General features: G+C 40.5%; 1 protein-coding gene across 1 annotated transcript; it reads right to left on the reverse strand.

The window, feature by feature from the left end:
- Positions 1-1,460: 1,460 nt before the first annotated feature.
- Positions 1,461-66,791, reverse strand: ptchd4 (patched domain containing 4). The gene is made up of 3 exons (XM_078275281.1): positions 66,366-66,791; positions 39,698-40,193; positions 1,461-3,136 (listed from the first exon to the last, which is right to left on the reverse strand). Exons 1-3 carry the CDS (start codon positions 66,789-66,791, stop codon positions 1,461-1,463), a joined length of 2,598 nt encoding a protein of 865 aa, XP_078131407.1.
- Between the last annotated feature and the right edge of the window lie 77,388 nt (positions 66,792-144,179).

The following is a 144,179-nucleotide window of genomic DNA, read 5'->3' on the forward strand; positions in this document are numbered from 1 at the left end:
AACAAATGGAGTGAACGACATACAACAGGTTATCTTGTAGGGCTGGATTTATAGTCATTTGTTTTATTACAAATGGCAATAATTTTGAATGCTGTTTTCTTACTTCTGGAACAAAACGCGGAGGTTCTTAGTTTCACTTCGGCTCTTAAAACTATTCAGACACAGTGTACTTAATAAAAGGTGCCTCACTGCTTCATTTAAAGCCTGCTTCACAATCTGCTCAACAAACCTCAACAACATTAAATAGCAATCATTTAAATGACCTTGAATTATTCATGATTAATGGTTGATTTATATGAAAGTTCAAACTTACTGAACCATTTGTTGTTGTTATAGAACTCTGTCAAAAAAACAAAAAATATGTACACTATTTGGCACCACTGCTAGCTTGAATCACATTCAGACCTTCCAATTACCAGTGCCATTCCAGTAAGCTTTTGTAAGTGGATCACAGAGACATTCATACTCTCACAGAAACTGTCCATTGTTATCAACCTGCTAGAAAATTAAATATTTCAAGCCTTTGAAACACTCTTCACTTTGGGTTTTACTGGTCTGGTGCAAAAGCAGTTACTTAAGTCATACTCAGGCTTACTGCATTTTCGAATACTGCTGCACAACAGTCACTTATCACTTCCTCTTCATAGCTGCAGCCCACTGCAGTTCCTTTTGCCATTGCGTACAACCTTATATGATCTCTGGAATAAAGCAGAAATATGAGTCTCCTGCTAATATAAACCTCAACAGTTCTATTCTTACAATGCAATGTGCAAGATAATTCTTCATAATGGACACAGTGTATGCCATCTGCCAAGTTCAGCTGTTCAGCTATTTTTATTGTCACAGAAAAGCTTGCGTTGTGCTTTCCACAGTTTCTCTCTTTCCACAGAATTTGGTATTGGTAAGTTGCTGCTATCTAGGTGTGAGTAAGATGTGTGCACAGTTGTCTCCTGCACAGTTTAATTTGTACACTTTTGTATGATCACACTAACTACTTTCACCAACTTGAATGTCCTTGGCTTAACAGACTGCTTTGATCCTCACACACCTCTTTTGAGATGTGGGCTTAGGGAGATGAACATAAAATTGCTAATATTTAAATGGACTAACATAGTGTTTGTTTAGAATTTACTTACAGATTTGGCAAGCATAAGTTCTGGGAACTAACTTGTTTTCATAAACCAAATAGTTGGGAAAGAGTTTTAGAACCGTGAGCTTATTGCAGTTTGTGCAAATGAGATACACTGCCCAGACTGAAGGACTGAATGACTGACCAGTGGGCCTGCGCTCTACTCTGGCCGGCCTAGCTGCTATTGGTTGGGAATGACCAGTTCCCACTCCTCAGGGGACATTTCAGACTCCCCTGCACCTCAAGAGGCAACTCACCATTGGAGAATACCTCTAATCCACCAATAACTGACGGATAACCACTGATACTCATTGCTAAAATTACAAACTACTCAGACATTTGTCACATGATCAGGATTCTCCCTGATTTCGATGCACTCTATCTCCTCCCTTTCTCTTTCCCTCTCCCGCTCCCTCTCCCTCTCCCGCTCTTTGCGCTTGGCCCGTTTCTTTTTCTTGTGTCTCTTTTTGGATGGCGGGAAGAAGGTCAGGAAGACAGGCAGGATGACAAAGCAGTGCAGCACGGTGCAGCCCGCGGTGAGGAGGGAGCACTTGAACAGTGTATAGGTCAGATTGGAAGGCACAAACACCAGGGGCATGATCCCAATGACAAAGCAGGATGCGTTCTGCAGGATGGCTGCCCCGTGCTCCTCCAGTGCCAACTTGATGCACTGCGTCCTAGTGTGCTCGGTGGCTAGCACAAAAGTGTACAGGTGTGGTGCACAGTGATCCATGGCAAAGTTGAGGGTATAAATAAGGCACAGGATTGAGATGCTGTCCATGCCAACGTTCCAGAGGGTCATCAAACCCAAGACGCCCAGCTCCACGGACGTTACCGTGAGGATGAGCCAGAAGTTCCCCAAGGGGTTGATGACCAGGAAGAAAGTGAGTATGAGGATTGTGAGTACGCTGAAGCCTGAGGTCAGGATGGGTGAGATGACGGAGGAGCTGTAGCGGTCCATGAACACAAATGTAGGATTGAAGGCAATGAACTTGATGCTGTTGATCAGCATCAACGGACGAAGCTTTTCCAGAAGCTCCACCACCTCTTCCCGCTTCTTCTCTGTCGTCCGTGCCACCAAGTACATCCGTGAGGCAATAATGTCGTACTCATCGGTCTCACGGTTCTTGGAGAATATGATGTCCTCAGTGAAGTGCTGGTATTCCGGGCTGCGCAAGAAGGAGCCCTTCAGGATGGTGATGAAGTCGCTCTTGGTTGAAGCACTCACATTCACCACCCGCAGGTAGTGGAAAAAGTTGTCCATCCAAGAGATCTTGTTGAAGCCATGACTTAGAGTCTTCAGGTGCTCCTGCACCGTGGAGTTCCAGTACTCGATGGGCTCGTAAATGTAAAACCCAATCACGGGACTGTAGTTACTGAAGTATTTCTGCTGGGTCAGTGCATACGAAACACTGGGAGAGTTACTAGCCAGCAGGTTCACGATGTTTGATCCATCACTGATTTGTAAACATCCCATGAATGAGAAAGAGGCGTAGATTAGATATAGAATGACCACAAAGGGTTTGACATAGGTGTTGGTAATCCATTCTGTGTAGTGCTCACGCAGGAAGTGCTGGATGAAGTGATTCTGGTAGGGGACGCTGTCGTGGTGTGTGGACAAGTCATGGCCGTCACTCATCATGGTTTTAAACCATGTGGGCTGGCGGTCCAGGTACTCCACTGAGGGGATTTTACAACAGAAAACACTGTGGTAGCGGTTCTGCTCTAGCTGTCCGGCAAAGACCAGGCACGAGCCGTAGAAAGAGAAAACGTAGAAGTAGTTGACCAGGATGGCAACGCACATGCTCTGACAGAAAATTTTCACTGACTCTATGTTGGTGAAAGGGCTAGCTCCCATGCCAAAGGTGATGATGTAGAGTGAGCTGGTCATGGTGTAGCACACCATCACATCAGCAAAAGCGTCCGCCACGCGCTCCTTGAAGGGGAGATTTTCCCTTGTTCTCCTCCAGCCTGCCAGCAGCTCGAACACCCCTTTGGTTCCATGGCCTAGTAGAAAAGAGAGAGAATTCAGTAAGAATTATGTTTGCACTGATGTATGATGTATTTGCACTGTTTTCATCAAAAAATGACATGGGCTGGAAAATGGTTCTTTTTGCATGATATAATCATTCTAGGAAGTGAAATGGTCCATGGCGCAGAAGGATTTCAGAAGCAACATTTTTTCTACCACTGTGTAATATCAATTTTAGAATACTCTAGATTCCTAAAACTAAATGTATGTAGATGCAGATTGAACTGAATTACATACAAACATAATTTTATCAAGCAGCATCAACAGAGGATACACAAAATATTATTGTGCAAACAAGCACTAAAGTAAAGGAAATCACACTGCTTTAAAACGAATATAATTTGGGGGCTCCGCTAGCTGGGTTGGTCTGGCTGGTGGTGGTTGGTTCAGGCACATACCCACAATGTCCCCAGTTCGATTTCAGCTGGGGACCTTTGTTGCATGTCATACCCCTCTCTCTCTGCAAGTGTTCTGTTTGCCTCACTACTATCATCTATTCAATAGAGGCAAAAATCCCCCCCCCCAAAAAAATCTCCTTTTACTGTATATGTCGACAGTTCCTTAAATTATCCTCTGTAAGAAGCACTACTTGATACATAAGCCAAAGCAAGCTTCAAAAGCTGACCATGAAAAGCAGGAAACCACATTCTTTTCAGCATTATGACATAAAATTAAAAATAAACAAATACAAATTTGGTTTGATTCCTCTAATAGAGACATGGGCTTTTACTTTTCTCTTCATATCTGAGTCCTCTCTACCATGCATCCGTAAGCAGCTTCCAAATCTGTCTGCAGCAGACCCATTCATGAGTCAAATCTGTAGGATTTTCACCAGTTGAAAATATAGACATGAACACACAACGTTCAAAGGCTTATGCTCAATAGTGCAAAATCTCCCACACAGAAACACCCGCCCACCCACGCACACTATTCATTTGTTTGTAAAATGCCGGAGCTGCATTTCTGATGAGGGGAAAACTGCTGCGAGGGAATGTGCTATAAATTTCTGAACACTAGAATCAGTTTAATGGTCCTCTACCATGTAAATATTTCAGTACAAGTGGACACTGGATTTAGTCCATGCATACGTTTCTTGGCCAAAAACAGCTTTAACATATTAATTTCAAATCTAGCGGGTGGACAAGGCAGTGAGAGGGATTGCTACCCTTGACAGCAATGTAAATGTCCCCTTGTCTGATACATAGACAAGAAATAAATTAACTATAAAGGACTACGGATTTGTAATGAGTTGGCTAGATGGCTTTTCCTGCTTTTAGTTTTATTAAGCTGCGCTGCGAGTCAATTAGTTAGCATCAGTTGGTTTAGAGGGTGTGGAGAGAAAGGAAATTTATGCCCAGGGTTTTTCCAACATTACATCTGTCATGGGGTTGGAACCGAATGCAGATAGTAGAGGAGGCAGCATAATGAATTCAGTGGATTACTAGAAACAAGTAGGGCTAAGCATCTAAGAATGTTTTCTAAACTAAAATGTGTTAGGCTTTGAGGAATAACTCAGAGCATATGTAAGTATAATGTAAGTGGTAGAGAGAGAGAGAAAAAAAGACAAAGAACGTGTGTGTGACGGTTAGTATGAAGTTAGCAGTTAGCTGTGAACGCAGCAGTGCAGAGTGTGTGTGTGTGTGTGTGTGTGTGTGTGTGTGTGTGTGTGTGTGTGTGTGTGAGTGAGAGAGAGACAGTGGTGAATATTGAGCAGGTATAGCTGACGTACTGTAAGTAAAAGGGGTTAGCCTCGACGTTATCGTCAAGCTATTGCAGTCCAGGCTCACTAACGCAGGCTGACCTTAAGGTGGACCAGCTACTCTCATTTTAGTGACAAGCTGCTCAACTGAACTGAGTGTGAGCTGTTCTGACAACCAGGTAAAACACTTTTTGTATTGCTTATAGTTGTTAGAACAGACATGTGCCCACCGTTTGTTGGAAGCAACCAACCTACATTTCGTTACATACAGTATGTGCCGCTACACTGTGTCAATGACAATACAATATAATTGAATTTGTACCAATTGCTCCTTCCTCATTATATATACAGTAACAATTTAACTTATTTTTGCAAGTGAAAGTAAGATAGTGGTTGAATCTTTTCATGTCTTTATTTTTTGCACCAAATTATAGAGTAGTATCGATAAAATGATGAAGGAAAGGCTTTCGGACAATTTGAACACCGAATAGTATTGGTATTAATAAGCAGTATCGGTATTGATAAAATCCCAACGATACCCATTCCTACTGACGAGGTAATGACATGCGGTGAGCAGGTTGGCGGGGAAGGCCAGGCAGAGCTGATTAGTGAAGTGGGAACAGGTGTGTGGATGGGTGTGGCAGTCAGGTGATGTGGAAAGGAGGGATATGCTGCGTTCATGCAACCTGGGAACAACAGGGACCGCCCCCGTGATTACGTTGTTTTTCCGACTGCCAGCGTTCACATGGTCGGGATGCTTGTTCTTCTTCTTCTGTTATATTGGCGTTTGGCATAACAACTTGTTGCATGACTGCCTCCAACTGTTGGCCGTAGCCTAGAGCATCAGGTGTGTGAAAACATGGAGGCCACAATAATAAAAGATTTGCTGCTGTTTTCTTATGCGAGCATACAAACAGCACAACTGTCCATGGACAGGTGTTTGTTTGTGTTATCTGCAGGACAACGGACGGGAAAGGACACGGATAAGGTGTTGTTTTTTTATATATGGGCCTAAATGAATAAGTGAAACATGTTATGTCTGTGTATGACTCTTGGCAGAGGCATTTGTCCACAATAAACAGTTTATTGTCATTGAAATATGTTCAGTGAACCAAAGTCGCCTACATCAAACGTCAGTCGTCAACAACGCATCACCAACTGGGAAACTCGGTTAGCAAAATCTAGCCCGAGTTTCCCACCTCTAGTTCCCACAAGAAATGACATGAATGATGACGTTTTCACTCGGAAGAATGTTTTTCCGATGTCTATGAAGAATGTCACAGCTGTGGTTTAGGGAATAGGGCATGTTTGCATGTGTTTCCCATTTACCAAATAGGATGTTAAGTAGCGTGTCATTTTCTAGACATGACTGGAAAAGCTCTGGGATTTATTGCAGTGATTGATTGCTGGCAGGAGGAAGTGGATAATACCAATGAGCCCATGTGGTAAAGTGTCCCTGGTTAGTATCATCACTAACGTTACTGAAGACTATTACTATTGACTCTGAAAAAGCAATGCAATAATCAGTACTTGTATGAATAACAGGTACTGCATACTTTTAGATACAGTAAAACATTTAAAAAGGCAACCAACCAATAGTCTAAAACTAAAATATATTGACTTTGCAATGATTACCAAGTAGAGAATGGCAGGAAATCCTTACCGTTAAGAAACTTGAACATACACATTTAATTGATTTTATAAAAAAGCTTGTGGATTCATTTTCTGCAAAATTTTGGAAACTGAAGTTTTCCTTTTTCAATGGCTTAAATATCACATCTACAATAAAGATACACGGATGGTATATATCTCTAATATATATGTTGGACGTCTTAGACTAGTTAAATCAACACACACACACACACACACACACACACACACACACACACACACAGACTGTAATTCAATGTTAGTAAAACAAATCCTTTTGTTTTCACTGTTACGTTAAATCACCTTTCCAGTGTCTTAGGCCTTTTAACTTCAAATGAGGTGCACTTTTTTTGTATTTTCTACCTTCAAGACAACCACAGGCTTCCATTTGTTTCACTACAGTATGGATTTCAACTTGCAGAAATGTCTTTCTCCATCGTAGTGAGTATCATGTTTTTAATATAGGGGTGTATGGATATAAGGGTATGTTATTTTAAGAGTAAGGATACCTTTAATAATTATTTCCATTATCAATGAATCTACATTTGTGTGTCAGCAAACATGCACACACACACACACACACACACACACACACACACACACACACACACACACACACACACACACACACACAAAACCCTCTCACACACAAATTACCTCATATATTACTCGTGACTGACTCGTGGGCATCTTCACTCCATTAACAAACAACAATGATGTAGCTAGTTATATTTTACAGACAGCTATTGCTCACAGATCATTTCAGTATAGCATGAAACTTCCAAAAATGCAAAATGTGCTTGATACAGGCAGTCCTTCCTGCTAGCCATTATGTCTACATCAACATCTAAAAGCATGTTATACTAATGTAAAATATGATTTGTAGTATATAGGATAAAAACACTGGTCAGATCTTTCAAATAGACTGGATTTAAGAAGCACTGAGACCATAGTGGTACTGTGTTTTGATCAAGTCTGCTTTCTAGTAAGAGCAGCACTCCTTTTATCCTGAGATTTCCTGGGAGATTTCACATCTGTCTTGGCTCTCTGTGAAACTACCTTTTGTCTTTGATAGCTCCATGCTCAAAAGTTCGAAGAGTCCCAATTAGAAGGGATGATACTGAGAGAGAACTGAAAGAGTGCAAGGAAAGAATAAAAACAGCAACACGCTCACTGGGCTGACAGGTATTCACACCCATGTAAGACCCACTAAGGTGGGCAACAGAGGAGAGACAGAAGAGCTGCATCGTCTATAGTGAGGTAATCTCGGTCTAATGTTAGACTACATTGCAAAAATATCACCATGCATTCATAACCTCGTGATTCAGTGAGAGTGAGCCCAAAACATCGGAAAGTATGTTTTTGTTTTGTTTTCTTTATTAACATTTTGTCAAAAAGAAAAATCAATAGCAAACATCGTTCTCCTCGATTGTGAACCGCTCCTGGCGTGTGCCCATGGATGTATTAAGCTAGCAAATCCGCCATTATAATAGCAATCCGCCACGGAACAAGCGTGCCTGCTTTTAAAGGGAATGTGAGATAACGCTCTGATTGGTTTATTGCACGTTACGCCCAAACCACACCTATGAGTAATGTAGCTACTTCAGACCAACCCATTTTAGATTTGCGTCAGGCGCAAGAGTCATTTATTTTTTATTATTATTTATAATAGCAACAGCGCCCGAGATCCGCACACAAAGCTACTTGCGTTTGGCGTTTGATACTTGCTTTTCAGATCGTTAAAATAGGGCCCGATGACTTTATTCTATGAAAGGAGTATCAATAGCCATTTTTGGGAAATCAATTGTTTATGAAACATGACAACTAGTTCAGTCAGGAGTAGTCTATATCCACGACGTTCCACTTCCGGGATTGCGCCGTTGGCACCGGAAAATCCGCCGGATTTCACTCATTTAGGCCGGATATCCGTTGCCTTGGGCTTCCTTTGTGTTGGCATTTTAAATTCCGGTTGATTTATGAGGACTATGGTTAACCTTTTTTCAGATATTTGCAGAGTAAATACAGACAGCTAGCTAGACTACCTGTCCAATCTATTAGATTCAATTTTATTTATAGTATCAAATCATAAGAGTTATCTCGAGACACTTTACAGATAGAGTAGGACTAGACCACACTCTATAATTTACAAAGCCCCAATAATTCTAGTAATTCCCCCAAGAGCAAGCATTTAGTGTGACAGTGGTGAGGAAAAACTCCCTTTTAGGAAGAAACCTCGGACAGACCCAGGCTCTTGGTAGGCGGTGTCTGACGGTGCCGGTTGGGGATGTGATGAACAGTGGCAATAATAGTCATAATAAAGATAATAGAACAGTGACTACAAATGGTAGTCGTAGTAGTTCATGTCATAGCAGGGCACTGCAGGGCGTTACAGGATGTAGCATGGCACAGCAGAGCATAGCTGGACGTAGCAGGACGCAGCAGGGTTCAGCAGGACACTGCAGGGCACCGCAGAGCGTAGCAGGGTGTAGCAGGGAGTGCAGCAGGACCAAGGCGACAGCTGCAACCAAGATCTTGGTGCCATCCTAATCCAAGGAAATATGCGGGGCGAAAAAAAAACATAAGGACTGAGTTTTCTGTTGCACGACTAAAACAACATTTAAACGTACACCAAAACAAGTTCCTTCTGAGCCTATCATGGAGCGGCACCGCGGCTTTTCTCCGGTGCTTAGCACCGCCCAAGACGATTGTGATTAGTTTAAAGAAATGCCAACAAACCAGAGCACATTTTCCTCCCATCCCCGAATGCTATGTGGAGTAGCCAGGCTCTCCTCCAGCGCGTTTTGGAGGAGGGACTAAGTCAGGAGAGACTATAGTGAATATAGTTTAATTAACATGGTGCATAATAGGTTGATGTGTTGAGTCTTTGGCGATTTGACTCCATCGCAATGTTAAATTATAAAAGGTATAGAGGCCATGGATACAGTAATATCCCCCGATGGAGTCTAGACACTGGTGGTGGTGATGAAGGGATAAAGGAAGATGTGGATGGATGTGATGTGGAGTGGGGCTTCTGATGATGGAGGAAGCCTGGGTGCTGGGAATGATGATAACTGGAGATGAACGGGGTGGAGGAGGGTCACATTGTTGTTTTGCCTGAAATGACATCTTACAGCAGCAAAGAGTAGAACCAGTTTAAAGTTTTAATGTAACAACGCGATAGCTCACAGAGATAAAACAGAGAGTAAATGGCCACATTTTGCGGATGACAATGCAGCTGATTATGTTGGGAGAGAAAGAGAAATGTGAAGCGTAGAAGTCGTCCTGAATGACCTTACGCTAAGCTTCATGAGATCAAATGTTGCCTTCTCGTGAATTGTTTATCCTTCGGCTGACAGCTCAATCCTTTTCTTGATAATGGAGACAGTTGGATTGCAGGGGCTGGTTGCACTAGCTGTTTGTATGTTCAATCCTAGCCTAGTTATAATGTAATATCACAAGTGAGTGCCCAAAATGGGCTAGTGGTGAAAACTTTCCTTCAGTGGTATAAATAAAAGAAAAACAAAAAGGCCTGGTCAGTGTGGACGTTGGAGGGGCTTTAATCAATGAAAACGTGAAAGAAGCAGCAGGGAGTGGAGCACATGGCTGGAAGCATGACTGCTGCTCAATGTTAATCAGATTGGGAGGAAACTGACAGTTCTCTCAATGTCTGAATGCTGATAGATGCAAAACTAAAAAATGTTACTTGGGCAATACGAATGGATAACGAAAGAAGACCGCGGGTGAGGTAACACGGCAACAGAGACAAAGATAGAGATTGTAATCCTGATTATTGCAGTGATAAAATTTAACAAGTGTCACCGTCATGTCCTCTAAACAATATGGTACACACACACACACACACACACACACACACAGCATGACCACCCTCTGAGAACTTTATAGCCACGACTATGAGTCTGCAGGGAAGCCTACACTCTCATTTGCTGTTGCTCTGGCCATTTTCACCCACACACAGATGCTCTGGAACAAACACCCACATACAGACAGCAAATGAACTAGTTTGCTCCTTTTCACCTCCCTTTTTCTATATATGAGACTGCAGGTGGTGTAACACACTTTCTGGCAGCTGCAGTGTAGGCATACAGCACTTGGTCCTCAATATCTGTTAACAGCTGAGTGCACTGACTGGGGATTGTGTTTAGATAATAACATCCTGATATCAGCAACCTGCAAAAACATTCCAAATGAGCTTTTCAAGCTGCATGGTTCAGCTGTATCCTGAGTGTAGCTGCTGTTGAGGACAATGAGATCATGTCCTTTGTGGGTTTTTTTTGTCTGGAAATGTTGGGGTTTTGGTATCTGTGGGGACAGGGACGTTGGAATGTGTGGGGGGGCATTTTTAATGGCGCCAATCGTCAAGTTGCTGCCAACGGTGTTTCCCGAAGTAGCCCGTCTAATAAGGATGTTCCCTGTGTTTGCTATCAATGTAATTCTTAATGTGTTTTGTCATCAATTATTTTGCTAATATTTGTCAAACAATAAAGACGACTCTCCACTCTCTACTCGGCAGGACACAGCCTCTCAGCTATACGCGCACACAGACACACACATACACACACATACACACATGTATATGTATGAATGTAGCCTAGAGCAGGGGTCACCAACACAGTGCCCGCGGGCACCAGGTAGCCCCCAAGGACCACATGAGTAGCCCTCAGGCCTGTTCTAAAAATGAAAATTGAATGTTGATATTATCTGTTTCCCACCTTGTTAAGTCATTGTTGATAATTATTGATAATGAGAAATCATTAACGTGATCAGTGTCTTCACATAGATGACTATCATTAATCATTAATAATCATATATAACTGAGCAAATGTGTTATTTCAGTAGAGTGTATCAAACTGGTAGCCCTTCGTATGACTCAGTACCCATTAAGTAGCTCTCAGTTTCAAAAAGGTTGGTGACCCCTGGCCTAGAGCATGTGGGGGTGGGACCGATACAGACAGAAAGGCTCATTTCTATCATCATGCCTGATTGTTTTGAAGCGGAGGCCAGTGGTCGTAAAATGTACACGCTTTAATCAAAACAATTTTATTAAAATCAAAAATTAATATGATAAAGTAGCCGGCTGGATTTATATAAGCAGTTGGCTGTTTGGCCGATAACAAACGGCTATGCTCATATCAATCATGAAACCTTAACAAAATCCATTAATAAAAAGTGTATGTGCACATGAGGTGACAGGCTTATCATTTGTGACAATTACATCAGTAGGCTATTAAAATCATATATTCTTTATGTTACAAAGAAATATGAAAGACAGAAATGAAAGTCAGACAAAATTAGCACCAATTCTTTATAACAAATAAATAATAAAACGTTTGATGCAGTAAAGGGAAGTTGTTGATATAGCGTCTACAGTTTACATTTTAGAACTAAAACCTAACATTCACGCTCTTAATTTGAATAAAGGCCTGCTTATATAATTTTAATTCTCCTTCAGCTCAGTTCTTCAAGTGGACAATTGTTGTTTCAATCAACCCTCTCAAAAGCTATGTTGGCATAAGTGATGTTGCTCTAGATTTGATTGTTTCTTGTCCAACAGGTCATCTGTTTTGGTTGGAGATGCGCCTCCTCAACTATTCCTCTCTCTTGTGGGGTCCTTCAGGGGTCAATCCCAGGTCCTCTGTTATTCTTTATCTACATGCTGCTTCTCTGCGAACACAATGTAGACTGTCATTGTAATGTAGATACTACACAACTGACTGTTCCCTAAACCCTCCCTTAAACAGTAACTGTCCAATCATAGCTTGGCAACCGTCAACTAGTACTGGGCGGTATAAAGTTTCATTCGGTATATTTTTAAATTCCTGTACAATATGTAAATGCAGAGCATCTTCTGATTTGTAAACAACCACTTTACCAACTGAGCCACAGGGAATATCTCATATACTGCAACACCAGTGCATAGTTGGAAGCTGTGAGTGAATCACTCATGGTTATAACTATATAACACAACAATTTAGTTCTTTTGCTCTTTAAAAGGGTAAAACACCATGGCCTACAATAATTTGTAACATAATTTGTATTTGTACATTTAAAAATGTACATTACCAATGGCATGCAGGGTAACGTTATAGCTGCTAGCTTGCCAGGTAGCATAACAGTCTGTTAACATCCGGGAGAGCCTCTGTTGCTACTGCACATTCAAGAACAGAAAAAATAAATGGAGGATGAAGAAAGAGAGACCAGAGATGCACCAAAATAACTTTTTCCCAAGAAAGTAGCTGTCTGCTGTTCAGAAGTTTTTTGTTTTAAAAACATCTGACATAATTTAACCATTTTTGTTGCCGGTCATGCTTATTCTCTAGCAACTAAGGTCTAGCAACTTAATCTAACCTCAAAGAAGCGGTGGAGCATCATTACGAACACAGTTACAATCCACGCATGCAAGGACATGGTCCTGCAACAGACAGTCGAGAAATAACTGTGTTATTGTGTGAAGTTACAAGTTAAATGAATGAAATCCCCAGAATTGACACATTCATTGCAACACCAGTCTTGTAACACCAGACTAGACATTATCTGTTCTTTATTGGATTTGGGAAAGTTTACCAGAAATAAGTGTACCAAACTCATCAGTTGGTGCCCTCTCTGATGTGGAAACATATTGCCTGGAAATACTGACAATAAGGCATAAATGTATCCTATGTATTTCTATAGTAGGCATGCATGGCGGTATAAAGTGTGTATAAAATGTTATAAAGAAAATAACAATAAATATTTCTGTATACTAAAATATAATACTAGTTATCCTGCAATACAAGAACACTGTTCATAGTTCATTCCCATGTCTTCTACATGGATTAGATAGATAGATAGATAGATTTGTATTGATCCCAAAAATGGGAAATTACAGTTATTAAGAAGCTGACGTTTTGCCTTGGACATGCAGCTTAAGCCTCAGTCTTTTTTGCATTATTACATAATCATGTCATGTATACCATCAAATTGATATGTAAGACCCTTTTGCATGGTTTTCATTTTCATTTTGCAGTATTTTGGAGCCAGAAGTGATCATATTTGAACAACGGGGCGGAGCTGGGGAGGATGACGCATCTAAGCCAGTGTTGTTTAAGGTTACAAAGGCGCTGCGCTAAGCTAAACGCTAAAGAGGGACGAGTCACCGATTTTCATTTTTAGGCGACCAAAATATTCCAATTAACTGATGAAGTGAAAACACAGCGTGAGAGGGTCAAAGTTTGAGACGAAAACATGGACAACACCCAAAAACAAGTCCATGGCACAGTACACAGTGCCTGTAGGGTTGGGTATCGTTTGGGTTTTTTCTGATACCTAAAGTGATATTTTTAAAACGGTGCCTGAACCGATACTTTAAAAAAACAAGTAAAACAAAAAATAACAATAAAAAAAGACGACATTAAAGGCTTAGGCTACCAATTTCAAGTAAACATCTGTGTTGTTTTTCTGACAACGGCAGCTGCAGACTGTTACGTCCAGGTGTTGGAATCCTCTACAGTGAACATTACATCATTTAACGTTAGCTGTCAGCATTTTAACCGTGTTTAATCCAGCTACGAGCTAACGGTAGGCTAACGTTACCTGCTGTCAAGTGTAGTGTTAACTAGCGTCACGTGCAGCGATGCTTCTGTTGCCTGTAACGTCCATTTCGGAGCATCAGAGAGAAGCGCAGGCATTTCAGTGGAACTGAAATGAGGCACCGAAATCTATATCTTACTAAATCTTACTATTCGGTCCAATAGATATCAGTCGCTTAGGCACCGGTGCCATATTAGCATCGATTTTCGGTACCCAACCCTAGTGCCATCGATAAGCATTGCTAAGCCTCTATCATTATTGACAAGTTGACGTGTAGCCATGCCCCTAAACCATCCCCTGCTTTTTCGTCTGTTTTAAAATAAATAGGACCATAATTTACAAAATGAACATCATACTGTATTGAAGAAAACTTAGAACTAGTGATTGAGACCATAAAATCGTTTAATGAGGTAATAAATCAAGTGAGAAGTAGGGTCATTTTCCCATCGACTTCTATACAAACTGACTTCTTTTTGGAAACAGTGGAGTTGCCCTCTGCTGGAAATTAGATAGAATGCAAGTTTAAGGCACTTCTGCATTGGCTTCACATTTTAGACCTGGAAGGTGCTGCTTGGTCTATGATCAAGGGCACATTAAAAAATGACTATAAGTTTTGAGTGGTAAATCTTGTTATCATTGTAAACTGCATATTTGCAGTGCTCGACTGAAAAGCTTGACAGACTTACTCAATAAGTAACAGGTGGCGGGTTTAATGTGGGTCAATTGTAATTCCCAATGAAGCCTGGTGTTATGGATTTGTCCTCCATTATCTTTTACATCGCTGATGTTAAGTGCTGGATGTCCAGCTGAATAAAATCAAAATCCTTATACTGTAGTTCCCCTGGTCCTAGTACCTGCATTGCTAGTCTAATGTCTAGTCTGAGTGCTCTATCTAAATGAGAAGCATGTAATCCGTGTTATTTTTTTACTCTGAGCCATAATGTGATGCACATGTCACTAAAGTACTGTAGTCTTGTTTTAATCGAGGCATATTGCCAAAATCGGGTCATGATCCTCTCATTTGCAGACCCGGAGAAGGTCATGCATGCTTTTATCTCCTCCAGGCCGGACCATTGTTAGGCACTGTATGAGAATCTCAGCAGGTACTCATGACTCAGTATTTTTAAAATCGTGGCTATAACCCCGATAGTATGGGCATTTAATTGTAGTAATTCTCTGACCATTATTACTGATTTAGCTGGTGATAGCCTTTGCTAATTTTTACCTGGAACATTGGTGAACTTTTGCACCAAGACAGCAGCTGCAAAGCACAACTTCACACCCCCTGCAACCTTTTAATGAATCAGCTATTCCCCTTCCCTCTAATCGGGACAGCCTGTGCTGTCTGCCAGTCACTACAGCAGTGTATCAGGAAGCAGAGATTGATAAAGAGAGAAAGAAAGATGGGAAGCTGTAGCTCAGAATGACTGAATGATGAAGAGGCAAGAGGCATTGTATCTCAAGCCTCTCCCAGATGCAGGTACATCCCTGAATGGATTGTAAGAGGGCAGTTTGTCACCGGCTCTCTGGCAGACTATTTTTCTGCCGAGAAGAGAGGCGGGGGGAGAAAAAAAAGCATTACAGTCCCACAGCCTGACCATGTTGCTCCTATAATGAAGGCCCGGCCTGTCTTCACCCTCCTCTCCTCTCCTGGCCCACACCAAAAAGCCACCAAATCATGGAACTACATTACTGCTCTAAAATCTCTGTGGCAGGCAGACCCGCTTCATGTGGCAACAGAGCGTGTCAGTTGCTCCTGCCCACCGTGACTCATCCAATCAGAATGCCGGCTTGTCACACAGGTGAAGATGACAGAAGAGCCAATATCACAAGAAGGAGGTCCCGCCGCAGAAGAGTGATCCAAACTCAATAGAAACAGATGAGGGGAGTGAAAGTGAGAATGAACACAGGGGAGGGCAAAAAAGAATCTTCCCATCCAAATCAATATTTTGGTGATAACACTCCTTATAAACTCCAGTCTTTTTTGTAATCAAGGAGGACATTTCTCTAATTTAACTCTTAATTAATGTTAAATGCAGTGCTACCTACATTTAATGGCCTGGCTAAATGCAATTCATACTCTATTTTAGCTGGAGGTGAGTTTGACCCTGTTGCAGTAGGTTACATACAGAAGGAATAACTGATGAAAGTCATTAGTCACCAGAATCACATACAGCTTTGAGGCAAAGCATCAGACTGTAATTAACGAAAACTAACATGTTCAGGGACTCCTTCCTCTTTGGCTTCAAATCACACTTAAAGGCCCCGAAAAACTATTTTCTCATTTAGCTTCTTCCTATGAGCTAAACGCAGTTATAGTCATTTCACACAAGAGATATCTCTCTTCACTTCACTTCCTTCACAGCTCTACATAAGTCTACATATAATACTCAATACCTTTACAGGCGGGAATGGAGGGAGAGACTACAGTGATGTGAAGGGGTAATCGAAAATCGATCAAACTACTTGCGCACATCCAAAGAGAAAATAAACAGATTCAGCGTAGCTTACCGACTGGTAACATGCAGCAATAGACACAGGGTTACGTTAGCTTATGGTAGCCTGCAGCTGCTATTTTCCAGACACTATGGCCACTGCCAGAGACGGAGAAAACGGAGAAACAGAACTGGAAAATCCTCCTGCTTCCCTGAAGTCACCGGTGTGGCAACATTTTGGCTTTTTTAAGTTATGGAAACAAACAATGAAAGTAAAGCATGTGGGCTCCAATGGGACTTCATGGTGCGTTCATGTGCACCTCATTAAACTAATGGTGCATTCAATTGCACTTCGTAATTTTGACAAACTCAAATTGTTGTTGTAGTGTTGTTTGTAAGTACCCTTCTGCCATCTAGTGGCTCCCAACGTGGCATTGCCATCACAAATCACTGATTTGAAAGTCAAATCGAATTGTGGATTCGGAGAATCATGACACCCCTAGTGACACGGCATTACTAAGAATCCCACTGCTTTTTTTAAGCAAGTCAACAGTATTTGTATAATTACTCTCACTGGCAGAGGGGGGAGACACAAGTTTAGATGCACTTGATATTAGCTGGCTTTATCTTAGACCATAATGAAATTACCATGAAACATGTCAATAATCCAATATCTGCATCATGATCAATATGTGGGTTTAAATGAATGGTTATTAAGTCACTTTACTGCAGATAGAATTATGCAAACCATAGAAAATCAATTTTGCACACAAAAAAATATATATTTTGACACTGCTGTGCTTTTAATATTTGCAAGCTTATTTGTGTCGCAAAGATTATCCTCATGGATCTATATGATATGGCACACTCATGCACATACACTTTCACGCCCCAATTCAGCAGCAAACTATCCTGGATTTTGAGTAGGAGTCTGGCTGGGTTTGGCCCCAGGTGTGAAACAGTAAATTTGGTCATTTGCATTTTAAAGTTCTCGCCTTCTGGAAGAAAAGTTTGTTGCTACAGCTTTTCTGTAGCAAAACATGTACATCTGTGTGTCTCTCTCCAGCAGCAGGTGTTGTTTTGGTGTTTCACTCGATGTAACCACGGCTAGTCACCAATAATATGGGAAAGCGTTTATTTAAGTAGCTGAAGTAGCTTCGAGACTAGTCTTACGTACAATTTTTTTTATCTTTAGGTGAATGAGCACCTAAAGAGCACCTAAAGATGTTATTTGAAAGTGTGCAAATAACTGCCTGTTTGTATCCAACTGCTGATGTCACTTCCATAGGTGGACATTTTCAAACTCCCAGAGAATAAAAGCTGTCATAAAAGTTTCAGGTTTCCAGCTTGATGGTTTGTCTATGCAGAATCAGATTTATGTGTTTTCCCTTGAGTCTAGCAGAAAGGTCTGTTACGTCAGATCCTGAGAGTTGATTAATTCACTGGAGATGCTGATCTTTAATAATACATTGCAGTAAGTGTCTGCGTTATAGCTTTTTCTAGGAGTTTTCCTGAGCCATTTAGGCTTTTGACTGAATCTGGAAAAAATAAAATAAGGAGAGGAAAAGGGCTTTGGGATGCTTAAATGAAAGAATAATGTATTGGATGCCTTTGTTCTTTAAAGTGTCACTCTTTCAGATGACAACAGAGAGTGCAGGGAGCACTTATAGTTGATCTGCGATCCATTTACCTCAGGAGATGGAAGCCGGAGCTGGGAAAGACGTCACCCACCCGAGATGACCACGTTCCAGTACAACAAGTCGGAATTAACCATTTGTTCACAGTGGGGTTAGCTCTAGCCAGGTTAACTATTGTTAGAAATACCAGTTGATAACAACGCATTAGGCATGTATTTTCTGTATACAAACACTTTCGCAACGTCCCTAGATAGACGTTGTACAGTACTGTGTGTACAATGGTTTAATGAGACACAAGACAGAAGTGCTAATAAACAGTATATTATTACAGCTTTCACTACTGTTGATGCACGGAGCAGTAGGGCTGGGTACCAAATTCAATAATTTTTAGGCACCAACCGAATTGCCTCTATAGTATTGCGTATCGAAAAATGCCTTGTGAAAAAGCTTCGTGCCGTGATGTGCAATGTTTTAATTTCTTTCTTTGGTTGATGAAGTTCTCTGACTTTCCAAGTTGGAAATACAATTTTATTGAGTGTTCCAATTGAAATTTCTGACTGGGAACTTGTAAATTACAACTTCCCTGTTGGGAAAAGCACAATTACACCCAGCCATCCAACCAATCGAATGCCTTTGTGTGTTTCAACTTTTTATCCCGAATGATTCGTATTTCACATAACTGTCAAGTAAAACCAACATCTATCAATGAGTCTGAAATAACATGACAAAAACATTGCTGTGGCTCTCTCTTACCTTTAACGTGAAATGAGTTCACATGCAATTAGTGACGTGCAGTGCACAAAAATACCACAACAGACCAAAATATACAGTCACAGGAAGTATGATGCACAGTGAACACAGGTAGACCTTTTTGCTGATCTTTTTGATCTTCTGTTGATCCAATAAATATGCAAGAGCTCACCACCCTTTGATGCTATATTTAGCGCTGTTAAAAGCAGTCCTTCCTGCTGAATCTATAAAAAATGCATTTGCCCCCAACACACCTGCTCATTTACTGTTATCTGTAAAAGTGGCTCTCATCCCAGTCAATATTCACACACTCACACAAATGGCAAATCAGTTTGCCAGATTGGGACATGTTCTGCCAAATTGGGCTATTTTTTATTTGATTGGGTGGGTGAAAATGGATTGGGTGGCTTGTGATAATTTTACCATTTGGGCAGTTTGCCAAATGAAGCTACATTCTAATGAATTGGTGCCTCCTCTCTTCCAACTAGTGTGATTGACAGTGTACTGGTAAGGTCAACATTCAATGCTTCATAACTGATGGCCAGCAATACCAAATGACATTTCAGTTCATTACAACTAGGTAAAAACTTGTATTCCTTTGAAAATTATTATTCGGTCATAGCTCTCTCCTCAATGCCTCGTGCTGTTACATGTAAGTAAAGACTTAAGTGAAGACTTACCAGGGGTGCAACTACCCAATGTCAGAGGGGTATGTGGCAACAATTTTGGCGCCCCCCCCCCCAAAAAAAAAAAAAGGGGTTTAAATAATAAAGGTTTGTTTTAAAGTATATCAGTCCCTGTAGGCCTAGCATAATTACAAATAATTATATGGTATCTATATACATATATAAACTATATCTATATATAAACTTTATTTTCATTACAATAAATAAATCATCATTGATGGCATTCGAGCATATGCGTTGCGGATGTTTAAATTTGTGTTCTGATTTGTTTGCTACGTCCCCGCTGTCAGACATAGGCTAATTGTTATATTTCCCACATGTGCCGGGTTTTGATACAGAAATGCATTTTTCATTCGCAATGGCAAGATTAGCCTAATAGCATATAACAAAACAAGTTAAATTATTTCGATTTGGCATTAGAAGTAATCAGACGTCATCTGTAAGCAACACTAACGTTAAAGTGCAAAATGAAACGAATGTGAGGAGGACTCGGAGCTTGAACTGGACATTTAGTGTGGTCTAATAGAACTCCTACCTGATGTCATCACTGTACTCATCTCTACGTGATGCCATCACCGACCTCATGTCTGTCTCATTCACTCCGTGTTCTTCTCCACTAAGACATCTTGTCAATCAAACATTATGTAATATATTTTCTATATTAGTTTTTCCATATTAATAATATTAAGAAATGAATCTGTTGGTATCAAGTGGCTCCCCCTACACTTCCACTTAATGTTAGACCTACCTGTTGCCTTCCCCTGTCTTTCCTGATCCACCATCCTCACACTTGAATGAAATGAACTCACTGTTAAATATAGCAGCCTAAATTCAATTCTTATCTGCCTAGTGATGGCATCTGATAAGACAACTATTATGCAGTAAGGTTGTGCTGCTGTTGAAATTACATTTACATTTTGGATTCTAAAAAGTACAAATATGGAGAGCCACTTAGCATAGGGCATAGCATAGAGAGATGTGACCCTGTAATTACAGCTTCCATGTCACCCAACAGATGTAACTATAGCCTGTATGTCTGACAGCACAGCTAATAGCTAATGGTAAAACAACATCTATTAATGATTCCATGGAAAACCAGAGTTATTGCACAAGTTATGTTTTCCAGCTTCTTGTCATTTATTGTGCATGCTACCTTATATTTACCAGTTGTTATTTTACATTAATAAAATTAAGATATGTCATGCATGGGATTGGTACCATAGGGTTTAACCAAAATCTAAATGTAGCTCTCAGCAGCATTGGTTTGCATTAAGCTAGCAGTAAACCCCACTTTAGCTGTTAGTGTTAGCAAACCCTAGCTAGTCTGACAACAGTCTGTTAACATGAATATTTGCAAGCCTCCAAGTTTGGTAGCAAATATATGCATGATTTCATGGTAAACCCCCATTTGGCTGCTACATTCCCAGTGTTAGCAAACGCTAGCTAGTCTGTTAACATGAATATTTGCAAGCCTCCAAGCACAGCCGTCACACTTTAAATGCTACCTGTTGCCTTTCACCATCCACTTATTTAAACTGCTGTCGCATCCCTTGACATATCATCTCCTTTTCCCTCTTTCTTTTTCTATTTTTAGCCCCCAACAACTCACTACTCGTACGCTCGTACCTGCTTGCTCTGCGCTCACGGCGCCCACCGTGGAATCTCATGAGACAGGGCGCCTACTCTAGCCTGTTAGTCCTCTATAATGTTATATAACTTTGAGGAAATGCAGAAATGATTTAGAAACACACAACAGCAGCTACCCAAAAAATAATTTGAAAATACCCAAAAAATATTTTTTTTTCATCGCTTTGGCGATTTTGTAACTTGTACCAGTGCATCGAACAAAGAGGAGAAAACATAATGTGCATATATTTATGTTCTCTGTTGGTCACGCAAGCAACAAAGTTATTAGAGCAGCATTAGAAGAGACTACAACATTACAATAGTTCTCATAAATCAATGACATACAGGTAGAAACAAGACAGAAAGTAGGAGTTTTGCAACATAATATTACAGGTGGATAGTTTGCGGCTGGTCGCTATGTTTCACTTTTATTGAGAAACTGCCTAGAAAATATGTAAACGGAGGACACAAGCACAAAACACTTTCAATACCTTTTTTTACTTTCTCATTGATCAGAAAAATCCCTGCACTCACATGTTGACGCACATACGTTACCATGCTTACTTTGCATAAACATGGAGCAGATCGCTTTTTTGACAGGTCCCATAATAATCAGCAGATGGATTTAATAGTAGTTTAGCTTTTAAAATTCCTACTCTCATAAAAGACTTTCAAATACACAAGATTTTCATCCAGGAAATGCGTGTTTGTGTCCCGGGAGTGTTTTAATCTTAACTAGTCGTTTCGGTGCCTAAACTTCATTCTCTTTGCTGCAGGAAACTCAATTAATGTTTACCGCCTTAAAGTCACCTTTTGTCGGCTAAACTCAACTAGCAACGGCCTCTGAAACGACAGACAGTTCACCATGCTCCGAAGCTGGCTCCCAGTAACCTTTTGTCGACTAAATTCGTCATGTGACCGTGGTCGAATGCGTTGACCACAGTGGTGTAACAGGACAGTAGAGTACTTTGAGGTAAACATAATTACATTTTCTCTTTCCAGGAAACATAAAGTGACCTCCTCGGTTTACTTATAAGCCAGACCACAATGGGAATGTGCAGAGATGGTGCAGGCACAAACTGTATTAATCTTGTTGTCTGCTTTGATTAAACTGTGACACTTTTCTTACTGCCACTGCAATTAGGTTTACCTGCAAGAACTCTATTTATACTATAAATACAGCCACATGCCTCAATTAAAGGTGCTGTGAGGCAGAATACTGAACACTGGTTTTATAATTCTGAACCGAGAAGGGAAGAAATAAGTGGAAAAGATAAATAAAATCAGTACAAGAACATGTGAATGGGACCAGAAATAAACCTAGTTCCCAGAATAATTTTTTTTTTCCTATTGCCCATGGCAACATAAAATTGTGGTGGAAACATTGGGAAGAGTATATCACAGAGACTCCAAATGGCTTGCTCTTCCAGAAAGAAGCATATTTTTCCATCTGGGACCATATAGTCATAGAGCTATATTAATTGATGTATAGACCTGGTTTATGATTCTTCCCTGCAGTCCTTAATAACGACCCTAAAGCTGTCATACTTCCATCATCCCAGAGCCACTCACGGCAATAACATCCATAGATCGATCATCAGTCATCCAGCCCTATGAATAGAAACAGGCAGGAATTCCCAGGGGGCTTTTCACCGTCAGCGGAGATGGCCACCGCACGTGACTGGCTGCGAATGTTGAGTGTCACTATTTATCTTGCCCTCATCTTGAGGATAAAAAAACATCAGTCCGTAAAAACATCAAGGTCCAGAAAGAGAACACTCCAAACAGCTTATAAATCATGCAGCAACACTGGCAGAAACATCACAGGCTCAGATCGATGTGGCAGAACACAGAGAGCGGGCATGATGGACAGAACTTGAAACATGAAAACATCTTTAATGACCCTTCGATCGCCCAAACTGCTATATATATAGTTTGATGGACAGAACTTGAAACATGAAAACATCTTTAATAACCCTTCAATCGCCCAAACTGCTATGTATATAGTTTGAAGAGCAGATCACCACAACTTAACAGCTATTCTGTACTTTTATTTTGGCAACCTATAGAACCTAGTACAGACCTTTTTCACAGCAGACATTTGACTTGTCAAAACAGGAAAAGCAATTGCTCCATTTTAGTTAAAGGGTAACTTCCGTATTTTTAAACCTGGACCATATTTTCCCATGATTTTGTGTCTAAGTGACTGATGGGTACAACCATTTTTGAAATTGGTCCAGTATTAAGCAAGATCACTGCAGTCGGCAGTGGCGAAACAAGCTACAATGTAAATTGTTGGGCAATTGCACACCTTCAATTTACGTCCACAAAAAGTGCTTATTTTGCCACTGTTATGCTCAGATTATTATTCTAAGTGTCTGTATTACATCTTATCTTATCAATGTGGAAAGGATCCCTACAGAGGTCGACCTTTTTCTTAAAGAGTAAGATCATTTTTCGCATGAAACACCACTGTAATCGTTAACGTAATTTAATCATAAAACACTTAAAACATCTAAACAATATGCTGGCGATTTTGGAGCGGTTTCTGGTTAAACAAAAGGATCTTACTCTTTAACAAAAAAAGGTATAGCTCAGTAGGGATCCATTCCATAATGTTGTCAGACACAATAACCTGAGCTTGTCAGTGGCAAAAACAAACCTTTTAGTGGACAGAAATTGACGATGCACATTGCAGCCTGGTTCGTGGTCGGTTACTGTGTTCTTGCTCAATACTGGACCAATTTCAAAGATTCTTGTTCACATTAGTCACTAAGGGTGTTTTCAGACCTGCCTTGTTTAGTTTGGTTGAAGCAATCCATGGAGCGTTTAACCCTTGGTGCGGTTTGTTTAGGCAGCCGGTCCGGTTACAAACGAACTCTGGTACGCTTTGGTACATTTCGTTTGTGGTGAGAACGTGATCCGACCTTGATCCGACCCAACTACCAGGTGTAGCCTACGTCACAAGTCTGAGCTAAATAGCTCCTGTAGTCAGGTGTGCTTTGTAATCTCCGATGCGGCAAACTGTAGCAACTTGCAATGTTTCTCTCACAGAAGTAGACTGTGGTCAAGCTTGCCTATACTATCGTCACCGTGTTCAAACCAGCCGCCACTTAAGTTGGAGATAGACGCCGGCAGAGCAAAGTCTTGTGAGCAGACATAGAGCATTATATATGGAGATGCGAGAAGTATGCACTAGTCGGGAAACGCTCCAAGTTTACAAAGTCATCAACTGACTTGGACCAGAGCAAACAAACTATAGATGTGAAAACGCCCTTAGACGCCAATGTATAGGAATATAGGGTCCATGTTGAAAAATACTGAAATTACCCTTTAAGTGTCCCAGTAAGGGAATATCAGTGAGTACGCATGCACAATACCAGAGCTCTGGAACTTGCTCACCTACTGTAAATGGAATGCAGCCATCATTAATGTTATTACAATGTTTTACAATTGCAAACTCACATGAATCTATACCTTGTTCACATCTAAGGTTCAACAGGTTATTTTGCATTTGGCCACATTCTCCTCCACATCACATCATATGTCATTTCTTGTAACACACCTGGGAAAGAATTGTTTGTATGATTGATCCATTCCTGGCAGTCTTCTGTAGATATGTCCAGACATCCAGCATTCATTACGTCAACAGGGACATCTGATCATGTGGCTGGTGGTCATAAACTTTCCAGCAATTGATTAGTATTGATTGTTATACTATTCAAATTATATTTGACTTCCGGAATTCGTTTCAACAGTCATTATGTAATCTTGAGGCAATATGATCTCCATACTAAGTTCACTGGCTTCCTTGGTAATATTTACCACACACTACCACTGAATTTGAGCCAAATTGTCTGACATTAAAGAGTAAAACATGGAAAGATAAAGGAATAATATGACATTTTGGGAATAACGCTTATTCTCTTCCTTCAGTGAGGTAGAGAAGATTGATACCACTCTCATGCATGTGTGGAAAATTTGAAGCTCTCACTAGCAGCTGGTTAGCTTTACTTAGCACACAAACTGGAAACAAGGGGGACATATTTAACCTGGCTGGTAACAAAATCATCCTACCTTCTCTGAAACGCACTAATTAACACCTTATATTCCTGACTACGTCTTGGCTCCTATAACTTTCAAAACTTGAAAGATTAAGCATTTTCCACTTAGTTTCTTTCGTAGTGATATCTCTTCCCAGTGCACCTCCATACTATATATGAAAGTAAGAAAGTTTGTGTCTGATTATGGTAGAACACATTTGTTGTTTGACTGCACGCAAACTAAAATAAAAACACCTGTACAAAGTTTAGGTAAGGTAGCCATTTGAAACAATTTACAATTTACTGTGAGGCAAATGTGGCTGAGGTGAAAAAGATTGGATTACGGCTCGGCACTTCAGAGTACTACCATGTCTCTGTGTGATTTACAGTGGTTGCATGTTGTGGCAAGTAACTAAAATACAGTTTGGGAAGATCAATATACTGAGCATATTTAGGCCTGTCCAGAGAGAGAAGAAAGTGACAAGCTCAGCTGAGGAGCAGTAATTGGCCAGTTTGCAGAAGACATAGCAGATAGACACAGGGGACACAAGCAGGAGGAGAAGCTGCTCCATATTAAACCAAGGTCCACCCGCACGTCCACCTGCCCTTTGTAGAGTTTCTTCTTCCTCTACTTCAGGGGTCTTCAACGTTTTTTAAGCCAAGGACCCCTTAACTGAAAGAGAGATGGAGCAGGGACCCCCTACTACATATATTTTAAAAACTGAAGATGCATATTAAACTGGGTCTACAATTACGTGTAGGGGCGGCCTAAAGCCTTTTTACATACCTTTTTTTGCATAGAATACTAAGCTTTTGAAATAGCCTTATAATTGTTGGCATGCTTTCAAACCATGTTTTCATTTTAAAACATACATGTGGCACATTAAGGATGTATTGTATCTTTGGATGGCTACCTTAGTGACCATCTTTTCTATAGGATAGTAAGCCTATCCACAGTGGGGATTTATATTTGCTAATAATATGTTGGATTACGACTTTTTAATTTGGATTAATTTTTAACTAATGGATTAGTTTTACTACGATGTTAAAGGAGGCTTTGATGAAGCAGATAAAGGGAAACCATGACACAGCTTTACATTTAGCAAGCCACTTTCAGCTTCAGAAGGGAGAAATGTCTCTCTTGTATACCAAATTTCCACACGGCGTATTATTTGGTTATTTCTGTGCAGTTCTATGTTTGTGAGCGTTGTAACATTGGATATGGAACCTGGAGTATGGAAAACTGTTAAGTAAAGAGGTTGGCGTCGAATGTTTGGTCAGATTTTTATAGTCTTTCGTTTCAAATCATAATTTCGTTAATTTGAAACTGCATTTCAATTAGCCATGGTTGGTATTTTGTTACTGATACTCGGGTATCATATTGACAAAGTATGGAAACATTTGAAACAATACTCAGCCTTCGTGTCTTGCCTATTGTTGTGCCAAGAAACTTTGCCACGTTTGAGTTTGTGCGCAGTTAGTGTTTTTTTCCAAGTTGCCTGTCTGCATTTGGCTTGATTCAGTGTCAGTATCATTCCCTCAATCTTGACCATTCATCCAGACCTAGGCTGCGGTCGAAAAGTCAAAAAATGACCTCCTAAGTCCTTTTCCTAACCACTTTTCCTTAACCCCGGTGGTACACGTCATGAGGTCAAGGAAAGACTAACGCAATGCGAGGGGAATTCGACTGCCCTTACACTCGGCTGCGTATTCATGCGACGGCTGATGTTACTGACGTGGGTCTGCCGGTGAAACAAGCGCATCTGGTTACTTCTCCCCGTGCGTTCTAAACGTGATGTTTCACGCAGGCTTAATAAACGTGGCCAACCCGGTGGAAAACATTACTTCATCCCATTTTATTCCCCTTCTTATTCTACAATAATTATGTGGTTTCACTTGCATGTCATTACGTTATTACAAAACACTGGGCTGTAGGTTTCTTGTATGAAAGGCTAATTAAGTTTTCATTATTTTCATTATTGTCTGCTCACGCTCACCCTCCTGCCCACTCATTTTTATCCACATGCATCCCGATTAGGATGATTGTATGAAAGTGATTGTTACATGTCTAACGCGCAGAACGTGTCTACTGTAGGCTTCATATTCCTTATTATAAGGGTTAGATGGTTGCGGGTGGGGGGGGAAATAAATTATTAATGAGGACAGCAGTCCACAGCGTCACTCCATTGATTATTTCATAAGCTAAAAGTTGAGTTATGTCTTCTCTATGGAGGATATATTTATTCATAATGACTGAGGCATTATCTCCTTTTCGTAAAGGATGGTCCAGTGTATCCTATGCTAAAGGAGGTAACAAAGGAAGCAATGAAGCACCTTTCCTTATCACTTAGACAATTCGAACAGCTCTTATCATGGCACCCACTTAACTACTTCCGAGTCATTTCACTCCGTAAGGAACCTTCCTAAGCAAAATTGACTATTTGACCGCAAAGCTGGTCCCTAATAAAAGCTTCCCAGTAGCATGGTGCTGCCAATACCATGTCTCGCAGTGATTAAAAGTACCCGTAGCACTCTGAATTTTGGTCAGTTTAATTTCTCTCCACTCTGATTGGAGAATTTTGTGCCAACACATTTCCACCAGTTGGGCAGTCATACGTTTTGTATGTGTTGAATGGGTTTGTGACGACTGATCACATGACAGATGTGCATAGGTGTCATCAACCAATCAAATCTACCCTAGGTCAGTTTAGGGATGGCTCGATGAGACAGAATGCATCTTAGCTCAAATTTCATGCAAACAGTAATACAGATTGTAAAAGTTGTCATAGCGACCAACAGAACCTTCAAATAAAAAAAATGTCCATAGCGAGCCTTTAATTGTAACTAACTCTTCAAAATCAGGAAGGATATTGTATCTGTAAAACTGCATTAATTGTTTTTTTTCATGTTAGCCAACAATTGCTGTATAAAATATAAATATAGTCTTCCATAAGTTTCTTAAGAACCAAAATGAAGCCCAAACAAGCCATCTCCTGGTGGTTCCGGCCATCGCCATCTCGGCAGTGCCTGATACCGCCTAAATCCCGGCTAATCCAACGGAGTGTGGATGGAACTGAGGTGGGCCGAATAAGGCCTACAGTTTATGCTCGCCACCTGTGACAGCACTCACCTGTCACTCAAAGCGACCATGCCCTTAATAAGATTAACTTTAAGTATTATATAATTAAAATGGGTGGGTTAAATGAAAATGTACAACCCGTAGAAGTTGTCATGAATGTATAAATTAGTTATAGAAACCAAAATTGTTTTTGTAAAAGGCTGTAAACATGTTTATTTCTGCTGTAAAGTTGGGTATTTTGACATGGGAGTCTATAGGGCAGCTAACGTCAACTGGCGGCCCGCGGGCCAAATCCGGCCCGCCAAAGCGTTTAGTCTGGCCCGCAGAATAATCATGAATTCAGAAAATGTGAAGAGGAAAAAATGCGTTCTGTTATTTAGCATTTCAGGCATTTACAGCTGGTAACATTACACAGGTAGAGCACAAACCCAGCCCCTGTATTTGTATCTCTATTCACATCCCGGGATTCAGTACAGCGATGCCTACGCTCCACACACACAGCTGAGCCGAGATGTGTGTGCGTTAAAACACGCAGTACCTGACTGGGAACGATACAAAGAGGATTACCAATGGCTGCTGAGGCAGATCAACTCACGCTAGTCTCGTTACTGTAAGTAGGCTACAATAAAACCTTTGGGAGTAAAAAAGTCAATACTTGTCAATGCACTCACCTGTATAGACAGGCATAAACATGTAGAAAGTGATATTTCAATCTGCTCTGTCTGCTCAGTCCACTCTTGTCCACCGCGCTGTTTTACGCGAACACAGCTCTACTCTGCAAATAGCGACATTTTTTACAAACAAGCTAAAACAAAAGCTGTCTGTTTGTAGTCTAACTGTTTATCTTAGTTTGCTGGGAATCTTGAAATTTGGACAAATTCTTATAAATTTAACTGCTGGCTGAACGAGCCATCCTCTCCGCTGGAGCGGTAAACCTATGGATGTATTATAAGACCAAAACAGATGCATGTGGCTACTTAACATGCATGTGAATGACACGATCGTTATGTTTGCGTTCTTCATTGTTGATGATGATGCTGGTTGTATTATTTTGCAACAGCATCGTTTCATTGCAAATGGGGCATACATGATGAATGCATAGCCTGCTTATCAGTCCATTCATCATTCACCATTACCTGACAACAGCCATTTCTATCTGCAAGCATTTTCCACCAATCAGGACGCTGCATACTACAACTATGTTTCCCTAATCACAGACTTTAACCATCACTCCTCAGTGAACTGCCTCCTAGTCTGAGATCTTTTTCTAGTTAAAGAGCTAGTTATCATTATGGAGTTTCCATGTTTTTTTAGGAGTTTGCTCACACTAATACATGTTAAATATAGCATTAATTCAGTAAGAAAGTGAAAATTTCAAACAAGAATAGGCGTATTAGGTATAAATTCATTTTATTTTCTTTATTTGTAAGTCCGGCCCCCGGAGTGTCTGCTTAGAAACATTCTGGCCTTTGGAAAAATGTAGTTGATGACCCCTACTTTAGGGATTAACTCACTTTTGGACCCAGCCTCTAGTGGCCATTGGAGAAACTGGAGTTTTTGGCACACTTATGTTTTTTGCGCAACCGCCACTAGAGGACGCGCTGACAGTGTGTCCGGCATTTTGGACTGAATGCTCCCCTGTGTCACAATCAAAATAATACAGCCATGTTCAAAATGCATCGTCAATTTTCATCCACTAAAAGTGCTGTTTTTGCCACTGACAGACTCAGACTGTTATTAGGTGTCTGACAACATTATAGAAAGGATCCCTACAGAGATAGACCTTTTTGTTAAAGAGTAAAATCTTTGCTTAACAAGAAACAGCTCTGAGGTCGCTGTCAGAGAAAGAGAGACAGTCGGTGTGCTGTGCTGTTTCTGCAGGTGGGATTACGTGCATTGATTGCATCTGATCACCGCGAACACAAATGCTATTATTTAAATACTGTTAAGTTAGCTAACTTTGCATTAGCTTGGAAGGATGAAATATGACCCGCAGCTTCTACTAGTCATACATCATATTCCAATTTAAGCAACAACCTTCTTTTTTTTAACTTTGAGAAGACAATAAGTTATTTGTTAAAAAATATTTAGCTAACATTGGCTCAGAAATATTTAAATGTCAAAATACACTGGGGGGGGCTTTAAAGAGGTCCAGCAACAGGTCTCTGATGTCCTCTAATTAGGATTTGTTGGTTGTTCCTCGTTCTAGACCCAAGACAAAAGGAGACTGCTTTTGAGGTTTGTACGGAAAGTCAAATATAATTTGAATAGTAAAAAAATGTATACTATTTGAATGCTGAAATTACTATTTAAATGTGATTTTTTAATAAATATATTAGCTAGCGTTAGCTAATCTCCTTCTTTTCACCTTGGCCTACCCGCGTGTGATAACGAAAATGCTATTTTAATGTCACATGTGATGAACAATAAGTTAGCGGGAGTGAGAAACATAAGGCATTGTGAGGTCTTAAGGTCACGGAGCTAACGTTACATACCGAGTAACGTTAGCACAGGGGGGAGTGACAGGCTGCAGCTGGAAAGCCGAAGAAGGGTAGGAAATAGTTTTAACATGAGTTTAAAATCCACATCCACCGAGCCAAAATGCTTATGTTATCATTAGTTAGCTCGTTCTTGTTTTCTAACTGTGTTGCTTGTTGTTCGTGTTTCTCGCTGTGTGATCATGGTGGAAAATTAATGTAAACAAAGTGGTGTGCAAGAAATGCAATGCGCCATGACGTAGGTCCCCCTCAAGGCCAGGCTAATGTTTGAAGTCCCTCTAGTGGACAGTGTAACAACATGTAACAACAACCACATGCACAGTGGCACTGACAATGCATGAGCCTGAGTGGTGTAGTAATTTGTCCTCTGTTGTTGATCTGTAATTTAAGTGATTTTTTATTGTGATATTTTACTCTGATTTGTTTTATTTATTTAACTTAACTTATAGGGACAATCAACATGTCAGGGACTAAGGATGGAAATTAGCCTTTGGCTATAATCCTGTATATTTACATTCTTCAAAATGTTCATTAATATACACTGTCCCTTTTTGAAATAAGTAAACTAAAAATATTAATAACAGGCTGCATTTGAGCATTAATTATTCAAATATCCGAATATTTTTAAAAAAAATAACAAATTTGAATGGTATTACAGAGGAAGATTGACAGCTCTAATTTGTTAAGACTTGTTTTTGTTCAGTTTTTTAGTGTCTTTAGTTGTGAAGCACTTTCTGACGTCTGCTCTTGAAAGCTGCTAAATAAATAAACATGCTATTTAATATTAGTCAGTGATTCAGGTCACATTTAAGTGTCACATTTAGTGGAGGTATTTAAAAAGACACTGTGGCATTTATTGTTTTCTACAAACATAAGCCTTTACCACCACAATTATGACAAAAGGTTCTATGATAACATAATAATTCTACACATAGTGGCTTTAAATAGCACTCTATGATCCCAAGTATCATTGTAGTCTCCACGGAGGAGATGAAGGGAGCCAGAACAAGCTAAAAAGCCAGGGGACTATATTCAGATAAGATAAGTAGGTCTACAGGCTGGTAATTAGGCTGGTATATAAGCAGCATGATGAATCATATAACTGCAAAATTACTGTGTGTACCTCTGCTTTAGCAAAGATGGTTGTTAGCATTGTAGCCAGGCCCGCTGTCAGAAATTATGGACGGGGACAAAATCTTCATCCAACCCATTCCAGCACCATAGTTTTCGCATGGGTCATCTGTCCATTGATGGCAGGCCTGATTGTGACCAACAGATATATATATATATATATATATATATATATATATATATATATATATATATATATATATATATATATATATATATAACAGATACTAGCACAAAGGATAACAGTGAAGTTAAAATATTCCTCCCCCAAAAATTTTGATTAAAAGCCTTTTAACGCCAACTAACTGACAATGAATATAAACTGGAAAAAGTTAATTAAAGAGCAACTTTTAAAGCTAAAGTGTGTAGTTTCTATCACCCCAATGAGGAATCTAAGTAATGACAAAGGATCCCTACAGTGGTCAACCTTTTTGTTAAAGAGCAAGATCCTTTTTTAACATTAACAGCCCCAAAATCGCCAAACCAACCAGACTCCATTTACATAAACAATTTAACAAGTCATTTAATCATCGTGAAATACTAGGGGTGCAACGGATCACAAAACTCGCGGTTCAGATCGGATCATGGTTTTGAGTCACAGATCGGATCAATTTTCAAATCAGCACAAAAAAGGGGGGAATTTAAATGATTCATAAATAATGTAATAACCATAACTTATAACAATAATAACTTATGTCACCTGTAAATTGCAGTTAAACAACAAAAACAGATGAGAAAAGGGTACAATAACTTTGAATGCACCACGTGGTTTACCAGTTTTAAAATAAACGCAGCATTTAGTCTCATCTGTGTTGTTATTCCGTCAGCATCGGAGACCATAGTGCTAGGTTGTGTCTAAGCTGCAGACCAGCTACTAGCTAACTGTCAATTTCTGGTCTTGTGACATCCATAGTTGCCACTGTTGTTGTGTTTTTTTATAATTTTCAAATGTTTATATCAGTACCGACTACTAGATTTTTGCGATCGTGACATCCCTACATCTGATATGACACATTTTTGTGAGGCAGTTTTAATGTCCTCATAAGCACTCATAGGCACAAGGCACTCAAGGGCTGGGCTAATGAAACACGTTTAGGGCTGACTAACTATAAAACACACTCTGAACAGACTTGAGGTCATTCACTAGCCTAGCAACATTAAGGCTACAACAACAACACATAAGAGACACTTTTTCCATTTAAAAAAAATGATGTCGTGAATGAATACAGCCATCAGACTCATTAATGTACATTACATGTCATTTAGCTGATGCTTTTATCCAAAGCAACATCCAATTGCTACATATGTCAGAGGTAACACACCTCTGGAGTAACTAGGAGTTAAGTGTCTTGCTCAGGGACACATTGGTTGATGTACCACAGTGGGAATTGAACCCAGATCACCCACACCAAAGCCATGTGTCATATCCACTGCGCCATCACCCCATCAAACTAGCAAATACATTGAAGGATAAACTACATTGAAGGAATTTGATAAAATGTATTAAATACCATTGCCTGATGCCTAGGGTTTTCATTTCCATCAAGTACTACTGTTATTGTTGTGCACGTGACAATAAAAGAACCTTGAACCCCAAATGTAAGCTATTTTTTGACGTAAGTTATCATTATATGTATGATTCCAGTGAATAATTTCCAGTGAGAAACATGCTGTCTTCACTTAAAGACCATATTTACATGTACAGACGAGTAGAGGAGAGATTTGTCACCTGGTGCAGCGACAATCACCTGAAGGTACACTGCAAGTCAGTCAGATTAGGGGGTGCTGTGAGAAAATCAGTCCATATAATGACGTCATACTAAATGCGTGACATTAATGTATATTTCTCATTTTATCTCATCTCACTTTCTATATTTTTCATTTTTTGTATTTGTCACACAACCAGTGTGTAAAGGCCTTAAGTGGACATTTGTGCCAAATTTGAAGAAAATCCATCAAGGCGATCCTGAGATATTGCGTTCACAAGAATGGGACATACGAACTGGTCTGCTAAAGAATTTTATTGTTCTTTTCCATATGCATGTGCATGCACACAATCCATAGCAGTAAGTAGTAGATAGTAAGGACAAAATACCGACTAGGGAAAAAGTCCATCAGGTACGATAATTGATTGATTGATGTATCTATTACTCATACCCATCCCTACGGTAGACTCACTACAGCCTACTACAACAGAGTGCGCAGTAAGGATACAAAACTGAAAACACACCGGCCGCGCAAAGCCGCGTAGCGCAAAGCACAGCTTTTTTCACAGCGATCATTTCGGCGGCACCTCTATTTCTTGCACGAGGCGCGAGCGAATGTGTCATGCCAGGCAGGTAATCACATACAGGAAGACCACAGTGCAGCCGGATACTTTACAAAAATAAAACACGTTTCAAAATAAAACACCTAGGTTCATGGTGATTTGGGCTGTCTTAACTTCTCACAGCGAGACACGCGATCAGGCACACGGAGAGAGACGACGGACGGACAGAGAGAGTGACACACACACACACACACATCCACATCCACATCCACAGCCACATTTAGGCTACAATTACCACAGTTGTCCCCACTCATCCTGTCCATTTCTATTGAAAAGAGAGAGAGAGCAGAGGAGGATCGCTTTGCGACCAGCACGGAGAAATACGCGCCCGGTTTGAATGGTCAGATGCGCGATCAGGCATGTATCTACGATTGCGGGCTATATGCGACACTTACGCGCCCGGTGTGTTTTCACTGCAAGTCCCTCATATGACGTGATGTAAAAAAATGGAGAAAAAAAACAAAAATAGTAATAAAAACCTTTGTTCATGGCATTGTCCTTTTTTATCAGAATTTCTGCTAATAAAATACCACAATAAACAAAACCATAATTTTAAACTCATAAGATAACTATTCAAGGCCTACTTTTTATCAACCCTAATGATAACGTCTCAGCAGGGGGCACCACACTGCCATTACAGCTTGGGTATCAGTATCCTTTTCAGTTCTTAGTGTCTGCCCTGATGTGGCGTTGATATAGTGATAGGGGTGTGTCTCAGGCAGGACCTCCCAGGAGGAGGGTGGACATCTGCTGCCTTTGAGGTCCTGTCACATGGAATTACAGACTTAATCAAGTCCTCTCCATCTCCTATGCCCTTCTCAACCTTCTCCCTTTCTATGTGACTTTCTCTCTCTCTTCCCCTCTACTCTACCTCTCCCCTTTGTATCTGTCTCTGTCTGTTCCCTCTTCCTCTACACCCTCCTTTTGGTCACTCCTATACATCACATGCATTTTTCTCCTCGCTCTTTTCTCCTTGACTCCTTTTTAGCCTCTCTCACCACCCCCCCCCATCCCACCTTCCTCCCCAGCCTCTAGGTCACAGGGAGCTGATCCAGCCTCCTGTTCCTGAGTCTTACTTAAACTTCAGTTATGTCAGCCGGCCTGCAGCGGAGCTGTACCAAAGCCCCAGGGATCCAATGACCTTAGGAACGCACAGGGAGGAAATACAAGATATACTGTAGTTTAAGTGGACAAAGTATATCTTAAGAAGCAAAGAGAGGACGAAAAAATGGATAAAGCAGAGAAACAGAGTGAGTGCGACATATTACTGTTAGAGTCTACAGAACATTTGTCTGTTATGCAAAATATTCATTTTAAATTGTGAAAAGGACATAATTTTCACGGCAACGTACCTACTGTAGGTTGGTTTGTTGACTAGACCAAATAATTACAAACACTGGCTTACTGATGTAGAGAGGCTGCTTTATTAAGCAATGCATGCTAAAGGAGCATTCAGATACAATATTTTTTAGTCTGCAAATATGTTCATTTTTTGCAGATCATGTTTATTTTCTATCAACAGCCCGTGTATGGAGTGTACAGAAATAGCTATAGCTGTAAAGTAAAGGGTGTGAGACCAACTGATACGTTTTTAGAAAACCAGAATCCGAACCACAGATTCAAACCCATATTTCCCCTTAAAATTCTGAAAAAAAACTATCTGTGTCGGTGTTTGCGATTGCCCCTCTACTGCTGGTTGGCTATGTTCCCCTAAAGAAATATCTGCTTTAATCCATACTGAAGGAGAAAGAAATGTTGGGCCCACCATGTACAATGCTGCCTGAAACCCTAATATTACATCTGCAGTCTTCAAAACACACAATTGTGTCAATAAATATGCTAGTGGCACCTTTAACCTCTCTACATTTAAAAAGACAATGTGTGGGCTCCCCGGGTAGTTCACCTGGTAGAGCACACACCCATATAAAGAGGCTTAATCCTCAACGCAGTGGATGCGGGTTCAACTCCAACCTGTGCCACTTTGCTGCATGGCATTTCCCCTCTCTCTCCCCTTTCAAATCTAAGCTTGGAAATAAAGGCCTAAAATAATCTTCACATTTTTTTTACAAATGTGTGAGGCTTTTGAGATTGTTACAGTTGCAACATTTGGAAATATGTCATACAAACAGTTTGCCAGATTGGATGTCTACACTAGAAAATGGGGAAAGTACATACGCTTTCTGGAGGGCTCCTAGGAAGTGTGTTGTTGAGAAGCGTAAAATAAATAATAATCACTCAACGAAATCCCGACTGTTTGCTGTCCTGGCTCCTAAATGGTGGAATGAGCTCCCTATTGACATCAGGATGGCCGAAAACCTGTGCGTCTTCCGCCGAAGGCTAACAACACATCTCTTCCGACTGCACGTCGGATAAATATATATATATATATATATATATTTCTTGATGCTGCACTTTGATATGGCTCTTTGTAGCATTACCTATTTAAAGCTAATGTACTTGCACTTACTACTTGTTGTCTGGAGTTTGCACCTTCAAGGTTGAACTCACTTAATTGTAAGTCGCTTTGGATAAAAGCGTCAGCTAAATGACATGTAACGTAACATGTAATGTAATAAATGATGTGCTTATGGTTTTATCATATACAAATATGTTTATTTGCTTTTACAGTTTATTGTCCATTTGGTTTTTATTTTATTATATTGTCTTGAATGTCATGGTATTATGTCATCTTTTATTACATTTTTGTCTAAGATGATGAGTTGTGGGGGGGGGGTCATGCGGGGAGGGGATATGTTCATGTTGTAAAGTGTATGTTTTGTATGTTGTTTTAAAAACAAAACACAAATAGAAATTGTTAATCATAAAGAAAGACAATGTGTGCACTGACAGAAAAGTTACTGAAAGGAAAATCAAAAATAAATAAATAATTGATTTATTTTAGTCACACATTAAAAAAATAAACCAATACCTTATGGCTGAACCGAATCCTATTAAATGTATCTGTATCTACTGTACATACACAGTCTGAGAGGGCTAGCCAGCAAAGCATGACTTGAGTGTGCAGTAGTGTGTATTTGTGCGCCCTTACAAAAAAATTCACCTGTTTGCATCCACTCATGTTTTTGTATTGACTCGGTTATGGGACGATTATGGGATCCCTTGATATTCTGCAGCCTGTTGCGCCGGCCGTGTTTAAGTTCTCTCATAAGTTAGGGCGCAAAGTCCACACTAAACGATACGTTTAAACTAGTTACTCTGATACTAAAGTTTTTTGATGTTTGTTGTTACATTATAATAAACACAAAATGATCACTTACACTCGCAAACTGTTAGAAATTAGTAATTGTTCATAAGAAAGTTATCTAACCCAAGTCTGCTGCCAGCAGGTCAGTAATCCTCTATATCAGGAGTCTTCAACGCTTTTTAAATCAAGGACCCCTTAACTGAAAGAGAGACGGAACAGGGACCCCCTACTAAATATATTGTAGAAAATGAAGCTGCCCTACATGTTTTGTAGGGCAGCTACAGAATACTAAGCTATTAAAATAATAATTGTTGGCATGATTTTATAAATCATCTTTTAATGTTAAACATAAATGTTGCACAGTGAATCCTTAGGATGAACTGTATCTGTGATGGGCTTGGTGACTACCTTATGAGCCAGTTATCATCGGTGGGGATTTATAGTTGCTAATAATATGTTTGATTGATGTTAAGACATTTTAATTTTTGAAAAAAGTTTCAAAAGTTAACAATAATTTGAAGGCCCCCCTGCAGTAACTCTGAGGACCCCCTAAGGGTCCCGGACCCCCTGTTAAAGATCCATCCATCTTCGTCCGCTTATCCGGGGGTCGGGTCGCAGGGGCAGCAGCTCCAGCAGGGGACCCCAAACTTCCTATTCCCGAGCCTCATTAACCAGCTCCGACTGGGGGATCCTGAGGCGTTCCCAGGCCAGGTTGGAGATATAATCCCTCCACCTACCATACAACTGCAATGTCAGTATGATTCCAGCTAGAGACCACTGGATGTCGCCCCCCCCCCCAACAGTAACGTTACACATCGCGGATAAAATTGTTCGTAAAAGTCATTATATTGTTTTGGGGATAATGATATGGCTGGATAGCTAGCTTGTCTTGTTGTTCAACATACTGTCAGGTGGTTATATTTACTGATTGCCAACTGTACACAATGTGATTGACTTCGGATCTTGCTAGCACAGCGTTAGCTTTCTGGCTTGTAGCTGAGCGGACTATAAATATCTCCCGTTGCTAAGGGAGGCAAGTCGTATCTAAGGTCCTTCCTATTTCCTGGAGGAGTGAAAAACGTTTGCATTGCATAAGAACCTTATAGGATGGGAATGATTGTTCCAGGTATTAGTAAAACCGTCAGGCGTAACCAGGGAAACAGAGTTATTGTTTGTAAAAACTTTAGATTTCGATTGTAAAACTAATTAAAATATAAACTAATGTTTTAAAAATATGTTATTTGGCAAGTGACCATGGTATAAGCGGGTTAATGCCCTTCGAGGTGTCCATTGTCGGATGGTTCACGCCTCATCGTTGTCCATTAATACCTAACAATGGACACCTCGTCGGGCATTAACCCTTACTTAATCACCACTAAAAACATGATAATATAGTTTTGGGGTTTTATTTAATGATTAATGGAACCAGATGTACAAAGCTTTTTTTTAATATCCAAATTCATTACTTTTATTGACAGGAAAGTGGCCTTTTTGTGAAAAAAGATCTAGCCTGTGATTCCTTCAGAAGCCCCTACCTCATCCCCATGCCATACTGTAACCTTCAGCCTCATAAGTCATGCTTGCCACTGAAATCCCTAATGCCTTGTCCCTGAACACAAAGGCCGTGCTACAGTGCATCACATTACTACATGTTGATGACTACAGAACTTTTATCAGTTCCAGTTTATCCAAAAAGCACTTTCCTTGCTTACTCAACAACCAGTTCCAGCATTTTTCCATTTCCCGGGAGTCTGATGTGTGTGTTGCTCCTCTTGTGGTTGATATACACTGTAATAGAGTGTATTATCAAATCCACTACACTGGGGATAACATCACTTGAAGCTCAGTGAAATAATGAAAAACGTTGCACAACATTTGAATTTGTCCTGTGCAAAAATCACAGAAAGTTACCTGACGAAAGAATGGGCTACACAAATGCAGCTGCAAGGTCCACACTAACACACACACGGAACTACAATGAACTGCCGGCATCCCCTCCGAGAAAAAAGCCCATCACAATGATATGAGTGTCAAACCCTGATAAGCCCCTTAACCAACCACTATACACACACACACACACACACACACACACACACACACACACACACACACACACACACACACACACACACACACACACACACAGGCAGTCTCAGTCATACGACCCTTGCTTCAACTCACCCATGGCAAAGAATGGGATCCCCAGCAGTGTAGAGTTGAACTTCCCGTCCGATATAAAGAAGATCCCTGCGGCCGTCACATTGGCGATGCAGATGGTGAGCACGCCCAGCAGGCCCAGGAACGGCTTCCCCCTCAGGCAGTCACGCATGGAGCTGGAGATGGTGGCGGCCAGGAGCACCAGCACCAGGCTTACCAGCACCTCCCCCTTGGCCAGCACGCCCGTCTGGTGGAAATCCCGCCACAGGCTGAAGGAAGTGAGCGACTGGATGTGGAGCTGGTCCGGCGCATGGGGCGCCTCGGCCGTGGACAGCCGGCTGACCAGGGTGCAGAACTCATTCTCCCAGCGTTCGGCGATGGCATCCTGCACCACCGGTCCATGGTTGCGGAGGTAGTAGGTGATCTGGACAGCGCGGGCAAACTTGACCTGCTGGTCGCGGCTGTTGGCCGAGAAGGACACACCGCCCAGCTGGTGGCCTATGAAGGACACACGGCCATCCTGTTGGGGATTTACAAATATCTGACATTAGCTCTGGTGAGAGTTTTCATAAAAATACATACTTTGACCTGTGTAAAATGCTCTACCCAATTTGACTTAAAACCAGTTATGTTGGCCTTGACAGCAGACCAGGGACGTGCACAGACATTTTGGGCGGCAGGGGCTCAAGGAAAAAAAAAGGCCTAATAGTGAAATTTAAACATAACATTAAATATATTAACACAACTCCTTACACCTTACCAATTTATCTTATTTCCCTTACGCAATTGTTTAATAGATTTAATAAATACTCAACAAAATAATCAGTTCCCACAGAGATTTTTTAGTATTCACCAGGTTAATCACAAACAGCAAAGGAAACTCTGCCACAATGTGCATATTTACTATGCTACTAGTTTCAAGAATATATCGTACTGCACATTGCTGCAGCTCCTCTTTTCACCCTGTGTGTTGAGCTCTCTGTTTTAGCTACAGAGTGAGGCATCACACTATCATCACACTATTCCATCTTTGTTGGGAGTCGCACATGCTCAGTTGCTAGGTAGGACTACTACCCTAATCAGAAGCAGAGTATGAGGTGAGCATTATAACGTGTGTTACAAAGTGACGCACATTCGTCACGGAAGTAAAGGCTGGACTACAATAGAGCAGTGTGTAGCCGTTTGTGAACAGTGTTTTCTGTTGGAGATGGTAAGTCCCTTTGGGGTGGACTTTGGGCTTTTTCACTTTGTAAACCTATAACCTGGACAAAAAAGATATATAACACAATAAAGGAAAGGGGAAAAAGCCAAAAAGCATAATATGAGCACTTTAACTATTTGTTTTATCTTATAGTTTAGTTTAGTTTACAGCTAATTAGCTGTAAACTCGAGGCACTGGCTGCTTAGTCTTTTGTTCGTCACCACTCACCTCCACACAAGCCAAGAAAAACTTTCTGAGGTAGGAGCTGGAAGGGACTGCTGTCTGTCTGTCTGCCTGCCTGCCTGCCTCTGTGTGTGTGTGTGTGTGTGTGTGTGTGTGTGTGTGTGTGTGTGTGTGTGTGTGTGTGTGTGTGTGTGTGTGTGTGTGTGTGTGTGCGCCGCGAGGTGAAGCATTGAGGAGAGAAAGAGAGAGAGAGACAGAGAGAGAGAGAGAGGGAGAGAAATCTAAAAACTATTTTTAGTCTAAAATCTAAATCTAAATATCAGTTCGGAAGATTAGACTTTGTCATCGACAAAGTCTAATCTCCCGAACTGATATTTAGATTTTTTACTTCAATAAATATATTTGTTTGACAGGGAAGCTGTGTGCAAACAGGCTATATTTATTAATAAAAAAAAACATGCATCTAGAAAAAAGGGCACTTTCTCTCGAGGAAGAAAAATGGCAGGTGCTCAATCCCCTTTTGATGTCTATATGTGCATGTGCCTGCAGCAGACCGCAAACACCAGTGATTGGGGAGCAGCCAGCTGTACAATATACTGGAAAGTTCCAGCCCACACAGAGCAGTGCAGCACAAGTTCTCTGCCCTATTTGCTTCAGCGTTGATTTACTGTTTAACTTGAACTCACCATACAGCTGTGGACAGAGCTGCTTATGAAGGTTGATGTGCTGCTCCATTGTAATGACTCATATAGCGCATGCAAGACATCACAGTGACAAGAGTTTGGAGATAATGTGATTGTGCAATAGGAATTGTGCAGAGCAGTGTGAGGTAATAACAGTGGGTCTGTCAGGAATAAAGACAGAACTGTATTGCTGGCACAACCTTTCTTATATTTAAGCTGAAAATGTTGCCAATGTAGCTCTGAATATGTACACTATGCCACAAGTTACAATATTTCATTTTTTGAAGTAGCCTGTTAGCAGCAGTAAATTTGTCATATTGTTCACCTACTTTAAAATATATTCCAAAAAATACATCAAATCCATGTCTTTGTATTCTCAAATGGTTCCATTTCCCTAAAATCAGTGTCCAAGTTAACATTTTTTCCTAATAGATCCAAGTTGTACTCGCCCCAATTGGCAACATATATACATTGTAATGATTCAACCAAACAACTAAGAACTGATTGATGGGCGCCCGGATAGCTCAGTTGGTAGAGCGGGCGCCCATATATAGAGGTCCTTGCTGCATGTCATCCCCCCTCTTTCCCCTTTCTTTTCTTCAGCTGTCCTGTCAATAAAGGCCCAAAAATGCCCAAAAAATAATCTAAAAAGAACAAGATTTTCTTGTTAGAACATTTGGGTAATGTTGTGTAAACTTTACTTGAAGATATCTACATGACACTGTCATGAAAGTGTCATAAACATTATAAACAAGTCATAAACGTTTATGACATAACACTTCTTTTTGTAAGTGTCATTAGGTTTTTGTCATGACAAGTTAGGGTTAGGGTTAGAGTTAGGGTTAGGGTTCATGTGTCATGACAGTGTCATGTCACTCTTATGTAGATACCTTCAAGTAAAGTGTTACCGAACATTTTAAAGATTTTAATATTAAAATAGGGTGTTCCTAGTGTCATGGAAAACACAGTACCCCTGGGTGGAGGAAGACAAGGATGGTGGTATGTATTGCTCAGTTTGCACTCAAACAACCTTTGAACGTACACGTTCCACCAAAACAAGTTCCTTCCCGAGGTTATTTTGCAGCGGCACCGTGGCTCCACTCGCCGCTTAGCGCTGCCCAAGACGATTGTGATTGGTTTAAATAAATGCCAATAAACCAGAGCATGTTGTTCTCCCATCCCGGATTGCTTTGTGGACTAGCAAGACCCTCCATCGCAGCGCTGTGGGGGAAGGTCTGGCAATGCGAGACTAGGGGCCCGCTGGCTAGAATTTGTTCACTATGAGGAAAGTGGTATCTGTAACAGCTCCAAACTATACACACGGCATTTTACAGTGGACTGCTTCAGCAACTACATGGAGTATACGATGGGCTTTGTCTCTCTCTCTCTCTCTCTCTCTCTCTCTCTGATGAACACATCCTGCGGGTGTACACCATCGGGGCCTTAATTTTGACAGCCCTATCGTGTATTGGATTAATCCGATGAGATGAGATGCCCTCTAGACTTTAGTTGTTTGCTATCTTTCCTCGCTTCCGTTTTTCTTGTTGTGCATTGATTCAATAAGCTGACCGACCTGGTGTGTCAGAGCTACCTATGTGCCTGATGTGACACAAGAGGACCATGAAAGGTAGGCTTCAGTACTGTGTGTGGGGTGTGTGTGGGTGGGTGCAGGGATGATAAACCAAATGTAGGCACTGTCTACACAATATAATCATAGTCATAACGTAGTGCGCCCCCCCCCCCCACACACACACACACACACACACACACACACACACACACACACACACACACACACACACACACACTTCCAGAAATAGCACTACAACACTGTGTAGTTCTGGGGCGCCTATCTTCAAAACTGGATAATGTAGTGCTGTTATAGAAATTACCACTGGTAATTTTTCTAACAATGTGTTCAAACTAGAAGGAGCAGACCCCTCCAGTTAGCTATCCATCAGCTCTGCTAAATGTATGCTGAATTTTCTATTTTAGAAATTTTAGTTATGCTTTTACAGAGTAAAAGGTGAAGATGGCTATCAACCAGAACTATGGCTACAATCCCTATGTGGACAAGCAGGACCCAGCAGTGTTTATCTACCACTGTACAACACCAGAAAGTATAGTGTATGAGAAAGATCTAATGCAGCTCTTAAGGACGCGCCCAACCTGCACCTGCACGTGCCAAACTGAAACATTTGTTTTTGTGACCCTTGTATCCTCCATATAGGTAATCACAATCTTACTACAGACAAAATAGTATTAACACACAGTATTAGCATACATATTATTTTACCTGGAAACCGGCTGTTGTTTATATACATCATATTGCTGAATCATCACACACAGGTAGGCCTACAGCAGGTTTTCACTGCCACCACAAAAAACAGTGGAAAAGCCAGCTTTACATCAGGAACATTACAGCAGGCAATCTTCAGCTGTCAGTTCAGCGGTGCTTCTTGCATTCAGACTCACAACGTTAAAAAAATAAATAAAAAATGTGTACATTTATTTTTTATTTACATTTGGTAAACTCTGAATGGATTATGGTTAGGTAACATGCTATATGTTTTGATGGTGTGGCTAAGTGTGGTATGTGTTGTGTTGTTTTTAAGGTACTGCCATCGCTGCGTATAGAGTGCATGTGTTCCTGGAACTACTTCAATCACCAGAGAGTTTTCTTCCAGCCAGCCATCCTCTGGCAACGGAGGGCTGAGCAGCAGCAGGTCATTGAGAGGGCAAAGCAGCTGGGAAAGCCCATCACCTTGGGTAGTGACATGAGAGCTGATTCGCCAGGTTCGTACTTGTTATTTCTAAGTCAATTAACAATTGAAAAAGATCTAGAAAAAAAAATAGTAGTGTAAACCTCGGGCAACACTACTGTGCGACATTCATTCTTAAAGGGTAACTTCCTTTTTTAACTGGACCCTATTCATCTATGCTTTTCTGTCTTAAGTGACTGATGGGAACAACAATCTTTGAAATTAGTCCAGTATTAGGCAGGACGCGACACAAGCTACAATGTAAGTTGTTGGGCAATTGCACAACTTCAATTTACGTCCACAAAAAGTGCTTTGACATGCTCAGATTATTGTTCCAAGTCTAACAACATTATGGAAAGGATCCCTACAGAGGTCAACCTTTTTGTTAAAGAGTAAGATTATTTTTGTTTAACATGAAACAGCCCCAAAATCGCTATCCCCACCAGACTCCATTTAAATAAACAGTATTGTTATCATCGTAAAACACACTTCATTCAATGTTGCCAGAAACAAGATGAAACTATCAAAAGCCATCTTGGTTTGTCTTTCCACTGTTGTTAGGTTAAAAAATAAAACGTATTTCACCCATTTACATATGAAAATATGCTGGCTCTATACACAATAAAAGAATTTTTATTTAAATGGAGTCTGGTGGGTTGGCGATAGTGATTTTGGAGCTGTTTTTGGTTAAACAAAAATAATCTCATTCTTTAACAAAAAGGTCTTTACCTGTAAGGGTTGTTTTTCATAATGTTGTAATGTAATGTTATAACAATCTGCTGCAGAACCTGAGCCAGCCTGTCAGTGGCTAAAACACTACTTTCAGTGGATGAAATGGATGATGCACATTTGCTCTATAGGGTTACATTGCAGCCCGGTTCACAGCTGCCTGTTACAGCATTTTCGCTCAATACTGGACCAATTTCAAATATTTTTATTCACATTTGTCACGTAGACACTAATGCATTGGAAATAGGGTCCAGGTTGAAAAAAAAACTAATTACTCATTAAAGTAAAGATTTGGTAGTTGGCGATATCACAAATTTTGCTACGATGCAAATCAATTCTGTAACATATGATCAATATCACAACAATATATATTGTGATTCAACAGACGAAATTGTGTTACAGCATCTCTGCCAAACCATAAATGCATGCAACTAAAATATGGTCTGCTTTTATTTGTACTTTGCATCGATTTTGAATGGATATATGTGCCTTTTGATATATGTGCCTTTTGATATATGTGCCTTTCAGTGACTTGTCTTCATTTTCCCCTAAGGAATTAGGTGCATATATATATATATATATATATATATATATATATATATATACATACATACATATATAAAATTAAAATGACAGATAAATAAGGACATGTACTTCTCAGCACAATCTACCAAAATTATTATAAGTAATTCAAATAAGAAATTCCCATGTTCAAAAAGGTACAGTACATTGTAATAAAAGCACTGTTTTGAATTTTGCCTATTGAAATTAGGAATGGGATCCCTTTGAAAATGATAATGTCCATGTTGTAGTGAATAAGCCCCACTTGGTGGAAATTCATCTTCCAAGGACTATGCTACGTCATTCAGATGTATTTTATAATACTACTTCAGAGTTGATCAAAGGGTTCTTGCTTCTTCCAAATATACCAAATACTTTATTTTGACAGACCAAACATTTTGCCAATGTCTTTGATCTGATGTTTTATTCCTTAATATAATTAATGAAACTGTATTTTACTTTTATTGACACTTAATTTCCTTAAAGGGGTGATAGAATGATTATATAGGGTATTTCACACTGTTCCTTAAGGTCTCCTAATAGCAATTAAAATAGTAACATTGGTTGGGCTGAAAATTGCCCAAATGCTATTTTATGGGCCCTTAACTACCCTGTGAATATGGCCCTATTTGGAACAAGAGCTTTTCTTCCAAATATGGTATACTCATGAATATTTAGATGAGCTGCGCGCTGATTGGTTTGAGCAAACCACATACAAACACATTGGAGACGAGACAGCAGGTCTCATATTTCAGACACTGCAATGTTTCGTTACTAAATTCACTTCTGAGACTTTTTTTATGCGAGAAATCAACTATATAAATGTATATATATATATGGGCCTTTTTACGAAAATGTATGGCTAATTGCAAATTTGGTAAGACGTGTCGGATTTCAGGAGGTCCACACAGTCTGACGAGACAGCGGCAGCCCCGCTGTGCTCCATACCCAGGAGAAAGTCACCATTTCTGGGTTACTGGACAACCGGGGCTCGGGGTTCCGCGGAGCTCGCCGGCTGCCGGCATAGCTAACTATAGTATATTTACAGTTTGAATTTCGTCACGCCACTTATATAACAGCTACCCTAAGGTCTTACAAAGCTAACGCTTGTGTCCGATTTCAATTTAATGCATTTTTGTGAATTTGAGGGGTTTCATTAGCTGCCAGTGTCCATTCAATCCTATGGGTAAAGATTGCGGCTAGCTGCAGGCCCTGGAGCTCCGTCAGGGTCTCTGCATTTGATAGTCCAGTAACCCAGAAACGGTGACTTTGCGCGGGTATGGAGCGCCGCGGGCTTCCGGTCACAGCGAGCCGGGGTCTATGAAGGAGGACACGCCGGGCAGCGAGGCAGCACTGGCCGCTGTCACGTTAACCTGCTGAACTCCTGCTGAACTGCGACACAGTCGGACAAAATTTGCAATTTGCCATACATTTTCGTAAATCTGCCCATATTTGACCTCTACATAGTTTTTTTTAGTATTTCTCGCATAAAAAAGTCTCAGAAGTGAATTTAGTGATAAAATAGCGGACCTCTGGAGATCTGCATGACCTAGCTAGATTCAGAAGACTAAGCTGACCTCCAGCTGCCTCCAGCTTCATTTGAAACAAAATGTGTCTTCTGGCTGTGGCAACAACAACACACCTTCGACGTTCTGTGTGTGTGTCGCGTTCACGGCAGTTTACTGCGGCGCCGCTTGTTTTACAGTTCTGCGGAGGCTCCAGGCAGAGCTTTCGCCATAGCCTACGTACACACACACATGCCAGCTCGACGCACACACCAGCGCACAAGTATAAACATCAGGCCACTTACATAGGCTACGGCGAAAGCTCTGCGTGGAGCCTCCACAGAACTGTAAAACAAGCTCAAGCGGCCTGATGTTTATACTTGTGCGATGGTGTGTGTGTCGAGCCGGCATATAAGACGACCAGCCACGCTGAGGCAGTACTAAAATCTGCAATGGAAAACGGACGCACAGTGTGTCGAGTCAAGTCGAGGCGAGTCGAGCAGGTACCACGTAATGGAAAAACGTCATATATGTCCCGGGGCTGTTGTCAGCTCTCATCCCGACTGAAGTCTCTTAGCGCAGCAGGAGTAAGGCAGACCGGGGTGTGCTAGCTGGCTAAAATAGCATTAGATTAGTCGTCTATCTATACAGCTAACGTTACTGATGAACTTATTCATGGGTTAGCCCAGTGCTTTTAACCGTGTTCAAAACAGTCATACTAAAAATAACTTTATGAGCGTGTTGAACGATGTCATAACCTTATGTTACCCACCAAGCATTAGCATTAGCTTGATCCTGATTCAGGCGGTGATCAGGCCCTCAGGAAGTGCGCCAGGCTTTGAAGCAAATTGAATATAGCGGTAAAGATGGAATTGCAATGTCACATGATGCCCTCTGACCCAAAAGGACTTTTTCCCATAGACTTAAATGGTGAAAGAGACATCTGTAAATCAGTGGATACATTTTTTTTGAGCATCACAACCCAAAATGAGTCATTTCACTATCAGAATTTGATCCATTCGGTCAGATAAAATTTGGAAAGTGTAGAAGAGCCGCACAATTGAATCATTTAATCTCCATTGAAATTAGTGAAGCGCTAAACCAGAAGTAGCCGGCTCGGCCGGCGGAGGTCTCTAGTGTGCCTGCTCTATGGGCCGCACAATGTAGAAGCAAGGCAGAAGATCCGGGTATTTATAGGCTCCATGAAGGCTTCATGCGCCACTGAAAAACTCTTATAGGAATGAACGGGGCTCCACCTCCAACGCTGTATCCAGTTCATACAGTTCAGCTTGGGGATTCAATTTCACATCTAACTAACACAGAAACAGTATTAGTTTTTCATCTTAATGCACTTTCACACTGGCCTTTTAGCTTTTATTCATTATGCTGGCCACCTGGGTGTATGACCCATTTAAAAAAGCAGCATTTCCTGAATTGTATAATGTTTAATGCAATTGTGCTGATATATCAAAGCTTTATACTTTATGCTATGTCACTCACCCAAACATTTATTGTTGCAACCAGAACAATGTCAATGTTAATTTGCAGCTTATTGTAGATATGATTTATCTTGTTTTGAACACAATAATCCAGCACAATCAAACAGCCACAGTATGCTGTTTCACAGCGGGGAGCGTGATATAAATCTCACGCTTCGAGATGAATAAATCCCAGTGATTGTTTGCCTCAATTTCTGTAAACAATTCTGTAAACAACAGTGAGAAAGACAAATGGTGGAGTTATTATGTGGGCAGCAGGATAAATTAGTGGCAGTGGGCGCTGCAACTCAGGGGCCATCCACACGGAGAAGCTTTTTAGTGCAAACGCACATTTTTAGCATCGTTTGGGCCCCTCGTCCACACAAATCCAGTAAACGCACTGCCTGAAAACGCACTATTTTGAAACCGGGTCCCAGGGTGAAAAACGGCACTCTTTTGGCTTCGTCTGGATGGTGAAGCCGGATATTTATCGTATCGATGATGTCATCGCCACACCCCTCGACCTCTTACCCGCAGTCCAGCACTAGTGCACGGCCACACACGACTGCGGTGAAGCTAAGCGAGCATATCCCATCTCAGTGCTCAAACCAGCTCACTTCATCTAGCTAAATAGTTTGTCTCTGCGCCCTGATACTTCCCTCTGCTCTGCCGGTCCTGGATTCTACACAAGATATATTGCAAACGTTATGTAGCTAACGTTAAACATCGCTAAAGTAGCTGACCGCTACAGCAGCGACGTAACATTAACGTTAGCTGCCATGGTTAGCTAGCTATTTATAAAGTGGAGGCTAGCTAGCTAATCTGTCTGCTTATCAACTCCTTGTATGGATTATAGTAACTTTTACCACAGCTTATTGTAGAAAAGCTACTGCAAGAAAAACGAGTAGATTATCAAAAAGACATTGGATCATTGATGTTTGTTTGACTGCCGGTTAGCTAGTTAGCAGAGCTAATGTTAGCGCGCTGCAATCATGTTCGATGGCCAACATGTTGCGATGGCAGACAGAATTGCAAAATAAAAAACAATCCAACAGCACATTATACAATGTAAACAAAGACACGTTTCCTTGCAGGGGCCTTTATAAAATGAGGAGTGGTGAAAGTTATTATAGTCCATGGATGTATTAAGAGAACGTTAGTCTAGCTAGTCATGTTATGATGGGAAGTTAACTCTTCTTCTCCGTGTTTTGGTGAATTTCTGTAGCAGAAACAACGCCGCCTATAGGCCTGGAATATGAAGTAGCGCGTTGAGTCATTTACACCTGGATCCATATAGATGCAAAAATCCTTGAAACAAATCCAGGGAAGACGGGTAAAAAAAAGATTGTTTTGGTACGTGTGGATGTGGCCTCAAAGACACATAATTGATAACATTCATAAGTCAACAGCCAGTTTTCCTGTGAGAGCCAAACATTCTATAACTGACTTTTTTTAATATATCAAATTTAACAGGCAAGATCTGCACATTATTTCTGTGCTACTTTATTACTCTCAAAACACTCCTACTTAGTGCTTCAAATTTGTCATTTCATGACAGTGTACACGTATATGTCTGTAATGTAATTACTCAGCTATCACTAAGGGAAGTCAGAAAGTTTCAGCTTTAAGTTTACTTGCGTAATTGCACAAAGCTCAAATTTATCCACACTGACTTTCCAACTTCACTAAAGCATTTCAAATGAATCTTGGTAGTTACAACACACTTATCTATAAACTTCTGCAGCCCACACTGAGCCAATACATGCTTAGACAGTGTGCAGTGCTGGAACACATGCATGCTCATGCACATGCATGCTGTAGTTACATAGTGAATAATGAGACATATTTAGGGCAACACTTTCTGAATCTCCTGCAAACTGCCTGTGCGGTTGAGCTTTTCAAAATGCTCAAGCTATGTTTTCTATTCTTGTTTTTGGCAGCCTTTAGCAAAGACAAAATATAGTTCTCTCTCTCTCTGTGTGTGTGTGTGTGTGTGTGTGTGTGTGTGTGTGTGTGTGTGTGTGTGTGTGTGTGTGTGTGAGAGAGAGAAATAAAATGAGAGTAGGTGGGGAAGGGGGCACCACACAAAAGCATTTATGTGTGATTTCTGTGAGCAGTTGAGTGATTTGTGAAAAGAGAGGAAGTGACACCTCTTGAGCATTCTGAGAAAAGATGGAGGTGGCAGGTGGGAGAGGTGGAGAGAGAGAAGCTTCCAGGTTTCATTAACACATTAAAACAGAGAAACCATTCAATTCAAATAATTATAGGTTGCTATTACTGCTTTCTAAGGCAACCTAATATTGATAGTGTTTGTGTATGAACAGCCTTTGGTTAACGGGGCCCTCAACTAATGTTACATGTCAAAGTGTGACGTAGAATAAAATATAAAGGAATATAAGAAAAAAAATCAGATACAATTGCGTTACAAACTCTTACAGACAGGGTGCATGTGGATGTTTACTAGGCAGGGAAGCTCTGATGTAAGATGCTATAGAGTTGCATTATGGGATTTTGGAGGATCTACTTAGAACTACTACAGCCAAAAAGCCTTCACTTTACCAACAGGATTAACAATAGATGAAGCAACCGTGTCTTAAGAAGCTTGTTGTTTACTGTAAACTCACTTTACATCGTCTTTGCTTTTTCCTCTCGCTTTTCTCTCACTCAGCCGCTACAGCTAAGTCCGACACTGCTCACGGTCACGCTCCTCGCTTCACCACTCAGGCACTGACGTCACTCACTGGCCTGCCATTCTCGCTCTCATCATGTATTTTTTTTTTTTTTTTTTGGTTTGGTTTGTTTGTTTTGTCAGTGTATATGTCACCATTATGTGTACCTTTTTAATGTCTAGTGAATGAGTGCTGTATGACTGCTGGCTGTCTCTATGTTAGTCCTATGTTACCTGCCTAGGGACTCCAGATGAAAAGTAGTTATTTTTACTAAATCTGGCATATTTACATGGTGTTTTTATACAACAATGTTCATAAATATGCATGGTCCCTATCAAATAAACCAATAAAATAAAATACAAAATAAAAAATAATGTCTGATTTACGGTTTTGTGTTGAATCTGCCCCTTGAGTTACACTGCCCCATGGATGTATTAAGAGCGCCCCTTGTCAGAAAGCCACAAAAGATGACCAGTCAGTCTGTTTAGGCAGTAGTGCATGTCGCATATGGTCACGTGAGTAGGCTGTCAGAAGTGCAGAGGGGTTCAGAGCATGCAGACAACAGAGGTTGTACAAAGTATATTTGGTAACTTAAAGCTTTAGTGTGTATCGTTTTGATATTAATGAACATCCGTTACATTCAAGCCATTGCCAAATGAGTTGCTACAAAGCTAATTAAGACTATCAGCTCCACACAACTCTCTCTGTATTTCTCAGTATGGCTATGTTCAGAAGATTGTGTCGTCCGCCGACTTTCCCACGCAGAAACTCGAGTGAAGATAATTACCTCTTCTGAAGAGTGTCTGTGCGAGATCACGGAAGGCTTGTATCGTGTGGACTCTGTATAAGACTTATTTAGTATTTAACTTTGTATGTTCAAAATACACATTTCAAAATTTTGGTGGCTTATTTTCAGTATTTTCCTTCATAATCAAGTAAACTCATGATACCATTATATTGCGATTGCAAATATAATTGCAGTACTGTAAATCGCAATCGCAATGTGACTTTTTCTCCAAATCATTATCTGACATAACTAAAAATCAAAACCCATGCCGTACGTATCTACTGCGGGACTCCTGTTAATGCCTTGTTTCAAATATTAATATCTCGACCTTTGCTGCTTCGATTTAACTTTTTAAAATGAATAAATAAATAAATAAATAAACTGCCAAATCTTGAAATCGAAAAACTATGTTAGGGCTGTCAATCGATTAAAATATTGAATCGCAATTTATTGCATGATTGTCCACTGTTAACTTGTGATGAATCGCAAATGAATCACACATTTTTTACATCTGTTCTAAATCTACTTGATAAATGGATATTTTATGTCTTACCAACATGGAAACAGACTAATATGCTTTCTTTATGCAAATGGTTATTATTATTGCAACAATCCAAAACAATGAGAAATCTAGAATCTAGATCTAGAATCTATCTAGAATATTCTCCAGAATAACCCCAAAGGTATTATATGCTCAAAAAAGATGCTGAAAGCATAATATTAAAAATTCAAGCTCATCAAGCAACAACAGATGATTGGCATATTGACCTGAATGGAATATTACTTGGCAATACTACACAATGTAGTGTCCCACTTTACACTTGGAAAGACTAACTAAACATCAAATCTTTTTAAGCAGCCCAACACAAAACAATGGACCTTGTGCATTACGGCAACAGACACATTGTACACTGGTCAGCTAAATATAACAATGTAATGGTGTTTAACCTCACATGGGGGAATATAAAGGCTCACAAAAACATGCCCTTCTACTAAGTGGGATGAAAGAAAAAAAATTAAAACAAACAAATATAAACTGTGATGGCTGGATGGAAGCTATGGTGTGCAATACTGCAATATTTAGTAAATACAGGGCCAGTATCGCCAATACGATACCGATACGATGATTTTACCTTTGGATCATTAATAAGTTAAAAACCCAGGACAGATTTTTCATATGCTTGTATACATTTGTTGTGTTACCACGGTATCTTACAGCCTTTTTACAAATGATATAGCTTGCTGTTGTTTCATTTTTGGCCTGAAAATATAGGCACACGGCACTCCTCTTCCTCTCTGCCATTCTTCTGCTTGTTTTCCTGCTTGTGTGTGTGTGTGTGTGTGTGTGTGTGTGTGTGTGTGTGTGTGTGTGTGTGTGTGTGTGTGTGTGTGTGTGTGTGTGTGCCTCTGGCCGCTGCCGAGCCTGGCTGTTTGCTTGCTTGTTTGCCTGGCGCCGCTGATTCACGCGACGGTACAACATCAAATCACGAGAGGGGGGGGAGGAGGAGCAAAGTGTGCCTGCTCCGCACTGAAAGCAGTGGCACTTACGCAGACACAGACAGCCAGGTCGCCTCATTGATGAAACCGCAGCGGTGCATACTGGAGAGCAACTGAAACTAAAGTATCAATCTCGTTACACTGGTATTGATCAATAGCAATTCCAACGTTGGTATTGATATTATTGATATTTGGATCAATCTGCCCACCACTAGTGGAAGCTATGTGCGCTGCAAGGCATATGCTTCAACGGGAGTTGCCTGGACGCTGCAATCATGTTGCGTGCACTATTAGTGGTCATCAGGCCCGGATTGGCTAATCAGGAGCACCGGGAGAATTCCCGGTGGGCCGGTCTGGTTTTTGTATGGCATTGGGTTGAAATCATAATTGAATATCATGGATGCTGGCCCTAGGTTGCCTGCTCTCGCAGCCCACTCTTTGTATTTACAGTATTTCTTTTTTCTTGCAGCCCACCGTTCTCTACTCGCAGAGTGCAGCCTGGTTAATGATGACCTATTTATGTTTTGAGTCCTCCGACGGCAGTACCTTGCTAAAAAAACTAACAAACCGTCCGCACAAACTTCAGTCACTGGTGCTTGTTGGAGGATGCCACCGCAAGCAAAAATAAGCTGTTTTAAACGGGTAATAGAAAGCGCAAAACGGCACTGAAAAGGCGACAATTTAAAAAGGAGAGCTCTAGAAAAACTTTTTCTTTTTTTAGCAAACCGCCAAATGAAGACGATGAGACGGGTAAGCTAAGTTAGTTAGCAGAAGTGCTGGATGTTTAGCTCCGTAGCAGCAGCTACTAGTCCAGTTTGCTGCTTACAGTGACAATGAAGAGCCAGTAACGTTACCAAGCACCAGCTATATGAGCCCATAACTCCAGAGTGGGCAGGTAGGGTTGCTCATTGACTGAATATTATAAGAATTAATAAGAGTGTGGTGTTGACCTGCTCTAGATGAAAAATGCCCTGGGATAAATAATGATGCCAGATGATTCGGCACTACATTAATGAAACTGGCTTGACTTGATCATAAAGCTTTGTAAAAAGGAGAGATTTGTGCTGAGAATTATCACAATTTATAAAATGTGATTTAGTGTCAGAAGCAGAGCCAGTAGTGTGCATCAGGGATAGCTGCTGTCAGTGTGGAAGGCACATCTACTGTAAGCTGTTGTACCACATTGTGTGAAAAAGCAAACATGATCAGATTAGTTACAATATAATCACTTTTTATGCCCAAATATTACTTGTGACCCATTAAATTATCCTCGAAATGATGATAGTAAATATACACAGCCCACGACTGAAAGGGAATAGAAAGTTATATGAAATATTATTCAAAGGAAAAAATTAATTATGGGGCCATTAGAAAGTGCAATACAATGTATCTTGTTCTTTATTTAATTTCTGTGATTACTTATTTCCACAGAAAATAGATTCTGATATTGTTGAACATCATTGGGTTGTTAAGATGTTAACTTTTCTAAGAAATCCACATTGTGAAGCAACACTTGGAATTAGTGATATTTTACAAAGATTCACTGAATTACAACGCTGTAGAGAACAGGGTGCTATTGCAGACTTATATAATAAGGTTTTGATTACATTTTTTAAATATAGTCAGTCGTGAAGTAAAGTGGGCCGGTCCAAGGCATGAAACTCCAGGGCTGAAAATGAGTCCCACTCCGGCCCTGGTGGTCATAGTGCTGGCTTTACGTCCAATGACCCACTGTCTGACTACTTGCAGAAAAGTGTTCTTCATAACAGTCAAAACATGCACGTTCCCACTAGTGGGTCAAAATAATGTGCTGTGACCCCGAGGTAACTGTGATTAGTCTCTGGGGAGTAGATAAAGAGAAGTTAAAAAGGAATTTGCGTTTACTTGTTATTATCACGTTTATTTTGACAGCCTTAGTAATTTATACATGTTTGATAACCATCAGCATGTAAAATCAGAGGTTTCTCAAACAGAGACACACTCATTGTATTTGTAGCAGGACCACATACCACAGATCAGAACAGCATGAAATGGTCAAAAACACCCCAGGGTGTTTTCAGAAAAAGTGCAGCATTTCACTTCTTGATGACATCACCAAATCAAAACGTTATTGGGTTTTTTTCTTCTTTATTTTCAGTGAGAAATAATCCTAAAGTGATGCTACATACTTATCTGGCTTCCTTCCATTCATTGTCAGCCATGCAACCACTCTATCTATTGGGGCAGCGTTGGGCAATTATTCAATCCTTTTCAGTGGTATTGTACCATAATGATATCAGTGTGTTTTTATTTTATGAAATGATATTATCCTACTTAACGACTCAAGCAAATAGAAATATACTATGTTGTGCTGACAATTCCTAATTAAGGATTTTAATGCAACTTCAGGAGACATCTGAGGATTGTATTGACTGTTTTTTATTGCCCAAACGCACCCCAGGGCGAGCCAATTATTGGCAGACACACAGAGCTAATCCCATCAGCTAATTCCTGTGCCTCGTCTGTTCTCCCATCCTCCAATCACGTTCCATCTACTGCAGCATTTAAACTGTCACAGACCTCATTCTGCCCATCAGCTGTTTTCCTACTGCCTCGTCACTGCCGTGCTCATTTCCAATTTTATGATTTATTAAAGAGAACGGGGGGTGTAAAACAAAGGTTGACCTTAGCTTGACATTGCCATGCACCAAACTACCCGATAGCTTCATCCAATCCAGCACTCAAGTTCACTGTCCTCTCATGAATGGAACCAGAAGCGTGAGCTTGTGAAACACAATATTATTATTGTTAGAATATTCATTTACTGCAGAAAAGGCACACCTCTGCCTTTGTATATAACCCTAACCCTTTATAATATATTTTAACCATAAGAGCTTTTATCTACAGAAGCCCAGGGCAGCCAGATACTTTTATAAGGTATCTTATTATCACAAAATGATCTTTGTCTGATTCTTATTCTGATCTTGAGATATCATACTGGTATCTCAGGAGACTGGGCTGAAACAATAGGCAATAGCAATAGGCATCTGATCAAGACAAATCACAATCTTGAGCACAACCATGTTTCATTTATGTTTTAAGCCAATTATCTTGAGATATATTTAATGAATCATACTATCTGAAGATATCAAACATTCTCAGCCTGTAATGTAATTCTCTTTTTTCAGTTTATAGTGATTTAAATAGGTCTGGTGTTGTGCTCACCTGGGCCACATTCAGCCTTGTCAAAACGTGTGCTCACTGCCTTTTTAATTACCATGAGTTTACATACACATCGCTACTGATTGGGAATCACCTGTGACACAGCCACTACACGAGAGACACACTTACCACCCACCACTATTGTAGGGCTGTACCTAAAAAAAACAAAAAATGTTTGAACTGCGAAGCTTATCAAAAAAGATGACAAAGAAGACTTTGCTTTGTTGTTGCTGGACACAGTCAGCTATTGCTTAGTCTCGCTTTGCCAGACCTTCCTCCACAACGCTGCGGAGGAGGGTCTGGCTAGTCCACACAGCATTCCGGGATGGGAGAAAAATGTGCTCTGGTTTATTGGCATTTCTTTAAACCAATCACAATCATCATGGGCGGTGCTAAGCTAGCTGTCTGGACTGACCTTGCAGAGATGCAGTTAACCATAGTCCTCATACATCCACCGGTGTTTAGAATTCCAACACAAAGAAAGCAGTAAGGTAACGGACATCGGCGAAAAGACATGCATCCGGCCAGCCTGGTCGCACAGAATTCCGTGAAATGATCACGAATTGTTAACAGCGCATTACGTGGTGGTGGCACAGAAATGTGTGAAAAATCGGCGTGGCCGCCACAGAAAACAATGCCAATGTAAAGTCAATGAGAAGATGACGTAGCATTAAGAGCGACTACAGTAGCGAGTAGTATGTAAGGCCGGAATTCCTCTTAAGGAGGGTGGTGGATGGGTAAAACACAGGACTTTCACTCAGGAGACCAGGGTTCGTGTCCCGCATGTCAAGTTTCCTAAAGTCGCTTTCTTCTTTTCTGTCCCATTCTTCCCGCATGTCACGGAACCGTAAGCCCACCCACGACCTTTTCCTGAACCCAACCGTCCCGGTCTTCCCACGTGTCACGGAACCGTAAGCCCACCCACGAGCGTTTCCTTAACTTAAGGTTCGATCCGTGTTCATTTCAGGGAATTCTTCCCTGGACCCAATGATTTGCGATTCCGCGAAACTGCCACAGATTTTGAGCTAAGGGGCCGTGTTCATTTCACGGAATTCTATGAGATCAGGTTGATCTGGCGGGATGTCCTTAGCCTGGATGCCAGCCGAACTTAGCCCCACCCACAACATTTGAGGTCGGGAAGATCGGTCTGGACTTGATCTGTTGTGGAGCAACTATGCTCGAACCAGAGCTGTTTGGACCAATCAAATTGTCAGGGCGGGCTTTATACGATGATGAACAGATAATCAACAGTAACATAATCAACCACTTCACCAAAGAGCGCTTGGGTTGAATTCATTTACTACAAAGATGGCTGCCCCTGGAGAATTGAGATGTGTAGATTCTGCCATCATGTCTGTAATAGAAGATATCGTTAGTGCATTCATTTTAAAAGAGGAACAGAGAACCGCGATCAAGGCATTTGTCGATCGGAAAGATGTTTTTGCCGTCCTTCCTACGGCTCAACATACGTCACATACTCTGTTGCTCTGATTGGTTGTAGGTCTATCCAATTGAGTGCAGAGGCATTTTCTTTCCTGGTTCGGTTGAAACACGCCCCATAATCACAGCTCAATGGAGCAGTATCAGACTCATATTCTGTCTAGAATTTGAGTATGACGACGTCAGACTAGAATTTCCTGCGTCAATCTCAGAAGTGAAACATCGTGGATATAGACTACCTATTGTTACACAAACTCCTGGGCAGTTCAGTGCTTGTGTTTCGTTTTTTTACCTTCATAGCGTTTAAACTTTTTTTGTTGCAGCGATTGAGGCAGTGATGTTTCCTGTTTACAGTAACGTTAACAGGACTCTCACACCGCGATATGGACAGACGAGTCTGATCTCCGGTTACATGATTGTCCACCGCAGGGTGAAGTCGGGATGCTTTCCTCCAAAAGTTGAATTGGTCTTAACTTTTTGCTGCAGGCTTTCAAAATAAATATAATGACCTGCGTTTTTGCCGGACTGTCTGACGAGTGACGACCGACACAATGTGTGTGAATGAATGCTCAGCCAGCACCTCACTAGAGCGAATGTGAACGGTCGTACTATCTTTACCTTTATCAAATCACCTGAAAACTACACCAGGCTGTTACAGTATTAACCATACAGACCTCTCCAAACATCAGATTGCTCGTTTGTAACTCAATATTTCTCCATTCTTGGCTGAGATGGACAACATAGCGCTGCATAAATTTGCCAGCAGCTAGCGGGTTAATACCGACAAAACACCACAGTAAATAACACTACATACCTACCTATCGAGCGAATATTCAAATTTGAATCCAGCCCTACACCATTGCACACTGCTGCACACCGTTCCGAGTTAACATGTCGTTTAACACGGAAACCGTAGCAAAACGTTGCACACCGTTTCCTGATTGAACGTGACCCCTGGCTTCCCAGTGGGAGAAACAGCCGAGTCAATCAGAACTTTGTAGGCGAGAGATAAATAATCGTGTTGTCATCTTCCCATGCCGGAGCCAGAAAAAGGACAACAGAATAGGCTTTTTCAAGAAGAGCTGCACCTAGCCTGTAAAGTGGACGGGAGCAAGCGACAGCAGTAGAGGGTGGTGACAAAAAAAGCTGCGGTAAAGTCAGACAGTTTCCAGCTGTTTTAATCAACCTTTAGTCTGTACAGGAAGTCATAGAAACACTCACATCATGTTAGATCCAATTTTGATTTATTACAATGATATCAGACCAATATATCTACTTGAACGTAGTCTTCAATTGTTTTCATTAGGACATAGTAGGCTGTTAAAATGCTAAACAGGTGATCTGTTGCAGATGTTAAAATACAACAGACTGTAGGTGATCTGTAATCTGATGTATTTATTCTCTCTAATTACTAAATGTTACCTCAGCCAGACATGTATTCTGTTAAAGGACAATTCCGGCGCAAAACGAACCTAGGGGTTATTAACTCGATCGCTCTCTGGGACATGTTTTCATGCTAATCGAATGTGTTTGTAGCTTGAAAGAAGCTAGCGTGGACCGCTGATTAGCTTACATTGCTAGTATTCGGGGCACAGGGAAAGTAAAAACAAATCAAATTTTTTTTAACTATTTATACCACTAAAAAGGCTCACAATATCACCAAACTTCAACAGTAGCATAATGAGGGTCCCTAAATGTTAACCTAAGCATTGAGGACATTGTTTGCTTCAAATAAGCCAACTACAAAGAGCCACATGTAAATGCAACACAAAACAATCCATTAAAGCATTTTCTGATTTAGCAGCACCTGTGAGCTGGATGCTGTCATTTGCCAGTGCCTTCCAAAACTGTTACAAATGATTATTACAAAAAGTATTTATATGTTTTGTGTTTTCTGATCCGCCAACTTTTGAATTGCGGTCTGGTTCAGGCAACAAAACTACTTGATTAAGGTAATGAAAATGTCCTGGTTATGGTAATAAAAAACCATGGTGGACAGGATGCTAATGGTGGTTTCAGGGAATCACCAAAGTCATTGGGATTTCTGAAAACATTCTTGGCAATCCATCATTTAATTGTGGAGATATTTCAGTTTGTATCAAAGTGGTGGACTGACTGACTGACCAACCAACCAGCTGACAGCGCCATCCCTATAGTCAAAGTAAACTTAAAGAAAAATATTTTTAAAAGAAGCTTATTGCTTATAGTTTTTATACTCATTATCAGAGTCAGCTTGAAAATATTTGTATGACCTGAGATAAACTGTGCCTTGACTGTCATAAAGGGAAAACTAATATTTGGGCCCTATCGGCTATCAGATAATCACGTACCAGCGTTGCCATATGTCCAGTCTGTTGCTGTAACAACATTGGCACTTCACCTAGCAATCAACAAGCTCTAATTAACCATCGAACATTAGCATGGAGATGTGGTTGTTGCTGGTATGAATGCAGGATTAAACCAAAGTACAAAAGCTGGCAGGTATTTTTCACATTTCTCCTTAGATTGCTGCTTATTTGTACTTTGATATCAGTATCTCTTTCTATATTAGATATAGTTCACCTTAATATGTTAGAATTGTCCAATTGTATTTGTTAATGAAGCCCAATTTGCTGTATCTTTTTTTTTTTTTTTTAAATCATATTGTTTAATGTAATTTACATTTTGTATTACCTTACAGTTTAAAAAGACTACACAGCTGAAAATAACACAGACAGAGAAAAACAAAGAATATATATTTTAAGCATTTTCTCCTGGGAACAGAGATAAAGTTCAGCTCAGCAAAAAGTAGGAGTCTTTTTTTCAAAGACTATGTCTGTATAACAAGCACAGAAATAAACCCTGGTTGTGACATCAAAGAGGAGGATAAAGCATAAGAAGTCAGGCAAATGAATTAGCCCAGACAGCTCGTCAAACAGGCAGACGTAGAGAAGAAGGATTCAGGAACATGGTTAGTGCAGAATGCCCCATACACAGTGAGGAAAGCTGGAGAGGAAGGAGGTCACATCAACCTTAAAAAAAGCAAAAACTGGAATTTGTGTTGGAGAAGAGTTAATGAGTGAGAGAGTATATGCATGCATAGTGTAGATACACTTTAGATTATCGATTGACCGTCATTTTTTTCTAAAATAATTTTTTCAACTGTAAGGACTTTTTGCTTTTCTATGTTTTATATCATTGTAAACACAATATCTTTGGGTTTTGGACTGTCTTGAGGGGAAAAGGCCATTTGAAGACATCCCATTGGGCCTTTTGTTTTATTGACCAAAATGATTAATCAATTAGTCAAAATCATCAGCAAATCAATTGATAATGAAAATAATCGTTAGTTGCAGCACTTATGATTATTTTCATTACTCAGTCGATAATAAATCACTTGAACATAAGAAAACAGGGGAAAATGGCCATCACAATTTCCTAGAGCCCAATGTGTCTTCAATGCATCTGAGACTACTGCCATCACCACAATACCATAGGATTGAATGGAATTTTGTTTCTGGAGTCAAATCATTATTTCTGGAATGAAATCGGAATCTCCTATTGCACTGGATAAATCCCAGACCATACTATGAACAGTTTTCATTGGAATTACTTCTTATGAATCATGAAACTATGAAAATTGTATTGGGGCAGCAGCAGAATTTCTTAGAACTGGCTAGATACCACAATGGGTTCTGTACATGAGACAAAACATCTATTTATAACTAATCCTTTAACAATTAAAAGGCCGGATAACAATGTAAGCCACAAAATAGTTAAATAAAAAAGTATATAATACTCCTTCTTAAACCTTAGAAAGACCCGACCCTGCCATCAAGTGACCATTCCATTTTCCCCCTCAACGTGGATATAAAAATCCTCAGTAAGGCACTAGCTTGTAGAATAGAAAAAGGCACTCCATCAATAATTCACCCAGATCAAACCGGCTTTATCTAAGGTAGACATTGACCCAGCAACAAATGCAGACTATTCAATTTCATTATTTTTATTATTAATTTTAATCATCACACCAAGAAGGAACCATTATAGCTACCTTAGATGCAGGAAAAGCCTTTGACAGAGTAAACTGGACATTTCTCATAAACATGGTTAGATAGAGAGCAAAGCACTTGTAAAGACATTCAGAATTTAAATTTACCATTTCTCAGCCAATCCATAAAACATCATCCATGTTTTAGAATATCAACAGTAGCAGAAACTCTGACAGCCTATTGAAATTCCACAAAATTACAGGCACCACTTTTGGAGCCCCCCACCCCCATATGGAACAACACAGATTATCTCAAGTAATAACAAACCACTTAATTTCCACACATGGTCCCAAAAAGGCAGCACACTTCTTAAACACATCTTCCATAATAACATGTTGGTTTCATTCCCCCAGTTTGGTCCAGAAGTACATCAGGAGCAAACTATTTGTGGAATATCTATATCTTAAATCATCTGTTCAAACTACATACTACAACTACACATTATGGCCACCAACCTTGATCCTCCTCCCCCAACCTCAGAATTGATTCCCTCCTCAAAAATACTCCTCTCCAAAATCTACAGGATAATATCACAATCTGACAAAGGGGAACTAGACTTCACTCCTTTTTGCAAAACACACACACGACCACTGAGGTCGACAGGGTTTCTGCAGGTTTCACCAAGTCAAATCTAAGACTTTTTAAACCTTTTTAAGATCATTATGAATGAAGTTTAAGACTTTTATTCCGTCATCAACTAAGCTAAAATTAAAAATTAATTAAAAATTAAAAAACTAAATAAAAAATGTTCAATCCAAGTATCGCTTAACTTGCACTTCTGTATAGCTGAAGAATAAAATCCGTTTTATGTCTGTGATACAATCCGAAAGAGACACGCACCATCCAGTGTTATTGGTGCGTGTCTCTTTCGCACCAATATCGCACCAATATATGAGTTGCATATAAGTTGCATGTTGGTCTCATTTGTAGTAATACAGCAAATTATATTTGGACTAGCGAAAGAAAGAACTACAACACCACGGAACAAAAAAAAATGAGCATAATGAGGTAGCGTTGCACGGACGTAGGAAGATTATGACCTCTTTAAAATGATTTAAGACCTAGTTTTGTTTTGTTCTGTTGTTGCTATGTTAATATGTTGTCTCCTGTCTTGCAATAAATAGATATTGCTGCAATACATTTTCTAAAGTATGAATGTATTCAATACTGAATATTGTAAACTACGTGACTCTCCTAAGTGGCTGTTTATTCTCCCTGTGACAAGACAGGGAAGTGACTCATTCTAATTGCATCGTTCAGATTGCATCCAGAACTAAAAAGTCTAATGTCTGGTTCATAATAAACTTCATGCCGATCATTTCCATATGAGGATACATTGCGTGACTAACTTTGTATCATCAATAGAATGCCTTTTACAAATTACACATTGTACACAATGAGATTAAAAGCAACTCCTTTTCCAGTGCCAACACAGTTCTGATAGAGTACAGTAATATACCTTTTTCACGACAGGCATTTTGAAAAAGCAGAAATACACATGTGTATTTAATGACACTAATGATGGCTGCATTCCACTTAGGGGAGTTCCTGGTATTGTGTGTGCTGGCTCAGTGGGACACTTAATGGAACTGAGCCATCGTTAATGTTATTAATTACACCTTGTTTCCTGCTGCGACCAGTCAAAATGTCTCCCATGAAAAAAGCTTGATTATCATCAATGCCGTGTGAAAACCATGTATCTCCAAATCACCAAATGTGTATAAGCCAAGAAACCCAATCCCTGTTTTCAGATTTATGATACTGCATTTCCAGATAATTCTGTGTGTTTTAAAATGGTTTATTTCTCTTACGAGGTCGAATTTTCTCAACCCATTACCGTAAGTAACACGGAACGCTTTAGTTTATCTGAAAAAAGCTAAATCCCAAAATTTGAAGATCCATGATTTCACCAGAGGCCTCATGATACGATATCATCACAATGCAATATGATTGCGATTTGAAACATATTGCGATATTCTGCGATGTATTGCAACTTCAAATGATGTCCCCAAAGGAAAACTTTGTCAACATCTGTTTCATCTAAAAAGATCATCTCACTTCAATTTTATTGCTGCAAAATTGGGATTGTCGAGCAGACAAACTGACCAACAACAATATAATAATAGATTAATACTTAGTGTCTGTGTATCGCTACAGTATTGCCACGGAAAATATTGCGATACTATGCTGTAACGATTTTTTCCCCCCCATCACTAATACGTAGAGGCAATCATATTTTCCTTTCTTATCACTCTTTTGAGAGAATGCTATAGTGCTTTTAAATGGAATAAACAGGTGTATTAGGACAAAAAAAACTGCACAACCCATATTTGACTCCCACTTGTCATCCAAAACAAGAAAAGACTATGCATCCCTTCACCTGAATATTAGGAGGCAAGCCGTCTGCAACACGACAATGAATGATCTTACTACTCCACTCAGACACCGGTACTGCTCGGATAGCTCACACTGCTGTGGCAGCTCTCAGTGCAAGTTACAACCCGGCTTGTGATACATTAAATATACGCTTGTGTCAGTTTGAGCCTACAGTATGTGTATGGCAGATAGGGAAAAAGCAGTGTACAGTGGCGTGTACCCCACAATCTAGTCCTCTAGTGTTGAATAAGCTGGTTGTTGTAATGTCCATTATGTCTATTTTCTATCAAATCTGTACAGTACAGTGAACATGCTTCAAGGCAACACAACAGAAACTAATTAAAAACACACATAACGCAGCACATTTTAAATATAACCATAACCTTACATTGCACTTGCCTTGTGGTGTGACAAGCATGGAATTGGTTGAATATTAACACAAAAACCTAGGCAAACAGTAGGCCTACTTATTGAAAATGCTGCAAGTGTGCAACAGATTTTCACTGTATTGTTAAAGCCGCACACCTGATCAGACAAATAGCACCAGGCTCTATCTGCACTACATGCAGCATCCTGATTTCTGTTTCTGTTAGTGCTGCTTAAAGTGTGTGTGTGTGTGTGTGTGTGTGTGTGTGTGTGTGTGTGTGTGTGTGTGTGTGTGTGTGGTTGCTACAGCTGCATATATGCAGTCAGATCTCACTGAGAAACTGAGAGAAAGAATAATCCAGCAGGAATACCTGGGAGTCTATTAGCCAATGTAGCCATGGGAAGGCAAGAGGGAGACACTGCATCAAAAAAGACAGGATATCCCTGTGTGTGTGTGTGTGTGTGTGTGTGTGTGTGTGTGTGTGTGTGTGTGTGTGTGTGTGTGTGTGTGTGTGTGTGTGTGTGTGTGTGTGTGTGAGAGAGAGAGAGAGAGAGAGAGAGAGAGAGCGAGCGAGAGAGAGAGAGAGAGAGAGAGAGAGAGAGAGAGAGAGCGAGAGAGAGAGAGAGAGCAAGAGAGAGAGAGAGAGAGAGAGAGAGAGAGAGAGAGATAGAAAGCGAGAGAGAGAGTAGGTAGTGGGAGGCTACATGCAGCCAATCAATTCACCTGCAAGGAAGGGTGACAACTGAAAAGCTGGCTGTCATATGGATTTGTCTGTGTTATGGAGAGGGTTCCCTCACATATGCAGCAATCTGCAGCCCGACATCACAGCCTGAGTGAATACAAACCCACTGCATTCATTCAGAAATTATGGCAAGCTCTGAGGGCCAGCCATGCTGACTACTGCTGCTGCACTGTCACCACGCTCTCATGGAGAGATTTTTCTTTCTGGGGAGGGTTGTTGTAGTGTGTAGGCTACAGGCCTGGCTGACATGTGGCTATGTTAAAAAAAGAAAAAAAAGAAGAGCTGCAGTATGTAATAAAGTCTCACCTTTAATGTTGTGTTTGGATAGCTCACGGGCACCTTATGGAAAGTGCTGTTGGAAAGCACAGCCAGTCTGATATCTTCGAAGATGGTGACGATATCATCCAGGAGGCAGCGCTTGTCCCTGTGGCTCAGCACGCAGAGGTGAGCGAACGTGTAATTGAATCCCTTGTAATTGACGCGCAAATCCAACACCTGCTTGTGGACCTGCAGGACCTGGTCGGCCAGCTCCAGGATGTTCCCCCCGGACTTGGCCAGCAGGATCAGCCTGCCATATCTGCCCGGGGTGTGCAAATCCGAGTACAGCTTGTGCTTCGACTGGTCGATGGGAAACAGGCTGTTGGCGAGACTCCGCTCGATCTTAGCGAGGCTGTGAGTAGGGGCGACCAGCACCTCCAGGTCCGTCTCCGGCTTGAATCGGCTCAGCACGGTAGATCCGAAAATGATGGTGAGGACCGCGGGGACAGTGAGGAAGAAAACCGGGTGCCTGCTAACGAATAAGCCGAGCCAGTAGAACGAAGCCTTGAGCCCTCTGTGTATCACTTGCCGCAGCATCCTCCACAAAATCCAGCTTCCAGATGCCCCGTCTCCTCCGATGAAGCACATGTGACATCAGACTCCGTTCCCCGGCTTAGTCCAATTCGTAAGAGAATTGCACCATGCTACAGCACCATGCACTCACATTCACACACACATTTACACACTCTCTCACTCACTCACTCACTCAGACACACACTCACTCACTCACACACACACACACACACACACACACACGCACCACAACACCTGGAAAAACAGCACTGCAGCAATTCGCGTCAAGACACACGGACACACACAGACAGACAGACATACAGACAGTCAGTCAGAAAATCATCGTGCACCAGCCGATCGAGACGGGTCCATGTCTGTCTGATCTCAAGCCATTCCGCCTCTGTGTGATGGGGGGGGGAGGAAAGCCGCGAGTTTCCTTCGCCGCACCGGCTGCAGTAGCAGCGACAAGCCGCGGCGGTGTGAATAAGTGCATGTGTGTCTCCTGTCAGCCTCTACAGCTCTTACAGCAGCGGTGGCGCCTGATTTATGTACTTAACTGTAACCAATGTGGCGGGGTTTGAAGCAGGGAGGAGGTGCTGGATGATGATGCCTGGTTATTTTAGGAACAGTGGAGGCAACAGGCAACATGAGAGTTCTTGCTGGTGGCCGAATGACCAAAAGCACTTGAACGGATGAGTCAGTGTTGGCTTTATGAATGGGGCAAACCCACCGTGTGTTTGTCTTCGTGCTAAGTGGTTTTATACAGGCCAGACAGGGTGGTGTGACAGCACCAAGCAGACCTCCCTGATTTTTCTTTTCAAAAATAACCTGCCTGTTTAAGTGGCTTGTGATTATTACAAAGAACACACAAGCACACACGGGCGGGCGCGCGCGCGCACACACACACACACACACACACACACACACACACACACACACACACACATCTAGTTCCATCTATTGTGCTTTCTTCACTAAATAAATAGAGCAGGTGCATGGAAATGGCAGCTTCCAGTCTATTTTTGACAGAATTCCCTGATTGCCAGTGTGAAAATGTTATATGGTAGGACATGATAATTGAATGATGTCCATTTGACCGCCATTCTGATGGGCAAGGTCTTACAGCAGTGATGACCTTGAGTCAATTGCAGTTTCAGGGCCGCTGTCCAGGTTAGGGTTACGGTAGCTACATTCTAGCACCTCCGTGGAAAAACTAGGGCCCTAGGAATGCGGTCCTGAAACTGCAGATTCCTGTATTGCAGGAACATGCTTACTCAGTTGGGGGGTGGCAAGGCAAATCCTGCACCATCTTCACTTTTACATGATTAGCATTAACTTCAATATAAGACATCACACTCTGTTGGAATAAATAATGCTTTGTTACTTGACACCAGTTTTTTTCCACATTAAGGACCAACATGTCCAATCAAAATAAATAAATAAATGATATGCCAATGCCAATGAGTCTTTTTAAATTTAATGCACTTTGTTTGCCACTGCCATCCAAAACCATTGCAAAAAAAAATTCATATGACATATATTTTCTCGATTGTTGCTTAAGGTAGACTTGTTGGGGTTAGAGAAACATCACAGTTTTGGTAAAATATTGTCAAGGTAAGGGGACCTTCATTGCCATGGCTAAATATGGCATTGTTTCAAGCATATTTTGTCCAGTGCCCCAGTAGTAGTAACTGAGTAAGTTTGCAATAAAACGAATTGCACAAACGCATGATGTCAGCATAATAACAACTGAAATATTAAAGGTAATAAAGGGGCAATCCAACCATTTTGGATTGTACTGCCATTAAATAAAGGGACTTGTGAGAGACAGATTAAAAAAAAGAATGTCCAACTTCAAAGAAGCAGAGGTAGAGCTATCCTGACTTGTATTCCCTTGTACGGGTCCGGCTCCAAAAATAATGGATCTTACATTCCCCATAATGCAACTCAGAAACATCTATGGTAAATACCAAGGATTGATCCATAGACTGTATACGTGAAGCCAAAACATCTCGATCGCCCCACTGGTGGCTGCCTGCAGTATAGGTCATAAACCCTGCCCCATCCATGTTAGTGGATGGGACATAGACCAAACAAAAAAATAAAAAGTACATGTCAAATAATAATTTTCCCAAATATGGTTTATGTCACTTTAGGTAGTTCTTATCACATTGATGTTTGTACATTTTTCTGATAAATTTGGTTTTTATTAGTCATTTGTTGCTGTAAAAATTGGCTGAAACGTCATGATTGACAGGTGTGATTGACTCGCGTTTGGTCTGGCGGGTGTATGGACGGGCGGGACTTCAATACGGCCCAGTCACTACTGCGCAGAAAATTACAAGATGGCATCGTCTGTATCCGGGATAATTTGGCTTCCCTTTTGTACAGTGGGAGGAAGTAGAGACGTGTCGCCAATCTTTATATACAGTCTGTGGTAAATACCCATGTCCTCAGACAATTTCTTCTCCTCCAGAACATCAAAAAACTTTCTACTTTGACAGGTAAAATTGGTGGAGTGCACCTTTTAAAACTGGATTTTGACGCAGGGCCCCATTACAAGACAGAGCCATAAGATTGGGTAAATATTAAGGAGCCCCTTGAGAATCTGGGGGGTTCTAGGTCATCCAACCTTGGGTATTGCATTTTTTTTTAAATCATTTCTCTCAAAAACTACATTCTAAGAGGAAACAATTTAATAATTTCCGCTAATAACATTAGACACTACAGTATCTGGCCCACTCACGTAGCTGCCTGCTTGTTGAACAGAGTCACAGACAAGGATTAAACCTCGTCCTAGTCTAATGTCTTCCAGTAAACATCTCATCACTGAAAAATCAATTACAGCTCAGGATTAGGCTTAAGTCATGCTTGTTGTACTGTAAATACAATTTGTATACTCTTTGGTTTACAATGGTAATCATCATCGAAGCCCATTCCTAGTCTGTGTACATAGAAAGCCACTGAAGAATCCCCCACAACCAAGATCTCATTGCATAAGTAATGGAGACTGATGTCATTGTTGTTGACCAAAACCTTAATCCCGCTTTAGTAGAGCCTTAGCTTTTCCAAGCAGCAACTCTTATTGGAGCAACAGCAGTGGAGATGTAGCATAAAAAGTAGGGCATGTACAGTACCTACCTCTGTAGTACTACCTCTGCTCCTGAATAATTTCTTGGCATGAGTAAAGCCTCATCACCAGTCTGCCAAACAGGCCTCCTGAGCAAAAGATGCAGAAGCGTTATTTGTCCTTATTTGTTTCCTTTTGATTGTCCAGAGCTGTTTGGGTGTATTTTCCATTTAAATGACAAAGGTCCAGCCCTGCTCAATAGACCTGCACAAAGAACACTGCAGAATTCACGTCTGTGCACTTTTGTTGAATAAATCATTATTTAGAATTTTAAGATGTTCAGCGTTCCAAAAACGCATTCTTCAGAACACGTCTCCACTGCAGAGGACTTCTTGAGATAAACAACCTTTCTTTGTAGTCCACTATCAGCTGGGCTGTTGAAGCCTTGACAAAAGACCTTTATCTAGACACAAAGCATTGGAATCAAAGAGCGCATGGCATCCAGTGCATCTCGAGAAGCCCATGCAGTGCATAGAGAGTAGTCTAAAACTGGTATATCAAATGTTAATGCATTACTCTCGGAGAGGTCTTTTCAAATTCAGCCATTCATTTCCATGCCACTGCAAATATATTATGTTATGCTATAGCTGTTGTATGCATCTGTTAATGCATCACTAAAGCATTAGTCCTCATTTGTACGCACAGTTTGCGGTAACATACATGCTTAATGGATTACTGCCCTATGTGGGTGAGAAAATACTATGTACTAATTTTTTTCTCCTTCCAGAACAGTAAGTCCTCCCCTCTGAAAGGACTTAATTAAAGGTCGCACAGTGACCAAATTCCATTTAGCCTCTGATTGAATGCCAAGTGCCCCCTTTAGAAACCAAAGTCTCTGATCACAGGAGAGATAGTCGCTGCTGGTAACTTGATAATATTATGAAAGTGTTCTGCAGTAAACCCACATACATAACTGCTTTCCCTACTGTAATTAGTCTGGATCGAAGACAGCTCATTTATCGGATAATTCCGGCGCAGGAAGCTCCACCCGATGTCCCTCACTTTTCGCTTTCTTTGTGTTTATGTTCTAAACTCCGGTCGCTACGAGGAGAACATTTAGATTGTGCAACATGCCATCTTGGTTCTTTCGGGGAATGATTGTAAAGATTTACAAACAATATGTTTGTTGCATTTACTATCTGATTGGGACGTTTTGGGACCTATTGACGGGGATTTGCTATAGACAAAATACACATGGGCGACGCACTGGTAAGAGCAAATTACGTTTAACCATGTATCCAGCTAATGGCTAATGTTACTGTATTGTGTGAACAGTTAACTTAATTTAATATTGTACATGGCGTTGTCTTTTTAAAGTTATAGTGCGAAGTTTCTGTCGCCCCCATGAGGAATTCTCAGTAATGACAACAAAAGTGTCGGCGCCCCCACATGATGCAGCCTTCCGTGACCACACACGCGCCCCAATCTATTACATAATGTTTGTTTGACAAGATGTCTTAGTGGAGAAGAAGACAGGCAATGAGTGAATGAGACAGACATGAGGTCGGCGTAGAGATGAGACCAGTGATGACATCACGTAGAGACGAGACCAGTGATGACATCAGGTAGGAGTTCTATTAGACCACACTAAACTAAATGTCCAGTATGGTTTGAAGTTCTGTTGACCAACCTATTCACTGTGTCATTTTTGGGGGGGAAATAGTGCAGACAGAGATGGAAAGCCACTCACTACTCAAATCACATCAACCAGGGGTGATGATCAGGTTGCCAATTGTCACAATTTGGTTGCCAAGGGCAACCGGGTGACTGTTAACGTTGCTGATATACTTTAAAATAAACCGTTATTATTTAAAGCCCATACATGATGATGTCCGGCACACTTTTGTTTTTGGGGGGGCGAAATTGTTGCTGCATACCCCTCTGACACTGGGTAGTTGCGCCCCTGCCCATGACAGGTTAGCAAGCTACAGAATAGTTTTAACTTACGTTCTGGGCTACCCACATCACTTCAACAAGTCCGAAAACGGGAAAGGAATGATAAAGAAAAAAGTCTGTTAACAGCTGATACATTCTGTCCCCTTCTTCTGTTCGAGCGCAGTGCGCCTGCGCGGCAACTTCAGGAGCCTCGGATGAAGCTGGTAAGGATTAAACACAGGGTTTCCACACAGTGGTAATCCACCGCGATAATAAGGATATTTTAAATGAAAACGGTAATTGTTACCGTCAACATTTTTACCGTGGTTTACCGTTACACTGGTAATCGTTACATCCCTAATCACAATGTTTTTATACAGCGCCGCCAGTGGTAAAAAACCTGACACGGTGTCCCTTTAATTTTAAGGACAAATGAAATAATTATAATATTAAAGTTCCACTCATCAGGTGACTATAATGAATCCAAATGAATGATAATGTTGCTCGGTAACTGGCTGGATGTGTGAATAAGCAACAGTTTGCTAACAAGTTTGCCATATCCAAAAATGAGTTATAGCCTTTCAACCACAGAACTACAGACTTGTCACAAGTGTAAAAATAAAGCAATGATGTTTGGGGGACTGGTACCAATAAAACACAGGTACAAATGTGTGTCTTTGACTGTGTGTGTGTGTGTGTGTGTGTGTGTGTGTGTGTGTGTGTGTGTGTGTGTGTGTGTGTGTGTGTGTGTGTGTGTGTGTGTGTGTGTCACTTTCTGAAAGTGATTTTCTGCCTGAATGGTTGTTTCCCAAATGCTGGCGATGTCCTGTAATCCTGCAGGGCGCTCGAAGGGCTCCAGTGTCGTCCTCACTGCTAATCAAAGCCATTCATCAACACCTCCTCAATGACTCTCACACACGCAGACTGTACACAAGACAGCCTTTGAGATGTTCAAATGCGATGGTATGCACAGAAACACACTGACATTGCAAGCATACATAAAGACATGCATACATCTACAAATGTATGCATTCCCACCCACACACGTGTCCTCTGGAGGCTAAAATAATCAATTCCCCCCCTTGGAACACAGCTTATCTAATAGGTTGCAACAAAATAACTTCAGCAGATCTAGTGCAGGCCCCAAGGAAGTGCACCTGGCTTTAAAGCAAATTGAACATAGCAGCCAAATGGTGGATTTGCAACTTCCAGCCCATCACATGATGCCCTCTGGCCCAAAAAGACTTTTTAGTCCTTTTTTAGACACTGTTAACCACACGGTGAAATGAGAATATCCTCTACACACACACACACACACACAAAATTAATTTTACAGGGTAGATTTACATTATTTTATATATTTAAGATAATTATTTACTTACACAATACTTTTCAGACCATTTTTTTGTCCATGGGCATGCTCCCCTGTAAGAACATTTGGTGTATTTTAATGTTTAAATGCATCAATCTGGTGCACTTTGAAAAGAAATTCAGAGGTTATACTTGATTATTCTTATATCTATGGATGGGAATATTTCACTTCAGAATTTTGCACACACAGGTGGAATAGTTTTTTCTTCATATTTTTGCATTAATGTCAGGAAGCATGCCAGTAGAAATATATATTTATATTTGTAAGTGGGATATATATAAGTAAGTGGGATTGTCTGGAATCTGGCAATATAATAACCATTATGGTGGAATACACTAGCTAAGCAATTTACAAAAAAGATCTGTGCTGACATAAATAGTTTACATGAGAATACATTATAAAGAAATTGTGATATATATGATAACATTTCATGTAAGTTCAATGTTAATTTTCTTGCAATTTGTCACAGCAATGGGGTTAACACTTTTGCACGCGCCATATCCGTGTCACATTCTCATTACTCGTGTACTCCACTACACCTCAGAGGAAAATGTTGTAATGTTTACTGCACTACATTTATCTGACAGCTTTTGCTTTATTGCTTCACGCTGGGCTTGTTTCTGCAACAGCTCATTGAGTATCGGATACAATTAAAACTATTGAGGAAATATTTTCCTTTTACATTGGTGCAGTATTAAACGAGATCACTGCAGTCGGCAATGGCGAAACAAGCTACAACGTAAGTTAATAGGACGTAAATTGTACAGCTTGTTTTTACGTTCATAAAAGTGGTCGTTTTGCCGCTGACAGGCTCAGATTAATATTCTAAGTGTCTGACAACATTATGGAAAGGATTTCTAAGGAGGTCGACCTTTCTGCTAAAAAGTAAGATCCTTTTTTTAAAACATAAAAAGTCCGTGAAATAGCATTCGCTGAACCCACCAGACTCCATGTAAATAAACAGTAATTTTAGCATCGTAAAATGGGCATTCTAGAACATCTCTGAGCTCTGAGCAGTGCTTGCTCTGGCTGTCTTGAGCCTGTGCGTGTAGGGTGCACAACTATTTCATTCCAATTTCTGGTCTGTCAGTCACAGTGAAAACCGGGGACGTCTGGTCACCCTACCATATTATGAAAAAAACACTTTTTCTGGGATTTGGGGTGTTCTTTTGTGTCTCTGGTGCTTCCACACGCATACCAACTTTGAAAAAAATCCATCCATGCTGTTTTGAGTGAGATCCGGTTTCTGTATGTGTCCTGCCTTCAGTCTCCGGGTGAGCTGTTCAAAATCGGCACGGCTTGTGACGTCACAAACGAGCTGGCTAACCGCAACCGTTAGCTCGTAGCGTTAGCATGCTAACGCTAATGCTAATGCTAGCATGCTACCTCGTTCTCAATAGCAAAGCACTGCTACAACACACACAAGTTCACCATAATATACAAAAGAACTACTTACATGTGCACCCTCATTTAGAAGTCTCCCAGCTAATCCTGCCTTGTAACTGACCGAAGTTGTAGAAACAGCCTTTCTTTTACTGTCTATGGAGCTAGCTAGCTGACATGATCTACATCTGAGCTACTGCATGTGTGAGTGCAATCAAAGATAGTCCAGAAGAAGAAGAAGAAAAGAGGTCTCACTCTGTAGCTAAAACAGAGACCAGGTGAAAAGAGGATCTGCAGCAGTGAGAGAGAGTTGTGCAGTACAACAAAAATATGGTGTTTTTTGAAAATTAAACCATGTAAACCTATTCTGGTACAACCTTAAAATACAATTATGAACCTGAAAATGAGCATAATATGGGCGCTTTAAGCAGTGTGATTTGAGAAAATGCTCTTTCAACGAGAGCGTTGGATATGGGGAGAGTGCTAAATCGTGAAAGCAGTGGCTTCCTCCAGCATCTCAAGCATCAAGTCTCAAGTGAATCTGGTGAGCCTGAAAAGAACTCCTTAGGCAACTGTTGGACCGGTGATCTGTTGGACACAACAGTAGCGGGGCACAGGAGCTCCATCTTCTGCAGAAACTCCATGGATGCAGGCAAACACATTTGGTACTGGACCAGAAGTTATTTTAATGAGTCTGTGTAGCGTGTCAAGACCACTTGCTTTTTCTCAGGTGGCATAGGGCTTGCCTCAAACTTCTGACTGAATGTCGTCCCCAAGTCAGCATCAGCAGGTGAGAGGTATATACTGGAGGATTGTAGATCCAGTCCCCTGAGTTGTTTTTAATTATTTATTTCACTCAGAAGTCGTTCAGAGCTTGCTGCCATACTGAAATGTAAAGTTAGAGTCTTCTTGATCAAGGATTCTGTCAATGCAATCTGCTGTCACTAACCAGCAGGTGAGACAGCATCCTCCGCTGTTAACTGTCCCATAAAGAGTTCGGTAGTCACTCTGATGCTTAGCCTTATGGGCAAACCAGTTGTAAGTCTTCCTGATCATATATTCTATATTGCTAGGGAGCTGCTGCATGGCTTTTTAAGCCCAGAGAATGGCATACACACCTAATCAACTGTAAATTAGGCTGCTTCTGTTTGAGCAGCGTATACACAGCATGTCTCCCTACCATGACGCTCGCTCCATCTGTTGCAATGCCTACCATATTCGCGATATCCAGCGCATTAGCTTGTAAAAAGCCAATGTAGCATCCACAATACCACTAGAATCAACATCCAACAGTTCGATCAGTCCCAGGTAAGTGCTCACAAACAGATTATGTTTCTTTGAACAATTTGTTATGCATATGCAAAGTAACTTGTTTACGGTAGTTCTTCTCTGAAATACGGCGCCACAACCAACTTAATGACAGCCGTACATTTGGTTCTGTGCATCTGGAATGCTCTGGTCTCATCCTTTAGTATGTCCGATGAGTCGTCCCACTGCATTCATTTGATGTGTGGGAAGCAAGATATGTTGCTATCCGGAGCTCACAGCACTTCTGGTCATCACAAATGTCCGTGTTAGCATTACTTACCACCAGTACCGTAAAAGCCTTAACCGTGGGCAGGCACTCATCTTGCCCATCTTGGTTTCGGCATGGTCCTTCAAATCCTTGACGTGGGCCTGTATGTCTGTGTTGCAGAATTTGCAATGAGCTTCGCTATCATCTGTTTTAGACAGCTTTATCCATTGCTTCAGGTCCAAATCATTTGCCCACTCCTTTCTGTATGTTTTTTTTAATATTTTGCCCATTTCGGCATCTTGACATACTGGCTAGCTAACAACTTCACACCAATACAATACATTTAAGTGGGAAAAGTCATTTTTTATATTGTTCTTACAGTAATATATCTGTTATTGAAAACATTATTGGGCTTGTAGTTTGTAATTACAGTTTTTTCCAATTACTAAAACACAATTTTGTAATCTGGTTTTATCAAAACTTAACACATTTCACAAAACCACACACCCAAACTGCAAAATACCTCATATATCCTGCAAAATGAAGCACTTGCAACCAAAACTACATATAGCATTTATAGCATATAGCATATCAAAATCAAACTTTTGCACCAAATGGCACACACTTCATTCATATTACCAGCTTTTTGTCTAACCAACTACACATCATCTTTAGTATGCTTTGCTTTAATACTAAAACAGTTCAAATTGTACAAAATTCTTCAGATTGTTTACATGCACAGACATATTTGCAGATACACACACATGCTGTTGAAACATTTATTTATTTTTATTTTTCACCAAACAAGTCAGTGGAGCATATGCACAGTAGATATATTTACATTGGACTGAACAAAAATATGCTCACAAAAAACGTGAAAAAATGTGCAGAAAAAATATATAGAAAAAAAAGAGGCATTATAGTGCTTACTTCCTGATTGAAGTGGTAACAATTACTGTAACCATTGAGGTGTTTGGCCAGGTGGTACATACAGTATGTTGGCCAATTAGCTCATGTAGTGTCATTTTGAATGGCAGTGTTTTGAAATGGCAAACATGTGACTTTATGTCAGACTGTTGTGTCTTATGCAGAGAACCGTGTTCAGTGCATTTAAAAAGTGCCATTTTGAATTGCAAAAATGTGTGTAAAGCATAAAATGTGTTTAGACTTTTGGAGACTTGAGAAGAGGTTTTGCTCTCTGTGTGTCAGTTTACAGTTTTTTCCAACTGTTTACACACGTTTTCAAAACTATGTCTCCTTTTTTCAAAACTCTACACACAATTCCCTAAAAGGCCCACACAAAATGCAAAATGCCTCGCATCACCTTCAAAATGAAACACGGCATTCAAAATGCCATAAACACATCTCAAAATGAGCCATTTGCATCAAATTGCAAACACTTTTTTCATAATAGTACATTTTTGGACATACCATGTACACACTGTTGTTCTAAATCTAAAGCTCTTTTGTCTTTCACTGGCTTAGGCTATATCTACGTTTACAATGTTCTTGAGTGAAAGCAATCTGCTGAGAGTGGTTGAAAAGTGCACCGTAAACAACAATGCAATGCAAAGTCTGATTGATTTGTAATGCTGAAATAGTCATTAGATAGTTGCATGCAGTATGGACGACATTGTAAAGCTACTCAAGATGGCCTTTTCTCATGGTCAATCTGTAGTTGATCATGTGATGAATAAGTATGGCCCTGATCTCATCAGAGATGGCTCTCCTTCCTCTTCTTCCCTGCTCCTCCTCCTCCTCCTCCTCCTCCTCCTCCTCCTCGTTGTCGTCCCCTGTCTGTCCCTCCTCCTCCCCTTGCTCTCTGTCTATTGTTGGCATCCATTGTTCAAAACAGGTAATCTGACCTTTGACCTATGTATAGGCCTATACTAAAGCAGTGACTGGTTAATGTTCAGTTATGACATAATGTTGTTGCACATGTGAGGAGTGTGTGTGTGTGTGTGTGTGTGTGTGTGTGTGTGTGTGTGTGTGTGTGTGTGTGTGTGTGTGTGTGTGTGTGTGTGTGCGCCGATTGGTTGTGTTTGGAAAAGGAAAGTCACTTCCTGTTAGATTTTTGTGTCTTAGGTAGAGAATTGTGTGTAGTGTTTTGAAAAAAGTGTTTTATGCAATTGAAAACTGAGTGAAAGGCTGAGAAATAGCTCATGGTGTTGGAGATTTGCTGTGTAATTTTGCACTTTGAGTGAGAGGTTTCAAAAATCGTGTGACATGAAAAGATTTTGTGTGTAAGCAGTTGGAAAAAAACTGTAAATAATTGTGCTATGCATGTCATTTTAGTGTGTTAGCAATTGGAAAAAACTGTAAAGACATTACACTGATCCAACTGACAACTGTTGGGAATTCTGGCTGAATATTCCTACATGGGCATACATCATATTGTATATTTAGATGCTGGCTCAGTGACATTTCCTCTTTTCAGTAATTTCTAAAATGCTGTACATCTCAGCAAATTTGCAATTTGCCATAAATTATTGTAAAACTGTCCATATTCGAAATCTGTATAGTTAAATTCTCGCCTAAAAAAGTCTCGGAAGTGAATTAAGTGATGAATTAGCAGACACAAATTGTAAAAAGTTTCCAGTTTCTGCAAGCAGCGGTTGTCGTGTGTGTCCATTGTGGGATACAGTAGGCAAGGTAGACTAGTCCAATGCATACTGGAGATTTTTTCTGAATCATCTGGCTGTTTTTGGTACACTGCACATTTAGGTTTTTTTTGTAGATTGCATATTACATGCTACATTTTGGCCCAATCAGTACGTACTGCTAGTATAGTATGCGTTTGGAAAACAGCCTCAGTGACCATTGGGAGCTTTTATTTTAAAAAGCCAATCTCATCCTGACTCTCCTGTCATGATAAAGTTACCATTGTGGGCTTTTATTTAAAAAAATAAAAGTCCACAATGGTGTGTGTGTGTGTGTGTGTGTGTGTGTGTGTGTGTGTGTGTGGGGTTGATCGATTATTCGTTTGCAAATTGAAATTGCGATTTGAAAGAATGTGATTAGCTAATCGTGAAGACCGCAAACATTTGAATGTTTATTGTTTGGTGTAACATTTTATTTTACATTTTTTATTCCTCCTTTCATTATAATATTTACTGTTTTTTCATACGATAAATGCTGGAATAATGTTACATATCACAGATTGTTTATAGAATATTTTCATCTTTCATTTAAGGTGTCTGTTTGTCAAACTGTACTAATTAGCTCTATCTCAAGGACCTGTGTCTGTCTAGCTGCAGTGAAAGATTGCTGTGGTGATGCACGCACCTATGTGTGTCTAGCTGCAGTCAAAGGTTTCAATGGTAAAGCCGCCTACACATGATAAAAAATGTGGTCTCTGCGCAACACTAGGTAGGCCAGGTATACGTATAGAGCTCAATAGTGACTGCCCACTTTTTTAACGATTTTGGTTCCAGTTTTAAGAGTTATAAGCCTGCAACCAAGCCATCCAGCTCCGAAATAAATCGGGACTATAAAACATTTGATTCAGCGTAAAATAACATTTTCAAAAATGCAAGAAAGGCAAAGGTGCAAGACAGAAACTATCATAAACTTCAGTTTTCGGGCGCAGTAACCAATGGTAACAGCGAGTTCCATCAATGAGAGACGTCGCTGTTACCATGTTTTTCTCAAAACCAGGTTGATTTCATCCGCCGCCTCCCCAAGGGTGACGCTTTGCCTAGTTGGTCGGCACCGCACTTCCCTTAGGAAAACAATAGCACAACCTGCGCAGAGTGGTTTACCACAAATTGTGTGTCCTGCTAAGTGACTCAGATCTCACAGAGAATGAATTAAGGTGCAGCGCTCAAACTCCTGCTTCTTATTCACTCTAAAGAACAGTGTGTGAAATGTGTGTAGGGTGTAAAAAATGTGAGTATGGGAGCAAGTTACAAAACTGGCACTGTCCGCTTGCCTTTCTGTTTGGGCAGTTGGTTGGAAACTTTCAGGCTCACAGAGCCAAATGTGTAAATCCTTTCATAGTAACATGGCATATCTATTTTACTTTGTATAATATGATTTTGTGAAATAAGGGGCAGGACCAAATAAGCTATTTGCTTCCGCCTGCTCCTTCTCGAACTAATCTCTTTTATATTTTTATTTTGTTTTTTGTTGTTAGATTCTGATTGTTTGTGTTTTATTTTATGTTTTTTATGTCTTGCAACATAAAAACATTATATAAAAAACAACATTGTTTGAGATAAATAAATAAATGAAATAGTAACATGGCTGTAATTGGTACGAATTTTCCTTCATTCGACATAAAACTTAAAAATGTCTTAAAGCTGTGATGACATCACTCCAGCTGTCATGAGATATGAATGGGATTTGGAAGTTAAATAATACCCAAAATGTACGAAAGATTTGTAACATTTTAAGGTTTGAATGGAGTTTCTCGCTGGAAGTATGACCGAGGAGAAAGTGTTCAAATGTTTGTTTTGAACATTGTCTCCATTCATTTGAATGGAGAAAATTTCCCGGAAAATGTTGAATATTTTGGATAGTATGAAAGGTATGATTGATGAAAGTAATAAAGGAATGTCCTGATTGAGCTGAACGTTTTGACGTTTGAAGAAGATAGCATTCACATCAATGACTTGTTTCTTGTTGAATTTTGAATGCCAGCAAACATGATTCATTTCATTTGATGTATAAAAGCAACTGTTTCTGATACTGAAATCAAATGGATACACATCTACTTCCCTGAAATAGCTCACAGCACGAGGAAGATCAGAAAAGTGTCATCGGTATCCGAAATATCCTTGCGCTGAAGGAGGTTTTATGATTCTAATTCTGTCTTTGCTCTATCGATAACTTTCAGGAGTAGTGACAGTTAATGAATGCCCCCTCCTTCCTGCATGACAGCACAACCTAAACCTGCCGAATCCACCCAATGGAGCACTGCATGATGTGCATAGGAGGTGTTGTCATTTTATTCGTTAAATGACCGTAATCATTGAGTTAAATGACATTAATGTCCCTTAAAAAGCAAAGGGACTCAGACTGTCAATGGATTCATACTCTTATTCACTTCAGCTTCTCCTCTAATGACCATTAATCTTCTGAGACAGACTTCCTCCAGTTTTAGCTAAATTTGGAAGGTTCGGTAGTGGATGTCATTGACTGATGCTTCTGTGCTTCTGCCCCACTGTTCCCCACAGACTAGACTATGGTTGGGTATTGTTTGGGTTTTTTCCAATACCGGTGCCTAAACAATGCCTGAACCTTTATTTCAACAGTCAATTGCTGTTATACCACGGTATGGGTGAATACTCAATTATGATTGGCTGCAAGGTGTCTAAAATTAGACCTAACCTAAAATGTCCTAACCTAAAATGTCCTGAAAAATCTTTTCTTCTCCAATTGATCTTATTCTAACTAATGTACCTCATAAATACACAGCTGCTTCTATATTTGCAAATGACAGATTTGATGTTGTTTTCTGATGCACCATATGTCTATTAAAATGTGCAGTATGTGTCTTTTCCTGCTTGACTTTGTTCCTTGCGTTGTTACTTAGAAATAACTGTGGAAACACAAATGCATGGTGTTAATATTTAATGTAGGAAGCATATGAACATGCAGTAGTGCATACACTTCAGGACGATGCAGTGCATGTTTTATGAATCTGCAGATGCAGTACATACCAACCCCCTGAAGGACTGGATGAGAGAGAGAGAGAGAGAGAGAGAGAGAGAGAGAGAGAGAGAGAGAGAGAGAGAGAGAGAGAGAGATCCTTCTGGGTTTCTTTCACCACTTACCCACATGAAAAGAGCTTTTATTCCACAGAGACAGCAGTAGAGCCAGAGAGTAGAGAAAAAGTAGGGGGGAGATGATAGAAGTCGGCCGCTGCTGTGTGGGGAATGGAGGAAACCCTGTGCAGAGTTAGCATCTTTCTGGCCAACAAGCTTCACTGACGTTCCAACATCACATCATTATATCTGCAGGGAGAATAGAAGGCAACGAGCAATGTCCTTATAAGGTGATTGGGTATAGTCCCAATCACATCTGCAGTTACAGCAGATACAGTTTGTTCAGGGAGGATTTTCAACTTGCTAAAACATACCTCTGTGTCATAGTCCTCAAGCACCGATTGTCCTCTCCATCTTTTCTTTGTAGGCTACGAGCAGTTGCAGTGGCAGTTCCTGGATGGAAGGCTTGTCACCTCTCCTCCTTGTTGCTGACACACAAACACATACAGGACACACATGCACCATGAATCACCTCCAGAGAAGCCATCTGTCAGTGTGTCCATCCATTTTACACCACACTCAAATCTGTCAGCCCGTCCTTTTTAAATGGCAGTGGGCATGCTCAATGACTGTTCCATCCAGAGAAGTCACAATAGGTCAGCATCTACTTTTTTTTTCTATCTTAATGTGTTATCCTACAATAGACATGGTCATGGGCTTCCTGGTATTCCCCTTGAGTCATTCATACCTGGAAACTGCCCAGTACAACCATAGCTGTATCATTAGCTTCTGCACCACTCTGGAGCACCTACTGGTTCAGGGGCTTTGTCAAAGTCTCATAAGTGGTATAAAGGGAGTAATACTCATATACCTCATTAACCCACAGTTCCCCAGTCAGTGCAGAGTGCAGCAATATTTATAAGCTCTTAATCATCCAGGTAACTGCAACGCCACAGGTTAAGAGTGTCTAGTCTGCTGCTTTTGTATCATTAGCCATTTTTATTATACATTTCAAAATGTGTCTACAGTTGCTGTATTGTCAAAGTAAAATGTCTTACATTCTGAAAGTGGAACATTTAAATCAAGACTGAAACTTACTGTCTTAAAGGGTAATTTCGTTTTTCCTATTTCCCATGCATTGGTGTCTATGTGACTAACGTGAAGAAAAATCTTTTTTTAACTGGTCCAGTATCGAGCAATAACGCTGTACCAGGCTGCGATCTAATCATATAGGGAAAAGGTGCATTGTCAATTTCGTCCACTAAAAGAACTGTTTTTGCCACTGACAGGCTCAGACTGTTAATATAAGTGTCTAAAAAACATTATGGAAAGGATCCCTACAGAGATAGACCTTTTTGTTAAAGAGTAAGATCCTTTTTGCTAAACCAGAAACAGCTCCAAAGCGAAACCCACCAGACTCCATTTAAAAAAACGATACTTTTAGCATGTATAGCGCCAGCATATTTCCACATATAAATGGGTAAATTAAGGGTTTATTTCAACCAAACCACAGTGGTGATTGTTGGAACAGTGGTAAGAACTAACACAGCTTTTGATAGTTTTATTTTGTTTTGGTTGACTTTAAATTAAGTGTAATTAATGATGATAAAATAACTGTGTATTTAAATGGAGTCTGGTGGGTTTGGCTTGGTATTTTTACAGTTTCATGCTATAGAAAAGGATCCTACTCTTAAACATCAACGTGGGGATCCTTTTCATAATGTTGTCAGACACCGAACAATAATCTGAGCATTTCAGTGGTAAAACTTTTTGTGGACGTGAAGGTGCGCATTTCCCCATTAAATTAAATTGTCGCTTGTTTTGCAGTTGCTGACTGCAGCAGTCTCGCTTAATACTGGACCCATTTAAAAGATTGTCACTTAGACACAAATATATAGAACAACAGGGTCGAGGTTGAATAAAAACAATTTACCCTTTAATAACAATGGAAGAAAACATATTTTTATTACAGGAGGAAACTAGGTAAATACTTTCAAAATGGATAAATAAGAAGATGATGTAATACATTTGAAAGCACCAAAAAGGCTACTAAATGGATCAAAGTCAGATTGTTTTGTCAGCTTAATCAAGTTTTTGTTATTTTTTTACTACACTCTGTACGGTTATATGGTCATTTTGAAAATGACCCATATTCTCATTTATATATCAGGACTTGGTGTTATTCCACTGCTGAGAAGAAAACAACCACATTCATTTCTGATAGCCATATGTGGTGGTCTTATAGAGAAGTGTGCTGCTCATATCACCCATAAACAGCAAAACATACATACAAGTCTCACACATACTTACTTAAACATCCAGCGATAAAGATATAGATATTTTCATTTTTCACAAAATGAAAGGCAGTCAGATTATTTGCTGATTTAGGTCAATGCCATGCATTTTATCTATGTAGCTTTAAAATATATTGTCTTAAGATCAAGAACTAAAACTAACTAAAAATGTAAATTTACAACTGCTTGTCAAATAATTCAAAATGATGCTGCTCTTTATCCTGTTTTTAACTCTCTTGTGTATGCATTTGGATTGTATTTATTTATTTATTATGGGGAACTGTGTGGTGTATGGGAATGTGCGTTTATGGGTGAGCTGCTCGACACTCGAATTTCCCCATGGGGATGAATAAAGTATCTTCAAATGCCTTTAGACATCCAATCCAATCCAATCCACTTTATTTATATAGCACGATTTTAACAAACACAAGGTTTCCAAAGTGCTGCACAAAAAAGATAAAACAGAAATAAGTAGAATAAATAAAATACAATATGACAAACACAATACAAATATGCAAGTACACATAGTACACATAAGATAAACACTCTACCTGCTGTTAAAAGCCAAAGAAAAGAGGTGGGTTTTAAGAAGATTTTTAAAATTAGACAGAGAGGAGGCCTGTCTAATGATTGACATGATAACATGATAAAAACTGTAGCATAAATATGTAGCCACGGTTGAAAATGTCACTTTTTGCCTACTTTCTGTAACAATGGCACACTACTGAGAACTTTCTTTAGTCTTTGTAGACCAATTTTAATTTTTGAAGAAGAGCCTGCTGTAGTACAAATACATATGTGATATAAAACAGGCACATCCGATCAACATATAATACAAAATTATCTATATAAAAGCTAGTCTGTAGAGATGTTTATTGAGAAAGTATGTCAAATCACACCAGTTTTGCTGCTCTAAGCTTCTCAGGCATCCAGTAAAAAAAATAAGAGCCTGGATGGCATAGTCCCAATCACCTCTGCACTTTTTCTTTTTTTTTTTACTAGACTTTGAACTTGCCAGAATGGATCTGGAGCTTAACACTGGCCCATAAAGAGTCAAAGCAGCAGTGATTAAGCTAATAGCCTACATAATGTGAACAGTGTAACTTACACAATGGTTGTACAGTAGGTTAATGTAAGTATGCCTCAGTGATGTTGACATGTGCTATAGAATTCTGAATGACGTAATTGTACTACAGTGAATGGAGTGGGTAGGTACGTTCATATAGTTTGCTCCCAGAGCAGCAGGTTTAATATTGGCCCATTATCTTTGCTTCTCATCTATTCTCCCACTCGTCACTCAAATTGAAGCAGTTCTGTTGTTCTAATCTATGACTTCAATAAAATATGCTACGTCAGTTTCTTTGTTTTCCAACCAGCTGTCATCTGATTGTTGTTTTTAGAACTAATGTTGAAGTTTGACTTGTGTTGTCCAAAAGATTTACCATATGAAAACCCCTATAGCCATAACAAAAACATCGTTAATAAGTTAAAAAATGTCAGTTTCACCGGCTGAAATGGACTGAATATTAAAAATGTCCATATTTGAAAATGTTTAAATAGTCCTTACAAAAGGTTTCCTGAACTCACTGGAAATGTACTTACATTTTGCCAACCCTTTTTCAGAAACCCAGATATGCCCTTATCTCGTTAGTGAGAAATCCAAATATACTAGCTGGAGTACTCCGAAAGAAACCGGGATACTGTGACATGCACACACCATACCCCTGATTTCCACCAACTGCGGAACGTCTGCAGATCGGCTCCGCTGCGTGTAGGCTCCGTGCGCCGCCGTCCTTCAATACCCACCAGGTCCAGATTTGTTGCGGAACGGCTGCGGCCATGACTGACAGCCACGAGATTTCGCGAATTCACGTATGATTGCACGATATAACAGGATGTAGTTTCTATAAACAGAACCACAAAACCAACAATAGTTTGTTTCCATCCATCTCCGCCCATTATGACGTTTTCAAGGTGTAGTGCAGGGAAATGTGATCCGCCGTGAGCACTGTGTATTTTATTTTGAAAATTAACCGGATGTTTTATTTTGCTTCTGTGCTCGACTTCCTGTCCCGCACTATCTGCCCTGTGCTGAATTGCTGCGGAGCTTTCCGGCATCCGGCAAAAATAGAAGCTCTGTGTATCTGCTCCGGAGGGATCGCTGGAGCTGGGACGGTGTCGGAACGCAGCTGTTACGCAGTCAGTGAAAATACACACATGACTCTTAATGGAAACCTATTGACTCCGCCGCCGTTCCAGAGCGGCTCCGCAGATGTTCCACAGACGTTCCGCAGTTGGTGGAAATTGGGGGTTAGCCTAGTTATTGAGCAGAAGGCTGGCAGGCGCTGCTTCAGCCAAGTGACGTAACAAAAATGCTAGTCTTGCACAGCCAGACTTTCCACAGCGCTGTGTTAGTGCTGGAGTATGGTCTGGCTTAACGCTCTGGGTTGTTTGTATTTCTTTAAACCAATCACATTCGTCTTGGCCAGTGCTAAGCCCCGGATGCAGCGACGGTGCCCTTGCAAAAATCATAGGGGAGATAGAGAAAGGGGTAAGGCTTTTTCCCAGCACGGTACACCCATTCAGCCAAAAAATGGAGGCAGAGAAAGCGTGTCAATTCTGGAGCGATGAAGAAACGGCACTTTGTCTTACGCAAATAAGGACCCAAGCTTGGAGGAAGAAAAAGACCGCCCAGTATGGGGCGAGTGGGGAATATTTTATTTGCAGGTGCTATTTTTAAGTTTCTCTGTAAAGGCGATGCTGGATCTTCAGCCAGTACGAGCACAGGCTGTGTAAAACATTATTAGTTATTTGCAATAAATGTACGTTCTTCACCATATAGTAGCCTTAGTAGCTTTGTGCATCATATCTTTCTACATTTTGACATCTTACACATTAAGAAAGGCAAGATTCATCCCTTTCCAATGAGAACACAACACTAAAATATCACATCAAACTATATATGTACCGTATATGACATCAAACTTGACCTAGATCCAGCAAAAGGCCAAAAAGGAAAAAGAAAGAATTGTATTTCAGCAATCACTTTTCACAATTTATATACCAAATAAAAATATTACGCATCATATATACACATTTATATCATTATATATAGATATATATATATATATATATATATATATATATATATATATATATATATATATATATATATATATATATATTATACTATATCATTTAGTGCCTGTTTAGTGCCAACTGTTTTTAATGCCAATGTTCACATCAAGTTTACTGTGACTGTCCTGACACTATCAAATATTTGGTCAAATAAATATGATATATATATATATATATATATATATATATATATCATATTTGTGATCTTTGTGAAGACCAATGAAAAAGCTGCAAATGTTTTTCCTGCTATATTAAAGATTTGGTTGGCTGTATGAACTGCTGTGATAACATTAGGGAATTTTCTGCACAGTGTTTTGAGAAATTGATGCTTTTGATTTGTAATTTGTATGAAATGGAGAATTTACTATCTGTTTAAGACAATTACAAAGTGTACAGATCACTGTGTTAACTGTTTTGAGAGCTGTTACCTGAGTTTGGAGAAATGTACCAAATCGATTGAGAAAAACTGTAAAGGGTAGCTTCGGTTTTATTTTCAACCTGGACCCTATTTTCCTGTCTAAGTGACTGATGTGAACAACAATCTTTGAAATTGGTCCAGTATTAAGCGAGATCGCTGCAGTAGGCAGCTGCGAAGGAAGCTACAATGTAGGTTTTTGGGCACCTTCAATTTATTTAAAGTGCGTGTTTTATCACTTACCTGCTCAGAATATTGTTCCATTATGGAAAGGATCCCTACAGAGGTTGACCTTTATGTTAAAGAGTAAAGGCCCTGACACACCAACCCGAATATCGGCCGTCGGACAGTCTGGCGAGGTCAGTGACTCAAGTCTGTTTCGAAGCTGTTTCTGGTTAAACAAAAAGGATCTTACTCTTTTTACAAAAAGGTCTATCTTTGTAGGAATATTTTCCATAATGTTGTCTGCCACTTAGAATAATAATCTGAGCCTGTCAGTGACAAAACAAGCACTTTTAGTGGGCGGAAATTGACGATGCACATTTTACATTACCTCGCAGCCCGTGTTTGTGGCTGCCAATTACAGCATTCTCCCTCAATACTGGACCATACTGATTAGCCACTTAGACACCAATGCATGGTAAAATAGGGTGTAGGTTGAAAAAAAACCTAACCCTTTAAAAGGGGATGACAGCTTAGCTAAAAATCCATAATGCTGAATGCTATATCCCAGCTGGGCTTATACAATGTCTTCATGAATAAGTGATGCCACATTGAGCTTGAGAAAGCCAGGCCTTCTATTAAGGACTCTGAGCCCCCTGACAACAAGCGACTCTCAGACACACAAAAAGGTCTTATTCAGCTTGGGCAACCCTGTATTATTAACAACTTTTTGTTTCACTTTTGAAGCTAGTACAGACACAGACAGCTAATGGAGAACACCAGCATTTTAGAATATGCTGAGGTTAAAGTAAAGATAAAACGATGCTATGCATTGAGGATAGAAAATGACTGCACTGCCGTTTTGTCTTTTTTTATTAGTATATCCAGATGCACTTCATTTTTAAACAATTAAATATATGGAAATGAACACCTACCTGCCGTAAGCATTTGAGCCTTCTATCCGATTTGCATGCCTGTATCCACAACCCTTGATCTACGACACAGATTGTCATGACATATTTATCCTCCATGAGGTACATAAATAACACTGATGGAACGGGTGATTGTGTCAGCTGGAGGTACAAGGTCCCCATGCCTAACCACCTCTGGAATGCACCACAAAGCGGTCTTCGTCAAAAAATATAGCTACTCGTTAAATGACGTTGGAGCAGTCATTCCCAATCTCATTAATCACTGGCACTTGTAGCACCCGGTATGACACCATGCTGACAAAGCATTTCTGGAAATATATAGCCCTCCAGGCTAAAGGGGGATTTCTCCGTGCAACCGTCTTTCATCCATGTCTTCCATCAGTTTTCTAGATGTTCTGTGTACCCTTTCACCTCCTCTGTTTTTCTTACTTAGAACCACCTGTCCACCTGTTGTTCTGATCCTCTCCCACCCTTCTTTTACTTCCACCTTCAGCTGACTCTCTCCCTTTCTTAAAGCGGAAGTTATTTCCTATAACATAACTTCTGTTTACCGCCAAGTCAACAACACAACACAGTAATTTTAAGAGTGTAATTGTAAGAGTGATACCGATCTATTTCTTATCCCTTTTTTTTTTAAAATATATACTTGCTTCCTTACGTGCTCCGAAAGGCCTTGCCAACCTTCTTACACCTCTGCTGGCGTTCCTCTTCTCCATCTTGCACATGTGCGAAGTTGCTAATTAATTGACTGGGGATTTTCCTGGGGAGGACTTTTCTCCCCCATTCTGATGATGAATAATGCAGCAGCATAGCATCTTTTTCTATTCCTTCCCATGTACCTGTCTTCCTATCATCCTCTGCCTCACACTTGTCTTTCCCCTCTGTTTTGTCCCTGTGTCAAACAACCCTCCGCCCCTTTCCCTCTGTCGTCACTGTGGTGGAGGTGACTCATTGTGGCTGGTGTTGATCATGTAGCCTGAAACAATCTGTCAGGGTGAAGGTCATTTGATCATCTCAGAGGGGAGGGGGAGTCCACCGAAGGGCTGTGGCGAAGGAGGAGAACTGAGTTATCGAAGAGTGGATAACCTTTGCTGGGCTCACAGCAGCATAAAACCATGATTCAGTCACATGGATGACACTTAATAAAGACTAGATTGTCCCTCATCCAGAGGGGGGTTCCTGAAAAAAGAGATACGTTGGAAAATACACAAATGGAAAGTGCACAGTATAAAGATCTGCTAGACAAAAAGCTGTTTTATGCATGTGTTATGTATTGTGTTTTCACTCACTTTGCATATTTGCAAAAATCTAGTTTTGCCCACTGGGCTTGCATGCTGTAATGTCCACTTCCTACTCTAAGATTTAGAATAGCTCCAAATCAAGATGCATTCTCCAAAATTATTAATGCAAACTAAACAAGAACAGGAAATATAGCTCCGAACTCCAAACTCTCTGTATCAGTTTCTCTGTACTTTCAGGTTTGACATACTGTATACCCCTACTCTAAAGAGCAAAAGGCATCAGACCTTTGCCTCCAGGCTCCTTAACATGATATAATCCCTGTATAGAGGCTCAAGTGAACAAAATCAGTTTCATTTCCCAAATGTAAAAAAAAAAATGGATTAAATAGAGTAACCTATAAAAAGGCTGTGCGGACCAAAATCACTCCCCAATAATGTTATTGGTGAAGAAGGTGAGCTATATATTATTTTTATTGTTGCAACTTATCGCCCCCTCTTTTGCTTGGTGCAGTGTTCAATATGACTGAACTTTTAAGGCCCAGTCAGACCACCATTTGAAATTGAACTTTCTTGAGAAATAAATTAATTGCAATGTAATTGTCGCAGTCTGTGGTATTGAGTTGGAGTTGCCAAATAAATCTCTGCAAATTTTTCATGTTGAGTTTAACCTATGTGATTTTTGACATGCAAATTCACGTTGTTGACTAGTTTATGATGCCTCCACTCCTCTGACCTTTGCCGGCTGCTCTACCCTGAGCCAGAAGATCGCCGAACAGGAATGTAGGATCTTTACACTTCACCTAGTCTATATCCACGACGTTCCACTTCCGGGATTGTGCTGGTGCCGCCGGAAATTCCGCCGGATGTCACTCTTTACGGCCGGATGTCCGTTACCTTCTGCTTTCTTTGTGTCGGCAATCTAAACTCTGGTGGATTTATGAGGACTATGGTTAACTGCTCCTCAGATCTCTGCAGGGTAAATCCAGACAGCTAGCTAGACTATCTTTCCAATCTGAGTTTTCTGTTGCACGACTTAAACAGCTTTTGAACGTACACATGTTCCACCAAGACAAGTTCCTTCCCGAGGCTATTTTGCAGCGGCACCGTGGCTCTGTCCAGCACTTAACACCCCCTAAGATGATTGTTATCCGCCCAAGACAATTGTTATTGTTTAAAGACATGCCAATAAACCAGAGCACGTTTTTCTCCCATCCCAGAATGCTGTGTGGACTAGCCAGACCCTCCTCCGCAGGGCTGTGGAGGAAGGTCTGGTAATGCAAGACTACACTTCACCAGCAACTCTTGGACAGTTTCAACTGAGCTGGAAACAACCATTTCATGGTCAGACCCCAGCCTTGGCACGAGAGACAATGTAATCTCCTTACTGCAGCTCCACGTGTGGCAGATGACCCTTGGCAAAGTACTGGCCTGTTCTGACAAAATGGATGCCATGCCACGACCATATTGTTCGACAAAAACTCAAACTTTGAATAACTTTTCTTTTTTCTTTGCCCTTAAAATCATTTTTAAGGGCTTTAAATTGCACGAAAAAAAAATCTTAGTCGATCGGGTCACACTAGTAGGTGGAAGTCGTTAAAGTACGACACATTGGGGAGAAATTCCCTAAATTGCAGAGTCAAATCAAAATGGCTGACTTCCTGTTGGCAACAACCCCAAGAGGCTTTTTCTACATCTCAACATTCTCGTCTCAATGTTACATATATGCCTACTAATTTTCCATTAGGATTAGGGTTAGGGATATGAGACATTTAGATGTGGAGACTGTAAAAAATCTGTAGGGGGCGCTATTGTGTCATATTGTCACACATAATATTTTTTTTGCCCTTTAAAAATGCTATTCATTGGAGACATTAATACTGTAATAAACACAGCAATTTCAATAGGGCTTTCTCTTTCTCTTTTTCTTTGTTTACCTTTATTTTTTAAGATATGTGTGTGTTTGTGTGTGTGGGTTGAAGGATAGATGGGGTTCCATATACAAGTTCCTTTGAAACAATTCATTCATTGTGCTTATATACTGTATGTGTGTGCAGCTATTCTTACTGAAACATGCCCATAATTACATACATTTGTGTGTGTGTGTGTGTGTGTGTGTGTGTGTGTGTGTGTGTGTGTGTTTGCGTGTGTGTGTGTGTGTGTGTGTGTGTGTATGAGTGACAGTCAGCCAGTAAGCAGAGCTTGTGAAGCTTTATAACGCCGAAAAGGCAGATAACCACAGGTTCCCGTTAATCTTATAATGGATATTTGTGTTGTGTTATTTAAACAAACTTGTCCTTGAGTCTCCTGAGAGACCTCTGGCCAGCGACCCCAGCAGGCGCTGGCTGACGTCACATCAGACTGGAGCTTCTCAACTCCGACAACGTCAAAGCAAATTTGCAATTTGCCATCAATTTTCGTAAAACGGCCCATATTTTCACTCTACGCAGTTGATTTCTCACATAAAAAAGACTGAGAAATGAATTTAGTGATGAAATAGCAGATGAGTCGCGGTTGTTTTTCCAGCGCTTTGCATTGTGGGATACAGTAGTGTGTGTGTGTGTGTGTGTGTGTGTGTGTGTGTGTGAGAATGGTGGTGTGGTGCAAGACAGACACAACTGGAAAAAAAACACACTACTACGTACACACACACACACACAGACACACACACAAAGGGGAGGAAAAATACAGAGATAAGAGGACCGAGGAGTCAGGATGTGATTTGCATTTATAAATTGAAACTGTTTGCCACACACTCGGTTTCACTTCTCTCTCGTGCCTAGCAGACTGAGGGGGGGAATTCTTCCAAGCATAGATTCTGTAGAGAAGACAGTAAAAATGTAAATGTACAACTGAAAAATCTGAAATTTGAGGGTTGTGAAAAATGTGTACATAACGACCTAGTCAACTGTTATAACTCATGAAGAAAAACACCAAAACTGGCACTGTGAGGCTTTTCACAAACTTTGTTTGCAGACACTCAGATATCTTAGCTATCTGGGATGCAGTGTGTGTGCATCTATTGTGTGTATTATTTGACTGGTTTCACACCAAAATATCCAAATGTCCATTAGACCAAAACACAGCCTGACTATGCCATACACAGAACTAATACCATACAGTATGTACTATATACTAATTTCAGAGCAGTTAGTATACAGTAAATTAATGCACTACTTTACCATTTTATACAAATTATGCAAGCCATGCCACCAAAAGATGCTAAACTGTGACAGAAAGCAACAAGTCCTCCAAATCATATGACGATAGCTGTTGTTTATTCCTACCCTCTATTACAACCCACAGGAGTGTTTCATAAATGTGTGCCCCTAGCGGTGGCAGGAAATACAACCTTTTATCTAAACCAGAGAATGTTATGTGAACGGTCCCGGTTTTAAACACGTCGGTAACGTTTGTCAGGTTTAGGCACCAACATTAATTAGTAAGGTTTAGAAATAGATTGTGGTTTGGGTTAAAATCAGACGCTAAAATTAGACGCACTTCCACATGTGACGCAGAACATAATGTAGCTCTATTTGTTCCGTAAAGTTAAAAATAACTAGCTGTTTACTTTTATTTTCAAATAGGACACAAACCCCGGTCTCCTGGGTGAAAGTGGCCTGTGTTTGTTTGACCCATCCACCCCCCCAACCTGCCTCCTTACGCAGCGATTTGGTGCTCTTAGACTTCGTCACCTTACTTCCTGCTTTGCTACCGTCATAACTACTACAGCCACTAGAGGGCGCCGTTGCTACAAACATAAATATTGGTTGTAATTGCTGCTCGAACAAACAACTTATGTGGCCGTTTTTCAGGGGAGGACAGTCCAAATTAAAATACAACATGGTGTAACCTTTCACATACCTTACACCAATTGATTCATTCATGAGTTTTTTTTTAAAGATAGTTGTTTTCAGGCATTTATTTCCATAGGACAGATGAAGACATGAAAGGGGAGAGAGAGGGGGAATGACAAGCAGCAAAGGGCTGCAGGTTGGAGTCAAACCTGCCGTCGCTGCGTCAAGGAGTAAACCTCTACATGTGTGCACCTGCTCTACCAACTGAGCTAACTCGCCCATGATTCTTTTTAAGTTTATCCACAGGGCCAACGTTACGCCTTCAGAATCAGAATCAGAAAGGGTTTTATTGCCAAGTACGTTTTTTAAAGAGCAATGTGCAGGTTGAATTCATAACTGAATTAATACTTAATGTTGTCTGAAGAGGTCTTTTAAAAACACATAAGTAGAAATTGCTATGTTACACAAACCCTAAAGCAGATATTTTGATGAAAGGGTGCCCATTTTAAGCTAGGCTCTGAAATACGCCTTTCCCGCTAGCAACGCGTCATATGACGTTGGCAGAGGCAAACAATAGATTGAGCTCCCGCTCCGCTCTGTCACTCTGTAGTGGTGAGAGAGAGCAAGATATAGAGAAAGTTTTAGATTGAGTTTTAGAAAGTCAAGTCTGCTGGTTGCACAAATTCCAGCCTATCAGGAAATCGTGTCCATTTTCCTTGTAGGAAAAGCAAGGTTTTTCGTTTTTGGGTGCGTTTTGTGCAGGTGAAGAGAGCAGACTTCACTGCCACGCCTGTCAACCCACACTCGGTCGTTTGTCTCATTTCACTCCGGAGAGGCTGAAATGGTTAGTGTGGGGACTCAGACTGAGCAACAAATATCAACTCCACTGCCCAGTCCTGTCCAAAGTGAGGATGAATCATCCTCTGATGTCATGGACCATTCTGATCTGTCATAGATCCCAGATGAGGAGATGAGTAGTGAGTCATCTGATAAGGAGAATCCGAGCCAATACAGGAATCTCTCAATGACCCCAAGTAAAACAATGAGTACCTATTTTGATTGTGTGTCCACAAATTGTCATAGTCAGCATTAATGAGCACTCTTCTTTTCTTTTTCCAGTGTGGCTGACAAGTTCATTGTTTGCCTAAGCCAGCTGATGTGTCTGTTCACCATTTGCTCGGTCTGTTGTGGGGAAACCCAGGGACAAATAGAGTACCAGGAAGGGACTTACATAAAAATCAAGCAGGTAAGAGAATATTTTTTGAACTGTTTGTCTGGAGTTGAATCATGGGCTTACCCTGGAAATCCAGAGGATTATTGGTATTAGTAGTTGTATTAATTTCCTGTTTCATATACATCGTCAGGCCTGCACAGCATGTGGCTATCAGCGTTACTGGCAGAATCAAAATATGCTGCACCGAAACATGCCAGCCTGCAATCTTCAATTCAGCAGTGCCATTCACTTTTCGGGCTGCATGGCTACTCAGACCATCAGAATGCTGAAGCTGTTTGGGCTGCAGTGCATCAGTGCAAGCACTTTTTTCCGCCATCAGCGCCTCTACACAATTCCTACCATCGTGCAGGCCTGGCAGAATGAGCAGAGAGGGATCATCAGAGAGCTGAAGGAGATTGGGGGTGGACTGATCCTCTCTGGTGACTGCAGGTAGTACGATTCAGCTCCTATTGCTGATACAGAAAACAGGCCAAAACAGTGTTAACAGATACATAATGTGTCTGTGATTTTTAGTTTCTATTAACCTACAAAAAAACCTGTCTTTGACATTCATAGATCAGACTCTCCAGGACATTGTGCCAAATATGGAACGTATTCCTTCATTGAAGACTGAATAAACAAGGTTTTGGATCTTCAACTTGTCCAGGTAGGTTAATATCCTAGACACATAAATCAGGTGTCAGGTTTAGAAGCTACTGACATGACCACATCTTTTTTTTTTTTAACAGAGCTCAGAAGTCCCAAGCAGCACCTGGTGTGAGATAGAGGATCTGAAGCGCAATGTGCGGTTCCTGAAGGACCAAGGCATGCAGGTGTCAGCCCTAATAACCGACAGAAATCGCCAGGTAAAGATGCTTGGACAGACCAATATAGATAGATGGACGTCTATATCATAACATCTAGTGTAAAAAAAGACAAACATGCCACATTTACCCCCGACGATCTTGATTTGCACAGAATCACTTGAAGTAAATATTCTCATTCTTTATGTTGCATGTTTTAGGTTGCTAAGTGGGTCCGTGAGGAGTTGTGTCAAGAAGGAACAAGCCATTTCTACGACATCTGGCATATTGGGAAAAGTATGTAACGTAATGTTGGTACCGTAGTTTTGCTTAGTTTCGATGTTATTTGTGATTCTATTAGCTTGCTCCATATTTCATGTTTCTGCTTTGGAACAGGTCTACAAAAAGCACTGGATACTGGCGATCGGCCATCATCAACCATTTATACTGGACTGCGTCTTCCATCCCAAAAGGGCGATCCCGATAAGATGGAGGCCAAGTGGCAGAGCATGCTGAACCATGTTCAGGATATACATGAACACAGCTACCCTTCATTTCCGCAATGTGCACACCCACCTCTGGAAGGAGAGGGAAGAAACAAGCAGTGGCTGGAACCAGGTACAATAGAGTTATATATTTGCTCAACAGCCTTAATCATGATAAAGTAAAAAATGTGAACTAAATGTAATCATGCCTTGTCAGTGTTTGTAATAATAATAATCATGATAATAATAGTAATAGTAATTAATAAATGCACTGTTTTTATACAGGATCAACAGCTGCGATAAAGTTCGAAAGTGTTGCCTCCAGAAAGGCCCTGCTGAAGGATATTCGACAGCTCTCACCGGAACACCAAACATTTTCCTTGGAGGCATTCCATTCGTTAATCCTGCACTTTGCGTCAAAGCACAACGGCTTCTCTTTTCTTGGGATGTACAGCAGGTAAATGTTGATGAAGATTAATGGATGAATATGGCTACAGCTAATGCAGTCTAACACAGCAGCCAAAACCTCATTGAAAAAGGTCAAAATTGTTCATTACAACAGCATCACATTGCCTACTGTCTGTAGAAAAAAACGTTTTAAGTCCTAGAATGCCGGGGGACTTCCTTCCTGACCAGTGTTGTAGTTACGTTACTGTAACGTGTTAATGCATTACAGTAACGTAACTACTTTTTCGGGTAAAAAGTAGTGTAACATGCTACTACTGAAAATTTGGTAACGAAACATAGCTCCTTTTTCAATTGGGCGCAACGTTACTTTTCCCAGGGACAGATTTGACACTGCCTTCTCAGCTGCGCACTTACAAGCTCCACACGGGATGTGACAGAGGCTGGTAGCAGAGCAATCACGGCAAGCGAGAAGCAGCCAAAGCTAACTTTTGAGAGCTTTTTAAGCTTTGTGGCTTTTTGCTGGACAGCGCTCTGAGCCAGGCAGACACAAAGCTGACAACCTCACAGATGTGGTGATGGCCTCATACATACACGCAGCTGACCGCTGTGGACTTGTGTTGGTTGCACGGACACACAAGGATTTCCAGAAAAGAGGCTGTATGTGTCTACGACAATGCACGGAACCCGGTACAAGTTGATACAGACATTACATAGTATACACTAACACCGTGTAACGCAGATTACCTGCTGATGTGCATTCAACCCGCGCTGGACTCGTTCATAATGAATCAGCCGTCTCTGTGAGGAGAGAATCCAGCCTGCAGTGGAGTTCAGTCACTTCACTGATAAACCAGAGATCGGCTTTATGGTCAAAGATAGTTTTTGTATAATTAACTTCCGTCTCTGGCAGAGACGCCTGCTTTTAAAAGTAACAAGTAAAGTAAAAAGTTACTTTCCATAGGGGGTAACTAAGTAAAGTAACAGATTACTTTTTTAAGAAGTAACGAGCAAACACTACTTTTTAAAAGTAACTTCCCCAACACTGTTCCTGACACACTGAGCTTCTCTCTCTCCTCTCTCTTTCCATCTGTGTGCATTCATGTCCCGGAAATTCTTGTTACTAACCTAGCTCTGGGGAGCTTATTCCCCGGAGTCCTTATGTTTTTTTTCGCCTAGCAGTTTTCCTTGGACTAGGGTGGCCCCTAAATCATGGCTGCAGCTGTCACCGTGGTCCTGCTATGCTCTGCAGTGCCCTGCTAAACCCTGCTATGCCGTGCAGTTCCCTGCTACATCCTGTAACGCCCTGCAGTGCCTTGCTACGCCATGAACTACAACTATTGCCACTGTTCATCACACCCCCAACCGGCACCGTCAGACACCGCCTACCAAGAGCCTGGGTCTGTCCGAGGTTTCTTCCTAAAAGGGAGTTTTTCCTCGCCACTGTTGCACTAAATGCTTGCTCTTGGGGGAATTACTGGAATTGTTGGGTCCTTGTAAATTAAATCTGTAAAGTGTCTGGAGATAACTATTGTTATGATATCTTAAAGTGGATAAAGATGAGACTTTATTGATCTGGTGCTGAAATTCAGAAGCTACCTGCCAAGTCAAACTTCCAAAAGTAATGCAAAAGTAGTGTAAAGCATTACAATTCACAGACAGTAATATTGTAATATAATTAATTACTCTCAAATGACAGTAACTAGTAATCTATAATGAACTACATTTATGAAGTAACTTGCCCAACACTGCTGGTTACTATCAATGAAATTATGAATACATTTTATACAACAATACACTTTGTGATTGTGTGTTCATTTTGTGAAAACAAAATATATTTATTGATTGCCTCCCATATGGGGCCATTGGAAGCCTCTGTATGTCCCTCCTTCCTCTGGAAACTGCTTCCTGATTGCGGCCACAACACAAGCTGGTATCGCCTTCCTGATCTCCGTGCCCAGAAACCCATATGCCCATCGGACCACCTGCCTGTAGGCTGTGTATCGGAATTGCCTAGAGTAAAGATAGGGGTGCAATGTTGATATTGATAATCCTGTTTACATAGTCAGTATGATCAAGAGTGATAGAATTATTTGATGTAACATTTTCAGTTATTCTATTCCATAAAGGTATGTATGCACATTGGAGTTTAATAATCTGCTAAACCCTCAGCATCAATAATGCCCATTAGAATAGATTAGATTATACTTTATTGTCATTGTGCAGAGTACAAGTACAAAGACAACGAAATACAGTTTGCGTCCAACCAGAAGTGCAAAAAAAGCATAAATATGGCTCTGTAATGAACAACATGTACAGATATGTGTATGTAGGGTATTAACAGAATATATTATAAGAAAAACAGAATAAATATGGATATTCAGTATGAACCATATAGACAGATATGTATAGCTATGTGCAGTGTGGTAACAGTACCATTGTAGTGCAGAAACAGTAACATAAGAGTAGTTAGAATAAGTGTACTGTATGTGCAGGAGGAATAGCATGAAGAGCAGTAGAATATGGCTATAAGTAGTTACAGTATATACATTCATTTTGATACAGTTTGTTATTTGTGTAGAAAACTGACGACTATAATAGAAGTGTATAATAATATAATAGTGTTATAAATGAGTCTTGTCTAAACATACTCTGGTCTGTTGGCTTGGAAAGGGCCATACTCCTGCCTGAAGTTGAGGTATGCTACCTGCAGCGAGAACGGGTTGAGGGAGCAGGCATCAAAGCCGGGATGGAGCGTCAGGCAGGTAATGTCCGTGGCCGGGACTAAACCCTCAACTAGTGCCCAGTAGGCATCCACCTCTCCACAACACATGCTGTCCACCGCCGACGCCATAGCCTTACAATGTCCGCACAAGCACCTAGCCAACAAACCGCTTGGATGGACTGCACAGTCCCTGTCTCAGCGTTAAAATCTTAGGTTGTAGAATATCACAAGACAAAACGTTGCTGGCTTAAGACAATCTACATGAATGTTTAATCTAAAACAAGTTCGAAAGTATGTTTGCTAAAGCAGATTTATTGTATAACACCAATGTACTAGCTAGCCTAGATGAACCAGCGTTAGCCACCGTGCTACACAGTAACTCACCAAGTCACTTGCCCTATTCACCACTGGTTTTGTTGACACCACAACTCTACTTCTCTCCTCTGCCCATTGTACCTCCCCTTGATCTCTCCCCTAATCTCCCCCTGGCCTCTATCTCTCCTAGGAGGCTCATAATTATAGGCCTGTGGGCCATCATAGGCATGCTCGCCGACGTTGGAGAGTTCAGTTTCTTCATCCACGTCCACTGTAATTTGAGCATGAACTTGACCAGACTCCCTCGCGTTACGTCACTTCCGGTCAGTGATTTATAGATGCGGAAGTTATTTTATCTCAAAATACTGTTTATGGCGGTTATATATTCCTCCAGTTTTGAAAATCTAGTTGTTTGTCATTAATAAACACTATGCTCTGTAGGGGTGTCCAACCTGCACATTGCTCTTTAACACATACAAGGAATTTGTTTTGGTGTTGTTGGTGCATGTCACACATTCTCTAGATGGAACAATATAAATATAGGTATAAACAATATAAGTATAAGTATATGTATACAGTATGTATTCAATTAAAAATAAAGATATAAATTAAAAATAAAGAGCAAAGAGCATTACAGCAGAGAGAGAACAGTGGCATGAAGAGCCAGGGGTGGAGTGTCAGGGTGGTTTCCGGGCCTTGTTAATAAGGCTAGTGGCGGAGGGGAAAAAGCTGTTCATGTGACGTAAGGTTTTGGTCCTGATGGACCTCAGCCTCCTGCCAGAGGGGAGTGTCTCAAAGAGTTTGTGTCCGGGGTGGGAGAGATCGGCCACAATCTTTCCAGCACGCTTCAGAGTCCTGGCGGCGTATAGGTCCTGGAGCGGTGGAAGATTGCAGCCAATCACCTACTCTGTAGACTGAATGACATGCTGCAGTCTGCCCTTGTCCTTGGCAGTGGCAGCAGCGTACCAGATGGTGATGGAGGATGTGAGGATGGACTCAATGATGGCTGTGTAGAAGTGCACCATCATTGTCTTTGGCAGGTTGAATTTCTTCAGCTGCTGCAGGAAGTACATCCTCTGTTGTGCTTTCATGACGAGGGAGCTGTTTGGCTCCCACTTGAGATCTTGGGAGATTGTAGTTCCAAGGAAGTGGAAAGACTCCACAGTGTCAATTGTGGAGCCACAGAGGGTGATGGGGGCAGGTGGGGCTGGGTTCTTCCTGAAGTCCACAACCATCTCCACTGTCTTTAGAGCGTTGAGCTCTAGATTGTTTTGATTGCACCAGGTCACCAGGTGGTCAGCCTCCCACCTATAGGCGGACTTGTCTCCATCAGAGATGAGTCCAATGAGGGAGGTGTCGTCCGCAAACTTCAGAAGCTTGACGGACTGGTGACTGGAGGTGCAGCTGTTGGTGTACAGGGAGAAGAGCAGAGGAGAAAGAACACAGCCCTGAGGGGATCCGGTGCTGATGGTCTGTGAGTCGGAGACATGTTTCCCCAGCTTCACATGCTACTTCCTGTCAGACAGGAAGTCAGTGACCCACCTGCAGGTGGAGTCAGGCACGCCTAGCTGGGAGAGCTTCTCCTGAAGCAGAGCCGGGATGACAACTCCCCACAAACAGGATCCTGGCGTAGGTTCCTGCGGAGTCCAGGTGCCGGAGGATGTAGTGGGGGGCCAAATTGACTGCATTGTCTACAGACCTATTGGCTCTGTAGGCAAACTGCAGGGGGTCCAGGAGGGGGTTGGTGATGTCTTTGAGGTGTGAAAGCACAAGGCGCACCTTTAAGGAGGGCATTGGTGGGGGGGCCCAGGACCCTGCTGAGGTGGAGGTGATGCACAGTGGCTGAAGCTGTAGGGAGGTGTCATGGGGGATGGTGTCAGGGCTGTCCTTTTGTCTTTCAAATCGACAGTAGAACACTCGTTCAGGTCGTTGGCTAGGTGTCGGTCATTGAAGGAGGAGTGGGGGGTTTTAGGCTTATAGGTGGTGATCTGCCTAAGTCCTTTCCAGACAGTCGCAGAGTCGTTAGCTGAAACTGGCGTTGGAGCTTCTCAGAGTACCGTCGTTTAGCCTTCTTCACTGCATTGCTAAACTTGTACTTCGACTCTTTAAATCTGTCTTTGTCTCCACTACTGTACAGCCTTAACCTTCTGAGTTTGGCTGTGAACCAGGGTTAGTCATTGTTGTAACTCACCCTGGTGCTTGATTGAACATAGCAGTCCGCACAGAAGCTGATGTATGACGACACAGCCTCTGTGTACTCATCCAGACTGTTGGTAGCAGTCCTGAACACATCCCAGTCAGTAGAATCCAAACACGACTGGAGATCCTCCACAGCCTCACTGGTCCACTTCCTTGATGTCCTCACTACAGGTTTGCAGAGCTTTAGTTCCTGCCTATAGGCGGGGATCAGGTGAACCATGACGTGGTCAGAGAGGCCCAGAGCAGCACGGGGGACAGCGTGGTAAGCATCCCTGACTGTGGTGTAACAGTGATCCAGCATGTTCTCCTCTCTGGTCGGGCATTTAATATGCTGTCTATATTTAGGGAGTTCATGAGTGAGGTTCCCTGTATTAAAGTCACCAAGGACAATAAAACACCGACCAGAATGAATGAAGCAAACTCACAGAGTGAATAAAAAGGCTTACAGTTTATGATGAAATATTCCAGGTTAGGAGAACAGTACTGCTGGGTCACTGTCACGTCATATAGACATTATAAGATGCATCTAGTTACCTCTTATAGCTAGGGCTGGGTTAAAGAATTGTCAACACCACTACTGATACCAATATTATGACTTTGATACCGGTTCCAGAATGATACAAATCTTTTGTTTCAGCTCCTTTAAACCTATCTGTAGTAAAGCCTCTTGACACTAGAACAGCCATGACGGTCATTTTGACCGTTTTTAAATTTATATGTTTAATAACTTTGCTGAAAAAATTAAATTAAATTCTGCTGGTACCTGACTTTTCCTAAAAGTGTCTGTATTTTAATTTAAAATAGTTTTTATTTACAAATGTGATCACTTTTACCTATTTCGGCCATACACCGTCACATTATTATTATTATTTTGAATCTATCTATTTTTAAAACTCTTTAAAAGGTGGTATGCATAGATGGCCGGTGGCTGTATTCATATAACTTATACATCCTCGACCTGGAATCAATGCACACATCTTCTTCAAGGAGTGCAACAGCAGTAAAATTGCCCGAAGGAAGTTCATGCAGCAACTGGCAGAGCAGCTGATAGAATTTATTATGAGTTTATGGAGGAAAAAAAGGCAGCGGCACACGGTCCAAGCAGTGCTGCACACCGCAGCAGACACCAAAATGGTGGCAGTGCAAGGTTAGGTTAGGGTATAAATGTTCAAATAAAATGTTTCATAATCAAATAAGATACTTTTAATTGTTATTTGCCTGAATTTCCATACCTATAAATACTGGTGTGACTGTATGAAATAATTACGGTTTACTATGCCATGATAGGAATTACTGATAAAAGTATTACTACTGAAATGTTTAATTAAACATTATTTCGCTTTAGTAAATATATCCTAAAACAATAAATGCATTAATCTCGCAATTGGGTATTTATTATGACTTTGGACTTTGGAATCTGGCGGTCAAAATGGCCGCTCACGGCACAACGACACACACGTGAGCCCGTCTCTGTAGAGTTTCTGCGACGTGTAGACAGCCAATCACCAGCATTATTAGATTTTGGTAGAAGCATGCTGCATGCTTATTGGCTCACTAACACTGATGATATTTACTCCTTTAAAGGGTAACTACCGGGTTTTTTTCGACATTTTCCGCCCATATTTTCCTATGTTTTTGTGTCTAAGTGACTGATAGGAACAACAATCTTTGACATTGGTTCAGTATTAAGCAAGATCGCTGCAGTCAGCAGCGGCAAAACAAGCTACAATGGAAGTTAATAGGGCAATTGTCCAGTTTGTATTTACCTTCACAAAACTGCTTGTTTTGCCACTGACAGGCTCAGATTAATATTCTAAGTGTCTTGTAAAATAGGGTTGAAAAAAGCGGTAGTTACCCTTTAAGTATTTTTTTTTTGTTGCATTTTAGGAAATCATACAAATTGATAACACAGTATTGCTGGAGTTACAAAGCATATAGAAACGTTAAAGGTGCTCTAAGCGATGTCACGCATTTATTAGGCTACAACATTTTTTTTTACAGCAAACATCTCCTCACTATCCGCTAGCTGCCTGTCCCCTGAACACACTGTAAAAAAAACGTGGTCTCTGTAGACAGCCCAGGCTCCACAAACAGCAACAAAAACAAACTGCGGCAACATGCACCACGAAACATAACAAACAGGAAGAAGGACAAGAAGGACTTGGGGGTGGGGGTTGGAGGGAGGGGCGAGCTAGCCTCTGTTTTGTTTGACAATACTTCGAACATCAACAAGAAGTGACATCACCCAACATCGCTTAGAGCACCTTTAAATGACAAGATAAGAATAAAAGGAAATAGAGGGGATAAATAAAAAAATAAAAAAGCTGATTACTTAGATTGTAGGTAAAATATATTTTGTAAAATATAGTTGGCTGGTAACATACATTCTAGTCGGAGGATACATTTACAAATTTACGATAACGACCAGGTAGCAAAGATATACACACACAATCACATGTAATCACACCTACACATACATATATACATATGTACATGAGTCTGTGCACACACATATATATTTCACACCCATTCTTGCGCATGTTATTACATTTATGTCTATCTGCAAGGAGAAAAACACTAATACAACTAATATCCCATTATTCTCTTAGTTATCACCACTGGCAATTTTTTTTAATACATTTTTGTGCTTCAAGTTAGAGTTTGCTAACTTGTCTGTTAGTGACAGAGGACAAACAATTACAGGTTCAAAGGGTTTAATATCCTTTGTCACTGTCGCCAATGCTATGCACCTGTAACCTAGTCAAGGAAAGGGTAATCAGAAACGTAGTTTAGTAGTCACTATCTAATCTGTCAAAGGGAGAGCAGGAGTGCGGTTGTGAAGTTTAACGTTGGTAGTCCTCAAAGAAGAAGTTGCTAATTTCATGGCGCAGATTAGAAACCAAATTGAAATGCAAGCAACTAAAATTGCTGAATGTTAGAACACTGTGTCAAACTGGTCGTTATTACTGTGACTTATAAAGTGTCAGGTTTAGCTGACGTTGTTGTTCAGTAGCTAGCTCAGAGATTATCGTTTAAAGGTGCACTGCCACACAAAACCATTTTTACTTGTATTTCTTTGAAATATGTTAGGTCCATATGTGTTTGTGTTATGTCATGAATGTGAAAATGAACTGCTACCTCCTCTATCAGCTCTAGCTACGAAAAGAAATAAGCGGAGAAATCAGGCCAATTACAAAAGCTGGTCAGTCTGACGTGGTGTTGCCTGAGCTCATTACTATTCATGAGCTCGCCCAGTTGCGCTGGGTAAAGGATGCCGATAGCCAGGCTCTCATTGGCTAGCTGTTAGCCAATCAGAGTCCAGCAGCTTAACTCATTGAATATTAATGAGAACTGGCACAAATCAAGCTGAGTCTTCCTGCAGGCTTTCTATACTACACTAGAATGGCTTGAAACAAGGTAACCAAGGCATTTTTTCCACAAAAAAATGTTACAGAGTCCATGGTAGATCTTCAGACATTACCACAAAGTAATGAAATACATGTGGCAGGGCACCTTTAATGAAATAACTAATTTAGCAAGGGGGATTAACACTTTTGCAATGCACTGTATCTGTGTCACATTCTCATTAGGGGCTGAGCACCCCTGAAGGTCTGAGCCTAGAATCGCCACTGGTTATCATAAGTAATAGGAAGATCTTTAGCAATATGCGTTGTAGGCTATACCTTACCCATTTTTCCCATCCCATCCCATGTGAACTTGATTTCTAATTCTCTATTATTTATTCCATTCCATATATTTCATTTAAAGGTCCTTCTTTTTTGAGTTAATCAAGTTATCATTTTTAACCAGTTCCTTGTAATTTGTTTAACCATTGCTACCCTAATTACTAGGAAAAGGTGTTCTTCTCGATCTCTTCTGGTATTTTCCCCAGTATTAGATAGATTAATGGGTATTTATTTACAGAAATATCAAACATTTTTGACAGTTCTTTAATAGGATTTTTCAGAACAACATAACTTTACGTGACCAAAATATATGACTGTGGTTTGCCGTCTGCTCACCATGCTCTCCAAAATCTTAAAGTCAAATTTGCTTTACTTACTTTGAATTTGGGGTATCCTAAAATATCTAGGTATAATCTTCCACGTATATTCTTTCCAACAGTTTGAATAAGTTGTTTGATGTATAGTTTGATGTATATTTTTGCACATTTGTTCTCTGCTGGAGATATAATGCATGACATTATGTTGACAATTTCTCCTGATGGTTCGCTTGTATTATTTTAACAATCTTATTTAAACATTTTGTTTCAACCCCACAGTCATACGTCTTAATTTTACATTTTATCAAAGGATTTATATCATAAATGGATCTCTTTTTTTATACATCAAAGGTGACTTCTCACTTGGAAGTATCTAAACAAATGAGAATTAGGTAAATCATATTGTGAAGATAGCTGCTCAAAAGATTTCCTGTCTTTATCCCCAAACATTTCTCCATATTAAAGGGGTGGTTCAGAATTTTAGACATAGGACCTCATTTCCAAGTTAGCCAGTGTGTTATTTATCAGTGGAGACTGTTTTCAACACTTTTCATCCAGTCCTTCCAGTTGCAGTGTTTGCTGGTGCTAGGCTAGCGCAAGTCAACAGTATCTGCTAGTCTGCCACTAAAACAGTCTTACCCACTCCACAGTACACCCGAGGCAAAGAAAATTATAACACCAGACTATCGATGTAAATGTCTGTGTTGATAAAATAATGTTAGAAATAAAACTACCCTTGCATCTCAATGATCACATTACATTTTGAGGGACTAGTTTCTCAGCAGCAGCGGAATTTTACTTTGCTCCGGTTAGTAGTACTGCGGCGAAAAGTAAACAGAAGCGCACTACAGTCGGGACACCTAGTAGTAGCTTAGTACATTGGTATTGAAGCATTGGATTGGAAACTAAAGACTAGGCAACATGGTGATTCAGTGTGCATTTAGAAATTGTAAAAATAAACCAAACAGATGGGCACCACAAAGTTTCCACAAATTTCCATTGGGAGATCCAGAAAGGAACCAACTGTGGCCTCTTGCTGCTGGCTTGGACATCAAGGCGGAGACTCTACTCAAGTGGTGAATGTGTAGTGATCATTTTAGACCAGACGACTTTGAAAAACCCCGCAATCTAAAGGACCACAAGTCACTGACAACGAATGCGGTTCCACAGGTAATAACTTTTGGTAGGCTGCTCAAGCTAATAAAGCTAGCCCCTTTCATAACGTTAGCCTAGCTGCTACTGATAGATTGAGGCCACATCTCATTTCTCTGTCTTATCCCTTACCCTTACCCCTTCCCCTTAGTTTTGCTCACGTGAGAGTAAGGGCTGTCCCAATACTCATTTTGATCGAGGGGTAGGGCTAAGGGGAAGGGGTAGATGCCCCTTAAAACCAAGCAAGGACGCAAGCTTATGCCGCGTTCTATTTACCTTGGAACTCGGAAGCCGGAGCTGGGAATGACGTCATACCCGAGTTGAATGCGTTCTATTTAAAAGTTGGATTTTCATTGTTTTCATTAGCTCTAGCCCGGTCAGCTATTGTTAGCAATACCAGTTGATAACAACGCATTATGCCGTTTTTTGTGCATGCAAACAGCGTAACATGTCCACAGATAGAAGTTGGACATGCCTGTGTGAACGACTCACGACGATTTAGTGACACAAATAAGAAAGAAGTGCTTATAACTTTATGTTACTGCAGCTTTCACAACTGTTGATACAGGGGGCTGCCACGTTGGATTTTGAACTCGGGCTACTGTGAGGTTGTCCGAGTTCCGAGCTCGTAAATCCGAGGTCAGGGGGCGTGTTTCCGACTTTGACCTCGTTAAAACCGAGTTCCGAGGTAAATAGAACACGGCATTACTTGAAAGCAAGAGGTATCCAGATACATTGCGCAAAAAGGAACAATGGCTGCCAGGTCTACCAGAGAGACCCATAAATGTAAGTATTTTCGGCTTAAAGAATTGATTTAAAAATTACGAAAGTCTTGTTTTGTGCTCTACACAGGCCTGTACATATATATTTGCAACCATATTTGTAATTGAAACGTTTTTAAAAATTGCTAGCTTGCTATGGTAACGCTAACGTTACATTGCTTATTTGCACAACCGTCCCACATTTCTCTGCCTTGAATGGACCCTTGATGCATGTCTACAGTGTTAACTAAACTCCATTAGCAGCGAATTTCGTTTGATATCAGTGCATAACACTACTTGCTTTGGAGACATCGCTACATGCTTTACATATACCGTCCTGTATCACACACAGGGCGCCGGAGGACACCCTGGCACCTGATCCACTTTCGGGCTGAAAACGAGCAGAAGTTTCTGCGTTCATGTTGTAGCCATTCACTATTGTATTGGTACTGTATTATTGTAATCACGTGTAATTCATTCCTGTTCATGCACGTGTACATTGTTGTTGGTTATGATACAGGACACTAATGAAAGAAATGGGGTTGGAGGGAAAGGTTACTGGCCAACAGGCATCAGACTGTGGTCTGGAATTTCAGAATAGCTGTAGTTTTTTGTTTGTTTGTGGTCCTGTGTGTCTTTTTTTAGTTTTATACATTTGAGTGCCTTTTTTATATTTGTGTGACATGTAAGTTATGGTTCTAATAGTTGAAATATTTGTAATAATGTTTACTTTATTGGGCAATAAAGACAGCTTTTTGTTAACAAAGAAAGTGTCAAAACAGTGATAACTGAAACAGATAAACACACCATGCAGTGTGTATACAAATATTTATTGCAAACTGACCTAAGTTTGTATGATGATGTAACCAAGTGGCATCTCATTTCATAGGGGTATGTTTTCACCCCTACCCCTTACCACTCGGTTTCGAGGGACAAGGGCTAGGGATAAGACGAAGGGGTAGGGGTTAGGGGAAGTGGTAAGACGCAAAATGAGATTCAGCCTGGTCGGTATAGACCCTTTGCAAACACGTGACCACGACCACGTGACGACGCCATGACGGACGGCGGAAGCACAGGCTAAACAGTAGTAGATGAGCGCAAAGTTTCATAGTTTCAATCAGTTTGAAATACATAACACTAAAACTATTTATGGCTTTATGGCTTCTTCTATTGAACAACAAGTTGTCGTGCCGTTATCGGTCGAGGTAGGGCATCTGGTAGGTGCTCACAAAGAGCAGTATTTGGAGAAGTTGGAGATAGCAGGATTGGATAACGACCCTTAATTCTTTCTCCCTCCGTTTTCACGGACCTCATTAAATCACAGTCTGGCCGACTTCAGTCCACACGATCTGTAAGACTATGTGGTAAACAGGGTATCCCCATATACTGGTGCTGATCTCAAAGCTTTTAAAAGTCTGGATGCTTACCAGTTCTTTGTAGCTGGCTGGATTACAGGTACACAATGCTACACTAACGGTGGGGGGAGGTACCTCATAATGGCAAAGATAAGATATCAATCATGGGTTTATTTTGTATTAACATCTATTCTCTACTTAAGTAAAGATTTATATAACACGTAGCCTATATTTTTAGAGGACATGGTCAGTCGTGGCTACCCACATACCGTTGTTCACTGGGTGTGCCAATGCAACTTCCTAATGAATGCCTGAACACATCCCAACTCTGGGAAGTGCAGTCATTAATTATCTATCACACGTTAATCCATGCAGTAAATCACGGAGTGTCTATGATAAGTAGTAACCACACATAATTGTAACATCTAGCCATCTTCTTATCTGTGATTATATTCGCTGTAGCCTATGTTAAGATTTGACCGGTGGATATTACGACGCGATGGGCAGCAGCTAGCGAGCAGTCCAAAGCTAGCTACAGCTAGCTCGTCAGGTAGCCGGGGTAGGAGCTCCGCAGACCCGCAATTAACTAGATTGTTTGGCCTTTTTGAAGCTAGTTTCCGTGCCATGTCATCTTTAATTGTGTGTTAAGTTAAATGATCAAGGGAACGGCTTTCTTTTTTGGATATGTAGCTAGGTCAGTGAATAACCGATGTTAGCTAGTTATGTGGGTCATCATCGGGTTGGTCCTGTTAGCAGGAACAGCTGGTTAGCACGGCAGCTAGCTGGTTGAGGATAATTTAATCACTCATTTAAAACAGAAAGACAATACATGCTTGTGTTGGTGAGGATTACTCTGCATGCTTGTGTTGGTGAGGATTACTCTGCAGATTGTGAATGTAAGAACACAAACACGAACGAAAACGTATGAGTTTAGCTTCCGTCTACAGAATAGCTCTTTCGCTGTCCGTCATGGCATTCATAATTCGCGCGAGTGGAGCGTGACGTCACGTGCAAAGGGTCTATAGCTACACTCTTGGTAGATACCTGGCTGGGCTAACCGCTAACTTTAGGTAATTGCTGACAGAAAAGTCATGTAAGCTCGGACATTTTACATGCAAATTGCGGCGGCAGGTAAATAAACTTGTGTGATTGTCACGGAAACCGGCTTTCTCAGTAGCCTAGGTAATATCACTCCGCCACTGCTGTAGCCTATGCTACCAACTACAGGGAACAAAGTATAACTATTGCAATGTGATGCAACGGTAGTTTTATTTCTAACATTATTCTATCAACACAGACATTTACATCGATAGTCTGACGTTATAATTTATTTGCCTCGGGTGTACTGTGGAGTGGGTAAGACTGTTTTTAGTGGCAGGCTAGCAGATACTGTTGACTTGCGCTAGCCTAGCACCAGCAAACTCTGCAACTGGAAGGATTGGATGAAAAGTGTTGAAAATGATCTCCACTGATAAATAACACACTGGCTAACTTGGAAATGAGGTCCTATGTCCAAAATTCTGAACCACCCCTTTAACATAAACCTTTGGAAGCCCACATTCTAAAGGTCCAATCTGTTTTCTTAGGAGGAAAGTCTGGATCAGTTCCCATTTCTTTTAAAAGAAATACATCTTCATTTAATTTTTTTATTCTGACAGACTTCTCTTGGCAAGAATATGAAATAGACAAATTTGAATGAGATCCTATGTTTTTTTTCAATTGTGCAGCTGTTTGAAAATAGGTCAACAGCAATTTTAGGATATTTTCCCAGCTCCGGTGTCATAATCAATTACCTGAGATGTGAATGCTTGTCAGCTTATCCACCAACAGCAACAACAATTTTATCACATCTCTGCCCCTCTCAATTACTCCTTCTATGGAACAGCTCCTTCCCTGTGATCACAAGGTGATTAAGAAGTTCACTGTCATTTAAACTTAATGTAATCACACTGGTCACTGCTCATCTGTGTTTAACACCCTCCTTTTCCTCCAAATTACACATAAAACAATTTAACAAACCAAATGTTTTATTTATTTTTGGCAGGCTTTAATAAAGTAATACATCACCATTTCTCTCTAGACAATGAATCTGGCAGTATCATCTATCAATGCTCATAGTTCAACCATAAAACAAGGTGTATGTATGTGTGTGAGAGTTATCTGTGGATGCTATTTCAGACCATGTTGGTTACAGTGGTTCTGTGTGTACACTGATAGATAGCTTGTTCATTTAGATGCTACAGCTTTCAACAAAGCTGTTAGTACAATATAGTAGTACAATATAGTAGTGGAAACATCTACATGAGATATAAAGATACATATATAAAGATACATATTCTTCCTCAAACTCATGTTTCTTTTGTTGTTGGAAAGCGGAACGAAGTGTTCATCTGAGCCAGTCATTGCCTCAAAGCTGCACAAAAGTCACAAATCTTGGACAGGCTTTGTTATGACGGAGACAGATCGGACCCAAATGCAAGGCTTCACAAAACAAAGTTTTATTTAAATAATTCAAAGGGAAGGAGGTGGGGAGGCGGACGCCAGGGACAGGAGCTAGGGCAAGAGAGCAGAGGTAGAATGGCGAGGGATTGATAGTCAGGGTAGGATGGCGAGGGAACACAGGGGAGCGCGGGGAAACCGGTGCCGAGGAAGCCGAGGGAGAGGCACTGGAATCCAGGGAGCCAAGGAGCTGGAGTGGGAAAGGCTGGAAGCGAGGTTGGAGGTGCAACGGAGAAGGGAGCCGTGAGGTGGGGGGACTGGATGGTAGAGCCAGCTGACTGGAGACAGCGTGAAGGTGGAAGACAACTGCAGAGAAACAAACACAAAGAAAGGGTAAGGTACAGGCAGCAACAACAAGCTGTGACAGTTAAGTACAGAATTTTTCTCTGGAGCTTAGAGCAGAAGTCACCAGTGCAGCTGAGACAACAATCAAGCAAAGCTGTGAGTTGGGCCAGGGTTCATATACTGAGCTTGATTGTAGATGACTGGCAGGTGTGTAAGGCAGGAGAGGTGATGATGGGATGGCAAACAGGTGCGCGTCGTCAGCTGGCAGCAGTAGACCGGAGGGGAGGGGGGAGAAAACAGAGGAGGCACAGAGAGAGGCAGGGCCAACAGAGAAACTAACCGTGGAGAACAAAACAAAACAAGAAAATAAACAAAAACTCACAGCCAGCCGACCCCAACCATCACATGTTTTGACACGTGAACACATTTACAGTAAGATTATATACAGTAAGATTACATACAGGAAGAAACAGTAAAATACTCCCACATCGAAAACAAACCACACATGCGTGCACCTGCTGTCCCCTTGCGTTATGGCATGCCAGAGTCCCCACTTTTGCCTTTTTCGAAAGCTGGGTTAGGCTACTGTTCTATAAGTAAGACCAATTAACAACGAGGCAGGGCAAAATAAATAGGCTACTGCCATTGGCACATGTCACTTTTTTGAAACATTTGAAACTTATTATATTAATGTATTCACATTAGGGACGCACCGATGTATAGGCTGGACATCAAAATCGACCAATGTTTATTCTATGTCATCGGCCCATAGGCAAAAAAACATGCACTTGCTATTATGTCGCAGACTATAAACTCAATGCAACCCCCACTGAACATCAGTGTGGACTAGTTGAAAACTGTATTTAAACAACTAAGAAGAGAAATCAGCTCATCAGAGGCAAAGGCTGCTGATGTGATCCCCTCGGTGAGAGACCTGAGTCGTCTTTTGAGCAAGGGTGCTGACACAGACCATGGCGTGAAATCAACAAAGACTGCATTGTTAGAGGCCATAAACAAACGCTTCGATCACATTGAGTCTGATGCCAGCATTATGGGTCAAAAAACTATTACAGATGTTGACAGCTTTTTTCCACAATAAATTACAGGCATATCTGCACTTGACTGTAAATGGTGCAGTAGTACAGTTATTTACTGTTGAATGCGTTGCACGAGGCGGTTAGCTTGACACAAGACCATCTGATGGCAGATTTCAGAGGAGCAGCCACATTGCCACTCCACTCATCCGCAATACCTAAGTATACTATTACTAATAGCCTACATAATTAAATTGTGGTTTAACTTGTTAATGTTGGTTGAAATAACCTAGGTTGACCGTGTATATATCAGTTGCTGATATTGGGTTAGATCTTAGTTCATGTTATACTAGGGAGGCATCATTAACGTTGGGTAACCAGTTTAAATGTGCCCAACCTTATTAGTAACCAAATGTGAGGTTAATCCAACATAACGTGTTTTTCAACATTTTCATTGTGTAGCCTAGCTACAGGTCGAGGAGAAAAATCCTAAAGTGAGCACCATCACTGCACAGTGATCAACAACATATATGGCTGAAGACGATTTTCAGGTAAAACATTTGTCATTTATGCGATTATGCCTGAATGTGTAATAATGTTCTGTGGCATTTATAAATGTGACAGTTTGGGTGTGGGTAGGGAACCACTAGTCTTCAGGGTTGTTTATATAATTAATAGCACATAAGTGGTTAGTTAATTAATGTGTGTGTTTTTGTTTGGTGTTTCTTTGGACACAACCTTCATTACCTTTTTCTGTTTTCTCTCTTTCTGCTTTTCTTAGCCCAGCAATGTATCACTGCAAACAGTGTGCCCATAAGAGTAAAACTATAATAAGTTTTACTCAACATATGAAACTTCACAGTAATGCACCAAACTGCCTTTTTACCTGTGGTGTACCTGATTGTACCCGTGCATTCAGAAAATTTTGAGCCTTCAAGTCTCATCTATACAGAGATCATAAGGGGTATACGTCTCACAGGAGTGCTAGAGTTGAACAAATTGGCACAGATTGATTTGTCAGATTGAATTTTGTCAGATTACATCTACAAATCCTAAGGAGTTTCTTAGTCATGTGAAAGGCCATATACAGGAGGGCAGGAAAATAACATGTTCTTTTTGGCCACGTCCACACGTACCAAAACGATCTTTTTTTACCCGTCTTCCCTGGATTCGTTTCAAGAATAGTTGCGTCCAAATGAAACCATTTGTAAATGACTCAACACGCTACTTCATATTCCAGGCCTATAGGCGGCGCTATTTCTGCTACAAAAAATTCACCAAAACACGGAGAAGAAGAGCATAGTTAACTTCCACTTCCCATCATAACATGACTAGCTAGACTAACGTTCTCAGTACATCCATGAACTAGCTATAATAACTTTTACCACTGCTCATTTTATAGAGGCCGCCGCAAGAAAACGTGTCTTTGTTTACATTGTATAATGTGCTGTTGGATTGCTTTTTATTTTGCAATTCTGTCTGCCATCGGACATGATTGCAGCGCGCTAGCTAGCAGAGCTAACGTTAGCTCTTCTAGCTAACATCAGCTCTGCTAGCTAACATCGGCAGTTAAACAACCATCAATGAACCAATGTCTTTTTGATAATCTACACGTTTTCTTGCAGTAGCTTTTCTACAATAAACCGTGGTAAAAGTTACTATAATCCGTTCAAGGAGTTGATAAGCAGACAGATTAGCTAGCTAGCTTCCACTTTATAAACAGCATAACAACGTTACGTCGCTGCTGTAGCGGTCAGCTACTTTAGCGATGTTTAACGTTAGCTACATAACGTTAGCAATATATCTTGTGTAGAATCCAGGACCGACAGAGCAGAGGGAAGTGTCAGGGAGCAGAGACAAACTATTTAGCTAGATGAAGTGAGCTGGTTTGACCATTGAGATGGGATATGCTCACTTAGCTTCACCGCAAGTCGTGTGTGGCCTTGCACTTGAGGTCGAGGGGTGTGGCGATGACATCATCGATACAGACGTATTCGTATTCGCCATCCAAACAAAGCCAAAAGAGAGCCGTTTTTCAAATTTTTTCACCCTTTGACCAGGTTTTAAAAAAAATGCGTTTTCAGGCAGTACGTTTACAGAATTTGTTTGGACGGTCGGCCCAAACGATGAAAAACGTGCGTTTGCATCAAAAAGCGACTCCGTGTGGATGGCCCCTTAGAGAAAACATTTAGTGTAAAATCCACATTTGCATCTCATATTTCGAGAATGCACAAAGACAGTTCAGTTGAACATGTACATGAGGCTGTGTTTCAACACCCATCCCAAGAAGGACAGTTTAAAAACCTGTCCCTCTGAGTCAGCCCTCCACCTCTCTCATTGAGAATGATCAAGAGCTGGAGACAGATGATAGTGTGGATGAAGATATCTTTTTAAAAAACTTGTCTATGTTTTACTTGAAGCTTCAGGCTAAGCTACTTTTACCAGCGTCAGTGATTCAGACTCATTTCACTCATATCATTCAAGAGGTCCAAGAAGTACATGATGTTGCTCAGTCGCATCTCTTTTCAAATCTGAAAGAGAAATTGTCTGTGCTTGGGGTGCCAGACATGACTATTACAAATGTCATTGAGGATCTCACAAAAGATAACATTAAAAAAGGGCAACAACATTTTACGTACAGATCAGTGCCGCAAGTCGGTGTTCAAAAGGAGCTTCAATTATGTTATGTACTTAGGTACAAATGACTCAGGAAAGGAATGCTTTGCACATTATGTGTCAATAAAGGAAACTTTTAGTTCTCTCTTCGAGTATGAGGCTTTTAAAAAGCAGTATGAAACTGCCCATTCTCGCTCTCTACCAATGATGTGTTTGAGGATGTATGGGATGGACAGAATACCACTGAAAATGTATTGCTTAAAAGTGAAACATCATCAGCAGTTTATCTGACGCTTGGAGACATATTGCCCTACAACAGATCAAATATTGATCATATGCAGCATGTCCTTCTCTGCAGGGAAAAAGACTTCCAAGTTTTTTGGACAGGACATGGTTATCAGTCCACTGATAAAACATCAAGGATCTTGAGCACAGTGGTATTGTTTTGAAGAATGGCACAGTTGAGTTCAGCCCAGGTAGTGAGAAGTTAAGTGGTCATGCCGTCCAGAATTGGTGCCTGTTGAGAGTATTGCCTCTGTTAATTGGGGACAGGATCAAGAATCCTTGCAAAAATGGTGTTTGGAAGTTGATTTTGCTCTTGAGAGAGATAGTCGCTTATGTATGTGCACCAGCAATTACTGCAGATCAGATTGCTTACGTCTATCAATTATGTAACAGAAGAGGAATAAATTACTTTGTGACTTAAGCAATCTGAAACCTTCAACTCTGTCAACAACAAAGCATTTACTAACAAACTAAACATAATCCTGAGGAGGCACGTGCATCTCCTCACTTCTCCCTCTAGCTATTCTTTGCTGGGTTCTTGACTGATGCCTATTAATGTGGCAAATTGTCAAAGAACTGATGACACTCGACAGGCATGACGTGTTTCATTGAATGGCGGTCCTGGAACTTTCTCTCCTTGATTGGCAGAGCACATGGAAACATTCCTATCCATGCTATCGGCTCATTTGGCACCTCTGTGGCAGTGCTTTCCACGCAGAGTCCTCAGAGAAGGACAGCTTGAAATGGATGTTACCTTCACTGCTTAACTGAAGAGCTGTAAGATATCCTTAACTATTTTGCATTCAATAGTACTATGCATGCTGTCATACTCCATTTGTGTGTGGCATGCAACAAGGTATTTCTGTGCATTCGCCACAAATGCATTGCGGTCCTGATAACCGCAACCGTTGCTCCACACTATCATCTCCTTGAGTTCTGGATGGTCTTTGATCACACCTTCAAAATGTCGATATTGAATTCTCTGATTCATCCCAAAGTCCCAAGTACCCTTCCTTTGATCTCAAGTCGAAGAGGGTAAAGTTATGGACCTGCAGCTTCATTTTGTAATACAGGCTGCTGGCTTTTGTTTTTATTAAGATTATTTTTTGGGCATTTTAGGCCTTTATTTTGTTAGGACAGTTGAAGACATGAAAGGGGAGAGGGAATGACATGCAGCAAAGGGCCACAGGTTGGAGTTGAACCCGGGCCCACTGCGTCGAGGAGTAAACCTCTATATATAGACGCCAGCTCTATCAACTGAGCTATCCAGGCATCCTGGCTTGGGTTTTTGGACACAGCAGCACAGCTTGCACGTCGCTTCATCTTTCTGGTAGAGATGTAGGGCTGTTGGAACGAATACCGATAGTCGAATATAATTTGAATAGTAAAAAAATCAATACTATTCGAATGCTGAAATTACTATTTGAATGTGGCTTTTTTATAAATATGTTGGCTAACGTTCGCTTATGTCCCTCTTCTCGCCTTGGCCTACCCGCATGTGTCACTCATGTCACTTCTTATGAACAATAAGTTAGCGGGAGTGAGAAACACAAGGCATTGTGAGGTCTAAGCTAACGTTATATACCGAGTAATGTTAGTACAGTAGGGAGTGACAGGCTGCAGCTGGAAATCGGAAGAAGAATGGGAAATAAAAAAATGACATGTAATGTAAAAATGGTTTTACATGACTTTAAAATCGACATTCCGACCGAGCCAAAGTGCTTATGTTAACATTAGTAAGCTAGTTCTTGTTTCCTAACTGCGTCGCGAGTTAAAGTAACGTTAGCTTAGCTGGGAGCTTCATGGAGAAAGCTAAAGTTAATGTTAGCTGCCCTACAGCTTGTCAGAGTTAGTTTCAACTTCATATATTACCTTCTAACGTATTCTCAGTAACTTGACAATCTGCAAGAAACAGGTAGCTTATAAATCAACAAAATAGTAGTGACAGCACCGTTTAGCTTAGTTATCAATGCTGTTAGCATCGTTTGTTACTTAGTTATGACAAATCGTTTCAACTGTATTCTAACATGATGTCATTGTGCTGACCGAGCACCGTTAGCTTTTCCAACAGAGCCACTTCTACACTTGTTTCATTACAGTGTTCACTGTTGATTTGTGTTTGTCGCTGTGCGATTGTGGTGGAAAATGAATGTAAAGAAAGTTGCATGCAATGCGCCATGACGTAGGTCCCCTTCATGTCAAAAGTCCCTCTAGTGGACAGAACATGTAACAACAACCACATGCAGTACATATTAATAAATATTCAAATATTATTTACCGTGTGCTTCCTTTGTCTGGTGTTGGTTCGTTATCATTGTCAGTGTCATTCCTATGTGAGAAGTCTCCGGGTTCCTGGTGTTTTGTGTTCCTGTTTTTTTCCCTGTGAAAATTGGATTGTCAACAGCTTATGTTGTTTTTCCATTAAATTCCTTCATATCAACTCATTACTAGTGTTGTTTTTGGCAGCCTGTTTTAATTTTAGTTTAAGTCTAGTTTTTGTGTCAAGCTGTCATTTTAGTCTAGTCAAGTTTCAGTCGACTAAAAGTCTGAGCATTTTAGTCTTATTTTAGTCAGAATCATCCATGACTATTTTCGTCTAGTTTTCGACGAAAACTGATGGCATTTAGTCTAGTTTTAGTCAATGAAAATTGTATTTGTATTTTTTCTCTTTTTAGTAATGCAATTCTATTTAACCCCATCAGTATAGTATACGTACCTAGTAGTATAGACAAAACCAACATTTTCTTTTAGCCAAACCCATTTCAAACACCTTATTATATTATTGTTACCTTATAGACTCAAGAATACATCCATTCCAGACACGGAAGACGCTTTGATTTGAATTTACAACATATTTATTTCACCAACCAAACATGTTAGAAGTACACACACATACATTTAAATAAAATAAATAAAATAGCATCACATTACAATGCCAGAAAAAAATGAATACATTTCAAGTTGCACCTCCTTGTTGCAAAGAAATCCTGAGCACTAGTTGGCTTGTCCATCTTCTTGGGTGGGACTTGCTTCACTGGTGCCATTTCTGGAATCTAAAATCAACCTCTGAGTGAGTGACTTGACTGTCCGTAAAAGAAAAAAAAAGTCTACATAATCAAAACAGAAGTAGAATAAGCAGTAGTCTCGGGAGGCATGTTAATGCCAATACCATTTGTTTAAATGTATGTATTGGTCTAGAATAAAGTATTCAAAGTCATGTTGTTGATGCCAAATTCAGTTCAGTGTGATTGCTATGTGAATGACAAAACTTGCTACAGTATTTGGCCAACAATTTGGGATGCTTAGTACACATGGAGTCAGTCAGTCAGGTAGGAACCCACTTTACACTCTCACGCAAACAAATAAATACACACACACACACACACACACACACGTTAACACACTTTACACTCAAACAAATATACACACACACACGGTAGTCACACACGTTTGTCTCAGTCGTTTTTCAGCTCCAGTGGCTAACGTTTAAAGCTAACGTTAAAATGAGCCACACGTGATAAAGGTTCGTTGACGACAATATTTCGTCATAATTTTCGTTGACGAAAGCAACACTACTCATTACTGCTGTAAGGTGACCAGATTTCAGAGACAAAATCCGGGGACATTTTCAGCTCAGACGCGTAAATACCTCCAAAACAGGTAATGTTTTTATCTTTGTAAACTTAAAACCCCTGTAAGTGTAAATGTTGTCCATTTTAACGTTTAAATGCATCAATCCGGTGCACTTTGAAAAGAAATTCAGAAAAATATTACCCAAAATTATGAAGTAAGTAAGTAAGTGCTGTAGTACAACTAGCAGGAGGCAAGTTATAATTGAGGTAAGTATGGAGACACTACCTTATATAATCATTAAATTAATAAATATTTTTGTTGTATCTCTTTTTGGTGTTGTAGTTTGTAGACGGTCCCTAAGCACTCGTCTTACCACCGTCTCACCACCGGCTGCTCGTAGAGACCAATGTTATTTCTCCAGGTTGGAGGATGGCTCGTTTTGATGAAAATTAGTTTGTAGCTCGTTGTTTACCTTACTACGGTAGGAAAGATGCGTCGTTAGTGATTTAATAACATTTCACTGTAGAGTAATTTATCCCGGAAGTTTGAATCTGTGAATATCTTTCTAACTTTACCGAAGTTGAGCTCTGAGCAGCGCTTGCTCTGGCTGTCTTGAGCCTGCACGTGTAGGGTGTGCGACTATACGTTGGGTCAATGTCTTCTTTCTTTCAATCCAATTTCAGGTCTGTCAGTCACAGTGAAAACCGGGGACATTTCCGGGGACAGCTCCAGCTGGGGACAGGTCACCGAAACCGGGGACGTCTGATCACAAAATACTGCTACTCTTTCCTCAACCTTTTCTGCATTTGTTCAGCCTCCAGTCAACAAGCCAGATGGCTGGTACTTAAGTAACCAGCCAAGCTGAACTCCCGCCTGTTTGCTCTATGGTTTACGTTGAGGCTAACTTAGCATTTTACTAGCAATAGTTAACACTGAGCTGTTGGCTGCATCGAAATTCCATACTGTGCTATAACATAATTAAACAAACAGTGAAAACGTTACGAAATCTAATTATTATTTTTCTTATTATTATTTGGGGGGGCTTAGAAACATTTTGAGGTAGCTTCAGCCCCAAAATAATAGGTCTAACGACGTCCCTGGTCTGTAGCTTCTGACTGTGACAGTCCGTCCGGCGGGTGCAGCGCAGATCCGGGACAGCTGCGCAGACCACATATCACACATATCACATATCACTTTGCACAGCAGTAATGAAATGTGATTTGGCGTATTACTCCCCAAGCACTCCTAAAAAGCCTTCCAGCAACCAACAAGAGAACCTGGTTAAGGTAAGTGTTCCTTAAGTTTGTTCAGAACACAAACTAAACGTTAATACATTTATGTCCACATACGTTCTTGCTTAAATTGGATATGTCATTAGAATAAATGCCCCGTAGAAAAATAATTTCCAGACACAACCAGAACCATTCAAGCTAAAAAGCATTGAGTGTTAAATGCCACATGTCCCACTGTAGCCTTTCATCTCACTATATACACAGTTTGGTTTTGTTAGCCCTCTGTTAACCTTGTTAAGCTGTAAATGTAGCAATTTTTCTCTCACTTTCATAAGGAAAATTGTAGGGTATATATATCCAATTAGAAATACAAAGTACCGCGTAGAGAACACGAAAATATATGAATGGATTTAAACACCAGTGCAGCCAAACACTATGAACAATCTTTATCTAAACAACACACACTGGCACTCAGAACACACTGAAAGTAAAAACACTAGCATCAAACACCAATACAGAAACTAGAAACTTTTAATCTTTACAGTTTGGATAATTTAAGTGATTTCACACAAATCAATATATTCTTTAATGAAAAAATTATTTCACCTTAATTCATTTTATTTTATAAGAAAGATTTTTAAGAAAATAGCTTCAAGTGTCTCCAAGGTTTAGGTAATTTTTTCCATTACAGTACGTACATTACTACAGACAAAAAAAAAAAATCTATCTATTGATGCAAACAGATGATTTTCATTTCTTCTTGTTTACCTAAAAACTAGTATGTTATAAAATAAAATGAAGTAAGGTGAAATAATTTTTGTTTCACCCAAAAATGTTGTTTATTCTCTAACGGACCGTACTTTTGTGTTGACAAGCTGTAACGTTAGTTATAAGGTCAACCGTGTTACTAGTTAACCTAAAGGCACAGTACACTTGGAGTAGAAAATAGTACTGCTCTGTACGACCCCTGGGTGTAAAGGACAAGTCCTGCATTGAGGTAATCAGCGCCACCAGCATCCAGCTGCATGTCCCTGAATGCTTCAAAACAAACTGCCATGGAATATACGAAGAGGTAACAGATCTAGTACCCTTTCTAGCAGTTGTGTTTGTAATCCTTTACACAATGTTAACGTATTTTAACCTGTCTAATATAATTGAAAGGATACAGCTGGTTACATTCCATGTTTTTCTTACTGTAAGTTAATTTCATGAAAAAACCAAAACTAACAATATTCCTTAATTCTCATGAACAGGGGAATGTTGTTTGGTAGGCCTAAAGTATTGAGAGACAAAATAGCACATTGTTGGTTTTAGAGTTATGACTTTTGTTGACAATAAGAAAAAATGTGATTTAGCCAGCTAGATGGGCTGAAATATATTTGTTACTAAATTATGAATTTCTCTTTTGCTGCTAAGGCACAGTATGCCTTCAAAAAGTATTTGGGGAGTCATCATCTAAAATGGAGCTGTTTGAAGAAGTTGCCAAACCTCTTGTCGATGACCTTATTCATGGAAAAAATAGTAAGAACACAGGCCATTTAAAAAAAGAAGCCATGTTTATTTCCCTCCCCGAGACAATAACAGTTTAACTATAGCCACTTGCCTAATTTGCATACTAAACATCAGTAATTCTGTTGTATTCCACAGGTCTGCTTTTAACGTACGGGTTCACAGGAAGTGGTAAGACTTACACCATGGGTGGACTTATACTGAACTCATTAGAAACGATCTTCAAAAGTGTGGATGAGGACAGCAACATTGAAATCTCATACGTCGAACAATTGCATTTATGACCTGTTGGAGGGAACTTTGAAGTGAGTGACTTGTTATGGAACCTTCTTTTACATAAAAAAACAGAAGTAGAGCTGCATTTCAGGATTTTATTTACGAAATACACCAATCGAAGCCATGACATGTTAAAATGACGATTCATTTCTAACATGGCCCCAGTTTATGGGAGACACTACCTTTTGTCTCCAGTGTTGATGAGTGTTCATTTAGTCCTAAAATCATTACATCACCCCCTGCTACTGCTTGTAGTCTTTGTAATGGCAAAGCTCCTGAATGTCCCTAAACCTGCTGTCTGTTACTTCATGATTGTCACTGCTTATTTTTTAGGGCTGGAATAAAGCAACATTAATATCCCCCTCCAAATGTTTGATATTGCATATCTGTTGCACGTCGTCAGTAACTAACACTGTTATGCTTTCAAGAACGACTAAATCTAAAATACTTAGAGAAGATCACAACCAGAAGATGTATGTGGAGGGCTTAATAAAGGTCAAAGTCAAGACTGTTGAGCACGCGTTAACAGAACTCTCGAGAGGTAAGTTGTTTTAAGATCTGCATTTGGAAGTCAAACCGTTTAAGGCACTTGTTAGAATAATTTCATTATCAAATGATAGACAGGACCAATATAAAGATATATTCAAGTTCAGTCTAGAGTAGTTTAAATTGCATGCAAATAGGAAATCTCTTTCACACTTGGTTTTGTGGCTTCGTGTGCCTTATAGGAATGGAGCCTCGTCCGATATTGTTGTGGTGTGAAAACCTTTTGTTCTGCATGTGCGTAATCAGCTCCTGCACAAGTCAGTTGGTAATGTGTTTGTACCAGGAAATGGTTAGACACGCCACACTTACGCCAATAACACTGCCAAATTATGAGGAAACTGTAACTAGACAGATGGCTTGGTCCTATAGATGTTTGAAATATGGAAAGTTTGAACTCTGAACTTAAGTTGTTTTGGATATTTTTAAGTGAAGACAGAGCACTTCATGAGATTTTACTGTTCAGTTTTTAACCAGATCCCATGGTCTTCCTCAGCAGATGGAGTTTGCTTGGTTATGTGACCAAAGTATGGAACACAGGTGTTCAGTGATGGTGGCAACTGAGCAAACATAATCCACTGAGGAAGACTATGTGATGTGCTTGAAAGCTCTGGAAAATGCTGGTAATTGGACTTTGTCATTTGCTGTTTTGTGTGAAAAATGTCAAAGGGCAAAAATGAACGTTCAAGCTAAGGTTTATATTTACAAAACTCTAAAAAATGTTGTCTCGTCATAGTAGGACAAACACAGACGCTACTCATAGCATTAACGATGGCTGCGTTCTATTCAAGTGTTCCAGTAAGACAGTGTACCAGTGAGCCAGAATGAACAATACCAGGACCCTGAAACTGAAGCAGCTAAATGGAATTTAGCCATCATTGATTTTATTACTTACACATGTGCCTTTCCTACTGTCAAATGTGTTGAATGAAAAGGCTTTATGCAGGTTAAAATGTTGCCAATATCCATCCTAAAAAATCTTAAAATTATAGTACTGATAATGCTTAGCATTGGATATTAGATGTTTATATACAGTATCTTATTAATTACATTTGCAATAGCTTCTCTTTCAATAATTTCCTTTTCATGATCTCGAGGAGTGGAAATTTGTCATTTTATATAATTTTAGTTAAGAGAAACAATTACAAAGGGCTTTCATAATACAATATATGTCGTCAAAGGTAGTAATCAAGGGATATTACAATAATGTATATGTCTCGATACAAGCAATACAAGCTCTTGTGAGTAAGGGCCAACTTCACCACACACTGCACATTGCAGAAAATAAGAGTGTTGATACTTCTGTTTCTGTACAAGGTGACAAAGTAAAATCAAGAAGCTGCAACTAAACAAACACCACACAGCACTCTACATTGAAGTTTTCTTAAAGTATGCTTTCATTTTTTATTTCATTTGAGAACACCATCGACATTTGAATACTGAGTCAGATAGTGTGCCTGCCCTAACAACAGTCTGAAAAACATACATTTACTTTGTTCGCTGGTATCAACAGGATTTGCATAGTGTGCCAAAATAAGTTTCTATTTCCCTCTCGAACCCCATCAATGCACACCTCCACCCACCCTTTCTCTGCACTGGTGTTGACAAATGGCCCTCCTCCTCTTGTGTTCGTACAGAGGAAGTGCAAACAGCCGTCATTAAAGCTGGACTATTTCTGCTTGTCACTTAAGTCTGTCTGGCATTACTTCCCATGTTTCGCAATGCACACGATCATCACATAAACACATATACACAGGGCATTATCACATGACCCTAACAACCACAAAACAGTGCTGTCCATGGCTGTCAAGTGCATCTGCAGTTTGTGACATATTGTTATTGTCATGATTCATTGTTGGCAGGGATTCACTAGGATTGAAAGACGGGGGGGTTTAGCCCCGAGGCTATGCAAAACTTTCCCTGGCAAAATCTTACTTACAAACTCTAAAGTTAGCTTTTAGATACATCAAAGCTGCATGGGGGGGATTTACTTAGGCCAGACTGTGCGCCTGCTGAGTTCTTCTTTAGGCTAAGACTTAACAGCTATCTATCTGCCTGTGTAAATGTGTGGTAAAGTAATACCATACCTAAACCTCTCTCTATTAGATAAGTTGCAGGTCAAAATAAGTCTATTTAATTACTAGGGGTGTAACGATACACGTATTCATATTGAACCGTTCGGCACGAGGCTTTCAGTTAGGTGCGCATTACAAACCAAATGATTCGTTGGACTAATCCTATTTCATTTTTTTTTTAAAAGAGCTTAAATTGTGTTAAATATAATGTTCTCAGTGCCGCTGAACTCAGCAAGGCAGCCCAAATGACGAAACAGGCAACATGCTGTCTGCCCTTCCCACTCCTAAAGAAAAACACACTACTCCAGTCAGGCATGATACGCTGAACTAGCTCGTTGCAATATGGTTGACAAGGATTTAAAGTATGTCTGAATTTAATAACCTGATGGCGAGATGAATAAAAGTTCTAGTATGTATGTATGTATGTATGTATACATATACATACCGTTACCGTGCAAGCGGCCGATCGTAAGCCTCTCTCTAAAACACTGCCATTTCGACCAGTTGACAGTTCGTGAAATAAAAATAAAACAGACTGCAGTGCACGACGACACCAACAGATGAATGGTGAAGGAAGATTGATTCCACGTAGTGAGTGATACAGAGTGCACTGTAAAAACAAATAATAATCAAATTATTATTTTTCTTATTATTATTTGGGAAGTGCTTAGAAACATTTTGGGGTAGCTTCAGCCTCCCTAAAATAGGCCTAACGACGTCCCTGGAAACCACTATTACTATTCACGGATAAATATTCCAGTTTACATTACAGACAATGACAGACCAAGGCAACTCTGGCATACATGAACACTTATTAATGTTAGTTTCTTTACAGTTAATGAGGTTATCACGCCTTAAATTAAATAAAAAGGGCCCTGGTTGGTAATAAAAGGTTTTACTTTTGCATATTTTTTTTTGCAACTTTATTATTGGTCGGCTCAACTCAAAATGATGACGAATTGGCTTATAAAGGAGAGGGACTCTTTATGGATTAGTCTCGAGTCTCTGGCATGTCATCCTAGAAGGCTTGAATCCCTCCCCTTCATTAATGATATAGACCAGATGAACTCTCTCAAACAAAATATCATTATTTACAACACACTACAGGTCTGGAGGGATGTGAGAAAATATTTAAATATTCCCTCTGCTATCTCTGCTTGGTCCCCCCTGGCATTGAACCCTGACCTCCCGGTGCAGATCAGGCGCATTTTTTTGTTGGAGTGGGCTTCCAAGGGCCTATCTGATGTCACAGGCCTATTGACTTCCAACTCTGTAAAGCCGTTTGAGCAAATTAGAAAGGATTTTGACATTCCCTGTAAGGACTTTTTCAAATATCTCCAAATTCGCCACTTTGTGGAATCTTTGGTTAGGAAGAATAGGATACGCTTAGAGCTATCAGAGTTGGAAAGTGCTATGGTCTCGGCCAAATATCTTAAAGGTCCCATGGCATGAAAATTTCACTTTATGAGGTTTTTTAACAATAATATGCGTTCCCCCAGCATGCCTATGGTCCCCCAGCGGCTTGAAATGGCGATAGGTGTAAACCGAGCCCTGGGTATCCTGCTCTGCCTTTGAGAAAATGAAAGCTCAGATGGGCCGATCTGGAACATCCCCTTTCTCTGCTTTGCCCGCCCAGAGAATTTAGCCCACCCATGAGTAGGGTTGGGCATCGAGAACCGATTCCTACTTGGAATCGTTTCAAAAATTACATCCATCGATTCCATCGTAATCGTTTCTTTATTGGAATCGTTTAGAGGATTTGGTTTCAAATCCGATCATCGCTTCCCAATTTAACATGCGCAAGTTTTGGTTTCTGAAGCGGCCAGGCTCTTGTTATGTTGCAGCCTTGGAGCTCAGTAAGCAGCGCTCTAGTCTGGCTTTATTTTACATTGAAAAAGCGGCAAAACTGCAAACCACCATTGACTAGTGTTGACGAAGTGACCGAAGAGCCAGTTAATTAACCCGACTCGTGTCACTGAACCGGGAGACTCGAGTGCCATATGTCAATGAACCGACTCACTCCTGTTTTTTTCTTTTACTTCATTCGTGTGAAGCTGGTATTCTTCTGCTACTGTGTGTGTAGTAATCTAGCTCATTAGCGCCTCCACTGGAGTGGTGGAGGCTGGAGGCTACTGAACGAGACTGTAAGGACCGTAACCGAGGGTACTGCATGAGTCTATTTTCAAACAGGTGTCTAGGTTCCCGGCAAGTTTGAGTTATCAACCGATCCCAGAAGCCTTTATTTCTCATGCATCTTAGATGATTGTGTACATACAAATTCATAGACTACATTATCGATGGATATCACATACAAATGCACGTCATGTTATCTTAGTAGTTATGTTAAGTTAAATGTTTGTTACATGGTAGGTAGGCTGTCACCAGGAGACCGCGCACCAGGCTACTGAACGAGACCGTAACCGTGCCTAATGCATGAGTCTATAATGTAATAAAACGGGTGTCTAGGTTCTCGGCAAGTTTGAGTTATCAACCGATAGCAGAAGCCTTTATGTCTCGTGCATTTTAGAATTGTGTTCATGGAAATCTATAGGCTACATTACCAAAGGGAAAGTATTATATCACTACAAATACACGTAATGTTATCTTGGTAGTTATGTTAAGTTAAATGTTAGAAGTGAATGTTGCTACATGGTAGTTACACTGTCACGAGGAGACCGCGCACCAGGCTACCGAATGTAACCGTGGCCAGTGCGTGAGTCTAGTGTCGGTCAGTAGGAGTGTGTAAATAGTATGTCGAGACCGAATGTAACCTCAACCGCTCGAGTCTTCCGCAGTGTCTTGGTTCCTGGCGGGGGAACGCGATGACCCCCCCCGCCGCGGGCACGCACACAGGTGACCGAATCTATTAACTCGGTAGGCCAACCAACAACCATCCGGTTGAACCGACTCACGTAAAAGAGTCGGTTGTCCCATCACTACCATTGACTCAAAATAAAACTAAAGACTTTCCTTTATTTGTGAAAATAAGCATGTGACCCGTTTAAACTCCACCCCTCATCATCATCGAGAATCGATAAGAACCGGAATCAAAAAGAAGAATCAGAATTGGAATCAGAATCAAAACGATGCCCAACCCTAACCACGAGAGAGAGACATCATGGCTTTCAAACAAGCAAAGTGGCAGTTGGTCAAGGCCACACCCCCACCCCCCACCCCCCCCCCCCTCCCTCTCTCCTCAATACCTACAGACACAGAAATGGCACATACTAAGGAAAGCTCATTGTCATTGTTCTGCACCAAGGCTGAATTTCAGAAAAGAGACTTCAGATACAGTATTAGGGGACCACTAAGGCCTATATAAAAGCATCCAAAGAGCACCATGTCATGGGACCTTTTAAGGGGCTGATTTCAAAGATTCATTCTACTGCTGTACTCTGACTATTCAGCCTATGACTCACTGAAGCTGCTGTGGGAGCGTGATCTGAAGGTCACATTTAGCTCTGCAGATTGGACTAAGATTTGCAATGGAATCTTCCCAAAATGTACTTCGATTTCTATACATGAACAGAATTTGAAGTTTTTCCATAGGACTTATTTTATACCTGTTCACCTCCAGAAAATGTTTCCCCACAGTTCAAATCTTTGTTATAAATGTAAAACACATAAGGGTACATTTATTCACCTGTGCTGGGCATGTGATCGCATCCATACATTTTGGAAAGAGGTTCATTCTGTGGTTCAGGAGGTCATCGGTAAACAGTTTACATTATCCTCATCATTTTATCTGTTAAACCATACTTTGGAGAAAAAAATCTTGACACGGACACCAAATATCTGTTGATAATTCTTTCATTTCTAGCTAAAAAAATTATTTTACTGAGGTGGTCTGCCCCGCAAGTCTCAACGGTCGGTATGTGGCTGTCACAGATATCGTCTCTTCTCCCTTTAGAGAAACTGACTTATGAGCTCAATCATAAGTCCGACAGATTTTGGAGACCACTGCATTCCTTCCTGCAGAGACTCTGACTTCACTGTGTTTGGTTTAATCTGTATTTACTTAGTTATTTATTTCTTGTACAGTACTGTTTTTTTTTTCTTTTCTTCCATACTTTTGAACTCAGTTTGAAGACAATGCAGTGTCTGTTGTTCGTTTTGGGTGGGATTTTTCTGTTGTATGTTTTTGTGTATATACATGTGTACAGTATATATACTGTTTTTCTGTTGTGTCTGTTAAACTCAAAAATCCCCCCCAAAAAAAAGAGTGGACGATGACAGGTCATCCTCCACTCTCAACCCACCCTTCTGTCACTAGAGCAGCAGAGGTTAAAGCCTTCACTTTGGCACAGAAGACTGTATTACCTCGGCACAGAGTTAATGACAGAGTAACTGCGTTTATTTTTAAAGGGATGTTGCTTTGATTGAATGGTGTTCTAACCACAACTTAGAGTTAAATGTCTCCAAAACTAAGGAGCTAGTGGTCGACTTCCACAGAAGTGGGAAGCTATCCCAGCCCTTGCACATCAATGGAGAAGTGGTGGAGCGGGTGGACAGTTTTAGGTTTCTAGGCACAACGATATCATCATCTTTAAAATGCGATGATAACATTACCTACATTGCCAAAAAAGCCCATCAGAGGCTTTTTTTTCTTCGCCAATTGAGGAAGTTTGGGGTAGCCTGTGAGGGGATGTTACAGTTCTACCGAGCTGCCACCAAGAGTGTCCTTACTTTTTCTGTTACTGTCTTGTATGGCAACTCTACTGTCCAGCAGAGGCTGCACAGCCTCAAAAATCATTGGCTGCAAACTCTCCCCCGTTTGTGAGATCTACGAGGCCCGTATCCACCGGAAAGGCCTAAAGATCCTACAAGATGACACTCACCCTGTAAACGCCCTTTTCACCATTCTCCCATCAGGGAGAAGGTTGAGAGCTATTAAGACAAGAACCTCCCGCTTTCTCAACAGCACATACTGCAGAGCCATTAAATCTCTAAACAGCTCTCCATCTTTGTACCAGCACCTTATGGAAAAAGGTTCCCCTAAGGTGCCTGTATAAACTGTCCATCTCCTCACACTGGTTTTCTAATATTAACTTTTTATGCCACCCATATTAGCGGTATTTTATTTATTTATTACAAAGTTGTGGACTTGCGCTATGCATTCCTATGCAACGTGTCACTTTAATTTGATATTGGTTATTTTAGTCTCCTGGACTCCAGGTATCCAGTCATCCAGGTATGTAGCGATCAGATTTTTTTTAATCTGCTTGTGTTAAGTGTGATCCCATGTGAAATACCATATGTGTATATATTAGTTATATGTTTTTGTTGTTGTATTGTGTTGATGTCCTGTCATGAGCACACTGAAGCAAATTCCTAGCAACTTGCACCGAGTTGTATGGCAATAAAGTATTGAATCTTGAATCTTTTTTCAACAGTGGAGGCCCAAAATACTCCCCTCCCTCCCGAGATGGACAGAGAAAGGTATAGATTAACAATTTCAAAATAACCAATCATGAAAGTTGAATTAGACTGATTCTGAAACACAATCATGCATGTATGCCTGTTGTAATAATGGGTTTCTTCTCAGACTTGAGAGAGTGTCAGATGAGGACATGAGAAAGTGTGTGGACTTCATCAACACCATAAAGGTCCATTACAATTCTACACTCTGTGTCATCTGACAAAAGTGCCACGTGCAGGGCAGATCCTCCCCATCCTGGACAAACGTTCAAGGTGGAGGAAGATGATTATGCCTTTAAGAGAGCCATCAAGGAGAAAGTCTGGACAGATGCCTCCCCACGCTACACGGTATATAGCTAATTTAGTATCATTTAGAAGTTCCTTCACTTGTGTTTGTGCTACTATCTTACTACTCAAAATTAAAATGCATTACCAACATTTTTAAAATGTTTAATCTTGTTAGGATGAAAAAAATTATGACCAATGGTTTCTGGAGGAGGCAACAGCCCTGGATGTTTGATTCAAAAGCAAGGTTCAAGATGAGTCTGTTTGGACCTGCTTAGAGAACGAGGCTGTCACATTTGCATGCAGAAACAAGGTTTGTTCATGATCGATAAAGTTGTGTTCTTTGTATACATTGTTTAATTTACTATTGTGTACGCTTTATTAAAGGGTGGAGATGTGACCCAGGCAGTAAGAGAAGACCTGCTGCAGCAGGAGGAAGAGGAGGAAGAGGAAAAGGGGGAGGAGGAGGAGCAACATCGGTTCAGGGAAGACTGAACACCAGAGGCCTTATGTATAAAAGACTGCGCAGCTTTCATACCAGAATATAGTGTATGGCCAAAACTTGACAAGTACCTATGCACAGAAATATTCACATGTATAAAACCGGGCGTACGCCAGGTCCTGCACACCTTTCCTTTATACATGACAATCAACGTGAAACTGAGCGCACGTCAACGAGCCACTGACCCCGCCTTGACTCCTCCCATAAATTAATATGGAAATGACTATAAATGCGCCCCTGACATAATTTATAGTCAAAAAACTTCACCGACTGTGCGGTTCAGGTGCTGATTGCAGAGGTGGAGGCGAGAATTTTTTTTTCTGTTTGGAGGTTTGTCATCTCAGATAAGCAATAAAAGAAAACGCCCAGAGTGGCAAATGGTGACCGGGCGGTGAATGCACCGAACCATGGCATAAATAATAAAAAAAAAGGTCTAATGTCAAAGTGGAACTCAAGAAAATAGTGGCAGTGCCACACCAGTTACCGAACAACATGCATCTCAGTGTCAGTCCAAATTACGCCCCATAAGCAGTTTGAACCCATTGATGTAATGCCATTTATTTTCTACGTGTTAGTAGGCTCAGTGAAACTGAGTCCAGCACGAGGGAGACCCGACTCAGGAGGAGGAGAGGTTAGTGAGGCCAGCGTCTCCACAGCAGGTGACAGTGCGCACGGATGAAATAATGAAATAGTAAATAGGACTACAGTAACAGAAATATGTGCAGAATCGAGGCAGTCAAGACGGCCCAGTGTTTGCTGGACGGGGTCGGGTTCATTTACTACACCTTGTTCACTTGATAGCCTACAAATCATCCACAGGATCAATTACGCATCACATGAGTTTGCCCACCCGACACAGCGTTTGTTCCTGGGGAGATGGATCCGTGCGTCCCGCCTCCTGTGCACCATGGATGTCTGTGCCTCAGCAACTACAGACTCAAGACACAACTATTCATTTCCCGTCCTGATGTTTAACAGAGGTTAAGTAGCCTTCAAATTAATTAGTTAGTGTGAAAGATGTGAAACATTATCCACATAAATGATCAAACTTTTATATGGATGTAATTATGTTTTTTCATAGACAACGTCACAGACGTATGCCAGTAAGTGAAGTGGAAACTTTATTTTGTAATGTTTGGTGAGTTTCGGCACTTTTCACTTAGAATTCGCCACGTTACAGAGCCAGAAAAGACTTTGCGGACGGCCCACACATTCTCACGTCTGCGCAGAAGTTTGTGAGACAAACATTCTCACCTCAAGTTCATTTTTAGAAATCTTCTACGCCCTCAGAGCAGGTGTTCTCAACAGCAGGGGACACAGTGAGTGTGGAGCGTGCGGGACAGTTACCTGAGAGAGTCAACATGCTGCTCTTTCTCAAAATGATTTGCTAGATTAGGTAGTTTTGATTTAATTAAAAAAGTTTATTAAACTTAATGTTCATTTGTTTTACTTTGTATTCCCCGCCACCCATTTATCAACCAGTCCCACTATCATCATTTTAGGAAGTTTTAGGCACGGTTTTGGGAGGTAGAGAGGAGATTTATTTTGTCTAGTGTAGGATTTTATTTTTAAAATATGACCGATGACCGGTCTGGCCCTAAAAAGGCCAGACTTAATCTGACTCCAATTCTATGGTCACTACACCCTGTAGTGTTCGTTTACTGGAAGATCAGAGAAATAAAACTCAGGATTCGGAATAAGACTCAGGATTCGTTCAGTTAAAGTTAATAACAAACTTTAGTGAAGAATGATTTTGCAGAATACAAGAGCGTATGCATACGGATCAAATACTATACAGGTCTATCTTTCACCTATCAATCAGTCAAAGATTCCCCCAGCATATGATGTCCGTAAATTATAAAATTTATAATCTTATTTATTCACTTCCATCCCATCCTCTGGTGGTGCTGTCATCAATTGGATACAGTCCAGATCTTCTGGCTCCAGCCGGCTCCTAACGATTTGTAACACACTGTATGAAAACATGACCTTGACTTCTCCCATTCTCAGCTCAAAAGAGACAAGTCGCTATTGTTGGATTTGAACACCTGTGTGTTTTAATCTCCTGCGAACTTAAGGAGTTTCATGAGAGCCAGGTCATTTCCATACTTTGTGTCACAAATCCCGCGCTTGCAAGACATTACTCCATTGTTGCCTCCGTTTCCCCCCGATCAGAGAAGACCTTTTTTTTTCAGGCAATATCTTACACTCTTATCACTTTAAAACTAGATGGCCTCTCATAACCCAGAGAAGTGGAGGCAACAAGGTCAGCCTCATGAACTCTAAAACCTCTTCTTAACACTTTCACAAAAATATATTCTAACACTAGTGTGCAACATTTCTAAATAAATGACAGAATGTTGAAATTGAGAGAGGGCTTGTTTTTCAGCTGCTGAATTCCTGTATGCTGCAACTGCCAGCGCCCAATGAGCTCCAGCTACACACGCTACAGTCCCTGGTGTCCCTAGCTACCCTGGTCCCGGCTTCCAGCTCAGCTGACCTGTTGCTGGCCCCCGCCCTTTCTGACCTGATGCCTGTCTCCAGCCCTGCTGACCTGTCGCCTGCCTCGGGGGTATTCATTCCCAGATTGTATGTTTCCCTGTTATTTGTTTCATGGTTATGTGTTACCCATGTTCTTTCTGTGTTCTCTGTTTGGTTTTCCTTGTTCCATCCGTGTGTATGTTTCATGCTTCCGTTTTCTGTTTGACGTTGTAGCGTCTGTTTTACTGTGTCTTGTTTTCCTTCCTGCCTTGTGTTTTACCGCCACTGTGATTGTCTGCTCTGCCCTGATGTGTTCCACTTGTACATTAACCCTCATCTCACCTTTACCTCATTTCTCCCTTGTGCTTCCTTTGTCTGGTGTTGGTTCGTTGTCATTGTCAGCGTCATTCCTATGTGAGAAGTCGCCGTGTTCCTGGTGTTTCCCTGTGACTTGAGTTGTCACCAGCTTACATTGTTTGTAAGTTCTCCTTGTGTTTTTCCATTAAATTCCTTCATGTCAACTGCTGCCCTCTCCTCGCTTTTTTTTGTCTGATCCAGCTGTGACAGTAATAGGTAGATGGAAATATTTCAAAATTCTGACAAATTAAGCCTAGTGTAAGTTCAGCCAGGAAGACTTTCTTATGTTATAGACAGTGGGCCAAGTCCGTCTATCTCGTTTAGTTTTTGATTTGATAGTTACCCAGCAGCTGTCTGGCTCATTTTTTTAATTTGGCTGTATGAATAATTCACAAAAAGATTACAGATTGTTTCCAACGCCAATGGTTGCACATTAAAGTATAAAAATAGATTTAATTTTGCTTGCTGATCACAAACGTTGGCCGGAGTGAGAGCCAATCAAAGCTTGTGTTGTTACCTTGTTGAATTGATTTGGCCAATCACGTTATTTGTTGAACCGGCGTCATTCTGAAGCCATGAGTCTACAACCCAACCTGAAGAGACCGGTGTATCTCGGCAAGACAGCATCAAGGTAAGATTTGTTTTACAATGATTATACACCCATATCTTAATGCTTTTCATATAAGTTATATGTAAGACAAGACAATGCAAGCTATAGACCCTTTGCAAACACGTGACCACGACCACGTGACGAGTGATGACGCCATGATGGACGGCAAATCACCGGCAATAACAAGCTAAACAGTCTAGTAGACGAGCGTAAAGTTTCATAGTTTCAATCAGTTTGAAATACATAACACTAAATAAACTGTATTTATGGCTTTATGGCTTCTTCTATTGAACAACAAGTTGTCGTGCTCACAAAGAGCAGTATTTGGAGAAGTTGGAGATAGCAGGATTGGATACCGACCCTTAATTCTTTCTCCCTCCGTTTTCACGGACCTCATTAAATCACCGAGTCTGCCCAACTTCAGTCCACACGATCTGTACCACTATGTGGTAAACGGGGTGTCCCCATATACTGGTGCTGATCTCAAAGCTTTTAAAAGTCTGGATGCTTACCAGTTATTTGTAGCTGGCTGGGTTACAGGTACGCGATCCTACGCTAACTGCAGGGGGAGGTACCTCATAATGGCAAATATAAGACATCAATCTAGGGTTTATTTTGTATTAACATCTATTCTTTACTTAAGTAAAGATTTAACACATAGCCCATGTTTTTAGTGGACATGGTCGGTCGCTATGGGCAGCAGCTAGCTAGCAGTCCAAAGCTAGCTGCAGCTAGCTCGTCAGCTAGCTGGGGTAGGAGCTCCGCAGACCCGCATTTAACTCATTTTTTTTGGCCTTTTTGAAGCTAGTTTCGTGCCATGTCATCTTAACCAATATTTTTTGTATGTGTGTTAAGTTAAATGGCCAAGGGAACAGCTTTCTGTTTTGGATATGTAGCTAGGTCAGTGAATAACCGATGTTAGTTATGTGGGTCATCATCAGGTTGGACCTGTTAGCAGGAACAGCTGGTTCAACACGGTCTCATGGCGGTTCGGGTAATTGTCACGTTATTTTTAATCTATTGATACGTGTACAACAACACGTTTATCTCGTTTTTTTCGTGGTGGCCAGCACGAAATGGGAATCATCTATTCAGAGGTTGGGTTTCGGAAAAACACAACGGGGGATGCCTCACACGCCGGGAGGCGGCCGCTGGGGACGCACGACAATAACGGGACGGTTGTGATTAGGAAGACAACGGGGAAACAAAACACCACACACGGGACGCGATCCCCGGTTTGACCCCATCCACCACCCCGGCCAACCTCCCTACGTGGATTTTCTGCTTTTCATACTACTCCCTACCGTTTTTGTGCTGTGATCACGAAATATGCTTCCCATCGAAATACACTACTTTACATTTTCGTGCTGGCCACCACGAAAAAAACGAGAAAAACGTCCCCGTGAACACAAATCAATAGATTAAATAACGTGACCATTTCACGCCATGAGACTGGGTTGGCTGGTTAGCACGGCAGCTAGCTAGCTGGTTGAGGATAATTTTATTTATCACTCATTTAAAACAGAAGGCAATACATACAGATGCTTGTGTTGGTGAGGATTACTCTGCATGCTTGTGTTGGTGAGGATTACTCTGCAGATTGTGAATGTGAGAACACAAACATGAACGAAAACGTACGCGTTTAGCTTGCCGTACAAACACGAACGAAAACGTACGCGTTTAGCTTGCCGTCCGTCTACAGCATAGCTCTTCCGCTGTCCGTCATGGCGTTCATAATTCAAGCGAGTGGAGCGTGATGTCACGCCGTGAATACATGTGTTGTCGTTGATGAGAACAGTAGCCATGAAAGAATGTTGGTAGTGGAGCAGTAAAGCTAGGTCTAACGTTACGTTGCTTTGGCTAATCTAAAATAATCATTCAGTGCATGCACAATGAACTAAGCAATAAGCAGTATTAAAATACGGGATAATGACGGGAAAATATTTAAAAGGGAAGCCATCGGGAAATAAGTCTAAATAAGGGAGAATCACGGGGGAAACGGGAGGGTTGACAGTTATGTGAATCATTCTATAATTAAGGGTACATGTCATGTCCATGGGTTGTATTTATAATTTTTACTGAATATTCACTTCAAGCAATGATCACTTTTATGTTGGTGCACATTTGTCTTTCATTTCATGCAAAAAAAGTCAACCTAATCCATAATTCTGTAGGACAAAATGCATATGCTATACTGAAGTTATATTCCTCCTCTTCAATATTTAATCAATATTATTGTCTGCATATAGAGTGGATTAATTAAAAATTTATAAAAAACATGAATTGATCAAGGCTATGTGCTGTCAGCTAGCTAAAGCTACAGCTAGCAAAATGGAAGAAATGTCAACTGTGTTACCCATCAAGTGTAACACAGTGGACAGGGATTAACACGGTTGACAATGTTGGCAGAGTTTATTGTCATAGCTTATGCATATATTGAGTGTTGTTCATAAAAAAAAACATTCATTAACTATTGTTATTACACAGGAATTACATGGTAAAATACGAAGTGTTATTACATAGCCATTTCTTAAAAACCTGTGATTCACATGATACTTTTAGAGGGGCTTAACTTAACAGATCTCAACACTATTAAGTCATTACATGCAGTGTTACATAAACAGTGATTTGTTTTTTAGGGAAATTAGGTTATCTGCTGCTAAAAAGCAGCACCAGTACAGGGCTCGGCGTGATGCTGATCCTGGGAGAAGGGCTGTGTATTTACAGAAACACAGAGAGACGTGGCATGAGGACAAAAAGCTAGGAAAGGTGAAGGCATTGAAAGATTTAACCCTTGTGTTGTCCTTCGGGTCACCGGGACCCGGAGAAGAGCAAACAATAACGCCAGGGCAATACAAAACGTCAAATAAACTGGACGGGTCCCAGTGACCCGAAGGACAACACAAGGGTTAAGTGAGAGAGAGGAGAGAAGGAAAAGAACATATTGGAGAAGAGCCCAACACCAATCCAGAGAGAGAAAGCACGTGGTAAAGAACCAGAGGCCTGAACTATGAGGTAACTTCAGGTTCAACCCAGGGTTTTGTGTATCACGACGGTGGATCACTTGTTACTGGGTTAAATTGCCGTGGTAACTTACGCTGAACACCTAACCTGCTCGTGAGCAGGTTATGTTGAAGATTAGAGATCAACCGGTGCAAAAGCACCGCCTACTGACCAATCAATACTCGATTGATAACTCTTAGAAGATCCGGTGGAGCTCAGTGCGCGGAGAGAGAGAGAGAGAGAGAGAGAGAGAGCAGTGCGCTCATAAAAGTTAAAACATTTAGAGACCTACAACCCTGTTAACATTCCCTGATGGATATTTTTATGAAAGATAGGCCTATATATTTTCAGCAGAGGGAATTACGTAGGCCTATAGGCTATTTGTCTGCTTCTTGAGCCGTGTGTTGCCAATGCCGCACATCGGTTTGAAATGTTTTTTTATATTTTTTATTTGCGCTCACGATCGCTTACCACTGCCAGAGTTGCAACTGATAATATAATAGGCTAAAGCAATGACAGTTTATGGAAAGCACAAGTGTAATTATGGTCAGATCTTTGTGCCGGACTAATGGGGAAGTGATATTGATAAGCGTTGTGATTTACGCATAATGGCGTCGGCTTTTTTTTGCCAGCTTTCCTTCCTGCGTTTTGCCTGTAAAACTGTGTCTGTGTTCTTCATATTTATGTAGTATTATTGTTTGCTCTTCTTATGTAAAATAGGCGGTTCTGGTAGATGTTTGCAATTGGTCGTGCTGTGCAAATACCTCCTCTTTTATGTGAACGCGAGCGTCGCTGGATTGGGAAACCCTGGGTTGATTGAATTAGTTGTTAACCACCGTCGTCACACAGCTTATGCGGGACCGCCGTTGTTAGGTTAGGTGAAGCCGGGTAACTGAAATAAATCCAGGGCATGCTGATCCTGCTTTGTAGTACAGGCTTCAGCAGGCAACATTCCACACTGGAATTCGACATTTTGGTGGAGTGGAAGAACATGCGTGCTTTGGCACAATCAGCTCATCGAAAGAGAGAGGCCCAGCAGCCATATCGACCAGACCATATATCCCCAATACTTGACCTGGTCAAGGCTTCACATCCCAATGTTAATGTGGTGCATTTCTTCAGCGATGGGCCGTGCACAAAATACAGACAGAAAGGCAATTTCTTTTTTTGTACTAAGCTGCAGCAATGTAGGTTCCAATCAGGCACCTGGAACTTTTTTGAAGCGAGCCACGGCAAGGGTCCTCCAGATGGAGTTGGAGGCCTCCTCAAAAGGACTGCTGACAGACTTGTCAGCAATGGGAAAGACATACCAAAAGCTGATCTCTTCTCAAACGCACTGGTAGATGCGCAGACCTCAGTAAAACTGTTCTACATAAGTGAGGCTAATGTAAATAGATGACGCCACAAAGAATATGCCAATATGTCTCCCTGTGGTGCTGTCAACCATGGGCATTCACCAATTAGTAACAGTTACCCAGGGACATATCAGTTAACGTGATGTAAGCTACCTTTGCACAACAAGACAGACCCTGGGGTGTCAATGTTACAATACCAAAACCTTTACCTTTGAGGTTCAGGCAACAGCACCCACAGCGGAGGATAACAGTCAGAACCTGACCAAAATTTCTTAGCAAAACTCTGACATCATCGGAAATAGAGGTAAGTCAAGACATTAACGTAACGTTACTTTCTATTTTAGAAAGCTCGCACAAACTCATGAGGCTGTGGTTAATGTGTCTCATTTAAACGTTAGCCACTGGTGCTGAAAATGACTGAGACAAACGTGTGTGACTAGCGTGTGTGTGTGAATTTTTGTTTGTGAGAGAGTGTAAAGTGGGTAAGTGTGTGTGTGTGTGTGTGTGTGTGTGTGTGTGCGTGTGTGTGTTTGTGTGTGTGTATTTGTTTGCGTGAGAGAGTGTAAAGTGGGTTCTTAGTTCCTACCTGACTGACTCCATGTGTACTAAGCATCCCTTGTTGGCCAAATACTGTAGCTAGTTTTGTCATTCACATAGCAATCACACTGAACTGAATTTGGCATCAACAACATGACTTTGAATACCTTATTCTATTCTAAACCAATACATACATTTAAACAAATGGTATTGGCATTAACATGCCTCCCGAGACTACTGCTTAGACTACTTCTGTTTTGATTATGTAGACTTTTTTTTCTTCTTTTATGGACAGTCAAGTAACTCACTCAGAGGTTGATTTACTATGGTAAAAATCATAACAGGATTTATGCTACTTAAAACAGTTAGATTTTCCAGAGGCTGCATCTGTCCTGACATTGTATCTATTCCTGTTAACTCAGTGTTGTTCCACAGCGTTTCCAACACTGAAACCTCTGGCCTTGGACCTCCTGGCGATGCCAGCCTCTCAGGCATTTACAGAGAGGGTCTTCGGTGTAACTGGTTACCTCTCTTGTGGCCGCAGGAACAGGGCTAGGACCATTTTGGAAAGAAGCGCTTTCCTCAAAGTAAACAAGCCTAAGTAGTAATGGCTGGCCTGAACAGACATGCAAGAAGCATGCATGTACTGTACAAACAAACAAACAGCATTTTGATAAGCGACCTTTCCCGTTACTATGCAAAAAAACTCTGCTGCTCCTAAATTGTTGATTCTGATTTGGTTGTGAAGACTTTATTTTTTTTTTATTCCTGACCAAACCTATTCAACCAACACACAGTGTTAACAGCTGAAAGCTGAAGGTGTAGACTTCTAACAGTTTGACAAATGTCGGTTTTATGGCAATCAAACAGAGATACTCTATCTGTGCGAAGAAAAGAAAATCTGATGTAAAAAAATATAGCCAAAGAGTAATGTGTACTGGAGAGTTCTGGTTGTTTGTTGTTTGTGACAACCAGTCTTAAAATAACACATCCAGGAGGTTACAGTTCATGTAGTTGCTGTTGAGACTGCTAGTTATTTGGTTCAGTAGTTGGCATAATTCAATACTGTTCTTTTCTGTCAATGAATTCCACTGTATCCCATCCCATTTGTGTTATATCTTTTAATAGTTTTTATGCAAAATCTGACTTCAGTTTATAAACAATACAAGTAGACAAGACACACATTTTATTTGCACTTTTTAGTATGTTATTGTAGCTCAAGCATTCAAGCAACTTGCTTCTCTTTATGTTAAACTTGAATGTATTGTTTTCTGTCATTGTCATGTGATGCTATTTTATTTATTTTATTTAAATTTGTGTGTGTGTACTTCTAACATGTTTGGTTGGTCAAATAAATATGTTGTAATTCAAAGCAGAGCGTCTTCCATGTCTGGAATGGATGTATTCTTGAGTCTATAAGGTAACAATAATATAAGATAACCTTATTTGAAATGGGTTTGGCTAAAAGAACATTTTGGTTTCGTCTATACTATTAGGTACTTATACTATATTGACTAATAATAATAATAATAATAATAAATAATTGCATTACTAAAAAGAGACATTTTCATTGACTAAAACTAGATTAAAATGTCATCAGTTTTCGTCGACTAAAACTAGACAAAAATAGTCATGGATAATTCTGACTAAAATAAGACTAAAATGCTCAGACTTTTAGTCGACTGAAACTTTACTAGACTAAAAAGAGTATGAACGTGACTAAAACTAATAAAAACTAAAATGACAGCTTGACACTAAGACTAGACTAAAACTACTAAAACTTAAACTAAAATTAAAACAGGCCGCCAAAAACAACACTATATTTAAAAAAGTTAATTGAGCGTAAGCTTGGCAACTTTATTGCATATATTTAACATTATGGGGGTATATTATGGATACCAACTTAATTATTTAGCAAAAAAGCACACTTCTTGTTGAAATGAAATGTACCCCTAATTGTTGTTGAAAATTTCTTTATTAGGAAAGTATTTACCCCCAAAACGGAATAAAGTGTTAAGTGGGGTCATGCCTGTTTGTTGTACATCAGTTAGGTTTTTGTATCATTAAAAAAACTCAGAACAAACTGAACCAGTGGTTGCAAAGGGACTTATCTCTAAAAGGCAGAGTGTTGCTTATCAAGGGATATCCAGGCTGACATACGCAGCTCTCTTTACACTTGGATAGTAAAATCTGTAAAGACATTGATAGAATGCTTTTTGACTTCATCTGGAAAAATCGTATCCATTATATCAAAAAAAGTGTTGTGAATAAATATGAATCTGGTGGGCTACATTTTTTTGGACTTCAATACTCTAAATAATACCTTTAAGATTAATTGGGCTAAGCATTTTCTTAAAAACCCCGTCTCGATTTAGAATTTTATTCCCCATTATATATTCTCTCGTTTTGGTGGTCTGGGCTTTATTTTGAATTGTAACTACAATGTAGACAAACTCCCTGTAAAACTGTCCACTTTTCACAAGCAGGTCCTCTTAGCTTGATCTCTTATTTACAAGCATAATTTCTCACCTCACAGGTATCTAATTTGGAATAACATAGATATTTTATATAAGAACAAGTCATTTTATTTTGAGAATTGGGTACGCAATCAGATTCTGCTGGTGGACCAGCTATTTAATGTAGAGGGCGACTTTTCTCCTATAGAGAGTTTTTATCAACATATAACATTCCAGTTACGCTGAAAGAATTCACAATTGTATTTGACGCCATTCCATCAGGCACAATCATGCTTTTTAAATATACTGGCAGACTTCCACATACTTCTGTCTCCCTCCCCGATGTGGCTGAATCACCAGCTGGAAGAATCTGTTTTTCCCAACTTCCTCATAATAATAACATTCGTGCATTATTTCAGAAAGAAATTGTTTCTATTCCAAATGTTACATTTTATTGGAACCGATTTGTAAATGACATTGATTGGAAAAAGGTTTGGATGATTCCTCACAGATACTTGATAGTAAACAAGGTGAAAGAAGTATCTTTCAGAATAATTCACAGATATTACCCTGCTAATCATTACATGATTAAATTTAAAAGAGACATCAACACAAACTGTTCCTTTTGTGAAGACCACCCAGAAACTGTTTTGCACCTCTTTTGGCATTGCCCACACACCAGAACGTTTTGGCAAAACCTCAGCAGATTCATCATTGACCATATTTATAAAGACTTTGCCTTATTGTGGAAGGATGTTATTTTTTGCTTTTATAAAAGCCATAGTAAAGAAAAGATGTACTTCATTATGAATTTATTAATTCTTTTGGCAGAATTTCACATTCATAAGTGTACCTAGTTTTGTACTTTTTCTCCATGAAGTTGAACATTATATTAATCTGATTTCTGGCTCAAACTACAAAAAGGCTGTTAAAACTGTCAACATATGGTCCTCTTTCTCTTTGTAATGGCCTATAAGCTTCCCCTGGCAATCTTGTTTTATATTTTGTTTATTTTTTTATTGTTGTATGTTATGTATGTTTTGGCTATTCACATGTGATTTGTACCCTTTATTTGCAATAAAAAAAGAAAAAAAAGAGCTCCATGTTTGCTTTATGTGCTTTTGAGCACTCTCATTGGAATGTACGGGGCTTCCTGCCGAACCCTGTATCCAGTTCTCTTAATACATCCATGGTGGGGGCAGAGTGATAGAGAAAGACAAAGAGGAGGCAGATTAACCAGCAGGGCACGAACAGCGCACAGACTGGTGTGGAGGTGAATTACAGTGAGTTTTAATGGAATAGTGGGAAAGTTTAATAACAATAGGACAATTGAAGTCCAGATTATGAGGCCATTTCAGCAGAGCTAACAACTTCATATGCCATGGACATGTGAATATGGTGCTGACTTTGCCAGTATTTTAAGAAGACAAATGGTTGGGACTTTGTCATGCAATGACAAAGCTGATATGCTTTATGTGAAGCACAGTATTTTGGTGTCAGCAGAAAGAAAACTGTACAGTGGTACCTCTGTCTCCATTCCACCAGACAATCTTGGATGAGCAATGGATGTGAATAGCCAAAAATACATAACATACAACAATAAAAAAATAAACAAAATATAAAACAAGATTGCCAGGGGAAGCTTATAGGCCATTACAAAGAGAAAGAGGACCATATGTTGACAGTTTTAACAGCCTTTTTGTAGTTTGAGCCAGAAATCAGATTAATATAATGTTCAACTTCATGGAGAAAAAGTACAAAACTAGGTACACTTATGAATGTGAAATTCTGCCAAAAGAATTAATAAATTCATAATGAAGTACATCTTTTCTTTACTATGGCTTTTATAAAAGCAAAAAATAACATCCTTCCACAATAAGGCAAAGTCTTTATAAATATGGTCAATGATGAATCTGCTGAGGTTTTGCCAAAACGTTCTGGTGGGTGGGCAATGCCAAAAGAGGTGCAAAACAGTTTCTGGGTGGTCTTCACAAAAAGAACAGTTTGTGTTGATGTCTCTTTTAAATTTAATCATGTAATGATTAGCAGGGTAATATCTGTGAATTATTCTGAAAGATACTTCTTTCACCTTGTTTACTATCAAGTATCTGTGAGGAATCATCCAAACCTTTTTCCAATCAATGTCATTTACAAAT

The sequence above is a fragment of the Sander vitreus genome, chromosome 18 (assembly GCF_031162955.1).
Source record: "Sander vitreus isolate 19-12246 chromosome 18, sanVit1, whole genome shotgun sequence".
Taxonomy (NCBI): Eukaryota; Metazoa; Chordata; class Actinopteri; order Perciformes; family Percidae; genus Sander; species Sander vitreus.

Excerpts from the sequence above, each read along its gene's own strand:
- ptchd4 (XM_078275281.1), bottom strand. The coding sequence starts at position 66,791 with ATGTGCTTCATCGGAGGAGACGGGGCATCTGGAAGCTGGATTTTGTGG. Across the intron at positions 40,194-66,365 it reads AGCAGGTGTTGGATTTGCGC|GATGGCCGTGTGTCCTTCAT; the intron begins GTCAATTACAAG and ends AATCCCCAACAG. Across the intron at positions 3,137-39,697 it reads GATCCCATTCTTTGCCATGG|GCCATGGAACCAAAGGGGTG; the intron begins GTGAGTTGAAGC and ends CTTTTCTACTAG.